This window comes from Alosa sapidissima, chromosome 5, assembly GCF_018492685.1.
Source record: "Alosa sapidissima isolate fAloSap1 chromosome 5, fAloSap1.pri, whole genome shotgun sequence".
In the NCBI taxonomy this organism is placed as follows: Eukaryota; Metazoa; Chordata; class Actinopteri; order Clupeiformes; family Clupeidae; genus Alosa; species Alosa sapidissima.
In genome coordinates, this window is record NC_055961.1 from 27,029,542 (window position 1) to 27,168,280 (window position 138,739).

The 138,739-nt window shown below is 42.8% G+C and overlaps 11 protein-coding genes across 18 annotated transcripts in view; 3 read left to right on the forward strand and 8 right to left on the reverse strand.

Annotated features, from left to right (window-relative positions):
- Positions 1 to 12,410: 12,410 nt before the first annotated feature.
- LOC121708766 (TOG array regulator of axonemal microtubules protein 1-like) lies at positions 12,411 to 16,723 on the reverse strand. The gene is made up of 8 exons (XM_042091638.1): positions 16,453 to 16,723; positions 15,490 to 15,991; positions 15,012 to 15,216; positions 14,175 to 14,280; positions 13,757 to 13,989; positions 13,352 to 13,510; positions 12,662 to 12,787; positions 12,411 to 12,546 (listed from the first exon to the last, which is right to left on the reverse strand). Exons 1-8 carry the CDS (start codon positions 16,579 to 16,581, stop codon positions 12,534 to 12,536), a joined length of 1,473 nt encoding a protein of 490 aa, XP_041947572.1. The 5' UTR covers positions 16,582 to 16,723; the 3' UTR covers positions 12,411 to 12,533.
- Positions 16,724 to 19,388: 2,665 nt separating this feature from the next.
- c5h21orf91 (chromosome 5 C21orf91 homolog) lies at positions 19,389 to 34,247 on the reverse strand. Of its 2 annotated transcripts, none has more exons than XM_042091640.1 (5): positions 34,122 to 34,247; positions 32,064 to 32,197; positions 23,038 to 23,568; positions 22,246 to 22,308; positions 19,389 to 21,893 (listed from the first exon to the last, which is right to left on the reverse strand). In XM_042091640.1, exons 2-5 carry the CDS (start codon positions 32,188 to 32,190, stop codon positions 21,727 to 21,729), a joined length of 888 nt encoding a protein of 295 aa, XP_041947574.1. In that variant the 5' UTR covers positions 32,191 to 32,197; positions 34,122 to 34,247; the 3' UTR covers positions 19,389 to 21,726. The 2 variants fall into 2 exon arrangements, with proteins under 2 accessions (XP_041947574.1, XP_041947573.1); XM_042091639.1 differs by having other exon boundaries at positions 34,054 to 34,209.
- A 2,475-nt stretch (positions 34,248 to 36,722) lies between these two features.
- Positions 36,723 to 47,311, reverse strand: ripk4 (receptor-interacting serine-threonine kinase 4). Its single transcript, XM_042091637.1, has 8 exons — positions 46,946 to 47,311; positions 43,640 to 43,931; positions 42,354 to 42,502; positions 42,138 to 42,187; positions 41,015 to 41,173; positions 40,481 to 40,593; positions 39,646 to 39,886; positions 36,723 to 39,023 (listed from the first exon to the last, which is right to left on the reverse strand). The coding sequence occupies exons 1-8, from the start codon at positions 47,125 to 47,127 to the stop codon at positions 37,675 to 37,677; spliced, it is 2,535 nt and encodes an 844-aa protein (XP_041947571.1). The 5' UTR covers positions 47,128 to 47,311; the 3' UTR covers positions 36,723 to 37,674.
- Positions 47,312 to 49,529: 2,218 nt separating this feature from the next.
- Positions 49,530 to 61,631, reverse strand: prdm15 (PR domain containing 15). 3 transcript variants are annotated; one of them, XM_042093425.1, is made up of 25 exons: positions 61,563 to 61,631; positions 60,731 to 60,770; positions 60,528 to 60,621; positions 60,115 to 60,268; positions 59,817 to 59,969; positions 59,512 to 59,611; positions 58,860 to 58,928; positions 58,296 to 58,535; positions 57,957 to 58,098; positions 57,528 to 57,649; positions 57,282 to 57,376; positions 57,013 to 57,100; positions 56,697 to 56,864; positions 56,291 to 56,385; positions 55,813 to 55,944; positions 55,392 to 55,535; positions 55,042 to 55,205; positions 54,502 to 54,581; positions 54,076 to 54,195; positions 53,407 to 53,538; positions 53,189 to 53,272; positions 52,655 to 52,830; positions 52,094 to 52,174; positions 51,607 to 51,813; positions 49,530 to 51,379 (listed from the first exon to the last, which is right to left on the reverse strand). In XM_042093425.1, exons 2-25 carry the CDS (start codon positions 60,759 to 60,761, stop codon positions 50,759 to 50,761), a joined length of 3,492 nt encoding a protein of 1,163 aa, XP_041949359.1. In that variant the 5' UTR covers positions 60,762 to 60,770; positions 61,563 to 61,631; the 3' UTR covers positions 49,530 to 50,758. The 3 variants fall into 3 exon arrangements, with proteins under 3 accessions (XP_041949359.1, XP_041949357.1, XP_041949358.1); XM_042093423.1 differs by having other exon boundaries at positions 56,685 to 56,864; XM_042093424.1 differs by lacking the exon at positions 61,563 to 61,631 and adding an exon at positions 60,849 to 60,904 and having other exon boundaries at positions 56,685 to 56,864.
- A 501-nt stretch (positions 61,632 to 62,132) lies between these two features.
- LOC121708847 (C2 domain-containing protein 2) lies at positions 62,133 to 83,987 on the reverse strand. 2 transcript variants are annotated; one of them, XM_042091774.1, is made up of 14 exons: positions 82,701 to 83,987; positions 82,280 to 82,375; positions 81,258 to 81,377; positions 78,992 to 79,093; positions 78,567 to 78,683; positions 77,921 to 78,038; positions 76,897 to 77,005; positions 70,479 to 70,543; positions 70,066 to 70,184; positions 69,419 to 69,584; positions 69,173 to 69,283; positions 68,878 to 69,005; positions 68,025 to 68,361; positions 62,133 to 64,474 (listed from the first exon to the last, which is right to left on the reverse strand). In XM_042091774.1, the coding sequence occupies exons 1-14, from the start codon at positions 82,971 to 82,973 to the stop codon at positions 64,233 to 64,235; spliced, it is 2,103 nt and encodes a 700-aa protein (XP_041947708.1). In that variant the 5' UTR covers positions 82,974 to 83,987; the 3' UTR covers positions 62,133 to 64,232. The 2 variants fall into 2 exon arrangements, with proteins under 2 accessions (XP_041947708.1, XP_041947709.1); XM_042091775.1 differs by having other exon boundaries at positions 70,066 to 70,181; positions 82,701 to 83,986.
- Positions 83,988 to 85,765: 1,778 nt separating this feature from the next.
- Positions 85,766 to 92,867, reverse strand: LOC121708848 (tectonic-3-like). The gene is made up of 14 exons (XM_042091777.1): positions 92,013 to 92,867; positions 91,810 to 91,924; positions 91,552 to 91,652; positions 91,188 to 91,306; positions 90,832 to 90,940; positions 90,553 to 90,665; positions 90,424 to 90,462; positions 90,246 to 90,320; positions 90,027 to 90,146; positions 89,736 to 89,831; positions 89,301 to 89,398; positions 88,990 to 89,137; positions 88,512 to 88,649; positions 85,766 to 86,267 (listed from the first exon to the last, which is right to left on the reverse strand). Exons 1-14 carry the CDS (start codon positions 92,320 to 92,322, stop codon positions 86,112 to 86,114), a joined length of 1,737 nt encoding a protein of 578 aa, XP_041947711.1. The 5' UTR covers positions 92,323 to 92,867; the 3' UTR covers positions 85,766 to 86,111.
- Positions 92,868 to 92,951: 84 nt separating this feature from the next.
- Positions 92,952 to 94,754, forward strand: atg101 (autophagy related 101). Its single transcript, XM_042091778.1, has 2 exons — positions 92,952 to 93,603; positions 93,707 to 94,754. Exons 1-2 carry the CDS (start codon positions 93,352 to 93,354, stop codon positions 94,109 to 94,111), a joined length of 657 nt encoding a protein of 218 aa, XP_041947712.1. The 5' UTR covers positions 92,952 to 93,351; the 3' UTR covers positions 94,112 to 94,754.
- Positions 94,755 to 96,823: 2,069 nt separating this feature from the next.
- Positions 96,824 to 101,389, reverse strand: zbtb21 (zinc finger and BTB domain containing 21). Its single transcript, XM_042093010.1, has 2 exons — positions 101,285 to 101,389; positions 96,824 to 100,156 (listed from the first exon to the last, which is right to left on the reverse strand). Exon 2 carries the CDS (start codon positions 100,149 to 100,151, stop codon positions 96,993 to 96,995), a length of 3,159 nt encoding a protein of 1,052 aa, XP_041948944.1. The 5' UTR covers positions 100,152 to 100,156; positions 101,285 to 101,389; the 3' UTR covers positions 96,824 to 96,992.
- A 3,038-nt stretch (positions 101,390 to 104,427) lies between these two features.
- umodl1 (uromodulin-like 1) lies at positions 104,428 to 115,502 on the forward strand. Its single transcript, XM_042093360.1, has 18 exons — positions 104,428 to 104,434; positions 104,665 to 104,907; positions 106,258 to 106,431; positions 106,638 to 106,747; positions 106,944 to 107,130; positions 107,430 to 107,980; positions 108,384 to 108,540; positions 108,640 to 108,756; positions 108,974 to 109,231; positions 109,541 to 109,653; positions 109,926 to 110,145; positions 110,273 to 110,410; positions 110,753 to 111,528; positions 112,120 to 112,280; positions 113,514 to 113,750; positions 114,312 to 114,471; positions 114,793 to 114,889; positions 115,158 to 115,502. The coding sequence occupies exons 1-18, from the start codon at positions 104,428 to 104,430 to the stop codon at positions 115,343 to 115,345; spliced, it is 3,894 nt and encodes a 1,297-aa protein (XP_041949294.1). The 3' UTR covers positions 115,346 to 115,502.
- Positions 115,503 to 121,214: 5,712 nt separating this feature from the next.
- map6a (microtubule-associated protein 6a) lies at positions 121,215 to 135,583 on the reverse strand. 4 transcript variants are annotated; one of them, XM_042092986.1, is made up of 5 exons: positions 134,226 to 135,583; positions 127,268 to 127,487; positions 126,416 to 126,639; positions 122,798 to 122,908; positions 121,215 to 121,834 (listed from the first exon to the last, which is right to left on the reverse strand). In XM_042092986.1, exons 1-5 carry the CDS (start codon positions 134,978 to 134,980, stop codon positions 121,693 to 121,695), a joined length of 1,452 nt encoding a protein of 483 aa, XP_041948920.1. In that variant the 5' UTR covers positions 134,981 to 135,583; the 3' UTR covers positions 121,215 to 121,692. The 4 variants fall into 4 exon arrangements, with proteins under 4 accessions (XP_041948920.1, XP_041948921.1, XP_041948922.1 ...); XM_042092987.1 differs by lacking the exon at positions 122,798 to 122,908; XM_042092988.1 differs by lacking the exon at positions 122,798 to 122,908 and having other exon boundaries at positions 126,453 to 126,639; positions 134,226 to 135,582.
- Positions 135,584 to 136,143: 560 nt separating this feature from the next.
- Positions 136,144 to 138,739, forward strand: part of mogat2 (monoacylglycerol O-acyltransferase 2) — an 11,329-nt gene continuing 8,733 nt past the window's right edge. Inside the window, exon 1 of the mRNA XM_042092991.1 lies at positions 136,144 to 136,312. Within this exon, the coding sequence (XP_041948925.1) occupies positions 136,219 to 136,312 (94 nt within the window). The 5' untranslated portion in view covers positions 136,144 to 136,218. The remainder of the gene's footprint in view (positions 136,313 to 138,739) is intronic.

A 138,739-nucleotide genomic window follows, 5' to 3' on the forward strand; every position in this document is an offset into this window, starting at 1 on the left:
CATGAACTGGAATTGGCCGTGGAGGATGTCTGTGTCGTTCATTCCTCCCAGCTGCATGGCTGAGACTCATAGCTTCACAGCTTCCCCAGGAATACTTTCTAATTTGAATAAAACTTGCGTGATAGCTATGCTCATCTCATCTGCGGATGCCGTCATGATGTTCGCTGCGTCACACCTAAACCCGCCTCAAAACCAACGCTGATTGGTCGTTCGTTTGCCAAACTGCTCCAAATTTTCTCGATCGGAAAGATGCCAGACTGATCTGCGAGTGGAAACCTGAAGCTCGCGAGATCAGGATGGTCTCACGAGGCTACCTTTTCTAAGAATTGAGTGGACTTTCTGATGATGGAAAATGGATAAAAAATTGTAAAAAGTATGATACTATATATTCACCCCTCTGCCATCTGGTAGAAGATATAAGAGTATCAGAAACAGCACTAGTAGATTCAGAGACAGCTTCTATCCTCAAGCCATCAGGATGCTGAACTCAACCATCTTCACTCTCCTAAATGGCACACTTGTCACTTTTTAGAATTAATCCTTCAACTTAAATGAATCTTTTTTTATTTTACCTTTACTTTATCTACTTTCTATTTAAATTTTATTCTGTAAAGTTGAGATTACTTTGACCACAACAAATGTCATGACTGATTAATGTTATTATGACATTTTTCAAACTATCGGTTAATGGCCGATAAATTAATATTTTAAAAATAAAATAAAAACGGACGAAACATCCTTCAACCATGTCATGAGTGTTGGCGTTGTATAGTTTGTCCACCAGAGGGCACTCTACACCGTCCTTGCTGGCAACACTCGTGTATAACGCGCCACACATCCTGCAACCTGCTGATCCAGCCAGAGTCGGGCAGAGGGAACCAGTTATCCGCGAGTAAGATCATCGGTGAAGTGTGTTCATGGTGAGTTGGTCACGAGACATACATTGCTTGAATAACAATTAAAAGAACATCCCCATCAGTTCTCTTAACTCAAATAAGCGTGACAAAATTCGTGAAAACAATGTCCAGTTTTGCTGCTGTTAAATAAGCCGAGAGTGAAGCGGAATTAGCTAGTAATTACGTTACGTTGTTACAGTGTAGTTGACTGTCTGTCCTTTTAACTTTTGACAATGTGACTGAAGATGTATTTCTTTAATAGCGTGACAGTTATAGCAGTGAGACGTATCATCTCTCCCCGGCCTGTTATTTTGAAAGTGTATGTTTTACAATTTGCAGTACGATCCATTGCTAAATTATGGCTCATCAAAGCTAGCTAATGCCATGACTATCAGTGGAAGACCGCTAACGTTAACATTAATGAGCTTGGAAACCACAACAAACTTATTCTGCCTAAATAATGTCATGATTACTGTATTTATAAATAGTATATCTGTAGTTACAGTCCCTGCATTGTAAAATGTAAGTTAGACATGGGAGGAGTGAACATTTAGACATAGAGAAAAAGTATCAAACGTAGCTTGTGCAAAACGTAGCTTGTGCATAATTTCTTTTACACGTGTGTGAAATCCAATGACACCAAGTGTGCGTTTCAGATTGTCGTTCAGCCGCAGCATTAACGAGTTACATAATGGATTTAGATCACTAAATAGCAGAGGTGGAAAAAGTACAAAAATATTGTACTCAAGTAAAAGTACCAATACCTTGATGAAATATTACTCAAGTACAAGTTAAAATACCGATCTGAAAATGTACTTAAGTAAAAGTAAAAAGTAGTTCATTTAAAATGTACTTTAAGTAAAAGTTACTTAGTTACTTTTTTTTGGGGGGGGGGGGGGGGGGGGGTACCAGAACAACCAGTTTTACCAGAGACTTTCTAATGAGGAGATACACCACTCAAAAAATCCTCCCTAGTAATGCATGGGGTTAGTCAGTTGTCTACAAATATCACAACCCTTCCGCGGCAAAACGTTGACATGTGAATACATTGAGCCAATCATGTGGTGTGTTGTAAAATACATTGAGCCAATCATGTGGTGTGCTGTGAAGACATCGTGCCAATCATCTGTTGTGATCTCGCTGCTGGAGCAAGATTGGTGTCGTGAAGCCTTACGCACACGCATTTCTGCCGAAATAGATGCACGATAAGTGCCCAAAAAGTGTTGCAATATGGCCGCCGAGTGGAGGGACTTGCCTGAAAAGGACTTTGGTCCTAGCTCAAGTTGCTGCAGCCAGCAGCTAAGGCAGCCATGTTCATGCTCCCAGTGTGTAGCGCTGTAGCTGCAGCAACTCAAGCTAGGTAAAACCGATTGTTTCAGTTTTGTTCATACCGACATTACTCGGTGACGTTGAGAAATGGAGATCTACGTGAAAAATCACCGGAGTTCTCCTTTAAGAGCAGTAGTTGATTTTCAAAGTTAGTTGCACTCATCCTTGTGTTGCTTTGCAGTGAACAGTAATCCAGCACAACTGAAAAGCCCCTCACAGGCAGCTGAGGCAGGCAGGCCAATGTTGAGTTGCAGAGAGTTTTTTTTATATTTGGAAACGAGCAGAAGGTTCAGCAGATTAAAGGGCGTCAAACTGGGGGGGAGAGTGGAAAGTATAGGGCCCCAATGGAGGAGAGGGCCCTTGAAAAGTGGAATATGGGGGGTACAACATTTTCACCAGGCATTAGTAATAACTCAGGTAATCCACACATAAAAAATCTACTGTAAACAACTCCATAAGTAGAGTCATGTGTAATGAAGTGGAATAACACAGGGAAAAAGTATTGAACAAGCTAAAAAAAAAGCACTAAAGAAAGGGAAGGAACGAGCTGGAATCTGTAAGTAGTTAGAGTAGTTATCCTTTCTATCAGTGCAAATTAATATAAGCTTGGTTAGTATATTGATGGGCTATAAAAAGGTTTTTCATTACCAAGGTGTCACACAAGAAACATTTCATGATGGATAAAAGCAAAAAGCTCTCCCAAGACCTTTGCAACCTTATTGTGGCAAAACATATCAATGAAACTGGTTACAGATGCATTTCAAAACTTCAGAATCTTCAGTAAGCAGCATGGGAGCCATTATCTGCAAGTGGAAGAAACATCACTGCCATGCAGGATCTCCTTGCAATATTTCTGACCAGGGAGTCAGAAGGATAGTCAATTCCAAAAGCCAAGGACCACTCGGAGAAAGCTCCAGAAAGACTTGAAGGCAGCCAATTCAATTAAATTCAATTAAACAGTTCTGGAAGTAACTAAAGATCAGGATTCACAAGAGGGACCCCTGGAATCTGTTTAGAACAATGGGCCAAAATCACACCTGATACTGTGACTAATACGTTTTGTCATACAGGAAATGTCTTGAAGCTGTCTTTACAAACAAAGGCTTTTCCACAAAGTATTGAAGAAATTTCAGTAGGCACGTTCAATACTTTTTTCCTGTGTCATGCCACTTTAATACACATAACTCTTATGTTTGGATTTTTATATATGTGTTAATATAATGTGTGGTGAAAATTTCGAATAGACGAATATATATATATATATTCGAATAGACATATATATATATATATATATGTCCACCATATATTTATTTTACCTGTATATTTTAACTTCATAAATGTCAAAATGAATGTCAGACGAAATTTAAAGTTTGACTGACTGGATTTTGTATACAAAACATAGTGAAAACTGTCTAAGGTCACTCTCACTCTCCCTTGCTAAAATCACTTTCAGAAAGACTGCATGGCGCCAGCTTGATTCATGTCCTGTTGTAGGCTACATGCTGATCATTATCACTAGGCTAGTGGTTTAGGGCGCGATTTCTTTTCTCTCCCATTCTGTTTTCTTTAGTCTTAACTTTTTTTTTTTTACTCAAGTAACGTATGGGATTTTTTATGTAGCGAAGTACAATACTTCACTCAAAATGTAATCAAGTAAAATGTAAAATACCGATTTTTATAAACTACTTAAGAAATACAAAATACACAGAAAAACTACTCAATACAGTAACGTGAGTAAATGTATTTTGTTACTTTCCACCTCTGCTAAATAGTAGGTTTTAGAAGGCAGGCAGCAACTGATGATTGAAAATGGTTTGATGTAGCTTGATGGAAATAATTTTAAAAGTGCAGGTAAAGGGATAAGCAAGCCAACATTGTAATTATAAGGTAGGTTATAAGGCAATAGGGACTAATTATTACACACGCACACTCAAACATTTAGGAGTGACCTTTATCTTGTTTAATGATAACACAAATGATGATAGTAATAATGTCATCATTATTTTTTGTAATTATTACTGTCAATAATAATAATAATATTGCTGGTAGTAATAGTTGTGGCTGTAGCAGCAATCATTTTATGTTTTATGTTATGTTGTTTTTTTGTATATCTCACCTGGCTTGTTTACTTTATATTTTGACAGATGGCAAGTGGAGGACGAAGTCAAGTATGGGAGCATTTCACAAAAGGCCCATCTGGCATCCTCAAATTTAAAAATACATCTAACTTGTGGGCACACCTTAAATCAAAACATAAAGTCATCTACGAGAAGACGTTTTATTTATCAGAACTTTAATATATTTTGATGTTCCTCTGTCCCACTGTGACAATATTATTTTAAAATAAACAAGTTTGTTTTTAAAATGCATTATCATATTATTTTAGTCAATACTTATAAATAACTACAAATAACTAATGTTAGGGAAATCTGTTAATGTTTTGTGGCGCGTTTCTGAAAAAAAAAATATATATATCGGAAAATCGGATTTTTAAATCAACAAATATTTGTATCGGTATCGGCCTTCAAAATCCTTTATCGGTCGGGCTCTAACACATGCATTCACAGTAATCATACGTATGACACAAACACACAGAGTAGACATATGTACACATGCATGCACATGCACACACACACACAAACATAAACACGTACACACACACATGCACACAATTCAAGAATTTCTCAGAATTATGAACAGGCAAGATGGGGGTGGGGTTGTATAAAATGTATTTTACATGTGAAATCTGAACTAATCATGTATTGGTACTTGTTGTCTAGCAGATACCAGTGAGAATTGAGTGTGCATAATGCAATTCAGTGAGACGGTTAGAATCATATATGCCTTTCACCTTTAGTTTTTAGCCAGCAGCCAGACCAGCGGGGTCATCCCTATGTTCCCCAGGTCCTATGTTCCCCACTCGGGGTTAGGATTAGGGTTATGGTTAGAGTTTTAAAAAAGGATCCTATGTTCCCCGGTCCCATACAAAGCGGGGAACATAGGACCCGGGGAACATAGGTACACTCCCACACATACAGGGCTCACAATAAAACGGTCGAGCAAACACATTGTTCAAGAGACTATCAAACCACATTACAAAAACGAAGTTCACCCAAGGGTAGGCTACTTACAATTTCAACAGCAACAAAGCCAAGTCGGAGTCCGTTTTGCAGTCTTCTTAGAAACTACAATCTGACTACATTTTCGAGACGCGATTGGATACTTCCGAGTCACATCCGGATTTGTTCGGGACGGGACCAGAAAGTTGCATATTCGGTTTTTCCGCGGAGAAGCACTATAGGGGGAGACGAAGCACCCACCAAACGACCCAAAAAGTGTTGTAGAACCATCAGAACGACTCTCAACCTGCATAATTAAGGTCATTTTTAACCCTTTGAAGTCATCATGTCGCCGGCGAACCGTCCGAATCAATATCTCTGCGATTGTGTGTGCTAGAAACGAACTAACAGTAGCAATGGAAAGAGCCAGGGATAGCACTTTCAAATGATACCATGGTTGGGTGTGTAACCTGTCGGGATCGCGAAATAAACAGTTTCTTAAAAATACAGAAAATTAATGTGTATTTTTGGAACATTCCATTGTAATCGACCAGGTTTTTATCATGATGTCTAAAGCACTGTCCAAATCAATGTGTCAAGCACTTTCAAATGATTCCATGATTGCGTGTATAACCTACCGGGAACATAGGCTGATACTACATAGGCCAGTCATTACTTTTATAATCATGGGGCAACGCTTTGGGCGAACTCGATGTAGGCTAATTCACAAACGAAACAGGCTCTTATACAGAGACTCTTATACAGCACAGCCGAACTCACTGCTCACTCAGAAGAGTAAAAAGGACCGTTACATGCCATTACATCAGAGTCTCGAAAAGTCTCCAAGAACGCCAGAAAAAGTAGCTAGATTTGTCGCTAGTCGCTTTTTACAAAAAAAGTCGCTTGGGGGGTCTGAAATCACACTGAAGACAACTCTTGTTCAATGTGAATGAAACGCATCACAGCATAGGACATTCATTGTGCCAAGTGGATGTAGTGAATAAAGTGCAATTTCAAGTAGGCCTTGTAAGACCAGGAACACAACAACATTTGTAGTGAATAAAGTGCAATTTCAAGTAGGCCTTGTAAGACCAGGAACACAGTAACAGTTGAATGCAGTCCTTGTAAGACCAGAACATGTAGAACAAAATGTTAAAAGTTGAGTGCGGCCTTTGTAAGACCAGAATATATAGAACAAAATTAAGAACAAAATATTAGGAATAATTGGAGAACAATTAAGAACAAATTTATTGAAGAACAATCATTAACAAAAACATAAGAACTATTTACATATTTACAGTACAGCTTGAGTTGCATGGCCACCTACAACTCGAGCTGCATGGCCACCTTCCTTGCCGCCTCATTGTGGCACGTGGGGTAGTACCACTCACCCTCTGGTACTATGATGACATTTATGCACTGTGCGTGGTACCAGAGGGTGCAACTGTCACAGCCTAGCCACAGCACCTGGCCGGACCCCCCAGCAGGTGCCATGCGCCCGCACATGGCACAGTTTGCGGGACCTGCCCGTGCTGACTCCTGGGCCAGCCGAGCCTCCCTAGCGGCCGCCTGACGGGAATCCTCTCCTGCCACGCCTGGAGTTACGCCACCTCCCGCTGCCTCTAGGCGGCCTCTCTCACAGCGCGTGCAACCACCTTTGCTGCCTGTGTAGCAGCGGCCTGCTGCTGCCGGACCACGCGCTGGGCTGCCCGACCCTGCCGCTGTTCTCTGCGGGCTGCCTCAGCCTCCCTCTCGGCTCTTTCCCTCATATTGGCGTCTGAGGTGATGACAGTCGCAGGCTGAGGCATCCTCCTCCCCCTCCCCGGCGTGTCAATATGGGGCGGCAGCAGGATGTCGGCTAGTGCCGCCGGGATGACTCCAGAACGTACCAGGGGGTTGGGGAAGTGGCGGCAGGTCGGGCACTGTCCGGTGGTGGTCCCAGCGGCGCCCGTGGTGGTGGTGGAGGCAGCGGCGGCTGTGGTGGAGGTGGCCATGGCTGCGATGGTGGCAGCAGCAGCGCCGGCCGTGGTGGTGGTGGACGAGGAGGAGGACTTGACAAAGTGCCCCAGCCACTTCAGGAACAGGTCGCTGTCCATGTACCCCTTCTCTGACACACCGTAGAGTGCGTTCTGGGGCCCCTCCAGGCCGTAGGCTGTACTGGGGAAGCTCCCCCGGAAGATGACAAAAGGGGGTATGCTTTCCCCAGCAGCGTTCGCGCAGCAGTGAACGGTGATGGGCTCTCTGGTGGTCACCTGCTGCGTGTAAACGCACCTCTGCCCCTTGTGGCCTGGAGTGGCCCTTGTCGCCGAATCCCGTCTCGTCACAGTTGTAGATGAGTTCAGGGGTCCCGCTGAATCCATGCTTGTCATAAAGGGCCTGGCAGATGTGGAAGAGCTTGTCCACCCTCGTTCCACCGTAGCCCCATGGAGCCGCTCCCTTTCCAAAGGATTGGCCTTCCTGGAGGCTATGGTGGGGTGGCGAGCCCTGAACCGGCTCCACCACATCTTGCTCAGGCCCTTCTCCATGTTGATAAATGGGTTGGGCCGTCCCGACGCCTTACAAATCTGGATGGCCAGCACTAACGCCACCGACTTTGTAATCGGGAAGGCGTGGGCTGCCATCCAGAAAATGTAGCGCAATAGGGCCTCCTCCTCGTCCGGCATCAATGCCCGGTTGGAGTGGGGCTGGAGGGCATATCTCTCCTTCCTCCGGTCCTGGAGGGTGGTGTGGGGGATGTTAAATTGGTCAGCCACCCTCTGGAGGCTGCCCCCCTCCTCCAAAGCCCTTAAGGCCCTCAACATATCCTCCTCAGTGTAGGATTTTTGATGTGGCATTTTTCTGTAAAAAGTACATAAGGCACAAACAAAATAATTTATTATTTTTATTAATTTTACTATATTATTATATTAATGTAATAATTATATTAAATATTATTAGATTACGTCTTGTATCTTACACCTTGCTGGAGCATAACAAATACTTGCTTTCTCTGTTGCTGCACTAAAACAAGAGATTTAGATGTGTTTTTGTAGTTTTGCTGTTAGTGCCTGGAAAAACCACTGAAAAGCACCACACGATGGCAGCATTGACCGCAGTCGGTTTACCTTTATCCTCCTGCAGGAATAGAGTGGTGAAGTCCCGCCCCTTCCATTTGCCTCCATGGGACCTATCTTTCAAAAAAATTTGAACGGCAGTCTATGGCGAAAAATAAATTATTTTCTGGTCCTGGTTGACTTGTGCCTTGAATTACCCATATGATGTTTGTCAATTTTAAAGACAATTTTTCATGTAAATAAATTTGCAGTTTGTTTCGTAACTATTGAATTACAACATTGTGAAAGATCGTAATTCCAACGACTACAAACCCATCAGTCGCGCTAGTGACGTTAGCTCATTCACAGCCACACTAGATTGTACAAGCATACCAGCAACAGGTCTTAACTGGGCTTTCCTTGCCGAAGAAAATACCATGAGTCAGAGGATTAAACACATCAGGTAAATTGTATTCGTCCATAGACTGTACATTACATACTGTTAAGTGACATAGCAGGCAGCAAGATGCAACCGTTAACTAGCATAACAGCTCTTATCGTTTCATTACGTTGGTGACGTACATCGTTCGAGACGAGAGATATAGTCCACTGTGTGGATTCGCACAAAACCAACATAACTTTTGAAGTCTATCGAACAACAGTACTTTCTTGACGTGAAAAATTATCTTTTAAATTCACACACATCATATGTGAAATTTGTGGCACAATTCAAACTGGACCAAAAAATAATTGTTATCTCGCCATTAACTCCCGTTCATAATTTTTTGAAAGATAGGTCCCATGGACTGGAAGTAGAAGGGGCGGGACTTCACCACTCTATTGTCTTATTGCTGTCTCATAAATTGTGAGGATTGCTTAACTAACCCTTCAGGAGACTACATAAATGTATGACCCTATACACTTAAACTATTTAATATTCACTATGTCAATATGAAAATATCGAAATACCCATCAACATGCAAGACTTAAATCGTGCGGCCTTTCAGTAACGTTAACGTTACACACAAACGTATGACCCATGAAAAATTTTTAAAAATTGTCCGGAAACTAGATACGAACTTTTACTATGTGTGATTACAGCATAGTCTCATCTGGCTGTCAGACAACGCTAGCTGCTACTTCAATATCGACAACATCCCTGTCTCATCGTGCAAGACTTGTCTTATAAATCGTGCAGACTTCAGTAACGTTAATGTTAGACATAAATGTATGATCCATGAAAATATTTAAAAATTGTCCGTTAATGTTACGCTAGAAAACTAGATACAAACTGATACAGGTTTTTCAACATGTCTACATTAACTTTTGATCTGTTACACGGACAAATCTTGTAACATATATTTGCTACATTTGTTTAAACACTTCACCCACATCAATAGAGTGTCCCAGTGACTTCCGTTTTACTTCCGCTACAAGGGACCTCAAAATGAGTTCGCTTGCCATGCATTTCTATGGCGATATTATAACTATTTTCTGGTCCCGTTTGAATTGTATCATGAATGTGACAATGTGATGTTTGTCAGTTTTAAATATAATTTTTCATACGAAGAAAACCACGATTCATAGCGTAGAAGTTTGATGGTGGCAGATTTTGTGCGGGGCCGCTTTGTGAACTACAGTTCTTCGCTGCTACTCCCATTGTTAGCCAGTAGCTGAGTAGCAGCTATATTATATTTGATAAATTCGCTCAAAACATATATCTTACCTGATCCGTTTTAGCCAGAGATTCTTGGTCCTTGCATCTGCTGGAAAACGGAAGAAGGAACAGCCATTCCTGCTGGAATGGGCACACTGAGGGACAAAACACACCGGCATCTTGTTCAAATGTATCACTGCAAGAACGAGTGACCATGTGACGTCAACAACGCGACGTAGTCTTTTTCATGTTTGTTTTCGCTGCAGCTTTTATCAGAACAACAACACAACAAACGGTCAAACGTTTTGCATTAAAAAACATTTTAATTTACAAACAACATATTTGCTATCAGGGACATGAAACGACTGGGACCAGAAAATAGCAACTTTTCTCTCATAGACATCCATGCATTTTTTCCGAGCCGAAAGGTCCCATAGAGTCTAGTGGAAGTGGCGTCACTGGGACACTCTATTAGGGACAAAGGTCAAACCCTTCACAGTCCGTGGAATGACGAAAAATAGAAAGGAGACAACACAAGTTTTCCAGGGAGACTTACGTTTTTTTTTAACTGGACATGATTTATTATATCCTCTTTCAAAAAAGATCAACTGTATGGAACACTGTGGAGTACGTAATGCAGTGACTGAGGGTAGAACACTGTACGGAACACTGAGGACAACTTCTATTTATGCTGGTCATACTGCTCAATCAATGTTCTTATTTCCGAATCAGAGAAATTACTCTTTCTTTTTCTTACGATCCTCCATAGCTAATTAGACGAAAAAGTAAAATGAGTATCCTGGCAACGCACATTCCATTCTAGAACTCCACAGGCATTTTCATGAATGTGCATTGTTACGGCCATACTTCGTTAGAGAGCCCTATCTACAAGGCTCTGGTTAAGACAGGTCTTAACCAGAGGTATTCTGTTGGTGCAACAGGCGTTAGATATGGGCCTAAGACCAGTCTTAACAAAGACTAACATAGCACTTATGACACAAAGACTAGTTGGTGGAACCCGCTCCAGAGGTTTCCAGTTTCTCTGCGATGTGTTTAATCGCGTGCATTTTGCTGTCGCGGTTGGAGTATGCCTGGGTCCTAATATCATAAAGTTGAGGTTTCTCTTCCCATAGTTCAATTAGCGATCCTTCGCGTTCCTGGGTCCAGAAACCAGCCATTTCCAAACGTTCAACGCAAAAACTAGTGAGTGATACACAACTGGATACAAGGTAACTGTGCTCACGGAAGTTCTGCACGCGAAGCTAGTTGTTGTCAAGGGAACGAGCTGTTAGAATGTTGCCATTTGTTGGAAAATGGGCTACATTGGTCCAACATTCTACAACTCCACCCGACCCGACTGGACATGTCTAACTCTAACGACTCCATCCAACAAACGCCAATAAACACAGACGGCCAGCCCACACTGACCCAACTGTTGGCGTTTGTTGGAGCAGTGTGCAAACTCCCTTAGAGAATGCAAGCTTCTGCTTATTCATAACAACGGCAACAGTGTTGTTAAGTTCTGCAGGGTCCTCCTAAAGATATGAAACTCCCCTGAATATTCATATAGGCATACAGTGAGTAATAAGAGTTGGTGTGGAAAGTAGGAGGGAAAGCATAATCCCCATAATCCTTTTTCTAGGAAATGTAAATAATCGTACTAGCTATTGTTTCTGGAGGAGAAATTTTGGATTACTAAACACATCTTATTGCATAGAGGTGCGTTTTTTTTCTATACATTCAATACTGTGCATCAACTTTGCTTTGTCTGTCATCTCCATGTCACGACTTTCTAATAAAGGTCATGCGACCCCTTTTGTCACGAGTTAAGGGTATTCTGCCTGAGGCAGTAATATTAGGAATATCCCGACAGGAAAGAGACTATGGCAAGAAAATGCTGAAGGATGTATATGTATTGTATTGACCAATTATCTGACTTACTTGGAGTAGCCACATGACTTGCATATGGCGCATGGGTCACATGCTATGTCCAAGAAGTGTCCATGTATTGTTGTATTTCTGCATGTATGAGGAGTTTTGGAAAAGACCATTGTACTCATGTGATTTGTATTACCACAATGTAACTAACGTGTATAAGATAGGGCCTCACCCTAGAGAACTTTGAGTAGTGTTACTGGAACGTGCTGTTACTAGTGACCTGCTCCCGGTATCGTAAATAAACCTACAGTGATTCCTCACACCTGAGTGTGCCTGGAGATTTTTGACCACATTTCCAACTTGTAATGCTAAAACATCAATAAACCTGGGATGTTTCCTAATACAGGAGGACTTTGCTTTCTTGCCATGAGTATGTCAGCTATTAACAATAATCTACATTTTGGTTGGACCTATTTGCACTTGATTTACAACAGTAATAACAGTTTATTAATGTTTATTGTTACAAAGTTTTATAAAGTTGAATCAGTGCAAACAAACACATTATTTTTGTTTTTTATTTTATGTGTGAAAAGGATGTGCATTAGCGTATCTCTACAGCACCCTGTGTGTGTGTGTGTTTGTCACACATGGGTGCGGTCTCGTTCTGGCTCTGATGTCCACGTCAACGCAAAGGTCTGCAGGGGTAAAAAATAGCACATTACCAAAACAATTTACCCTGTATGTTCACAGATTAAACAATAATGATCACTCTGAAAGTAAAAGTGTTTATGGTGTCCGGTTCCAGTCCACCTTTTCTGGCATTTGTTGATAAAGTCCTTCATGCGGATTTGATCACTCAGAGGGGCGAACCTTTCCACCATCTTGATGAGGTCGGGATGGGAGGCCACTATAGACAGAATGCTACGGGCCTGATTCCTGTTTCAGACACCAAATACATCAACAGTCAGCACCCACTGATTCGTTAGTTTAGAATATATAAGCATTATGACTTTGAAATCATTTTGATGGTATACAGACTTATAATTGGGACAATGGCATGTTTGCATTGTCTCTGCCCTCCTAAAAGATCTCATATATGTAATGTAGCCTGGGTGAACCCTGCCAAATCTATGTTTGAATTTGCTCAGCAGATTTTCTTTGGAATTGAGTTAACAACTGAATATAAAACATTTGTTTACAGGAAAGGTGTGTCAATGGAGATTTGATAATCAGTCAGCCAGGCTATAACTTTTGTGGACACTACTGGAAACTGAATATTAAATCACAAATGTTGCACTATATTTTAGCTGTGAACTCACTATTTCAATGCCATGCACTAACAGATAATTACATTCAGTATTGCTGCATGACATGAGATGACTTTTGGATACCTCATAATGGAACAGAAACTGTTGCTGATTGGTTAATTTAGAAACGTTTCTTTTATTAATTTAACGGACACTTTTATCTAAAGCCAATAAGAGAAATAGTGCTCCCAACCTGACTTCCAGTGTGTTGTCAAGGGCCAGGCAGCTAGCAGCATGGATGAAGCGGGCAGTCAGGTCCTTTTTGCCGGACAGGAGACGAGCTGCCCCCATGACCTCCGTCACTTTCTCCAGGTGCCGTGCAGTGCTCTTCCTCACGGCTGTATGTTTGTGACTAAGAAGAAGCAGAGAACCAATGAGTCACAGCAGGAAAATGGATAAGCCAGAGATCCAGGGGAGACGAGGAGACAGAACCAGGAGAAACAGGGGAGACAGAGAAACAACAGACAAACTAGGTGAGTAACAACTGATCATCAGACATCAACACAGCCAGTTAACACAGAAAGTTGAGAAACACTAAAAGCAATTAACCCGTACAACCCTGGAGAGAGAAAAAACTATTTTTCGGTCTGCCTCTAACCTGAGTCCTCCGTTAATGAGAGCATTCATGCTGCGGATGGGGTTGGTGTTATACACCATGTACCCCAGGGCCAGATCCATGTCCTTCATGAAGCTGCTAGACTCTCCAGCCTTCGGCAGCAGTGTCCGGGCTGCGCCCTCGGCCTCTGCATCCATGTCCTGCCCCAGGTGAGCAAACAGGTGGGCCAGTGTCACCATGGCAGCACGGGACACCACTGAGTGCAGGTTCTTCACCTGGTTGGGAGGAGGGAATTAGAATAACAGCTTGTACCACTTTAACTTGACATATATAGAATAGTAACAAAGCTAACATAATTTCTTTGGTAGCATCATTAAGGCATTCAATAGATATTGCCTAGTTTGAAACAGAACAAAAGATACATGTGCTCCAGAATGTTTTTCAGCAGAGAGCCTCTCACCTCTTGATTGACGGCCAGACAAACATCATGCAGCCTGGGTAGCAGCACCTTGGCGTGGTGTTGAGCCAGAGATCTAATGGAGATCAGGGCCTCGATCTTCTTCTCCCTGCAGCAGCACCAACAACACACTCACATCAGAGAAACATGGTAATACATGGACTTGGTTCAAGTATTCTATCCCCAGCTAAACTCTTACATGTAAATCCTATGTGTTAGCATAGCCTAGGCTATCTACTCGAAGGCCCTGTTTAGACGAAAACTATGCAACTGGTGATGTTTTTCTGCGTCTGACCCTGTCATTTAGACGCAAACGGAGGTTTTATCCCCCCGCAAACTCTGAGCTGATAGTTTTTTTGGGAAAACTCTGTTCGTTTGCGCCTAAAGAGGTACAAACGGAGATTTATGTGACGAGGCGGAGATTTTTAGTCAGCTCAAAAGATAAAGAGGAAGTGATTTGTTGCTGTTGATATTTTCGGGATTCTGATTGGCTAACATGGGCTTGAGCTTCTCGTTACACTGCCACGTACAGGTTTGGCATGCTCTTGAAGGCATATTCCCGGGTTAGTGTAAAGGAAAACTTCTGAAAACTGACAAGTGTACACAATGTTATTTTTTAAAACGGAAAGGGTGAAATGTCCGTTTATGAAAATAGCCGGCCACGCGTAAACGTAGCATAAAGGCACACTGTTCTTTTAACATAAATATATCAGCATAGTCTAATCTATTTTAGCTAAAAGCCTACAATTTGTCTGGATAGTGTAATAGCTTAGCCTATCTTGGCAAAAAGCCTGTAATTTGTTAATATATTAGCCTAGCCTATTTAAGCTATACTCCCACCAGTCATCGTCGCTGAGCACTGTAAAGGCCTGCAGGAGGGCCTGCTCGGGACAGGACAGTGGGCGCAGTTTGGCCAACTCTGGGAGATTCTTGGCCAGCTGGGTCTTGTTTGTATGCCTTGCCTCGTTCACTTTCCTCTTCTTCACCTCCTTCTGCTCCCTCGTTTCCTCCTGCTTCCCTGTCAGAGACTCAACGGACTTTTGCTCTGGGAGGTCAAAGGTCAAACATGTTTAGGTCAAATCCTGTCTACAATTGCCTTGGCAAACAACTATGTTATTTGCATTGATAACTTCACTGATATTTAATTAGGCTTATAAAGACTGAGAAAATGTCTGTGTGCAGTGTCTTACTTTAGTGTTCATCATTTGGCCTGCCCATGATGTGTGGATCCTTTTCTGCAACTTTAGGCTAGCCTATATGAGTCAATATTTTCTGTGTGCGTGTGTGTGTGTGAGAGACTGTAAGAGAGACTACTCACCTGTCACAGCAGTGACCACATTGACTGATATTGTCTTCTTGAGACGGGGTAGTCTACTCTGGAACTGACTGTGACTGGTTGTCTTTGGGGGGGCGGGGATAGCAGGGGCAATTGGTGAATTGAGGAAGGGCAGAGTACGGAGCGCCGACGGTGTCCTGCGATCCACAGACCTGAGGCTGCCCACAGAGTAGCCTGTCTGGTCCCAGGCTTTGGTATCGTTGAGACTGGCGAGTTTGATCTCCTCAGCGAGTTCCAGGACCTCCTGCAGGAGTTCCTTGTTAGTCTGGCGCTCTTTCTGCTGAGCACTCATGGGTCTCAGCGTAGCCCTCGCAGACCGCTGCAGCTGGTGGTGGGGGGATGCAGGGGGTATGGGGGCTAGCAGCTTCCGCTGGCAAGGTGCCGCACTGGCATGCAAGGGCTGGAGTGGGCCGCAAAGCATTGTGGGATTGTGGGGCAAGGGCAGAAGATGAGGCTGGAGATGAGGAAGCAGCTGATGCTGAGACTGCAGAGAGCGAAGAGGCAACAATCATCAAACATGGCCACCATCTACACCCTCTAATACACAACTGTCCAAATGCCATGCTGCGGTTGAAATCTTCACTATTTCTCTATAGTGCACTATTTAGTGAATAACTAAGGCATCATTATATTACTACATTATTAATTATATTTTATTATATTACATTATAATTACATTACAAAGTAGCTGTATGAACTCTATCATAATTTGTGTCTATGTAACCACTAACCCAAAAAGTCTGATTGATAGTCAGATTTGACCAAAGCTGTAACTGTGGTAACCATAACCCTGGCACAGTTCAAAAGTCATCATCAAACCACACTTGAACTTTGACCTTTACCCTTTCAACATAGATGCCAAGTGTAGGGAACATGATATATTAGATTTAGTTATAATTTAGGCTATATAAAAACACCTGCTCTTAGATATTTGAGGGAACTCACACATGCGGTACAGATCAGGGTGCCAGTGTTCCGATTCTGCTCCTGGCGTAAAACCAGTAGCTGTAGCATCATTTCTTTCATCTCCTCATTATCTGCATGGAGTTTTCCAAACTCCTCTTGAAAATCCATGGTACTTGGCTTCAATCAGCTAAAATAAAGCGTATTGAACTTGAATCTATAATCTAGACTGAACAAAATCCAAACTATCTAGGCTACTGAGAAGCGTGCGGGTGAGTCCTAAGGTGAAGATGCATCAAGTGATCTGAAAAAGAATCTTCGCCAACATTGACAGGAGTGCAATTGTGACGTCACCATTATGACGTTAGGGCCGCAGACAGCAGGTTGGACTTAGTACTTAGACTTAGAAGTAACGTGACATCTAACCACTTGATAAAACAAATACATAGCCTAATCCTCAGTTATTTCCCAACAAATGCAAGTGAATTGTTGGCAATAAGATTCTGCTGATTCTGATAGGCAATGTGGCCAATAGTCAAGGAGGATGGAAGTATTTTGCTGAGAGAAGATGCGAGTCCTGCTATTAGCCGGGTCCGTGGGTTTCACCCCGGGACATTTGGAAAATACTGACTGCTAAACATACCATTTTAAAACCGTTTTCTAGGGACAGAAATAGCAATACCTATAGCGCCCGTCTTCTGTCTGACTGACGTGAACATTGTACCTACCAGCAATATCACTGAAATATCACATGTAGACAATGGAGAGAACCTTTTAGAAATTATGCGAATGGGTTAGCAAAACCATATTTTTAGTGAACAGATTATCCCCCTCATTTCTTCAGGTGGTTCAGTCACTTACGCAGACGCACACACATTGATTGAGCGCTCACATCACTACCTCCCATGCCTCTTTATCTAAATTAAGAAATATTTCCTAATCTGGAAAACGTTTAGGCTACTTTATTGTATTTTCGGCCTGCGGTTCCATAATACGAAATATATGAAAACAGAATAGGCTTATATGGGCTGGGCCAGGTCAGTTACTAACTCCCTTATGTCAAAATAAACTGATTTGATCCACAGCAACCTCAAACACCACCAAATCAGGGCGATTTTAGCGAAAAAGCTATCAAATATTGAACAATGGGATAACGTTTCATCATCAGTTTTATTGATGCCTGAAATGTTGACATTGCTGAATACAGAGATGTTTACATCAAATAAGCTCTGTTCTAGAATTTTTGGTTTACATCCACCTGGTAGGCAAGGGAGACGTTGAACCCATTGAACGTATAACTATGCAGCTGCCTCTCGGTAGGCTACATCTTTAGCAATGTCAACATTTCAGGCATCAATAAAACTGTTGATGAAACGTTATCCCATTGTTCAATATTTGATAGCCTGTCACAGGAACGTTATTTTCGCTAAAAGCCTATTCTGTTTTCATTTATTAGCATTTGGTGTGATTATGTAATCAAATGACACTCATGATAACTTGAAATAGAAGTAAGATAGGAATAGACAGTTTGTCCAACGACCCACATGCACCGAATTCAAGCCACAGTAGGCCTACACTGAAGACAGTAAAGCATGGTGGTGCACAATTCATGTTATGGGGATGTTTCTCATACTGTGGTGTTGGACCTATTTATCACACACCAGAGATCATGGATCAGTTTCAATACATCAAAATATTTAAAGAGGTCATGTTGTCTTATGTTGAAGAGGAAATGCCTGGGTGTTTCAACATGACAATGACCCAAAACACACCAGTAGGCTAAGCGAGCAAAGTGTTGGTTCCAGACTAACAAGATTGATGTTATGGAGTGGCCAGCACGATTCCCAGACCTCAATAGATAACTTGTGGGGTGACATCAAAAATGCTGTTTCTGAGGCAAAACCCAGAAATGCAGAGGAATTGTGGAATGTAATTCAAACGTCCTGGGCTAGAATACCTGTTCACAGGTGCCAGTAGTTGGTCGACTCCATGCAACATACAGTAGGTGAAGCAATTCTCAGAAATAATGGCAATGTAACTAGATATTAGTGCAATGATTCAAAGTAAAGCAAAATCTTAAGACATTGTTCAGTTATACAGTAAATGATTGAGTTTGTAAAGAAAAAGGGAGGACAGTCTAACATTCCGTTGATCAATTTTGGTCATGTTTTGATTCAAAATTGAATGTGCAGTGTTCCCAATGCATTGATATTATGGAACTAACAGCTATTCTAAGGATTTTGAGCTTTATTCAGTCTTTTTTAAAACACTATTCTGCACATAACAGTACAATATACTTATGTGAGAATGTTATATACTTTATTTCAGTTTTTGACGGTGTTTGAATGTGCTTGAAGTTGTGAAGAAATGCAATAAAAGAAATCGACAAACATCAGTTTGTCGAAGCGTACAGTTGAAGTGTATGTTTTAGTCTGACCAGAAAAATAAGTTTGGGAGCAGCATGACATTTTCATCTTTAAGAAGTCTGATAACGCCATTGAGGTCAAATTGACCATTACTTCAAGGCCTCTCATCAATAAACACTTCAGTGGGCAATACATACAGTATCTGTATGCATCATCTCACCACTGGCTCACCTGTGAAAGCCCTCTGAAAGGTTTTTCAGAGTTTCTCATCCAGACCTCTTACACAGTCAAGTTCTGCATATGGGAAGGTCCTGTAACAAACTTCCAAAGGCTGGCGAGTTTGACCAGGGTCCTTCAATTCTAATGGAAACACAAGGACTGAGAGGACCGAGTGAGAGCAGGTTCGTGGACAAGTTTCCACCTCCTTAGGTTTTACCCCCAACGCCCGTATGGAAACAAGCCTCGTGTCAACGTGATGGAATTTTCCCTCTTTGAAATATAGGTCATAGAGTAGAAGAAAGAAAAATAAGTGTTCACACATATGAGACTTGATCCTTCCCCTGCCAAAAGTTTTTTTTTCTTATTCTCTCCAACAATGACCGTTTTATCCCATTTATATCTTTTAAGAAAATAACTTTATTTGTTTAAAAGGAACAAATACAAATCAGCACTCAGGTCATTCTCTAAAGAGCTTAAACGAGGACATTATTGCATGTTGCACGTACAACAGTCATAAGCAAATACCAATAAACAAAACAAGGAGATGCACTGAAAATACTTGATGTAACATGACATTAAAAAAATCACGCATTCACCAGAGTAAAATAAGACAACAAAAACAAAACCATAACACACATTTTACAGATTTCTGCAACACTCTCAGTTATCTGTCAGCAAGAGTGAAACAGGAGTCCAGAGACTAAGAGCTAAGGCTAAATCCTCCTACAGCAGACGAACTGTACCACACAGTTGACCAGCAGTGCAAGAGGAGTATGATGAAGAGCTCACACATAGTAAGTACTTCACACATAATACATACCTTCCCTCCCTGAACTGCATCTGTCCTTTTGTCTGTGGTTTGAAATGTTACAAGCTCTGTTTTGTGAGGGACATCCAGCTAAAACAGAACTGAAATATAACTGACCGACCACGCAATAAAATACATTTTCAGTCATTTAAAACTAAATAAAAAATACAAATACAGAAAAATTCACACCTTCACACCAAAAAACGCACACAAGAAAACGCAAGCACAATATTTCACGACAAATCCCCAGTGGGGTAAAAATTCTTCTCTTATGAAGAGAGGAGGGTGCATTGGTATTCGGAAATCCAAGTCTTACATATCTCTAGACAACAGTGATTTGAAGAAATCCCTATACATAAATGCAGGGATGGGACTATGTTGAAATAGTTGTATTTCTCTTAACATCCATGAGGGGGCCTCATGGTTTCAATTCTAAATTCAGTCTGAGATTGCTTAGGGGAGACTGCATAGCCACAACAAAGTCTTAAAGGACTTTCAATGTCAAGTAAAAATGAGAAAACTCATGAAAATACTGAAAAAAGGAACACTATACAGAAAAGTGAAAATAAAACTGTTTACTTGTATTTAAGCATTGTTAAATGTAAACGTAAAATTAAAAACACTCACACAAGAAAAAAATAAGCCTTTATCCTACAATTAAATGGAAAATACAGACAACCAACAAAATTCGAAAAGGTATGATACAGTGAGCAGTCTAGCTTTTAAAACTGTCAATTATCAGGTATTGTGCCTTATACGCCAAAAGAAACAAACAGACAATAGTCTGCCTAGAAGACTTTGGTTAGAAGAGGTGCCAATTCAAATAAGCTATAATATTTAATATTGCCATGTCCCTTTTTAATATTTAAGGCCCAGAATGTGCTTTTTCCCCCTACTAACTTTACACAGCAGTGAATGCATGACATGTGACAACTCAAATACAAAGTGAACACACAGAAACAGGATGACATGTTGATACAATGAGAACACAATGAGAACAGAACCACAAGCATAAGCAGCTGCAGGTGTCAGCATCCATCCATCCATTCATTCATTCACTCATAACATCCACCCTGTAACCATGCTTGAGCGTGTTTAAAACAAAAGGAACACTCTAGAAAGCACTGCAGAAATTACTCGGAGTCTCGGAGAGTCCCACACTTTGGTTTTACTTCTCCAAAGAAGTGGCTTGGCCACCGGTACCACTTCAGATTATTTGACGTGGAACTTTCCCCCCTCTGCAGATGAAAATATCACACAGAGTCCAGTGCAAACTCCTCGCTTGCGAGAGTAACCACAGCAACAGTGGAACTGGTTCAGCAAAACCGTATGGTGCTGAACTCACACCATAGCACACAATGAAAGTAATCCAATAATAAAGCTAAATAATAAATAGTCAAATAAAAAATACAAAAGAAAAAGAAACACCTTATTGCAACAACCAACCCTGATAAAAATCATAGTTCATGATGATGATGATGATGAATCATAATAAACTGCATTAGCGTGTGTAAAACTCATCTGATAAAACTCTGAATTCTGCATAGTGGTAATACAACAGAATCTTCCTCTGGGTCCAAGTCTCAACAACTTGCTTAAACCAACACAAGGCGTCATCATCACCAGTGGAGTCTGTTCTTTCTTTTTTTTCTTGTCTTTACTTTCGAAAGTCTTCAAGTATGGCATATTTAACCACCCTCAGCTATGCGGTCAGCCGTAAAGCACTAGCAGCACAGAACACTGATCTGGACTAGTCCACAGCATGTCCTCTGCAGTAAAAAGGTGCATCTCTCAGGGGTTGAGAGGAGAGGAGAGGTCAGTTCATCAGTCCAGAGGAAAGAGGAAAGGCCTTTTCCGAGCGTGAGCGAGCGAGCGAGCGGTACAACATATTCCAACCCTCCTGGGAGGCGTTCCACTCGTCCCTCACTCCACTGGCGTGTTGCTGGCCTTCACGCTGGCCCTGCTGATCTGCAGCCATGGCAGCTTTGCGCAGTTCTTGAAGAGCTGCTCAATGGCAATGTGCCGCACGTGCAGCTGGGACGACAACGAGTCTTTTTCCTGCACAGCGCTGGTCAGCTCCTCAAACACTTCTACAGACGGGGGAGGAGGGAGTTATCAGCTGGGTGTCAAAACTATGTAATCACGTAAATCATTTTATGAAGTGAGTCTCGATTTCAATTGCTTTAGTTTGAATGTCTGCCTAAAATAGATACCTACACCTTATAACACAATAGGTAACTATAATTTTGCGTGTACAAAAATATACCTGTGGAACTATCTAGATTCTAGAGAGTCCTTCTAAGACCCTTCCATCCCAGAACCTACTAGTGAATGGCTCTAAGCTGAAGTCCTACACACACCTTTGTTCTCTCACTCAGAAATAGTTATGAAATACTAGATAACTAGTGTACATCCAAGCCAAAAAGACAGTGAGTCTCTTACTTTGGATCTGAAGCAGCAGCTGTCCATTCAGTTGATGAAGCTCTTCAAGGCTCATATTGACCACTGGGGAGACAAAATAACCACCACAAACATACAGTCAAAATGGGAATGACCAGCTACAAAATAGGAATTAACCGGTAATCATGGTCATCCTACGTCTGGACATTCCAACTTATTTACACAGTACATTATCTTCTGTGGCAGTACATTCTGAAGATATGAGCAGACTCAAGGACAAGTGACACAAGTCGACCCGGAGAAGCATTCTCCCCTTCCACTGACAGCATTCTCAAATCTATTTGGCCTTGGTGATGTATGTGGTGTGAGAGGAGTGATGAGATAAAGTCTAGACAGCCTGGCAGTGCGTGGTACTGATGGCATACGCAGACAGACAGGATAGACTCTGAGCCCTGGAGCTATGGCTTTCTGACGGCTCGACTTCCTCCAAAATGGAGGAGAGAGACAGATGGGGGGGGGGGGGGGGGGGGAGGAGACAGATAGAGGGAGGGGGGAGAGAGAGAGAGTGTGTGGAAGGGAGATAAAGAGAAAGGGAGAGCCAGCAAGAGGGAAATGTGAATAACTGATGAGCCACAGTAGCTAGGATAAATAATCATCCTGATTCATACACGAATCACTGAATTAAACACTGTCTAACACATGCATATACCCACACACACCAAACACCATCGGCCTCTGTGGACCACTTCCAAGTCTGCAAACTCAATGCACACTCCAGACGCCAGTTAAATGTTCAGCAGATGGGGGGGGGGGGGGGGGGCAGTGTTAACTTACACTCCTCCTGGCTGTGTGCTGGGTATCTTCTCGGCTGTGTGGCTGACGTGTCCCCTTGTGGCGACTGTGCGTTACAGAGTCCGGTAATGTCCCTCTTCTGTACTGCTCCTGCCCACCCTCCCGGCAGCAGATGCAACCCCAGGTCCTCGTCGGTGTGGCATCCCAGAATGCCTTTGGTGTAGTCGCCGTTCTGGACAACGGCGGGGCCCTCTGCCCAGTGTGGTGCGTAGCGTGGCACCTGCGTGTCAGACTGCGGTAGGAGCTTGCGTTCGCCCTGCTGGTTGTAACAGAGCAGCTGATGCCGAGAGACAGTTTGGTGGCCCGTGGGCGAGTCAGAGTCGGCGGCGCGGTTCTGTGCGAGCTGCACAATCCGACTGAGGCGCTGACTCAGCGCCCGCTTCACACCCTCATAGGCGCTACGTGAGCCCTTGGCCCGCGACAGCTTCTGGTTGGCGATCAGGTGGTACTTCTCGAAACAGTCCCGATGCCCGCGGAGAGACTTGGAGTGGAGAAGAGTGGAACTACAAACACCTGAGGGACAGAAAAAATATATATGTAAACACCTGTGAAAGCTTATTAAAGACTATTAATGAGTACTGTATTAACTCCATTGACCAGCATGCTTTGTGTTATAAATGTTTATGTTGTAAAATGATATTCTGTATGTACACCAATCACATGCCTTTGTTTGTTTTGCTTTTATTTGAATTATTTAATCAGCCAATGATTATTTGCAATTGTATTATGCCCGAAAAATTGCGGGGAATCTGAAGGTTCCATTTCCTCAGTGAGGAGAAGGCTCGTCAGTCCCAGTTTGCTCTGAGAGAAGAGAGGTCACTGTTTTTCCCGCCTATAGGTGCTGTGGTCTGTGGAGACTTAGCTGTGCTTATCATGTCCCACTTTTTAGCCTACTGGTATACAGGAATTCAGCCAGTTCACCATTCCACCGCCGAGAGCTCAGGGTCCTGTTGCACCATTGTTTATATATCCTGTTTATTGTAACTTGTGCCTGGTACCTGTATATTGTTATATTCTGTCCTGTTTATTGTAACTTGTGCCTGGTACCTGTATATTGTTATATTCTGTCCTGTTTATTGTAACTTGTGCCTGGTACCTGTATATTGTTATATCCGGTCCTGTTTATTGTAACTTGTGCCTGGTACCTGTATGGTTATATCCTGTTTATTCTAAGTTGTGCCTGGTACCTGTATATGGTTATATCCTGTTTATTGTAACTTGTGCCTGGTACTGTTATGTGCACACCCGTTAAGAAGTTACATATATATGTAAAAAACATTGATGCAAAGAACAATTTACAGATGACTGACCAATTCTGAATTCACACAACCTAGAACTAGGGATGGGCAAAGCGAGGCTTTGTGAAACACTGAAACGTTCAAAGCAATTGTGCCGGAATTGTTTTGAGGCTTCGAAACAATTCCGACTAGGGATCGACCGATATGTTTTTTTCAGGGCCGATACCGATATCAATTATTACCAAAACAGGAGGCCGATAACCGATATGTAAAACCGATGTCAGTTGTAAAAAAGGGGGGTAGATAGTAAAGGCGATATGCTGCAAAATTTTTATTCAAAAGCATTTCATTATGCAAATGTCTATCAACTTGCATCACTTGCAATTGTATATCCTGTGTAGGCCTATCATGTTAATCCAAGAGCTGAGTGATAGCAATTATTTTCATAGAGTAAGCCTACACAATGGGCTATGTGCTTGTTAAGGGACCTGTCACAAAGAGGATGCTTTGCCATCGTGTGTGTGAGTGTGCGTGAGAGGTGCATGCGTGATGGCAAGTGTTACGGTTGAACAGTTTAACAAAACAGTTTTAAAATAGTTCTAAGGCTATTTAAGCATGCAATTTGTGTCCATATGCTATAAGCTACACTTTTGAGAGCCTAAAAGGCACGTTAATAGCCAGCTCAGGACGCGATTCAGTTCAGGTCGGATCAAATTACGACTGGCCCTGGGTGCATGTAGTCTTTTCTGACCGTCCGTTTCAAAAAGGAGCAATTAGACTTTTTGACGTTCACTATCGCATAATTTAGGACTTTAGTACTCTCTGTACTACTCTGTTATTCTGTACTATGTCCGCCGAGGTGTCCCGTTATTCACAATTAACGGACGAGGCGGAGCCGCGGAGGCAGAGAACTCCCGACGCGCAGCACCCGAGTTTGTAGCCTAACTAGTAAACAGCATAGGCCTACCACTAACGTGCATCAATTGGAAATTCGCTAAATGAAGGAAGTGGGTGCTTTACTTATTGATCCGGATCAAAGAGACAATAGCTTACAAAGTGGTGTTTTTGTAACTTCAGTGTAGATGATTGTGATTCATTGCAACTTCAGCAATGTAGGCTACCTCCCTTACCTTCAAAAAGTAGCTCCGTACAGCTGAAGCCCAGTCTACAGTCTGCCTCAGTGAGAATCCTAAACTTTCTCTGTGTTCAGTCTTCGATCCTGATTGGCTGCATTCGTGCTAACTAACAAATCAGACGGTGTAGTGGGCGGGACAATGCTCTTGACCACAGAGTAGCAAATGCAGGAAGTGAGAGACGCTTTACAGACAAAGTAGCGCGTTTCGTTCTTTATCTATTTCAATATCGGCTTATCGTTGGAAAAAATGACCGATGCCGATTATTATTAAAAATGCTAAATATCGGCCCTAATAATCGGCTAGGCCGATAATTGGTCGACCCCTAATTCCGACACCTCAGAGCTGTATATGGTGGAACAAAGCTGTCAAATGCTTCGTAGTGGAGAAGCAGATATTCAAGTCCGTGGCTTGCTGTGTAACCTATGTTCCTGGTCTTAGTCAAAAGCTAAGCAGTGATGTCCTTGGCCAGTTACTAGATGGGAGACCACATAAAGTGACACTTTAGCTAGTGAAGGTCATTTCTGTCGCTAGTGTTCTCTAAATCATTTTCTTCTCATAAAAACTCTTGATGTTGCAATATGTTGGCTTCATTTTTGAGCATACTGAGAATTTCTGGTTGAACCTGTGTGGTTAATGATGAAGTAAGAAGCTGACCATAAACAGATATATTATCTGAAACTACACTTACAAACCAAACGGAGAACGAACCACAGTTGAGCAGCCTTGGCTCCCGTGCAAAAACAGCAAAGTTAACCACTACACCATCATGGCCATGGCTTAAGCCAAGTCTACACTGTTAAATAAACGCACAGACACATAACAGCTTGCTGCCGACATCGGTGAAATGCACCGAAGGTTCACTTAGCCGTGGTCACACGACATGGCCGTTTTGAACCATGTTTCAAAGCAGTGGTCACATGACATGGGCGTTTTGAACCTCATTTCAAAGCAGTGTTTCGAAACTCATGCTTCGAAAGCTCGACACTAATTTGAGACGTTAGTTTCGAGCGTCACATCCCTACCTAGAACCTGTTTAGCACTAGTTAGGACTAGGAATTTATGATGAAATACTGACTGATGGAAATAATATTTAGCTTAGTTTTTATATTAAATGCAAAAGATTTTGTATTTAGTTTGCCAAAAATTAGGCCACCCAAGTGGTTTTTGACATTGCGTAAGACGATTGAAGAGAGCGGAAGAGGCACGCTCAAGCCTCCTCGGTGACAGCGTTAAAGCTTCTTATCAGCCAGGGATTTAGGCCATAACGAGATCTTACCCAAGACAAACACAGACACTTTGCCAGGGGTCTACAGTAGGTCAATCCCTTAAAAGCTCTAATGAGGTCGTTAGTGTCATTATCTGCCCCACAGAACCACGACATGCCAGCAGTACCGCAAGAAGTTTCACATGAGTTTCAAAATGGGGAGGAACATCTCTGATTGCTGAAAACAGACCAAAAAGGACTGGGCTAGTGTCTCTCCCCTATGGACGAGGGAAATGCTGCCTGACTGGGAGAGCGGCCACATAAGCTACGTACTGAGCAGAGGCAAGCAGCACAGGAAGCAACACTTTCACTTTCACATCACAACAGCCAACCGAAATGCAAACAGAAAACAGAAATGCAAACAGAAAACAGCACACAGCACTCACTCGCCATCTGCTAAACCTCAACGCTTGAGCAAGGCCTGAAGTGCTCTCCTACTCAACCACAACTAAAGTGCAGTTCTGCCAGTCATCACTCTATAGTTCTAGAAACTTTAACCACCATTTTGAAAAGCAGACACAGAAGTAACCAAATGGGTTTATATATTTTTCACTCATCAAAACATTTCCTCATGAGCCATGCTGCTACATGTAAAGTAACACAAATGTACCTCAGCAATTAGACATGTCCAACTTGTGCATCCATGGCATTCATTAAGCTGGCTAGAGTTGAAACACCACAGCAGAAAGATCACATTCACTTAAACCTAGTGGAAACAGTCATCAAACAATATATGTTCCATCCATGATTGATGATTAATTTCAGATGAGGGCTCATGTGAAGAGGCCTCCACACGATCTGCTAATTAAAGAGCGCGGACACTTTATGTCACTTGCACACGTACCCCAACGCCAACTACCAGGCAGTGGCAAAAGGGTTCAGCAATGGTTCAGCAGGGTTGTATTGGAAACAATGGAATCAAATATAATTGAACGTCGAAGGCAGAGTGCGCCGCACTCATGTTGGCGCCTATGTGTGGTGGCCTTAAGTCCGGTCATCTGTGATTGAAAAGCTTGGGGCCCTTGTCCCAGTAGAGATGAGATCTCATTGCATCTCATTGCTCTCTTTTTTTAGGTAACAATGTCACCCAGCTCAGTCAGTGCCTGACGCTCAGCACAGGCAGCTGAAAAAGACACTCTAAACTTGATGACCTGACTTGCCTTCTTCAACGCCTGCTTCCCCGGCCTAAACAAGCTCACTTTCAGTGCTAATCAGCTTCAGGTCACAACACCACTGCTCAAGCCTGACAATACTGCTAAGAAGCACTCTACTCAATGTTTACAGAACAGTTAGTCTCAAGTCAACGTCATTGGTTGAAAAAAAGTGTTCCGTAAGCATTTTATTAACCAATAAGTTCATATATGTGTCACTGTCTTATCTATCTGGATAACGATGTAGCCTAACCCAGCAGTGTTTGTCTCATTATTGTTTTGTGCTACATAGACACAACAAAACACTTGAGGTTGTGCATTATTGTGGATATCATCGAGGCTCCATCAGCCCCCTCATGTATTTCTCCATGTTGCATGCTACTGTGTGCTACTGTATGGATACCTGCTTCCCTGTTCTCCCCATACAGACTTCCTTCCTGTCTCCCAGCATGCAACCTTTTCCTCTGATTGTGTCTCCGCCAAGTGCTAATGCTTCTGTCTCTAAATAGACATCTTTCTGAGGCGCCGCCACAAAGGGCTCCATCTTTAGTATTTAGGTATCGAGTTCAGTAAAGTGCCTTGAGACATTACTCAGTATTGATTGAACTGCACAGAGCCAAAAACTGTCAATGTTTTCAAGTCAGAGGCAGGAAATCTGTTGATGTTTTTCTTTCACTGTGTGCGTGTTTTGAGTATTTCTGTATCCAACACGTGAGAGGCAACAGGGTCATGAGATTGGGAGCAAGGGTCATAGGCAGCAGGACCATGGCAAATATAGCATGTCCCACCTAAAGTGAAGCGAGATGCCAACAGCTGCATGTCTAAAGAAAGACCTCCCAGCCACCTCAGGGAGAGGGCAAACAAAACCAGGAAAAACTGAATTTGGCATGAGACTACTACTCATGTTAGCCCTTCTAACAATGGCTAAACTTATCACGCTAAGCACAACCACCTTGTTTCACAGGTTGTCTTCAGTTTGTGTGTGTGTGGGGGGGGCACACACATTTTAAAATAATTTAAGCTACACATTTCTCTGAATATGCCTCAGTGCCTCAACTGCTTCTTGGCCAGAACTACAGCTCAAGAGCAGCACTTTCCCCAATGCTATTATTTCTCATGCTCAGACAAAAAACAAACAAACAAAAAAAAAACATTAATCTGGAATATGAGAAGCCATTACAGACATATCTGCGGATTATGTGACCCGGCAGCCTGTGGGATGGAGAAGCCAATGGCAGAATCAGTAGATCAGACTAAAGCCTGCTCCAAGCGAGCCCCCCCCCCCCCCCCCCCTCAATCCCCTGCTACTCCAAAAACAAGCCCCGCTGTTCATGGGTGCTCTGGCGCTACAGGGTGAAAAGTTCATCCCACCATGCAGTAATTTGGAGCTCCAGAGAGAACAGAGATAGGGATATGTGTGTGTGTGTGTGTGTGTGTGTCTTCAGAATATCCAGCCATTCACTACAAAGTGCCATATATACTGAATAATCATGGTATAGTTATGAATGAATGGATGTTCATATGCTGTGTGTGTGTGTGTGTGTGTGTGTGTGTGTGTGGAGGGAGAGAGAGACAAGAGTTTACTGGAAAGCTGTAGGCCAGGTCATACACACACTGGCATCTGCAACACAGCACACGTGAGTGCATGCAAGTGTAGTATTGTTTCAGCTGGGCAGAGAGCGCTGGCCTTTGGAATGTGCTCGCCACTGATCCCGCTCCACTGCACAGATCACTACCACCAGTGGCACATTCCGTGTGCAAGCAAAAATTCCACTGCGGTTACGTAATAATAGGATAAAAGAAGTTAACGTGCTGCTGGGTTGGGGGGGGGGCTTCAGAGAGTGGATGCTCTCTGACAGATAACTGTGGCTACATGAACTCCACAGACACACTTCACATTACTGTCTGTGGTCCTACTCTTAACAGATGCTGACCACTTCCTCTTGTTTTAGCTGAGACAAATGGTGGTGCGGTGCATAGCACATGTAGCAAGACCGTCTAAATAATTTTGCTGTTCAACCCAGGCCATTAAGCTCTGAATAGATACACTTCCTGGCATCCCTAAAAGAACAAGCATCGGCTGAATTAGGGACACGGCCCTCATTGATTTTCTTTTCATCTCATTTCAGTCTTATAATTTATTAATGCTTCATCGATTCCAGACGTCATTTTGAATATAACTCAAGAGGCAAGACATTCTCCTGCACCAGCCATTTAGAATCAAAACAAGAAAACAGCACAACACAACAACGTCAACACGACCGACTAACACAATACACATCCCTTGTTTCAACAACGAACAGTGGGCCACTAGCTGCTTTCCGAGATAACGTAAGCTATGAAAGAACTACTGCCTCTGACTCATGCATGCGTGTGCGCACTTGTGTGTGTGCGTGTGTGTGTAGGCTTCTGTGTCACACACCCACTGCAGGCACAGGCAGGCCTGGTTAGAGGCCACAGTGATGGAGTGTGGTCTGTGATGGCAGTCGTGTGCTGGCATGTCACAGGCAACAGGCAGTGGGTGTGCATCACTTACTTGGTAATTCACAGCTCTTGTTGTAGCAAGTGTCCACTGGCTGTGTGCGGCTGTGGTGTGTGTGTGTGTGTGTATGTGTGTGTGTGCCTGTAATGGCGCAGAGCAAAGGAAGTGTAAGCAGATCCAGGTTTGGTAAATATTTTCAGCATGTGTGCCAAAGATCCTTGATTACTAGCAAGATAGAGCAACGTAATTCGTTACTATGGGAGCAAAACGGGACAGTTCCGGTCTGCATAAGTGGGAGTGTCACCTTACGTCACTAAATAAACTTTCTCTCTTAATAAGCAATAAGAACAGATAAACATAATTGTGTTCACAGTATTATTATCATGCATGATACCAATGAATCATTCTTTAGGACATGATATGAATAATTTAATTAGTCATGTGAACTGAGCTAGCTAGCTAGCTAACGCTAGCTTAAAATGCTATACAAGTGGATGGGAGTAGCTATGGCAATACAGCTATGCGCTAACAAGTGACTAGTAGTTGAAGGACTTCGCTTAAACTTAATATACTGTTGCAAATTCACTTGAGTATAAACTATCCACTTCAACTAATGTCAGTAATGTTATTCAGCTAGTTGTCATTTCAAAGGAATTACACTTCTCCGTTTAAAATGTTACCTTAGCTAAGAGGCTAGCTAGCATGCTAACAACCGGACAGTAACTGGCAGCAGCATGGTCTGATATTAAGTTATTTTATTACAAATCCGAACGCTAAAAAATTACACTTTTAGGCTTGAAATGATCCCAAACACTTACAGATTATGACAACATTTTCCAAAAAACCCTCAACAAATCCAGAAAGACATAATGACCAATTTATTGGTAAAATTCCACAATTCTCCATTGACATTAGTGCAGCGAGGGTTTACTCTGGTCTGCATAAAGGGGGATCCCCCCCCCCCTTGCAATAATCGAACGCGGAAATTGTCGAACGTTTGCGCCTCTCGCTCCGCTTTAACCCTCTCTGTGTGTGCTGCTCACAGATTGGCCGATAAGGTAGAAATATGCCTGCTTCTACTGTTAATGTCTGCCGTTCACAATGGGCTGCTGACCAGAATCACAACAGGGTTATTCCATTTTCTTATCTCTTAGGGTTCCATTGCTTCATTAAGCTGCAGCCTGACAGGACATCACTAGCAATAATGTAGCAATTTTGCGCTTTGTGGCATACAGGCAGAACATAGTTAAACTAAACTTTTGAGGCGATAAATGATGGGTGACAAGTGACAAGCAAATCACCATAAATCTGAGGCTTTAGCGGTCAGCATTTATTTAACATTATGCCACTAATTATAACAACACTCTGTGGCAACCTGGCAATTTGTAGAGCTACCGCAGCCTACGCTTCACAGAAACAGCATCCCCATCCCCACACACACACACATTGTGACTGTCCAGTTGCAGCAATTCAGGCTGTCACTCACACTATCAATCAGGAGAGAAATTTCACAGCATTCCATGAGGTTCAGGCTCTGGGCTCCGTAAAGCATCTTGAGACTGTATAAATAAAGCTTAACTGCACTGAATTGAGTCTTGTCAAGTTTATCTGGGGAATTTAGCCTGCAGCACAATGCATGAAGTAGCACAAGGCATGAAACAGTTTTGGAACTGTAGCACTAGATCAAATGACTTGATACAGGAAGTGTAGCTAAGCAGCCTAGGCTTTATCTCTTACCTTCAATGCTGAGCTCGAAACAGATGTGGCAGAAGGACATGGTTCCTGTGTCTGTCTCCAGCTTACAAACACTGCAGATATTGTCATCATTCAGGTCTATGTTCACAAACTGTTCTTCTTCATCCATGGTGTTCCTGAGGACACAGGCAGTGGAGAAAATAATGGAATGAGTAACTAGAAAAGATTATGTTCATTTCATAGACTACTGGCTAAATATAATTATGTAACAGACATAATTTGCAGCCGTGGCCTACTGGTTAGCGCTTCGGACTTGTAACCGGAGGGTTACCGGTTCGAACCCCGACCAGTAGGCACGGCTGATGTGCCCTTGAGCAAGGCACCTAACCCCTCACTGCTCCCCGAGCGCTGCTGTTGTTGCAGGCAGCTCACTGCGCCGGGATTAGTGTGTGCTTCACCTCACTGTGTGTTCACTGTGTGCTGAGTGTGTTTCACTAATTCACAGATTGGGATAAATGCAGAGACCAAATTTCCCTCACGGGATCAAAAGAGTATATATACTTATACTTATACAGACAAACTGGAGGTTTTTGGCAGCACCAATGTTATACAACTCAATATCACAGTGAAATCTTAAATCTCAAATTCCATCTGTAAAGGTATGCATGATATGTGTATTGCAAATGTACTTTCTGGGAGAGACTGCATAGTGACTCGTTAGCTAGAACCTGAGTCTTCTGTGTATACAGAATAAATGAGTTTACACAGAGTGAATCTTGAATGTTGCAACTAAGTAATTTCGTCAGTGATCGCACAGAATCGTGCAACCCAAATATAAGTAACCAAAGGGATAACCACAAATTAGAAGCGCACCTTCGAAGTCTGATGTACTTTACTAAAATGTCCAGTGACATACAAGTCATGTTGAATACTATACATTAAGCACTGAAAGCAATGGCTTAACAATCTGCATGGAAACCTTTAATTAGTCTAACAACAGTCTTAACACCTTGTAAGTCAAACCATGCCTGCTTGTGATTAGTTTTCATATGTAACTTTTACAACTATTTTACTAACGATAGCCACCTACACCTAGACATCCATTATGATATTAGGACAGGACGTTTACATCAATGGTTTCAGCATTAAGCAAAAGCCAAATTGGGAAGGAATTAAGTAAACCATGAAGGGGAAGCATAAAAAGCCATGCTTATCTTTTATTACGTTGACCACCAATATTGTATTGTTGCCCTGCTTAGAGATACCCAGTTGAGTGGTTGGTCAACTACGATTACGTTACAAGTAGAAGAGCAGAGTTAGACAGCTGATCTGACCTTCATTACCTAAACAAACCATTATGTCAAATCTATCCATGAACAGAACGTCTAACCACACACGCTGTGTTGCTTCTGAGGATGATCAGCTAACGTTAAAGGAAGTACATAATGCAGGAGGACAGCAACGCTAACGTTATCATACTTTAACACTCACGCGTATTTTATGACTGTGAATAACTCGGAACTTGGTAACGACGGTTAACGGTACGGTAACGATACCGTTACTGAGCTAAACATGTGTTTGTTAACGTTAACGTTAATTCGATAGCTAACAGTATCAAAGCTAGCATCCATCTAACATTAAGTTAGGTAAAAGAAACCAGGCAGACACACAACGTTGGGAAACCATAGACTGTATATATTATATATTCTATATATACAGTCTATGTGGGAAACATTAACGTTAGCTATCTGGTATGGGCTAAATTGTCGTTCATTATGAACAAAGACAAGAATATAGGCTAATATATTTAAGCGTCGTATATACATTCTAGTGTTAGCTGGATGATTATCAGGGGTCGAGCAGCTAGCTAGCTAACAAAAAACCCAGCCAAACTAGCGAGATAGTTAGATGGCTATGTATCGCTAACGTTATAGCAAGTTAGCAATCGCTTGTCGACTAAACGTTACTAAAAGGGTGACCGTTATCCGAGTTCAATTAGCCTAAATCTGACACAAAAGCCCCTCCAAATCACCTTATAGCCTCAATGATTACGAAGTATATCATCTGCTCCTCTCTAAATTTTATCAACATTAATCTCACCTTACACGACTCCCACACGCTGGACTGAAAACCACACTGGACCTTTCCCGTTCTCAACAACACGGACATCAATTTTGTTATTGAACATGCACGCGCACGCAGGCCCGCCGCAGCCACAAGTAGTCGACTCGATTGTGAGGTTGTGGGGGGGACTGGACTCTAAACAAGACACTGCAACGGGAAAAACCATTACGAAATGAGATGAAACAGAAAATGATTTATTAGAGGTGTCACTGTAATATATATATATTTATTTATAATTACAATATATACAATATATATTGTAACATAGAGACAATCTATTATTTTAGGAGCAACATGGGGTTATCCAGGCTCATTAATTTCAGTGATAATGTCAAGTATAAACAAAACACAAGCAAACCAAATTGATATTTAAACTACCATTTAAACTTTATTTAAACAACAAAATGGTGTAGACTGTCTATTGGAAATTATTCCTTCGATGCCAGGCTACCAAGGCCTTTATCTGGTGGCATTGACTTTCAATTCCAAGGCCTAGACTATGTCGTAATGTTATTATTAGCGCTCTTTATTTCTCTGTCGTTTAGGGTTCTTCTCGGAAGAAAGGAAACCTCAGGGATTGTTTTTTTCTTTACGTGCTATGGGGAATTCCAGTACCAATACAGTACGTCACCACAATTTGCATGGCCATGAAACGTGGACATTATTTTTCTCCAAAACAAATGTCTGTAGGTCCATACTGAACCATAGAATAGCCTACATTGTTGTATGCAATGTTATTAAGCTCTTCTTCTCCTCCTCGTTCTTCTTCTTCTTCTCCTCCTCATTCTTGTTCTTCACCACCACATGCAGTCCCCTGTCATCTCCACAGGGAGGCGCAAATGTTCAATTTTTAGGTCAGCCAGAATGAAAATATTTCAGGTCAAGTTTGATCATGTTGTATTCATTGAAAATATTATAACAAATATGTATTTGGCATAAATAACTTAGTCAAAGTCGAAACAAACAAGCAAATACACAATATCACACTATAACAATATGGGTTTAAAAGTAATTTGTGACAAAAGATCTCCTTTTCTTTTAGTTCATGTATTTGGTTAGAAACAAAATCAGATGAAATTAAGCCTAGGGGATGTGAATGAAGCCTGAAAGCTTTGGCTGATGTGTTTCAGCTAATTAGGATGAAGAAGAGGATTCTGCCTAGCCCCTAGCCCCTGTCTGTCAATAAGTAACTTTCCATGAGATCAACTGGCTCTTTGCGTGGCCACTGGGTTATAAATCTTGGACTAGTCAGTCCTCCTGTGTAACCACACACAGCTAAGAAATGTCTACGTGCTCCAGCCTGCCCGGCTCCAACACAGACTCCGTGACAGGACTGGATGGGCAAGTTCAACCAGTTTCCAGGAAATCATCGAAGCAGTCTCCTCAAAGCTCAGCTCTTGTTTTCCTGCTCAGCTCAGATGAGTGCAGGCAGTGCAAAAAATCTGACTCTCAATGAGACTTTGTTCAATTACGACAATCTGGACCACCTATTTAGAAGATGTAAAATGCAATTCACCAGCTGAAGCCTATAACTTCCAATCATATCTTTGAGAGGTTGTGGAAAGAGCCTGCACTTTTTACAGGATCTTAAGCAGTATTATGCTGGCAAAAAATGACAATTAAATACATAGCTTTATTCATAGGCCTGGCCAGCGCCTGAGTCCGGTAGATGTCTGATTTAGCAGTTGGGTCACAGTAGACCACTGGGACAACTTTGTGAATTGGCAAACCAGCCCTGGCACACTGGTGGAAAGCAATGCCACCAGCTTTCACTAGCTGTACATTGCTGTTGTTGCTTATCTGTGAAAGTATTTCCAGTATCATCTCTGGAGATACATCCATCGGGAACCTTGAAAAGGCTGTGACTGGTCCAGAGAGAAGTAGGGTCACCCAGTCACCCATAACATTGCCATGAACAGCGTGGCAACCATGAAATGGGTCTTGGTGCTTGTGGTGAAGGTCAGGTGGTACCCAGTAAGGTGCACTGTTCACAGAGTAGGTGGCATATCTCCCATGTGTGCATGTGTGGGCAGTGCCAGTTTGCAGAGTTCCTGGTACAGTCTGGTCTACATGAGTGCACAGAGAGGTCAAGTCTGCTGCTCCTGCCCCAAGATGTGAGGGCTACCAGGACCTAACATGCCCTTTTTATTATCATGTGACCTTAAGTTGTACTTGAACAGAAAATGTGCTTGTTTCTAGTAAAATTATAGGTGAGATTTAGGTATTTTCATCAGAATGTTTCACGAGCATTCTACTTTGTATGTTACTGTGGCGATTTACTGCAAACAGAACACTTCTACGGCCTCACATTCTGCCAGAGATGATTTTGGAAAGTTGTTTCTCAGAAAGGGTAGATTAGCCTACAGCATAGAGGCTCATCCATAATGCTAATAAAGACACCTGTAAATATAAAGACATGAACGTCCACACTGACCTACAATAAGGAAATTATCTCTGGAATATTCTTCATGTTCAGTGATGCAAAGTCTGAAATGCTATTGATCTTTCTATCCCTCTTTTTCCTCTGTTCATCCATCACTTTTCTCCGATAAATATATGACAAAAGACACATTCAAGGTCTTTTAACTTTAAATACATTTACTGTATTTTACTTTGAATAAAAAAGTGAAACTGTGCAAACACTATAGATACATGGACAGATACATAATACAAAATGAAGTGTAGCTTAATAACAATGACATGGCATGGCATGAATATAAAAATAATACAGCATGTTTAAAAAAGGAATCATGTTGGCCATATACAAGACAGAGTACATGCAATTACATGCACACAAACAAATAAACACACTCACTCTTTTTTCTCTCTCTTACACATACACACACACTTACATTCATGAGCCTCCTATAATATTGCCTATTCTACAAATCTCTATATATTTATAAGTACTGCTGGTAACAGAATTAACCTATAAAAACTACTTTTAGAGTTGTCAATTTTTTACAACTACTGGGGTGTGGCATACTGGTACAGGCAGTGAGATACTGAAACTGATGTTGAAAGTGAGGTACTTTCCAAATTATAGGCTACAGCAGGTAACTATAACTAGCAGGTCATCAAAAGTGAAAAAGGCAAAACAACCCAACAAGGCCAATAACTAATGTACCGATGAGAAAAGGCAAAGGTATTCGGTTTGTTTCAATGTACAATGTGATATAAACAAAGAACTGGGCTCTATTGTGGTAAAATGAATGACTTGCAAACGACTGACAAAGCCTTAGGTATTTCTCTGGGCCATCTTTTCAAGACTATATTGACCGGCATAAAAAAAAAATACACTATGTACATGTGCATCCATCCACCACACAACTGCTGCCTCTTTTTCAAAGTAAGAGTCCTCTATCTCCTGTAGTCTGTGTTTGCGTACATTTAGAATGGAGTGTGTGTGACTGACTTTATGTATTAATCCATGTGTGTGTGTTTATGTCTGTGTGTTTCAGTGTATATGTGTCTACCAGGGAGGCAGCTGTATAGTCTGTGGTGTCTGGCGGCCCCCTCCAGCCACCACTCAGCACTGAGCAGAGGAACACAATGCCCCTGCTCCAGTCTCCGCCTGTGGGGAGGGGGACTCCCCCAGCCCCTTCTCCGTCAGTTTCAAGACGAGCACCCTCCTCTGGAGCGGCAGGGCCGCCTCAGCTGCCGCACTCGTGTCCTCCAGCTGCGACATGTCCTCGTCCTCGGGTTCTGGGATCGTGGGAGGGCAGGCCGGGGCGATGGCCGAGGGCGACGGTGACGGGGAGGGCGTGGGTGTGGGTATGGGCGTGGGCAGCTCCACCCCGTGGCTGAGCAGCAGGCAGATGACGCTAGTGTGTCCACCACGCACGGCCAGGTGCAGCGGCGTGAGCCCGTGCTCATCCTGCACGTGCGCAGCGTCCGGCCAGGCGGCCAGAAGCTCGCGCAGCACCTGACAGTGGCCCTCCTCTGCCGCCAGGTGGCAGGCCGCACGCAGGGCCCTCGTAACACTCCGCGGGTCGGCCTCGGCCTCCAGCAGCATGCGCGTGGTGGGCAGGTGACCCCTCTGTGCGGCCAGGTGCAGGGCCGTACAGCCCTGGGTGGTTCGCGCCTGGATGTCCGCACCGTGCTTGACCAGTAGCCGCGAGGTGCTCGTGTGGCCGGTCTCGGCGGCCACATGCAGCGGCGTGTGCCCGCCGTCTGCCCGCAGGTGAACACTGGCACCCAGCTCCACCAGGATGCGCGCAACCCGGTACTGGCCCCTCTTGGATGCCAGATGCAGCGGCGTCTGACCGTCCGTGGTCTGCCCGTCCATGTCAGCGCCCGCCTGCTTCACCAGGAGCTTCACGATGCCTAGGTGGCCCTGCCAGGCGGCCAGATGCAGTGCCGTCCAGTCGTCCTTCCCCCGGACGTGCACGTCGGCCCCGCGACTCAGCAGCACGCGCACCACCTGCTCCTGGCCGTGGTGGCAGGCGATTTGCGTTGGCGTGCGGCCCTGCGCGTCCGCCTCGTTGATGGACGCCCCGCGGTCCAGCAGCAGCCGGGTCAGCACCTCGTCGCCGTTCTGCGCGGTGAAGTGCAGCGCCGTGTACTGGTCCTCGTCCTTGGCGTTGACGTTGGTGGTCTTTCGGCTGAGCAGCACCTCGGCGATGCCCTTCAGACGCTTCTCGGCGGCAAGGTGAAGGGGTGTGGCGGCACGCGTGTCGGTCAGGTTGGGGTTGACGTTGCTGAGCAGCAGGAACTTGACGGCCTCCTCATTGGCCAGGCCCACAGCGTAGTGCAGGAGGCTGCCGCCGCCCTCCAGAATCAGGTCAACGTCCTGCGGCTGCAGGATCTTCATCAGCTTGGCGATGTCCTCCGTACGGATGGCATCGCACAGCTTACGCCTCTGCACCTCACAAGAGTCTGCACAGCACATACAAGGATACAAGGAAGTTTTTGTCACATGCATATAGTTACTGGATGTAAGAAATGCAGTGAAATTATGTCTGGTGTCAGCCTATTTGTGCATTTATGGGGGGGGGGGGTAAAAAGTGCAGTAGAAGAGGGGTTTAGAAGATTAAGTGGCAAAGGCTGCATAAGAAAGGTGGGGGAGGATTGGGATTGGGTGGGGCACTAACAAGGAGCACCTAAGAGCAACAGGGGCAAGGAAAAACTCCCTGGCAGAAAGGCTAGGCAATCAAGGACATGGGTAGATAGATACAGGAGAAATCAAAAATAATAAATAAAAAGTTCTATGGAGATGTGCAAAAGTTGGAGAAAGTCAGATATGTGACATAGAGTCACAATACACATACACACAGTTCAAGGCCCATAGAAATGTACTTAGTAGTGCAACAATTATGCCTCTCTTATGTCTCAGATGTAGTAGGACCTGTAGTAAGGGCTCAAATGCTTGCATATACACAGTGCTTAACAGGACTATAAAAACAGTTCATTCATTCAAAATGGATTCAGTTGAATGTGACCCAAAGGCAATCTCATTTGAGCCTAAACCTAAATGGTATGATTATTATTATTCTCTCACCATTTGCAGTGCTTTCTTTCTCAAAGGAGAGGGTGATGGAACCCTGGGAGGAAAAGGCCGAGTCCACAGAGGAGATGCCTGACAGCCTCTTGCTGGTGTTGTCTTTGCTCTGGAGGCAGTCCTCTTTGCCGAAGCTGCGTGAAATCCCTGAGTCAAGCTGACTCAGCAACTCTGACAAACTGCAGTCCTTCTCTGGCAGCATGGCAGACTTTGGCCTCACCGGCGCCTTCTGATCTTTGGCCTGGAACGAGAGCAGGAAACACAAGTTGACATCATCGGCAAACTTAATACAGACTTATGTTTACACACAGAGAACCACAACATTACTTTCGTTAAAGTTTAATTTGATTGGGTGATATTAACCTGAGAAGTGTAATGAATGATGTCAAAAAATGTGTCACACATTATTAATATATATTAATGATTGTTCAAGTCACTCTCTGGTCATGTATGTCAAGCATAAGCAATTTAATTTTGGAAATGTTTGCCCAAACTAGTTAAACAATGTTGCAAGGCTACATTTTTTTGGCCTGAATGATGCAAGGACTGAAGCTTGTATACGTGCCGGGAGACAACAGCATACGCCATTGTATTGCCAAATCACTGAATCACATCTTAGATCAGCGCAGATAATGAGTGACAAGAACCGAGTGTGAGGTGAGGAGTGAGAAATACAAAGTGTCCTAAACAAACAAATAGAAGAAAGAAAGAAAGAAAGGAAGGAAGGAAGAAATAAATAAAGAAAAGAAAGAAAAAGAAAGAAAGAAAGGAAGAAAGAAAAAAAGAATGAAAGAAAAGGTTAGTCAGTATATAAATAGAGGCATTGTGTTGGTACCTGCTCAGGAGGTCGCTGGAGTGTTGTACAGGGGCTGGTGTGGAGCTCTAAGGTGGTGCCTTTGTTTTCGTCCTGTGGCCTGGAGTAGAGCTCCTCTGCCTCTGATGTGATCTCTAAATGCCACGATAAACAAACAACATCAAAACAATCAGAAAAGCTCAGCTGTGCGGGGTAAAGCTAAGCTAAGCAAACCTTCCCATCCCGACCCTCTTCATGGATCTCTTAGTCAGGTTGGTTTGCCAACCAATTCCTTTTGAAGTTACTGATGTTGAACTACGTAATCTAACCATGCAGCCAACATCATCATTGCTCAACAGAGAGATCAAGTTTGTATTCACACTGACTCTGGGGACTGACTCTGCCAGATAAGGGCCACATGCATTTCAGTGTTAACTGGCAAGTGTGCCAAGTGTACTTATGGGGCTCTTTTATGTAAGCAGAGGGAGAGAGGTCAAGTAAACTAGCAAGGATGTGTACCGTGACTATCTGTGTGTGTCTATTTTGATTGAGCTTAAAGAGAGAGGTCAGACCTACCCTGGAAGCTGGGTCTGGCACTAGGCGAGTCTGCCCAGCACCGCTGCATTAGGGCCAGGAAGCCAGCGCAGGCTGGGGGCCGACTGCGGGGCACGGCGCTCAGGTCGGGACGAGCCCCCTTCACCACCTTCATCATGATGTGGAGGATGTTGTTCTCCCCTGCAAGTCATTGGAGAAATACGTATAAGCCACGAGAAGCCATTAGAAACTTCTAGATCTAGCCATCTAGCCATTCGGTTGTATAACTTCTCTTCCATGGCTCAAACTGACATGGACTGGAAAGCTATCACCAAGTGCTTAGCTTAACACAAATAGAGGGGGAGGAAAGTTAAAAGTGTGATTTCATGAAATATTATGCTGTGTCTTACAACGCATTGCTTAATGTATGAATCTGAGTTTCCCTGTCAGGATTGTGAGATCTGACTGTTTGTTTGTTTTAGGCATCCGCGATAAAGTGATTTCCATCTATTGTGTAAGCAAAAACAGAGCGGAAGTTACTCAGACAAAAGAATGTTCTTGTCAGATTGGACTTCATTATGATCTGATTAACAGCCTGATTATGGTGATAGCTGCCTGTGGAATGCATTTTCAGATCAGCCGTGGAAAAGTTTTACCTGCTTGTGTCCTTCCCTGGACCAACCTCATAACTTAATAACTCATAACTCAAAGTCACAGACTGGAGGCATTCAGAAAATGCTGAAGTCTCTGACTGGTCAATGATTTACTAGGAATGCATGGCTGGGGACACAGCAAGACTGTCTACTCTTTTGTTTAGCGGTGCGGAGCTGACTGGTCATTTCCAATTGTCCTTGTCTGTGCCCACTTTTCACTTCGCACCATCAAATAAGCTGCCACGGGGGCATCTGATATGCCCAGGGCACGATGCCCGTTGCCAACCTACACCCCGGTCACCTGATCTAGCAACAGACAAAGCGAACCATGCAAAACACATAGGGAACTGTGCTTTGTTTCAGTTACAGCACGGAGGTCGTCTCTGCAGTAAGTTAATGCAGGTGGTGGCATAAAATGGCAAACTTTGGTAGCTGATCAACTGGCTAATCTAATCGAAGCTGCTTTGAAAAAGCAATCTGAAAAATTGCTTCAGTTGCATGATGTGTATTACCTTGATATGGCTTCTTCTGTGTCAGAATACCCCAGATTACAATGGCAAAGCTACAAAAAGAAAAACAAAATGTAAGATTGCTGGCAATAATTGCATTGACAACACATGATAGTAGCTAAGTTTGAAAGTAGGTTGAGCTTTTTTACTTTCTAATTGGTGTAATGGCACTGTGCAGAGGTCTGGCACACGTGAATGATGGTGTGGACAAGAGCTCACCTGTACACATCGTGCTTGGTGTCCGAGATCCTATCCTTCTCTATGATCCTCTCTGGGGGCAGGTAAGCGATAGTGCCACAGAAACCATCCCGGCTTATGTCATCGGCCTGGGAGAAGCCATTCCACCTGGCAAGACCAAAGTCTGAGATCTGGCGATGGGAAAGGGAGGCAGAGAGAGAGAGAGAGAGAGAGAGAGAGAGAGAGAGAGAGAGAGAGAGAGAGAGAGAGAGAGAGAGAGAGAGAGAGAGAGAGAGAGAGAGTGAAGGTGAGAGATAAAAAGGCTATGATTAGATTCTACAGGTGAAGTTCATGTTCATGGAAACGGTGGAATGTATCTCGCGGGTGCATTGTACCAATTACAGGTGTGTAGGAGTGTGAGTGTGTTAGTGTGAGAAAGAGATAGAGAGAGGGAGAGAATGTGTGTGTGTGTGTGTGTGTGTGTGTGTACTGGAGGCGTGTGGATATGTGTGTGTGTGTGTGTGTGTGTGTACTGGATGTGTGTGTGTGTGTGTGTCTGTGTGTGTACTGGATGTGTGTATGTGTGTGTGTGTGTGTGTGTGTGTGTGTGTGTGTGTGGGTAGGTGTGCTTGCCTGCGCGTGTGTGCGTGTGCCTGTTCTGTGTTAAACCCAGCCCACTGCAGCTTGTTCAGACTGGCCCCGCCAACATGTTTACATGGACTCTTCCCAATGGCAGGAGCGTTCCCACCCACTCTAGCGTTACTCATCCATTGGGATGGGAGCCGGGAGAAACGGTGGGAAAGTATTTTTGTTTGCCCTCCGGCAAGCCAGAAAGATTGTAAATGCAAAGGAGCATTTAAAAGGAAAATGTCAGCAGCGTAACCATCCCCTCCTCCACAGTCCTCGTGCTGAGCACTGATGGGACACGTTTCTCAACTGCCCTCCTGGTTCTGACTCTAGGCATGTGCTCAGGAGGAGGACAGTACAGAGTGCCAATAGTTTACCTGGGGACACTCTCAGTACAGTGTAATATTTCACAGGACCTTTTGTTGTGCAACACAAAGCTTATGGAGTACATTTACCAGTAATGTTTTGTCCTGTCCCCAGTATTTAACATTTAAGGATTGGAGAGGAAAATTTTAAAAGAAATTCATGTAGCCAATATACCATACATGAATTAAACCTAGTCTAGTTCTAGACAAAACAAAATCAATGGACATTTCCATAGAAATTCTCTTCTGGTGCAGCTGTGTGTGTGTGTGTGTGTGTGTGTGTGTGTGTACACAACTAATATCCATGATGAACACATGCAGCCCGAGACTACTCACCTTGACGTGGTAATGCGCGTCCAGCAGGATGTTGGCGGGCTTAAGGTCCAGGTGCAGCAGGGGTGGGCTCATGCAGTGCAGGAAGTTCATGCCCACAGCCGTCTCGTGGATGATGCGGAAGCGCAGGCCCCAGGGCAGCGGCTCGGACACCAGCAGCGACTCCAGTGAGCCCATCTCCATGTACTCCATCACCAGGCCCTGCGGGTCACTGCAGATGCCATACACCGGCAGGATGTAGCGGAACTTGGCCGCCTCCATCTTCTTGGCCTCCTCCAGGAGCTCTGCGCGTTCCCTGAGGGGCAGAGTGGCGGCAGCTGTTACGAACAATCACTGTGACTCAGGTGTTACCATGTCTAAGCAAGACTTCAATGAGTGCATGCGTTTCTTGCTTAGTGGAAGGCCTATGACATCAGGGATACTGACGTTTGTTTGAATGAGACAACAGTCCTGATCAAGAATGAGATGTTTCTTAGGAAGGTGACACATTGTGTCTTGGTGCAGTACCTCATGAAAATTTAGGATACACTTTACAGGGTTTTTTTCAGTGTTACCTCAGAGTTACACTTAGTGTGTGTTCCTTAAAGAAGCTTAATATTACACAAGCAGATTTTTGTATCCCGTTTCCTGTTTATATGATGGCTAATTAAAATTCATTAGACTCATCATCACACATCTCATTATTAATAAATAATGAACACAGAGGGTTAGGTTTTAGACTTAACAATTATCAAAAAGGTACAGTATCACCACTGGAGAAGTAGACGAAAAATGACAAATCTGTCCAAAAATGTCCACATTCTAAACTGTCCCATAGAAATATAATGCTGCAGCACATTATGATCTAGAAAATAAGTCTGTGTTTACACTAACAAAGCTCTCTCTCCCCTCTGCATTCTAGTGCGTATATGGGCTCTGGAGGTGTAGAGGCTCCACTCTGTCCATTGACAGGTATCTCATTTCCTCCAGGCTCTTGCTCAACCTTTGTGCAATCACAGGTATTATCAGCAACAGGATGTGTAAAGAGCCACTCGACAGCATGTCCGTCACACAGCGAACGGGATGGAGCCACTGCTCAACCCACCAGACTTTTTCCCATGAATGTTAGAGGATTGTTTGTTTGGCAAGGGTGTCATTTGTTTTTATCTTGGAGGCAATCACTGACAAAACATTGTCCCTTACACAAAGCACTTACAGATATTCCTAGACATAACAAATGTGAGTAATGAAATACTGTCCCAGACAAGTTGCAGCCTAGCAAACATTTTCATATTCAAGAGCAATCGTACAACGTCAACTTTCTCTCACAGGACACAGGGTTGTGGAGGAACAAAGGATAGCCTGAGGGCATAATCCTACAGGTGAACAATTCTTTAAAGCTCCAAAGACCACACAAGAAAATGGAGGCTAAGAGGAAAATTAAGAGGAGGAAGAGTAAATTGAGTCCTGAGTGTTTGCACCTTTGCTAATCCTCCACCAAACCCCCCCTCCCTCCCCACCAGCTCTTCATTAAGGCCTGAGGATGCAAACAATGCCTCTTTTTCCCCCTCTTTTCTAATGCCGCCGACCAGTCAGACCTGTTGCGCTGCCTTGCGCATTGTCTCAGTAAACATGGACTGGGGAGAAGTAAGCAGGCACAAAGGCTGAACTGTGTGCTGATATCAGGCAAAAGGCCGTCTGACTGTCTGTCTGCATACTCAGTCTGACAGGGTTTTCACCAGGCTGTCTGGTGTGCAGTCAGGTAGATCTCCAATTCCCTCAGCCCATCTTGTTATTGCTTTTCTCCTCATGATGGTGTGGAGCATGCATGAGGTTAACATGAGCATATGGCACTGTCTGAACACACACACACACACACACACACACACACACACACACACACACACACACACACACACCTTTTTCTTTGTGTGTATTTACATAACAGATTGTTCATTGAGATTTATGTTGAGTTTTCCACAACTTCATTATAATACCTCCTGTCAAACAAACAGGTTCACCTTTTTGTCTGCAGACCCAGGAACTGATTCATATGTATAATGCTTCATTCCTTTACCTCTGTTTATGAAAGAAATTGGTAAAGCAGCCAGTGGTTTGCAATTACCAATATTTTCATTATTGAAAGGTGTCACTTCATTGTTTTGGTTTGGCTTAAAATTACATTGACCTGTATGGTCACATAACATCTGGATGTGTTCTATGTCAAAGTGAATTACTGATATAATTTAAAAGTTCTGCCATGTCGTAAATATTTACCAGCTTGAGAAAAACAGATGCTATGTGGATGGCAACAGGTGCTTTTTTTTCAACTAACAATAGGCAGGTAAACATTCCGATGTAGCCACAGCAGGTTTCAAAAAGTCATTGAAGGCTGCTAATACCACTTGGATGATATCCAACTAACACTTGTTTTTTGTATTGTTATGTTCTATCTGATATAAAATCTATCAAATTCAGTCTGAAGAACTGCACTCAGATATTAAAAACACATTTTAAACAGTTATTATTAATGGCCATTAAAATCTCTATATTCAATAGCACATTGGTCTAGGCCATATATCAATCGCAAAATTATATTTCATACGCAATGGAAATGGTAGAGTAGACAAGGGAGATAACTTTAGGAACTAAAGCTCTCTTGTGTTGCGTATGAGAATAAGCTGTGTCTTTGTAAGTCAATAGATAATTCTATTCGAGTCTCAATTCAAGTCCCTTTGAAGTACTTCACACTTTACTTTTCAAATGTAAAATACTTCTCACAAATGAAAACCAGTGTGGTACCCTCCTCCCATCTTTGGGCCTTTAAGATCTCAGACAGGTGAAAAGGGATCTGGTCACAATGTTGGGCTCATACATAGGTTATTCCAGACATGAATTGTGTTTATGTGACAAGGGGTTAAAGATGTTATTCTTTGGGTTGTGTACATGTATGAATATATTTTCAATCAAATGTTGGAGACAATATTTCCACTAAATTCATATATAACACCGGCTTTACAAAATTTTACCAGGAAGTTGTTTTAGAAACCATGGAGGAAATAACTGCTTATATTGAAAAGTAGACAACACACTCTCCTGCCTTTACAAAAAGTTACAAAGCTTCAAAGCTCCTAAGGCATTCTGAGAGCAGGTTGCCATGACCCAGGTACTACATTCCAAACAGCAAAAACAAACGGCACTTTAGTCAGAGCATTCACATGTAGCTTAACTGGTGACCCAGAATCTTTAGTCAGTCACAAAATCAAGTGTTTTGTGTACTTCTGTGACTGGCACACAGAGAGGAAGAGAATGTGAAAACGTGTAACTTACTTGTCATCCACATATAAGCTAGGGGGGCATTTGATAGCCAACCAGGTCTTCCACTGCTGGTGTCGTACTTTGTACACTTGGCCAAATCCGCCGGAGCCAATCTTTTCCCAACTCCCAAACTCGGCAGAGTCAAACATTTTCAGTAGCCCCATGTTCCCTGGGGAGTTCTCTAACACATCCATCTTCTTGATTCTTCTTTAAAAGTTTGTTTTGAGTGGCAGGTAAAAAAACCCTTCAGTGGTTCTTTCACACTCACCAGACTTTCCACCGTTTTTCTCTCACCTGAACTAACTGTGAGCTCTTCCTTGTTTTTCCCCCCTACCTTCAGTCTGCTTCACAGAAATTCCTGTCTGGCCCTGCCCACTGCAGGTGAGGGAAGGGAGGGGTTTGGCCCGTGACATCACATCCTGTGTGTAACACTAAGTCAACACGCTGTCACACAGGTATAAAACAAAATGGAGATATTATTGTCTCACCTTCCACCCCTTCTTTACAAATGTGTGGATGTTCACTCTGACCTCGAGCCCTTGAGCATGACATCTTTTGTGAGTTTCTTAAACAGTGTCTGTTTATATTGTTACAGTATCTGAGACATTTGACACCAGAGGAATGCTGAGCATCGGGCAAAAAGCCTCCTAATTTTCCCTCCCTCTGAGAATCTTTCCACGCTTCACAAGCCCGTGGAAGGCTGCGGGGGGGATTCTTCCCTTCAGAAGACGGCCATGTGATAGGCCCGAGATTCCAGTCACTGGAGCATACCTACACCAGCCTCAGGGGGGGCTCAGACATGGCTCAGGTGGTTCATGGCAAGCTGACCTTCCGCCTCCTGAGCCATTGCCCTCTGCTCTGACTGACTGACTGCGTCTCTCTTTGTTTTAGAGTTAGGAAATTAGACTGACTCAGCATGTCTGACTGACTCACGCCCATGGTCACTAAGCAATGTCTCTCAAATCTGATTGTCTGCCAGGACAGAGGTGTGACTACTAATGAACTAGGTGTCAATTAGACTATCTTATATGTTATCTATCTATATCTATATCTATATCTATATGATGTGTGTGTGTGTGTGTTCATGCATTAATAGATACTGGTAGTACATAGTTTAAATGTTCAGGACTTAAAATGTATGTGGATACATAGATTAATACCCAAGCATGCTCGAATATGGTGAGAAGTGTTTTGTGGTCAGCACTGGCTAATCTAACCCAGAGTCAAATTCAGTGTAAGGCATAACATATTAAGTTACTGTGAAATACCTAATACTTACACTGGGGACTTTTGTACCAGCTGCATTCAATCATTCATACTGACATCAAGACATTATAATTTGATGATTTCTGTAGTGCCAAAACACCCAGTTTAGTTCCATTGATGTCAACATATTTATTGCAAAATCTAAATTGTATTTGTTTAAGAGGTTGATTTTGGTTGACATTTGTATGTTATACCCTGGCACACTGACGGTTTCAATAAACATCATCACATGGACATCATGAATGTATCCAACAAGCCATGGATAACATGAAATAGTTGAATAGGTGGACTGTGTAGTCCCTCTTAGGTCCAGCGCTTTTAGTCACCTATGCTTCTCTGGAAAAGCTTCACACTTATGAAACACTCTACCAACTGAGATAAGAAATTCTTATCCCACCACAATTTCAATCACTATCTTAAAGACTGGCTTTTGAGCAGTCAGACATGTAAACACTTAACTTTATATTGGTATTAGATTACTGCTAATACTGACATACCTGATACTAATCTTACCATGCTCTGCCTGTTGCTAGGAGTGTCTGTTGATGCTTTGCTGTATTTGTGTGGGTTGAACGTCCTGTTGTTTTTGCTCTTCCTTGTGTATGTGCTTTAATTTTTATCTACATGGCTGATGGCTTGTCCTGTGTTTTTTTGTAAAATACATTTTATTACTAACTTGGCATCGAAGAACAACTGGCCAAGTCAATTGATGGTTATGACAACATCTTGCCAACGGACTGCAGTTGAAATTTAGCTGGCTGACTGGGTAACACTGGCACATTTGCAGAAATGTTAATCAATGTGTGTTGTCCTTATAAATAAATAAATTAAATTAAATGAACAAATAGTGCTATGCTCCTATCAGAAGAGATTTGAGCATATAGCACTACAGTAGATTTTTTTTTAATTCTGTTGATATGCTGGAACTTTTTACTTGTTAACATTATATTATCTAATAACAATACATTGTTTTGTTTTCTACATACTGTGTAATAGCATATATTAAATGTATACTAGTCTCACTTATATAAAATGGTTATATATAAACATATAAAATGGTTATGGTTATGCTGCTGTAGCGCCCCCCTCTGGTACTCCTAAGTACATGCAACTAACTAACCCACACTATCAGACCTAACTTCCAGACAACACAGGCAGTCTCTCAACTTCATATCAGTGTGGTCTGGTCTGAGACACTGACAGGGTTAGGAAAAGTAGATTTAAAAGCTAAGAAATGTACATCTATAAGTAATAATGGATGGTTATGGTTGAAAGGAAACCACCTTCCATTACACAACAGATGAGATTCATATGAGACAAAGTAGTTTATTCATAGCATTTGTTCTGAGTTCTTAATGATCTACATTGTCTTACATGCTACACTTGTTATGTTGCATACATAATCATATGAACAGGACTTGTTTACACATATACACAAAGAAAATGATGTCAAAGCACATGTCAATTGAGTACCTTGTTTACCTTTCAATTATTTGAAACATGGACCCTGGTATAAAATACATTTTGTTTCATAAAAATAAAAAGCTCAAACATTATCAACAAGCATATCTACATCTACCGATTTAAAGACTTTTTTCAGGCCTTTTGTAGCATTTCTTTTTTAATTTTCAGATGAACATAATCAAAGATAAAGAATCAATGGCAACAGATTTGACAAGAGAAACAATATTGGATAGTGCACTTTTGCTTTTGATCACATGGTCATTAAGGCATTTTTAGACAGAACCCCTTCTTTGGTTCATGTTAAAACTAATCAGTTTAGCTAGTAATCATCTTTGCTGTAACACTCCCTCTCTCCAATGTTATGCAATTGTGAGTATTGCTTTCAAAGGCATAACAAAGTGTCTTTTATGTAGACAGCATAGATGACAGCATTGTTGAAAAAGGTATCAAAGACCATAAGAGATTTGTTAGATCTTCCAGCATTAGTAACCAATTTTCAGAATGGGACCCAAGCCACCGTTCATGGTCCTGCAGTTCATAATGGTCTGACCTGGTGTAAACCCAGCAGAGGTAGTGCTTTTCTATTTCATAGCAGGGATGGGCCCACATGGCACAGACAGAAAATTGTGCCTTAAAACGTATAGCTGAGGAAGAGAAAAACAAAACAAAACAAGACAAAGCAAATGTACACAACAGTGTGAACATGCTGCTTTTGACCCATGATGGCACAATAATGTATCCAGCACTAGAACAATAATTTTGACTGTTCTCATGATGGGCAAGTCCTTGATTATTTCCATGGCTTCATGAATCTTTACAATGCTTCAGAAATGCAAATCGAGTTAAAAATTAGATCTCATGATGTAATATTGTAAAACGACAACAACAAAAAATGAAGATGATTGAATTGATTTTTAAATATTCTCACAACTGTCTGGAAGTGCATAGGAGTGGCGTGGGGAGTGTATAGTGATACAGGCACAAGGTTGAGTGTATATGGCGTATATAGATACAGTACATCGATCTCCCAGTGGCATACCTCAACAGAGGCATGGTCAGTGTCTGAGCAGGTAGAAACTGTGGCTGGAGCTCCTCTCAGTAGCTGAACATCTGCTGGGCGGCTGTGGCCTGCTGCTGCTGGGAAGGCCCAGAAGCCTGGACCTGGATTTGCTGCGCCTGCTCCACCACCACCTGCTGCTGCACGCCGCCGGCTGCCCCCTGGGCTGAGACAGGAGCCCCCTGGGAGTCCGTCTGGCCAGCGTCCAGGGCCCCGGCGGTGGCGATGTGGGGCCCTTCGGCGGCCGAGACGGGCCGCCACGTGAGAGCCGGTTGCTCCAGCTGGTGGGAGATGGGGTTCACGAACGTGGTGAGGTTGATGAAGTGGGCGACCGACTGGGCGCCTGCCGTCCCTCCCACAGTCCCCACGGATGTTGGGGCCCCTCCGACGCCGGCTCCGGCCGTCTCGGCTGTCAGCTCTGGGGGCCGGTTGTGCAGCATGGCTGAGCCGCTGACCGTGTCGAAGGTGACTGTGAGGATGGAGTTGTCCAGCGTGAGTGGCCGCTCGCTGGGTGTCAGCGGCCCCACGGTGACCGGCTGCAGACTGGTGAACTGGGCTGGTGCCCCGCCACTGATGGATGCCACTGTGATGCTGGGGAGACCCACCGAGTTGGACGGGGAGGACGCCGCCGACGCGCCCTGCTCAGCCAGGACCACCACCTGTACACAATCACACGGTCGTCATGACAGCAAGACTGGGTGACCATGTGCTAAAATGTCAGTCTAATACCAATTACATGTTATATAACTAAACATGAACTGAATTGAATCAAAATGCCTAATGTAGGTTTTCCAAGTGTAAAATGGGGATGTTGTACTGTAAGTACAAGGCCCAGAGGTAGAGTCGGACTCAGAGCTGGGCTTTCTGCTAGAACAGCTGGACAGACCTGTTGTATGCTTTGCACAGCGGAGCTCGTTTCGTCGCCCACTGTCCCCACGAAGCTGGCTCCTTTGGTGGGGAAGTCGGCGTACTCGTCGGACTCGGATGTCAGCTCGGGTTCCTCCGGCTGCAGCTTCTGCTTCTTCTTGGGCTGCCGGGCGGCCCGCTGACCCTTCTCTCCGGCCAGAGACGCCTTCTCCAGGGTCAAGGTAGGCTGAGGATGCAGAACCGGCAAAACTGACTGAATATGAGGAACTAAGGAGTATCTATAACTATAGCAACAATGACTGAACACAGAGATACAGAAGTAACAGAAAGAAAGTGCAAGTACACGTAGACTAATGACTTTAGGCTTTTGTTCATATATCTCTACATCCCTATGCAGGGGCACTGCTAGATCATTTGGGCCCCATGACCCGACAATAATTCTGGCCCCTCCGCCGATAATATATAGTATTATTGGGGGGGGGGGGGGGTGGTGGTGTTGCACAGACCTGCACAATGCTGATAGTGGATGCATCAATGGTTGAGGTTCCATGGAGATGGTCAAAGTCGTCTATTCTCACCGTTATAACCTGAAGTAACATATAAGTTGGGAGAAGAGTGATGAGTGAGGATAATAAAACAAGCACACAGAGAAAAATAAGATGAATAGATGATAAATGAAGTGTGTTACTCCAATCTATTTGTTGTTTTTTTTGTCTATACTATGCCATTTACTGTCAAGCTGATAGACTGGAGACAGATGTTGGGGCTTGAGATAATAGTAGACTGTCCACCTGATTAATACACTAATCGCTACACTAACAGCAGTAATGCCACCCAAATAATCAGTCTGTACGGTATGGAATGCATACATCCTTGTTGCCGTGACTGTGTGTGTGTGTGTGTGTGTGTGTGTGTGTGTATGTGTGTGTGTGTGTGTATATGTGTATGTGTGTGTGTGTGTGTGTGTGTGTGTGTGTGTGGTATGTGTGTGTGTGTGGTATATGTGTGTGTGTGTGTGTGTGTGTGTGTGTGTGTGTGTGTGTGTGTGTGTGTGTGTGTGGGCTCACCTCAGGGTGCTTGCGGCGCATGTGGCGGTTCATGGAGGCACGGGTGGAGACCTTGGTGCCGCAGAGGTGGCAGCTCTGGGCCTCCACCTTCTCGTGGGTCAGCTGCATGTGCTTCTGCAGCATGTACTCCGTCACATACTTCTTATCGCACACCGCACACGACCACGTCTTCCCTACTGCACGCACAGAGGGACAGAGAGGCGGACAGAGGGAGAGGGGGACAGAGCAACTTTGAGATTATAGACCCTTTACAGCATTTCAAACCCCGTTTGAGAACCACTGACAGAGACAGAGACAGAGAGATGTCTACTGCTGATACAATCTTTGACATTACAAAACTTTGTATGAGTATTTTTAATGTGAGTAAAGCCAGATGACACAGAGAGAGCGAGAGAGAGAGAGAGAGAGAGAGAGAGAGAGAGAGAGAGAGAGAGAGAGAGCGAGAGAGGAGGAAGGAGGAGACAAAAAATACATGAAATATATGACATAATGGCAGTCTATGAGTGAGTGAGTGAGTGTGTGTGTTGAACATACCTGTATGGATGAGCTTATGGGTCTCCATGGTGTTCCTCTCACTGAAGGTCTTTCCACACAGCTCACACATGAAGTCCTTTATGCCTGCACAAACACAACATACACAAAACCCCATTAGACAGATTGACGAGATGAAAATGTCCATCTCTAAATGAGACAAAGTAAAAGATCATTCTGTAGAGATGGAAAGAGAAAGATGATTTTATTTTTATTTTTACCTGTGTGTCTCTTGTAGTGTTTGAGCATATTGACTTTCTGAGCGAACTTGCGATTGCACTCTTTGCACTCGTACTCCTTGATGCCCTTGTGTAGTTTCATGTGGTGCCTGAGGGCGTGTTTGGTCTTCATGCCTGCCAGAGAAAAATAGATCACAGACGACATGTCAGCCAAGGTCAACATGCAGAGTGCAAGAACAACACTCAGGAGTGCTCTTGGAAATCAAGAGAGTCCTTTGTTTAACCCCAAGGTGTAACCTAACCTAGCCTGTGAGAAGAACAGTGTTGCACTGGAATCAAGCAAGCCACCAACCACAAACCAGAACCCTTGGGAGACTGGCGTTCCAACACAGAGGCTAAAACATGGGTGCTAGCATCGGGTGCTAGCATCAGTTGCTAGTGTGTCTCTAAAGGTGTCGGGTAGTGAGGTTCACCCACAGCTCAATTATGGTCCTACTGACCTCTGGTACCAACACAACTTAAATATAAATTAAAGTAAAATAAAGTAAAGTGAGTGGGATTTAGCATAGTTTTTATACAAAGCGACTAGGATTGGTAACGTCAAGTTGCGGAAACAAACCATTTCAACACCATCACTGCTGTACCACACGCTCTCATCCCAGTAACTCCATTCCCGACCCATCTGCTCTTATTGAAAAGGCAAGTGCCCACCTTTGCCACACTCTGCACACAGGAAATCTCGGATGTTGTCGTGAACTCTGAGGTGCTCCTTCAGCATGTCCTTCCTGGCGAAGGATTTACCACACTGCTCACAGCTATGGCTCTTCACCCCTGCACACGGGAGGAAAAACATTACGCAAAGAAATTATGGAATAGAGTCCCTTTTTATGTCAGGTCCACTGCCAGACAAAGATAAAAATAACATTAAATGCATACACTGACTCTTCCTGTGTTTCAATTATTTGAATTACTCTGGAATGGATTTTTGATCCACTGATTTTGAAGTTTTAATTATGTGAACACATGATTCTGGAATATTCTGTAGCTGGATAAGTGCCAACTGTGGCCCAGAATCAAATGCTCTCTGTGTCAGAACGCTAAAGTGTTAGCACATCAGATAAGCTGCGGCAGTCTTACCAGTGTGGATAATTTTGTGTCTCTCCAGGTTGCCGATGCTGTTGAAGATGCGTCCACACATTTCACACGGGTGGATGTAGCTTTTGGGTGACAGGAAAAACAAAGGTGGGGAGCTGAATTACAACTCCTCTTACTTGCTATGTAAGTAAATGAGAAGCCAAACAGGATCACCCCCCCCCCCCCCCCCCCACATACACACACACTCCTTATCTCAGCACATGAATGCACCTTTCAAACAGCTGAAGGCTGCTTGAAAGACAACACAGAGGCTGCATTCTTATCCTTCACTGAACCGCAAAGCTTTGTCTATTGTTTGTGTTAGTCTTGTACACCTTGAGCTTTAGGCTGCATACAAACTGTTTTCAGATGCTGTATAAAGTTTCATCCACTACATTCTGTTTTCCATTACAAAGGCATTGCACAGACATTGTTTAGAAAGCCAAAGGTGCACTTGTTATTTTATGTCTCATCTGGAGCTGAAGGTCTGTAAAGTGAGCTGCGGGAGCTGCAGGCTGGGGGGGGGGGGGGGGGGGGGCTTACCGCTGGACAGCGGGGTCAGGTAGCTGCTCACGGTGGATGACCAGATGGGCGTTATAGGTGGCCTTCAGGGCGAAGCGGCGGTTGCAGATCACACAGCCATAACCCCGCTCCTTATGCAGGTCCATTATGTGCTTCAGGTAGTCACGGCCCTTAGCAAAGGTTACCTGAACACAGCATGGGGACAGCACAGAATGGGGAGGAAGGAACAAAAAGAGAGATAGAGTGATGATGAGTGATTGAGTGAAAGGACAGGACACTTAACAGCTAGTTCAGATTCACAAGTATCATATCCATTAGCCGTGACTGCTCTTGTAGTGTAGTGAGCTCTGTGTGTGCTTCCCAAGCCGTACTTGGCATTTCTTGCAGGTGTATTTGTGATGCTCGGGGTCGTCCTTGCCATCCTCCTCATCAGAGTTCTCATCACTCTCCTCCATGGAGATGCCAATCTTCTTGATGAACTCCTCCCTCTCTTGTTCATCCATCAGCGCAATGTCCTGGACGAGGGGGAAGTATCAACAGCTAATGGTCAGAGGAGCCACATCATAGATACATTAGCAGTAGATAAGCTTGTAATTACAACCAAAATCAATGGAAGCTGTTTCACTGTACTGATACCCATTGTAGTTAGTATCAAACCCAAGACCTTGGTGTTGATAGCCACTTACTCTATCAGCTGGGCTACAAGAATAGGTCAAAGTTGTCTCGACTGAAACAAATGAGTGTGTTTCGATGTAATGCTTTTATTCGGGGGTGTTGGGTGAGGTATGCGACCTTGAAGTGTACGTGGATGTGGTCTCTGAGGACGTCTACGCGGAAGAACTTGCGTCCGCAGATTTCACAGGTGTACTTCTTATCTCCATGAGTCAGCAAATGTTTGTTCATGTTGCTCCTGCAGGAGAACACCTGAGCAGGAAACACAGACACACACACATAAGGCCTTTTTATAAAGACACACCCACAGATGCAGACAGATAGACACACATACACACATGGAAAAAACATATACACATACACACACACACACACAAAGCCACAGAGAGACACACAGAAAAAACACAGACACACTCACACACACACACAACCACGGACAGACACACGGAAAAAACACAGCGACACACACACCCACCATAAATTCAAACACCATGACGGCATCAGATACGGAGCCATTATGCAAACATTTAAAATAGCTGAGACTAGGCTAGGCATGACTCTAATCTGCAGTGGACCATCTCCTCCCATCTCCCCTCACCTTGCCACAGATGGGACAAGCCGAGGGCTCCTTCCTGTACTTGGTCCCCTCCTCCCCACTGGCCTCCATCTCCTCCCGCCTCAAGCTCTTTGGGCCTGGGGAAACGTCAACATGTCAGTTCACTTCACTTCACTTCCAAGACAAGGGGCCCTCATTTTAATGATGGGTAAGTCTTAAGTCTAACCTGCCACATGCTTATTTTTACACAGTATATGTAAAGTATATTTAAATTTGTACATACTGCCTGATAATTAGAGTAATGTTTGATCCATGCCTTTGACTTAAGACTTAGTCATTCAAATTAGAGCCCACTGTATTGAGTCTTGTTTAATGGAAGAAGACAAGCGTGTTTAAGCACAGAGTAAGGTGAGGAATGCGGCATGCTGGGACTGACTTTGGCTCTCACCCATCACGTGGCGCCTCTGGTGGTCCTGCATGACGTCCTTGCGATAGAACATCTTGTTGCAGATCTCGCAGGCGTACAGCTTCTCGCCGTGCTTCTTTTTGTGTTTGGACAGGTTGCTGTTGGTGGAAAAGAACCGCGAGCAGATCTCGCACTGGAATGTCTTGTCATCTACACTCAAAAAAAAAAAAAAAAAAAAAAAAAACACAACAAAAAAGGGCACCATCAGTGCAACCATTTCTGATTTTCATATGACGAGCGTTAAATCAATTTCTTAGCGACGAGCAGTGATGGATAAAGTCAGCCATGCAAGTCTCACCTGTTCTACAGTTGTGGAATTTTAGTGCATTTTCAACCCGGAAGTACTTCTCACAGGTCACACATCTGTACCTGTATTCCACATCCGGCTGGGGAGAACAAACAAACACATTCACTAACATACACATGAGCACACACATACATATTAAGGCCAAGTCATTCGGTACTAAGATTCATCTTAAACGTTATGATCCTGCTTTTTATGTTGAAGACCAAATCAATGCTGAACAGAGAGGAAATGTGAAACCAATGGGTGTGACTGAGGCGTACCTCATTCTTGCTGTGCTTGTAGGAGATATGCTGCTTCAGACTCTCCTTGCGACTAAACAGCTTCTCACACTCATCACATTTGAACAGTTTGTCACCTGGTACATATTTTTTTTAAAGAAGACAAGACAATAACAGGGTTATGTTTGGTGAGCCAAACCATACTTGAAATTAGACATTTCAGAAGCCCTTTTTTGTGACCTCAACATCTGTTGTGGTTGTCTGGTGATGTGGAGAGTGGACACCCACCGTGGGAGCGGATGTGTCGGTTCAGGTTACTGCTGTTCTGGAACACCTTGTTGCAGAGCGAACACTGGTAGACCCGCTTATGATCGCCGGCCTGCCTCCCTGCATGCTTCCTCAGACCGGACCTCAGAGAGAGAGAGAGAGAGAGAGAGAGAGAGAGAGAGAGAGAGAGAGAGAGAGAGAGAGAGAGAGATAATTGATAATTAAAATAATTGAACAATTAAAAAACACAGAGGGAACATATGATAATTCAGGGATGCCTAATATCACATGCAGATAATGCTTCACTGTACATTTAAAAGGCAACACAAAACAGTCAAATAACTATTAATCAAATCAACTATTTATCTATTAGTAGCATATACAGAGCTATGTATATGTTCAGCATAATCAACTACGTTATTGGACTGGTGAGTTTGTTGGTGCCCTTACTTCCCAGTGGATGAGCGGGTCATCTGCTTAAGCTTGATGGCTCTGCCATCTGAGCCAATAACCAGGTGCGGGTTGTCTAATTGGGCCAATACCAGCTCTGGAGCCTCTGTGCTGAGAGCTTGATCAGACGGTGCTATGGAGTCTGGTGGTTGTAAAAGATGAGAAAAGGAGTTAATATAGAAGGAAGTATTTTCTCTTTCACACCACGAATAAAACACAAAGACATTCACTTTATAATGGCAGAGTGATCTGTCTCTGCTCTGATCTTATTTCAACAAACTAAACATCAATAAATACTTCACTTTAACACAGCCTTAAGTCCTAAACAGCCTCTCTGACCTTTGATGGACTCGGGTTGAGGAATGGCGCTTGCTTTGCTGTTCTTCGCCCTGCGTCCCCGTCCAGGCCTCTTCCTGGGTTCTGCGGCAGTCGGGGTGGCGGTGGCAGAGGTGGTGGTGCTGTTGGTTCTACTGTCCATTGTGCTCTCCAGGCTTTCAATGGGCGACTCTGGCTGGGCAGGTGGTTCTTCGAGGGCAGGATCCACCGTTTTCACGTCAGGTAGGTGGCTGAGCAGTTGGTCTGAAAGGAGGACAACGATGGCTGACTGGTCAGGGTCAGAGCTGTCTACTTTTCTTACGGTAATCTCATCCTAACAGGTGTGCACATGACAAAAAGTTGACAGTGTGACAGAAATTGGTCGACAGATACTAAGAAGGCCAATGCAGACATTACCAATCTCTATCATAGATGAGGCAATCACAGTGACAAGTGTGAGTCATACTGCTTACAAACAAACTGCTTACAAACAGTCACTAGCAAATACTGAGAGAGGAGCAGAGGCCGACATGCATTAAAACAGGCAGGTCCCATTTTGTTGAATAGCGTCTAATAAAGATGACCAACCTGTGTCATTTTCTGCACCTAGGGGTGGCTCTGGTTCACTCAATGGCTTGGTGGAGCTCACCTGGGTCTCTACAGTTAGAGAGAATGGCATCAATTAAGAGGATGCATGGAGTAGAGCAAAAGCGTCACAATACGGGACAGATGGGGCAATTCTGACATTTATAGAACCATGTGTGCATTTAAACCAACATTGTCATTATAAAACATTATAAGACAAGGATTGTAGGTGGTCACAGTATAAAAAACGCTTTGAAAAGAGAGTAAGCCATTCACTTCAAAACAAATACTGACAAATTAAACAAATAATGAAATATACAACTGGGTGAAACTATTATTGCTAGTGTATTTCATATCAAGGATTTGTACTGTATGCATTGCCGCTTTCAAAGGAAGCCCAAAAAAAATCAACAAACAGAGACAAGCTTTACTTTAAATAGATACTGGTTTGAATAGATTGAGAAATAATTATTTAATTAAGCACATTTAACTTTTACTGAAGTCAATTCCCCAGAACTGAATAGATTCATGTCTGCTATAACATAAAATATATCAAAAAAGATCTTCACAACATATTTCAGAGGGAGTGGGCTGAGTTTTCGCATTTGTCACATTTACAAGAGAAACACTCAACAAGTGAACAAGTGGTCTTCACCTGCCACAGGAGCAACAGGAGGTTTTAGAACAGGTTTGTCCATCTTCCTCGCATAGAAAGCCCCATACCACACCCTCAACTCTACTCCTGGAAGGACATCCTTTAAAACAGACGTAAAAGTCATCAATAATAGTATTGTTAAACAATATCAACAAAACAACACTTAGTTAGGATTTTTAATACTGTCCACACTCTTAATGACACTAAATCACACTCTATCTACCAGCATTTTTCTGATTTACAATCCTGACACTTTGACCGAATGTCATGAAGGGTTCAGATGCAATAGCCTCTAAATGGCATACCTGGGATGTGTTGAAATAGACCTCATCGTCCTGTTGGTAGGCAGTCAGATTCTGGTGGGTGTGGTCTCCCGCAGGTCGCACCATCATCATCCAGTTACAGTCATCCTCATTTGATGTGTCAAACCAGATTGTAGTCCCGTCCTTCTTAAAAATCTTTTTGGGGGAGGGGGGTCAACACAAAACAAAACAAAAGCATACTTACATATCCATACATTTGGTTACAGAAAACTCAAATTCATGGTTCCCAGTCTACGCTGGAAGATACAGTAGCATCCGCATGACAATTGCAGCCACTCACCCTCAGTGGGAATACGCTTTGTTTGTCCAAGTGCTGTACTCTTTTCGCCTCAAAGGGTCCGAACCGCGTACGCTTCACCAGCTTACGGAGAACAAACACACCCTCCTTTCCATCATGGACTGACTTGATCTCCAGGCTGTCAGGAAGGGACGACCTAGAAAAAGGTTTAAAAAAAAAGAAACAGATACAGGTCTCAATAGTGACTTGCTCTCAGTGTGGGACAATGTTACACCCTTTCAATTCTCAGTATATCAGATGCCCATGGGGTTTTCAACTGATCAAAAACAAATGTGCTTAAACCCATCAGTATGCCCCTCCCTCTTTTAAACTGAAAATAACAACAGAATAATGTTTTTAAAAAAAAAAAAAAAAAGTCACCCATAATGCTTAGCAAACAGTGCTGGTTCACTAACCGGGCTCGACTCAGGACCAGCGAGTCGTTCACAGTGACCACAGGCCCAATCTCAGGACACTCCGCGTCATGGTACTGCCCACAGTCCTCACACCCTTAACACAACGCAGAGAGCATGAGAAGCATGAGATCCATGCACAGACAAATAACATATATCATCTAAACTGATACAAATAAATGTTGAAAGTATTAACATGCACTTACATATAAATTCATCTGTTGCTTGCTCTGCCATTTTGACAAACTACAAGAAGTGACAAAAGTTAGTGAAAAAGCCTATATTTAAACACACAATATTAACCAGTAGGCTAATGTTTAACACTTACAATGAATGAAACAAGGTGCAATCTGCTGTTTTCCTTCGATCATATTCCAGCATAATATATTTTTCTCAGTAGGCTAGTGGTTTAAAACATGAGAGAAGGGACAATACAAGCCACCTAAATATCATATAACCACTGTCAAATAGTTAAATGACTCCCAGGAGAAACATTTCACATGCGCAGATAATATAGAATTGTGTCAGTAGGCCTACTCATTTGCAACAGTGAAATCTATGTTTTCAACTTTTATAAATTAGTTCTTTTGGAAGCCACTATGGGTAAATACGCTAACTTATTATTTTAATTAAAGAGGGAGAGGGGAAGAAAAACTGAAGCCAATGCTGTATGAAGGACACGGCAACGGCACCCTAAAGCAACAAGCAACAACCCGCATAGGGAGTGTACAGTAAATACAATCCGGTAAAAACGGGATCCGGGTTTCTGTAGATTCCAAACTGTAGCCGGGTTTTAACTCCGATCTCAGCCCGCTCGGTCTCTTTCAGCAATGCAAATGTAACAAAGAACAATCGGCATGGCGGATGGAACGGAGACGGAGACCTCATCTGGAGCCAGTACATTTGAATGTCAAAACGGCGTCAAAATGATCTTTCTCGTACTTTCTGCCACCATTGTGCAAATTACCAACATACCTATAATGTTCCCACGTGAGTATTACATGCAAAAGTTGCACAAGTTAGAAATACAAAGGTTACCTGTTTTTCAAACGACTACACATTCAGTGAATCCTGACTCCGGGTTCCAATCCGCTCCAGAAACCGCGCAGGACCGGAAATAAGCGGTAAAGACAGGATTGTGGGTAGCGTAGTTCTGAAGTTTGTTTCAGTTTGAGGTTAGGCCTGTTAGGCTCTCTCCACACACCAGCGACTGGATTATGCAGTGATACATTTGTCATACAAATTGCTGCTGCATAGTTAAAGGCTTAAATGAAAATACTGTAGAATGCAGAGTATCAAAATGGCAATGAAAGAAAATTGCAGTGAATGATAGAATTATGGTTATTTTTTCATTCATTCATTCATTCAACCTTTATTTATTCTTGGAAGTTTGTTGATAGGCCTAATTTTCAGTGATGCCGAGATTACAATAACAACAAAACAACAAAAGAAATAGTAGACAATAGTTGTAGTGAAATACATTGCATTGTGTTCCTTAAACAGCATTTCCTTCTTTGCAAAATCTGTATTGTTTTCTTCAAGGTTTCATGTTAAATATATGGCCGGTGGCTCCCGTAAAACCAAATAAAAATAGCCAACACAACAATCTGATTATTCAGTCATATTTTTATTGCTTAAAAATATATATATAAACCTGATATGTTAATTTGCTTTAATCCCTGCATAACACTGGCTGACTCCTGCACAGGCATTCAGGCTGTCTGCACAAGCAGAGAGGATGAAAAGCTTCTTGACCGGCCATTTCAAGATCAATGCATTTTTTCAGGTTGTATAGACTGCCATTCTCATTGCATATTTTGCATATTGTATACATACAATATGGTGTGACATTATCTGGGGTGATAAAGGGTTGTACGACTCACAAGACTTCAAAAGCCACATTTTCAGTAAGACTGAGCGAGCGGTCAAGCAACTGCAATGCTTCCGGGGAAATACCAGTAGCTCAGGTTAGTTCAAGTGCACACCTGAAGCAAGCCATTCTGGTGATGTGGAGAGTAGCTCAGGTTAGTTCAAGTACACACCTGAAGCAAGCCATTCTGGTGAGGTACTAGATTTCATTTTTACAAGGGCTCCTCTAAGCAAAAACCATCTAGATGGGATGTATTCTACCTGCCACCCTAAAAAACAGGAAAGATTAATAGGAAACCTTTTCACACCACAGAACTGCACTTCAGGTGACATGGTACTTGGCAACAACCAACCAACTGGAAGCAACACCACCATTTCACGACCATGAAACTTATCTCAAATGTATGTTCAACTGCATCAAAGTCAGTCAGGTGTTACTGTATGATTCAAACCAATTGCAACCAGACGTGATTCAATGGAAAGATCAAACCTGAAAGCACAATGCCTTGAGATAGCATTTCAGCTCAGTTTTCGTTTTTCCTTTGGTTCATTCTGCACATCAAAATGCCTTATACACACAAAAGTGTAAATGAAGGAATGTGTTTTAAAAAAAGGAGGGATGGAAGGGAATGTACATATTTACATAAACATATTTTGAAGAAAGTAAATGTTTAAAAAAGAACCAAACTGCATTTAACATAAGATTTCATCACAGCACTCATTAAGTAAAATCTCCAAAAACAAAACTAAGTGGTGTATGATAGTGTTGATGTTATGAAATAAGGTAAATGATAGACACTGGGTTTGTTATTCAACAATAACGATACATTCTCAGGAACCTCAAAACAAAGGGATCTTCACAGTAACGTGAGCGTCACCTCAAAGCTGACTGACTGAATGAAATGGGCGTGCTGGACTTGATTGCAGTCGAGCACTTAGCAATACCTCCCATTAGCATCCGCCAAAAACAGTGGAACTGACTGGTCTCCCTTAGTCATGTCTAAAAACAAACAAACAAACAAACAAACAAACAAACAAACAACCATAAACAAACAAAATTGCCATTCAGAGCCTAAGTCTTGATGGGCACCCAATGTACAAAATGGATTGGACGATCGGCAACGGAACATCACTTAAGCCCTCCCTCGAACGAGTCCTGAAGGTTGAAAAATTCTCTTTAGCGTTTGTGCAAATCAGGTCAATGCCGCTGCATTCGCTGTCCATCTTCTCAAGGCGATGGCTACATGCTGCCACAGAGGTCAAGAGGGCGACAGCCTTGCATACAGTAGAGAAGGGCAAAAAAGGCCACATATGCAGAACACCTCTGCAAAATAACTCTCCAAATCAAAATCTGTTCATCATCATAACGTTTGTATCTGGGAATGAAGGGAGAAAGCAAGCCTGTGCATCAGAGAGCGAGAGAGAAAAGAGTGTGAAAGAGGAATGCAAAAGAGAGAAAGAAAGGGAAGGAGAGAGAGCAAGAAAAAGAGACAGAGGGAGGAGAAAGAGGAGAGGAGGCAGGGAAGGGATGGGATGGGGGGGGGCTTAGGGGGTGTTCTTCCACATCTCTGTTACGGTCAGTGCACTCATAAGGTCTGAGTGGCCGTTGGAAAGCAGGGTTGATTCAGTGGGTGGGCCCAGGAGGAGGAGGGGGTGATGAGCTGGGCTGCTTAGGGGGAGCAGCAGCCCCGGATACTGGACCCGCTGACCAGGAGGACGGCCTGGGCAGAGCAGGAGGGAGCGACGTGGGGGGCAGATGCAGAGGGGTGGTGGAGGAGCGGGCCAGCGGCGCCCGCCGGGAGAGGGCATAGGCGCCAGGCACCACGGGCAGGCACAGGCTCACGCAGGCGGCTCCCCGGCACAGCCGTTGGCGCGGTTCTTGGACCCCTTGTGGAGGAGCTTGCGGTTGATGATGCGACGCAGCGTGGCCGTCCGGCGTTGGCGCTCGCCCACTGCCTCCGCCGCTACCTGCTCCGGCTGTTCCAGGTACACCAGGTCGTTGTGCGACTGGCTCATGCCCGGTTCCTTGCGCTGGTGCCGCCGGCGGAAAAACAGCTTGGCACTCTTGTGGAGGAAGCTGCCTGTGGACGGGAATGGACAACAGTCTCATCACAGGGCAATGACACTCTCTAAAGGGCTATGTGCTCTCCTATAGACCCCTTCAACTTCATAAACAAACATGTGCGTTCCTAATGAATTTCCAGTGGCACAGAAAACAACATTGAGCTAATGGTAGCTTGGGGATAAACATAAATAATAAATAAAAATGTAAACATCAACATTTTGTAGAACATTATGCTAAAGACTGATTAATTTTATTTCACAGTATCTGCATTGGTTCAATTGGAAACCCACTAGGAACAGACTGAAAGGGTCTATACAACTCATACACAGACATTAAGACAACACAATAACACAAACACCACTAGCTGAGTGGATCTAACACTGGTCATGATCCTAATGGCTATAGCACACTTAAGACTTAAGACTGGAGCCAAGTTCACCTAAGTAGACCGCCATAATTTATCATGTGGTCAATTATCCACTACAGTGAAACAGTACTCACAAGAACAGGTTAAAAGCTTTGCTTGCTTTGTCAGTTATACATTATAAGGTGTTTTGCTATACTGTTTTAATTAAGCATGTTTTTAACAGAATGGATGTAAAGTCAAAGATGTTAATGCACATGTAATATAAAGCCTCTCACAACTTTCATATCAAGGACACTACACTTGTTTACCATAGTGACACAGCTTGGTTGAGTATTCGTAAGTTTATGACGGCATTATATTATTTTACTGCTTTATTGTCAAGTGACTGTCTGTGATTCCTACATCTATGCAAATTCTGCTAACTGTGCGTTTGAAACAATCAGACTACTAGTGCACCAAAGATAAGTCTTCCACCCTGCACTTGTGTAATGTGCCAGTTAAGTAAATGCACCGTGCGTGCTACTGGCAACAACATTTCAACATCCACCAAATGGTGGCAAACAGTAGCCTCGTGCTTCACCCAGCCCTTCACCCTTGCCCTTATTTTAAAGAGACAAGCCAATTACAGTAGGTTATGCAAGCTGTGGCGGAGCACCTTAGGACACTCTTTTAAGAGCTTCATTCATTCATTCATCAAGTCTTTTGTAATCAAATCTTTTTTCCGTCCTCTAGAGAATGGTGCATGAGAAATTGGAGTAACTAACCCTGGCGGTCGCAAATGAAAGTTGAAAAGGGGAAGTGCTGTTGCAAAACTGTGTGTGTGTGTGTATTCTGAAATGTACTGAGCTTACAGCAGTGTTTACAGGGTCATGTACTGTTTTGACACAGCATTACCTCTACTGGAGGAAATGAGAACATCTCTAACTCTCTACATGTCCTGCGTGATCACAGCCCTAAACAGTCTCTAGTCCACTACAATAAGCCCCCGAAGACACTTACGCAGCAGATACTTTGTGGTTAACACTGGCTTCCTCTTTAAGATGGCAAAGAAGAAGGGAGGAGAAAAAAGGGGAGGTGGAGAAGAAGGAAGAAGATGAAGAGGAGGGGTAGAAAAAGAAACTCAATGGAGAGGGGAAGCAACAAGAGGACAGAGAGAAAGACAATGAACAACCACGCTGAGCAGAAAGACAGAAAAACATGAGTGACATCAGGTGACCAAAGGTCTTGGCTGAGGCTACTGGGTCCACTAGAACAGGATGGTGCTGACTGTAGCTGGACATTGGCCAGCACATCAGTTCCAATAGGGCTTGAGGGAGACTAATAGCAATATGATATGACCTTACTTAGTTCTTTCTCACTGGGAGTCTCTTTCACACAGTTGTTTCTACTACATGCAGTTCGGACCAAATGAACTGCGGTGTATTAAGGTTAAGGTAACAGGTGGCTGTTGATTTAGACATTGTAGAGGCATGTGATAAAACCCTATGGTGAAAATGGTGCGCTCTACCAAAACAACAGAGTGGTTGATGTTGATGGAGTTGCTAAAACCTCTCTGGGGAAACCAGTGAATCTTGACTAGGGTTGCAAAATTCCGGAAATTTTCAAAGTTGGAAACTTTCCATGGGAATATCCATGACCAATCCCACTATCACGAGTGCTATATTGCTTTTATACAACAATTCTACCACAAACTAAATAATCTGAAAACACCCCATTATTGTTTAAAAATGTTAATTTCGACAACATTCTTACGCATCAAAAAATAGTTCCCTTTTCAATAGACAGCGTCTTGGTTGCTAGGTAACCAACATTCCAGACCCCTCGTTATGGGTCTTTGTGGTTTATGTCTTCTTGAAAGAAATGTTGAAATCACATTCATATCTAGGTTTGCTGCATGCATGTTACAAGGACACTGGGCCATGTCATGTAAGGGACATGGTACTGCAAAAAAACGGAAAAATAGTCTACATTGCAGAACCAGTCAACTTTATTAATGTATAGTGAATAAATGTTACACTACTGTGCACAGCCTGACGTGACGATGCTAGCACGTTAGCAGCGGTTAGCTAATTATGCTAACGTTAGTTATTTACAAGTCTCCTCCAAGTGACAATCATATTATACACAATGCTGGCAATGCTGAGAACAATTATCATCCTCGTTTATCTTACTTACATTGAGTTGACTGTGTGGCTTAATCCACAGATGTGGTGAAGCACTGTTTCGTTATGGTTTGCTAAGGAGTAACCCATTGCTTGAAATAGTGGAGAGCTGGGTGTCAAATCTTCGCATTGTATCGCAGAGTGATTTATTATTAGCTGTGCCGAGTCTGAGTTGAAATGTCCAGGGATATTCCAACTCATGGAACGTCTCTCGGCCAATCAGAAACAAATAAATAGTTCCATAGAACCCAATTGTTGTATAATCTGTCTGATTAAGCTTGACAATTTATATATAATTTACATAATCTATAAGGTTTGGTTGGGGTGGTATGTTGTGTCATTATATTTTTATTTGTTTTACCATTTTCTGGGATTCTAACTGAACAAACTGATTGTCAGTCAATGTTCCAACCAATTGGATTTTGTTGTTGAGTGGCGTTGTGTATCTTGGGCAGTTCAGTGGTTTCATTGTTGCTAGCTTAGCACGCTAAACCATAGGCAGAGAATGGGATTCCCGCTAGCATGTTAGCTATCTTTGTATGCTAAGCTAAGTGAAAATACGAACAAACAAATCATATTGCTTATTACGAAACAAAATGTTAATGTCTGTATATGAAACAATAGGAATTACCAAAAATGTCCAGTTAATTCCCGTAAATTCCCATTAATTTCCAATTTGGAATATTTCCAAAATTCCCCAGTTTAACTTCCCATGGAAAGTTTCCGGTAAGTTTCCGGAAATTTTTGCCCCTTTGCAACCCTATTCTTGACTGGCCAGACAGTAGAGTAAGAGACAGAAATGGCAATGGCTACCATCAGGCTGTCTTCAGTCACCCAGGTTCCATCAACATCCCTGCTGGTGCTAGAGCAATTTGTCTGGACTAACTACCAATTCATAAAACGTTTAAGAAAATGTCTAAGCTTCTATGCCCCAATAGTTTTACTTTGACTGTTGTGTATTAATATACACACATACACTCACACCCTCTCTCTCTCACACACACACACACACACACACACTCTTCCTTGTGCCTCACCTTTGCCCTTTTTGGAGCCGGTCTCGGACATGCAGAGCGAGGCCTTGTCTGCGTCGGGGTCCTCGCCTGTCTGGCTCTCCCAGTCCTCCACCCCGGCCCCCATGGCCACCGCCACCTCCGCTTCGGCCGGCCCCTCGCCCAGCCCCACCAGGGGGTCTCGGGGCTGGGGGGCGCAGGCGCTCAGCTCTCCCACCGCCGCCGCTGCTGCTCCTGCTGCTGTGGGGGAGGGTGGTGCTCTGGCTGCGGACTCCTCCTCAGACACCTGAGAGAGCGAGGCGTCCATGGCAGCGGCGTAGCCGGCCATCAGGGCCAGTTCCTCGTCCTGGGAGAGGGGCGCCTACGGGATTGGAGAGCGGGGACGAGGCAAGGCCATTTACTCAGCACATCACCTATACAGTTGCCATTCAAAGTACTTTACAAACAAAGCACATAGAAAACCCTAGCAGAAATACAAGACCCCAGAGTACCAGTAATGACAAATAAAAGGCAAATTACGAGAGTCTAAAGCCTACGGGAGACACCACATGGTGACCCAGAAGCTACTGAAACAAGTCAAGGAGGGGCAGAGTGGGTTACCACTGTGTGAAAAAGACCAGCATGACATGACAGTTGTAAACTAATATAAGGCCAAAATGACATAAGCGTTTCACAGCCTCTCCCCACCCACATTAAAAACCACAGCGTAAATCAAAAGTGCTCTTAGCCTCATCTCATAATCCTGTCAATCATCAATAGCTTTGATGAAGGGGGGAGGGGGGGGTATCTTAATAGTCATGGAGATCAAAGATTAACAAGGAAGGAGCTGCTGTGGTTCTCAGGGTGTGTGTGTGAACAGGAAACGGCAGTGCTGCACCTTGGTCACGCCAGAGATGATGATGGTGCTCTTTTTCACCGGCGACTTGAGCTTCTGCCGCGCCGACTCCTGCAGCTGCCGGATAGCCGCCTCAGCAACCGGATCTGTCCCGTTCAGCATCAGCAGCTCTGAGATGGAGGCAGATAGACAGACAGACATCAATCAAAACCACAGACTGGCAGAGACCCTAAAATACACCCATCCATCCATTTACTAACCGATACCAATGGGGTTACATATTCAAAGACATTTCTGATGAGTAATAAAGACATAATGTATGTGGCCTTCCACCTACCAGTATCTGAAGAAGACAGGGCCTTGCTGACTGTGGCCCCCAGCATGCAGGGTTGCTCAGACACTCTCCTCTCAGAGAGCTTGGCTTTGGTTGGAGGCTTCATTGGGGTTTCTGCAAACCACACACACACAAAATAATGGATTTTGCTTGACTATATGCCTGTGTTTTTGTTAATACGGTAGTAAATGTAGACTAAATTTTAGGTCAGACAGAGCGAGACTGAGAGATGTGTGCAGTCGGTTTTACCCAGGAGCCCCGGCGGTAGAGGCCGGCCTGGCTTGCTCTTAACAGCGGTGATGGTTGTGACCACGGTGCCGCAGGGCATGACGGTGCGGTCCATCTCCACCTTCTTGGAGGCGGCGGGGGTAGGGGTCTGCCAGGTGCGCACCTCACTCGGCTCGAGGTAAGTGAACTGAGAGAGAGGGAGGGACGACAGTCAACAGCCACTCAGATCACTAGACAAATATGCCTTATTCTCATGTATCATCCAATCACAGGTGGTGATATTAAGGCCTGTTTAATACACGCACAAAGCAAATAAACAACACCTGGGCAAAACTGTGCCTTTTTATGTTTGTGTAACTGCAGCTGTAAATCTCTGATGGGAAGAGAGTGCATATCAAGTCTGCTCTTGCTCCTGAGTGAGGCGGTCTGTGGGTGAGGCTTATAGAGCTTGCTGCGACGCTCAGAATGCAGCTTGTTCTTGCGTTACATTAGAAAAGGTGGTCTGGCATTTTAGAACGCAGTGATTTCAAAAATTCACTTTGCTTGGCTGGAGATGCATTTGAATAGATGTACAGTTCTAGTCACACAGCTTGGAGACTCTTGGTGTTCAGCCTTTCTTTAAAATAAATAAAGGAAAACATGCTTGGTGTTATGTCAATTCACTTTACCTCAGTAGTTAGTGTCCCAATCACCACATCTTTGGTCATTAGTGCAAAAGTCTGCTGTCCTTTGGGTTGCTTCTTCACAAGGTCAAAAGGCACGGACACCTGACCCACCAGGCTGCCTGCTGACACAAAGCATCTCCATCACACATACACTGTCTATTGCCCCTTCAATGCTGTTGCCCCTTCAATGATTCAATGCTAGTGAAGAACTCTCTCTACAAGTGGGGTCTGCTGATGATGAAACCATCTGAGAGAAAGAGAGATGCTACGGGATTTGTATGTAGTTACTATTACGTCTTTAGCAATATTGCTGAAAAGAACAAACCCTGTCCAGAATATGTGAACATGAAACTCTACCCACATTGGGCATACCTATTCTTCTTCTTGAGAGTACTTGAGAGACTTGGCATACTTACTCTCTTGAGGACTCCCCGTATTCAAGAGCTGAATATTGAGCTCTTTGGATCTCCCATTCAGCTCACTACAAAGACACACAAAACAGAAGAGAAAGAGAGAGATTTAGGCTAAAATGACAAAATGCAGTGAACTGCTGAATCAAAATGAATTCCTTCATCAGAGTAATAGAATGATTGTGTCTAAAGATTTTAGTCTTTTAAGAAGTCCTGTAGCAACAACAGGAGTAAAATGGCACTACTTTTATCTTCATCTGATCAGGATGTTTACAGATTACTAAAAGGCAAAGTTAGAATTTGGCCATTGTAATACCTTTAGTGTCTAGTGTACATTTTATATCCTATCAGCATTGCCTACATCAGTGGTTCTTAACTGGTCTGGCTTTGGGACTATTTCCCAGGTTCATTAAATCGCGACCCATATATTTTTTTAGCGTGCAAGCCAATGCATATGGTGAGCTACATGATAAGACACGCAAAGTGCCTATAGGCCTTCTTGTTTGGAACATGCTGATGTTTGGCATTACATTTGTCTTCAACTCCTGATGTCACATTTCAAAGTCTACTTGACAAGTTTGTCTTTGACAGGGGTGCTGTGTTTCCATGTAGCATTTTAGTTTGAATGGTTTCATGCTCGCATGTGCCAGCAATTCACTGTACACCACACACTGAGGTTTTTGTCCCATTTTCCCACAATTTAAGTGAATCCATATCTTACTTCAAATATTCAGCGTCATAGTCTATAGACCTCTGAAGTTTGCCTACAAAAAGGAACCAAAGATGGCCTCTTTGCCCATATAAGGAGATCCAGGTGTTAATTGAAGCTAACTACCTATGGCAAGTTGCATTGTAAGTTAGCTCTGGGGTAGCAAAGATCAAAGTGTGCCGTCTTCACGTACCGAAGATCACAGTATCCACTCGAAGGCAGAGGACAAAACTGTAGAGCAAAACGTCTGCAATTCCCATTTCTTTGTTTGGGCAAAGATGATAGCTTTTTGTAGGCGAAACTTCAGAGGTCTATATGCATTTACCACTAAAATGATGTCTAACATGACCTGTCACATAAACATTGTCTATGTCCATGGCAATGACTGATATACGAATAAAGTCGATCAAAATAAAAGTCCATATTAGATCTGATACGGTAGCATTTCAAATGTTTTACCACAAGCTCCATGACCCACCCAGAATGGTTCCGTGACCCACTTTTGGGTCCCAACCCACCGGTTAAGAAACACCAACCTACATTATATGCCTACACTTTGCATTACACTAAAGGTGATGATACATGGAGCAACGTTTTGAGCAATGTTGCTGGACAGCTACACAACCGGTTCCATGTGTTCTGATTGGATGATCATAAAACTTGGCCTACTGATGATTCAAGTATTAATGGGAATGTACCAGAACAGCTACACTCAGGAACACTGCCCAGCAATATTGCTCAAAAAGCTGACCTTGTGTATTATCAGCTTAACTGAACACTTCAAATGCATTAGCTGTAGTACTGTGGTTGTTTCATTGACCTGCCCTTTAATAGAGAATAGACATCAAAGCATTAGCTACTACGATTCGATGCTGACTGAACACTTAGCAGCCTGGTGTTGCCTTTGCATAGCAAATACCCCCCACCCCCCCAAAAAAAACAACAAAAAAAAAACACGGCACACAGCAATGACTGTACACCGTCAACTAGCATGTAGGCTACAGGTTAGCAACTATGGTTTTGGGAAACGAAGCCCAGGATTGTATCTCCTTTTGAGAATATCTGATGACTACACTGTGCTTCTTCGCACCAAGTAGGCAAGCGAAGCAGTCAGTCAGAGCAACCTTTTTCTTGACGGCTCAGACGATACCACATGTTCAACATGCTGGAGCTATAGATGCTCACTGACCAGCCAGAAGTTGAGACATGGTCTGCGGTCCCTATTAGACTGAACTAAACAACCTACAGCAGGGAAAATAAGTATTGAACACGTCAGCATTTTTTTTAGTAAGTATACTTCCAGTGAGGCTATTCACATGAAATTTTCACCGGACATTAGTATTAACTTCGGTAATCCACACATATAAAAAAAATCCAAACATTAATGTCTAAAAGTAGTGTTATGAGTAAAAAAGTGGAATGGCACAGGGAAAAAGTATTGAACACGCTTCAAGAATGACAAGGAACAAACTGGAATCTATAAGTAGTTAGAGAAATTGTCCCTCCTGTCTGTGCAAATTGATATAAGATGGGTTAGTACATACTGGTGGGCTATAAAAAGGTTTTTTATTACCGAGGTGTCACACAAGAAACATTTCATGATGGGTAAAGGCAAAGAGCCCTCCCAAGACTTTTGCAACCTTATTGTTGCAAAACATATCAATGGAACTGGTTACAGATGCACTTCAAAACTTCAGAATCATCCAGCAAGCAGTATTGGAGCCATTATCTGCAAGTGGAAGAAACATCACTGCATCATCAACTGGCCATGCACAGCATCTCCTTGCAAGATTTCTGACCAGGAAGTCAGAAGGATAGTCAGAAGAGCCAAGGACCACTCTGAGAAAGCTCCAGAAAGATTGAGGCAGCAGGTACAATTGTTACAGAGAAAAGCATAGGTAATGCACTCCACCGCCATGGCCTCTATGCACGCTCATCCCGCATGATGAATGGAGTCATTTTGTTCTGGGAGAATCTTTACTTCCACCAGGATGATGAGGATGAGACATGGCTAGACCTTTCAGCAGGACAATGATCCAAACCATTCACCAAAGGAAGCTCTCAATTGGTTTCAGAGAAAGGAAATCAAGGCCCTGACTTCAATTCAATTGAACAGTTTTGGAAGTTAACTAAAGATCAGGATTCACAAGAGGGACCCCTGAAATATTCAATATTAAAGGACTATCTGTTTAAAAGAATGGGCCAAACTCACACCAGAATACTGTGACTGATTAGTTTCGTCATACAGGAAATGCCTTGAAGCTGTCATTACAAATAAAGGCTTTTCCACAAAGTATTTAAGAAATTTCAGCAGACGTGTTCAATACTTTTTTCCTGTGTCATTCCACTTTATTACACATAACTCTACCTATGGACTTTAATGTTTGGATTTTTTTATGTCTGGTTTTATTAGTAATACTAATGTCTGGTGAAAATTTCATGCAAATAGCCTCATTGGAAGTATACTTACTGAAAAAAAATTTGACGTGTCCAATACTTATTTTCCCCGCTGTATATGTAGATATCTGTTATGAAGGAAACTCGAAAGGCCATCCCTTTCTGGCTAAACTGCATAGTCTATACACATCCCTTTCTGGCTAAACTGCCTAGTCTATACGGTAAGTACCATATTTTCCGCATCAGTCAAAAAATGCGTCATGAACAGGAAAAAAACATATATAAGTCGCACCGGACTATAAGTCGCATTTATTTAGAAATGTATTTCACAAAATCCAAAACCAAAAACAGAGACTATGTAACTGGATTATTGAGGCCAAAAAGATTAATGTTAATGAAGACGAAGGAGTGAAGGCAGCCAAGAGGAGGGCAGGAAGGTAATTGCAAAGCAAAAGATTCACTGAAAGAAAATGCCATGTGGTACACCAAAATGTATCTAAATTGTGGAGAATACAACGCAATCAAGCAATTTTGGGCGATGTGGAGTCACAAGCTGGCATCAGATTAAATGCTCACGAGAGAGAAAAGGATGCAGTTTTAGACGAGACAGAAGCAAGCCAGGCGATAGGCCTATAGGCCCGACGGTAATTGTAAAGCAATTTACAAAAGATTCACTGAACAAAAATGCTGATATGATACATGAAAATTTAGCTAAAAATGTGGAGAATGCAATGCAATCAAGCAATTTGGGCAATGTGGAGTCACAAGCTGGAAGCAGATTAAATGCTCACGATAGAGAAAAAGACGGTTTTAAAAGGATGCGACCGAAGCTGTGGCAAGCCAGGCAATAGGCCTATAGGCCCGACGGTAATTGTAAAGCAATTTACAAAAGATTCACTGAACAAAAATGCTGATGTGGTACATGAAAATGTAGCTAAAAATGTGGAGAATGCAATGCAATCAAGCATTTTGGACGATGTGGAGAGACAAGCCGACAGCAGATTAATTTCTTGAGAGAGAAAAAGATGCGGTTTTAAAAGGACGTGCAGACCGAAGCTGCAGCAAGCAGGTGATATTTAGAAATTTGTTTCACAAAATCCAAGACTAAGAACAGACAGACTATGTAACTGGACATATTGAGGCCAAAAATATTGAGAATTCTACAGGGAATGTTGAAGACGAAGGAGTGAATAGTGGCAGGAGGCAAGCCGAAGGCTGCTGACAAGGGGCCGACGCTATTGTAAAGCAATTTACAAAAGATTCACTGAACAAAAATGCTGATGTGGTACATGAAAATTTAGCTAAAAATGTGGAGAATGCAATGCAATCAAGCATTTTGGACGATGTGGAGAGACAAGCCGACAGCAGATTAATTTCTTGAGAGAGAAAAAGATGCGGTTTTAAAAGGACGTGCAGACCGAAGCTGCAGCAAGCAGGTGATATTTAGAAATTTGTTTCACAAAATCCAAGACTAAGAACAGACAGACTATGTAACTGGACATATTGAGGCCAAAAATATTGAGAATTCTACAGGGAATGTTGAAGACGAAGGAGTGAATAGTGGCAGGAGGCAAGCCGAAGGCTGCTGACAAGGGGCCGACGCTATTGTAAAGCAATTTACAAAAGATTCACTGAACAAAAATGCTGATGTGGTACATGAAAATTTAGCTAAAAATGTGGAGAATACAATGCAATCAAGCATTTTGGACGATATATTGGAACAAGCTGGCAGCAGAACAAATGCTCGCAGAGAGAGCGAGAGAAAAAAAGATGCGCATTTAAAACCAGGGCCTAAATTTCAGCGCGGGATTGCGGGTATTGCGCATAAATTATTACTAAATTTTGAGCATACTAATAAAAGTCCCGCAACTCTCACACATTTTACAGCGCTGTCTGACGTAAATCTAATGAGCGGCCTGAATGCGGGACTATTGACTGGACGGACAAACTCTGACTTCAATTGAACCCCATGCAGACACACGCGCGCGCGCGCAGGACCACTTTGGGGGTGCCTCTCTCTCTTTGCTCTCTCTTTCTCTCTCAGCAGGATTTGTCACCGCTAAAGTCAAATTAGCCTATAGGTGCTTCTACATCAACCGCTATCGACAGGAAAGGAAAACAAACGTTTAGCGATCAGGAACCGTCAGGTATTTTGCAAACACAGCATGAAAGCCTATAATATAACGCGAGAGAACATGGATGTGTTCCCCATTTGAGGAACGTTATAATCGATTGCGGACGTGAACATACAGCTAAAGACACGGAGCGTATATAAGGCCTTTCACTGTGCGTATAAACATGAAAGATAATTAGTAGCAAAACAGCGATCAAATATTACATGGCAGTGAGTTTTGTTTTTAAATGTTTTCATGCATGTCTAGATAACGGGTGAGGATGTTTAGGGGACAGACTATCGTAGCCTAAATCTCAAATTATGGCTGGGCAAAGCACAGCACCTTTATTTGGACCATGGCTTATTCGAGTCAGCTATAGGCCTTTATTTCTTGCGTTTTACTGTGAGACATAGGCCTATACTTTTCGTTTGGAGCAGCATACCGGTAGGCTGGCAATGGTTCACTATTAAGTTTCATGTATGAAAGAGTGTCGGGATCCGCTTTTTGCGTGATAAGGCATCCGCTTTCATTCATTCATGGAACGTGTGCTGTGCTGCAAGGAAAACCTTATTCCATATAGCCAAAGAGGTCTAAGATAGCCTAAATGTATTTATTTTTTAAATTATGCATGATTTACTTTTTTACAAAATTCAAAGGCTGATGCCTGGCAGCAACAATTGTGTTTAAATGTAGGTTATTGCTTCAGCCTCTAGCTCAGACAGGGGCTGTGTGCGACTGGTAGCTTGAGAGCAACATGTTGGAGACTCATAGTGTAGGACGATGACTTTTCATTGGCAACAATATTAAACCAACCAACAATATAAATTATTAAGTAGAGCTCTTTTATGAGTTAAATTGAAACAAAATTATACTGGCTTTTATTTGTCCGAATCTGAGGCCCGGCTAGGATTTAAGTATGCACGTGTCTTTCAGGCATAGAGCAAGCATTAATCTCTGACTGAAAGTGCACAGGTCTTGTGCATTTGAGAGCGCTCTCTCAAGGATGTAGACAGTAATGTTTCATGTAGGGTTCATGTCAGTTAATATAAATTAACATTTAAAAACATGTTCAATTATATTATTTTTTATATATAAGTCGCACCTGACTATAAGTCACAGGACCAGCCAAACTATGAAAAAAAGTGCGACTTATAGTCCGCAAAATACGGTAGATGTCTGTTATGTAAGTGTGAGCGTGACTCACAATATGAAGGGCTGGTCCCAGGAGGGGTTGGTGGTGTCCTTTAAGACAGAGCTGCACAGCCTCTGGGGCGGGTCATTGAGCTGGAGCACACACTGGGGGCTAATGCTGCCTGCAGGTCAGACCGGGAGAGAGAGAGAGAGAGAGAGGAGGATAGAGGGAGAAAGAGAGTGGGGGAAGGAAGGGAGGGAAAGAGAGAAAAAAGGAGATGAGGGGGAGAAGGAGAGGGAGAGAAAGAGGATGACAGAGAGAGAGGGAGAGAGTAGGAGGGGGAAGAATGGAGGAAGAGAGGGAGCGAAAGAGGAATCGTAACATTAGCCATGGGAGCATGAAATCTCTGTGAAACAAAGACAGGCTGTGAACATTCAAAACAAGATACTTTCTGAAACAGTAGATAAAAGGTCATCTGATATGGTAATGTATAGTTTTATTCACATATCGATTGTAGTTTTATGCCATGTCATGTTGTTAATTTGTTATTGCACAAATTAATAGGATGTGCCTCTATCACTTGTAGTCACAAAAAACGCTGAAAAAAAGGTAAACTACGTAGTCACATACTACAGTGGTGGTGGTGGTGGGGGCAATGATAGTTTCATCAATTAAGGGCTTCAGTGAAACTGCTCCGTTCATGACTGAGTGAATGTGATTCATGGCTTAGTCAGTGTGTGTGTGTGTGTGTGTGTGTGTGTGTGTGTGTGTGTGTGTGTGTGTGTGTGTGTGTGTGGATCCCATTGACTGAACCCTGTGTAGTTCAGCATCCAAAGAGACTGAGCCCATTGACACTGATGAAGAACAGTAAACCGGCTCTCTCTACATCCAGACAATGATCAAATAGCACCAAAGAACACACCAGAAAAAAAGAAATAAACAACACCAATAAAGCCCTGAGTCCATCCTGCAAAGACAAACAGTCCTTTTCAGCTAATGCAGGACGGCCCAGAGGGCTCCTCAGTGTTTCTCTGTGGGGTCCTTTGGTCTGGTGTGTGTGTGCGTGCGTGTGCGTGTGTGTGTGTGTGCACCCCACCTGCAGCACACTCCTCCTGGTTGCACGTCACTCTGATGTTCTTGACCAGGAGCTTCCACTCGTGGGCGCGGGGGGGTTTGGGGGGAGAAACCACCTGCGGGGGCTTGGCACGGCCGTCCTGCAGCCAAGACCAGAACATGAGATGTAAACAACTTGAGAACGGGAGCAAAAGGCCAATAAAGAACACACACATATTGAGAGCAGTCTTACTTCACTTTTAAACGTAACAGTTAACAGAAAACAGCAGTGCTATCCTTTTGGAGAGCTATGAAACTATGATGTTAAATGGAAACACAACTAAGTTAATGCTCAAACTAATCTAATGCAACCTGGGCCCTATTTTTAGGTCATTCTTGGGTCTAGATTTTCACTACAAACATAAACAACGACATAAAAAGTACTGAGTTAAACCGGCTCAATAAGGTGATACAATGGAATACAATTAAGGGTTCAGCTTTATGCATGTCCTTTAAACATTGCCTATTGCAGCTCTACAGAACCAAAATGAAATGTAACTGAACAGAACCTACACTTCTGACATTCTAAGCACCTAGTTGGTTCTGTGGTATATTTCTACATGACTCCCTCCCTTCTGAAAGGTGTCGAGAGGGCTAGCGGATGTCTGGAGTGACCGGTGTGGACTCACCCGCACTTCCCCTGGCTGCACGGGTCGGCCACTGAGGACCGCAGACGGACGGACGCGGCACAGGACCTGCCTGAGCCTGTCTCTCACCGCTGATGAGCTGAGACCCGCTGATCCTCCCTGCTCAGCGTTCACACACACACACACACACACACACACACACACACACACACACACACACAAATGTAGATAAAAAACATTCATAAATAAAAACACATGCACAAGCACAGCATATAGTTATGTGCTGTACACACTGGCATTGGCCAAAGCCCTTTGGCTTAATAGTTCCAATGAAGTTGTTAAGTATTGCTTCCCATGCCAGGAAATCAGTTAGATTTTTACAGGGAATAGAAGGGGATGTGTCTGGCGGTGTGTGTGTGTGTGTGTGTGTACTGGGTTCCTGTGAGCCGTGAGGCTCCAGCACTGACCTGAGAGGAGCTTGGAGTGAGCTGCAGGTCCCAGGCCTCCAACCCCAACAGGCCCCAGTTCAGCTGCACCACCCCACTGGCCTCTGTTAGCTGCAGGTCCAGCTGGGGGGGGGGTTAAAAACACAGACACACACACAAAACATACTGTGTGAGGTGACAGAGTTCACAGGAAACATGCTAGGGCTAGCTCTTACTGGAAACTCAAAACACCAAAGGCGGAAAGAATGAGGGTGTGTGTGTGTGTGTATGAGTGTGTGTGTGTACGTTGGGGTGGTGGTGGTGTTATGTTCCACATGATTATAGTTTGTTCTATCAGTCTTGTGATTTCACATCAGGGTCTGTGACCTCTCGTCAGTCTAAAAAGCCTTCAATTTCCTGCTACAACAGGAAATGGAACAACATCTGGCACATTACAGCATTCAGTCACTGACACTGCTGCCAAAAGATGAGCATGTTCAACAAGCAGGATTGAAAGAAGAAAATTGTGTATGTGGGTGAATGTGAATGTGAATGTCATACACTTCACCGTCATGTTCTAAATAGAGTTGAAATGAACAGCGGTGTAGATGGAAGGAAAGCAAACAACACCATCAACTGCACATTTGCCAGGAGAGTCACATGACACTGAACGAGCTGAATGATAAACGCCCTCTTTGGGACTGCTGCCGCTGGCGTTATACCAAACCGGGAGTAAACATTGACACAAAGACGGCACCCACACACACACACACACACACACACGAGGTTGTGGCAAACAACAGAAACAACTACAAACAGAGGGAGCTTTCCAGTGGCGGCTGCTCTCCACCATAGGAGGGCGAAATCATTCAGCAGCCCACAGGGCTCTTCCAGAAAGAACAAAGGAGGAAAACGCTAAAACAACAAGCGCTACCACTTCCCCACTGCAGCCTGTGGCCGCCGCCAGTCCAAAACAAGTAGGGGACCAAAAAGCAAAAGAAAAAACAACAATGCCCTGATGAAACAACACCAAACACATGGGCTTGAGTGAGATTTGAATTCATGTAAAGCAGTTCCTGTGCTTGCTAGCTGAAATAAGATCAGCAGAACAATAAGGCAATGAGGGCTTTGAATGTTTTAGTAATTCCCTGTAATTCCATTTAGGGAGCCTGAGTGAATCATCGTTCAGGATCGGAATCCCATACTTTTTCTGTGATGGAGCAAGGCCCACAGAGACGGCCCACTTATCTGTTGCTGATGAGAGAGCACAACATACACATTATCACCCAGACAGCTTCACCTTGGAATGCTGATCCAACGCCCAAGTAAAGTAGTTCACACTTACAGTTTACTTATTTCCTGTAGGGCAATGTAAACATTCTAATTCTCATCTCTCATATTCTCCAATGGAAAAATAAGAGCAATACTGTTTCTTGGCTTGTAGTTGCTGATGGCCAATGGAAGTTCACAAGACAATGTGGAGACCAAGATCGAGTACTTGAGAATGCTTCGCTTTTCCAGACTTTGTTATGCCTTGGGCTCATCTTAAAACTGTTACAATTATTTTCTTCTCATCAACCTACACACAATATTCCATAATGACTAAGCAAAAAAGCTTTTTTGAGTGTTTACTACTCAGCCTCCTCTCCTTAACCTGGGCACTGAAATTAAGGAGGAAATCCTTTTACAGGGTTTAACAGCTGGACAATGTCAGGTCAATTTATGTAGCAAAGTTAAACAAATCCAACCACTCGCATTTCTTCCTAAGTTCCACCACCTTAAAAGGCAACAATGTTTGTTTAATTACCAACATGTAGGCCTAATGTTTTTTTAACAATCAAACAAAAGATCTGTTTATTGTATTACTAAAAGTTATACAAGACATTAACAAGCATCACATACTCTTCGTTAAAGTGCTTACGTCATTGCCAGCAAATGCTCTAAATGGACCCCAGAGAGACCTTTGTTACGCATTAGCAATGGTCTGTCTGAAAGCACATGGGCTTCCACTGAACGCTAGATCAAATTCTTCACCTCAAAATGCCCTGCTTCTCTCCTCAGCAGCATTGGGCTGCCAAAAGGGAATACATCACACAGAATCCACATGTGCAGTGAAGGCCTGTATAGTCAGAAGAGTCAGAAGAAATTCCAACAACAGATTTCACTGGATTCCGTGAAGCAGACAGTGCCATTTAGATCCGCACCACAAACCACAGGAAGAGTAATAACACATGCATTAGACAACCACAAGGAGCACCGTTATGTCCATGTGAAAAGTCACATACATAAAGTAAATGACTGCATTTACCTGCAGCTGTAGAGGGGCTATTGTGACGGTGTAGTGCTGAGGCTCTGTGCTGACGGCCGCGGCTGATTTTGCTCCGAGGGAGAACTGAAGCTTCTCCCCAGCCACCTGGCAACGCATCATCTGGGAAGACAACACAGGAGCATTTAAACCAGACATGCCAAACAACTCTCAAGTTTGTCCTTTTGTGACAAAAATGTACATCCTTGTTTATATTCTGGTCATTTGGCTTATCATGTTAATCATTTCTTACACGTTTCTTACACACTTTATTACATGTATTGTACACGCACAGTATTATGGTCATTCATCATAACATTACAATGACTTATATGCCCTTTTGTACATCTTCACAGTCCACCACTTCCTTACTCTGGCTTAGTGAAGTAGAGAGAACTTCAGGGGCAGGCACGCTACATAATCTCCTTACAGCTCAGATGAAGGCAGGTGAAGATTAGCCACTACTCTGCACCATTAAGCATGAAAAACACAGAGAAATCCATTGCAAAGAAAGTGATGGAAAATATAGAGTAACCTGGTATAACCTATATTCCGTCCTGAATCAACTGTCTTGACTAAGCGCAGAGACACATACACATTTAAATAAAACACCTGCCTAAAAAAGCACAGACAGAAGACATGGCTTTTCAAAAATGACAGAAGCCTCGGTATATAGAATATTCTTGCCCCATAATACATATTGCTATGTCAGTGCAAATGCAATAAGATCAAACACATCATTTTAAAAGCCTACAGATTTGTTTGACTTTGGTAGCTAAGACACTTAAAGCCTGAAGAAACATGGACCTTGAGGTGCCAGACAGTGAACCAAAATTTGGAGAGGATCTGGACAGAAATGTATTCAGAGCACAGAGCCCTTCATACTGAATTACACAAAGGACTAAAGTGCTGCTGTGGGCTGATGCCAAAAGAAAACTACACAAGCAGGAACAGAAATGAGGGGGGGGGGGGGGGGGGGGGTTTGACAACCAGGTCCTTTAATGTGATGGACTTTACTCTCTCACCTTGCCACCTGCTGACTTCTTGAAGCCTGACACATGACTTAACACAAGGTCAGTGGAATGAAGACCATCTTCCTGAAATGTCAACTGCAAGGAGTTCTGTAACATATATAAAAAAAAGCCTTAAAGCCTATAGAATGAAAGATATTAGGAATGCATGTTTGCATCTATTCAATTCCATAGAGGCTAATTCGTTTTTGATACATGTTGTAAAATTACATGTTGAGGTATTTCCTGGGTATAACTGGCTGTAAATCACTAAGTAACGGGCTAATGCTCTTTACAACTTGACACAGAAAGCCGCTTAAGAGCTGAAGTTAAGAGGGTTTGCCTAGCAACCCTCACAGTATGGTTCAGGCTACTTCAGATGTCCAAATTGTTAAGGTGTTTAATAACATTCAGTGCAATAATTCATCACACTTACCCCTGAAAGCCTCGACTGCTCATTCAGTGCCCTCACCCACGCCTTCCTCCATTCAGTCTTCCAGGTTTTGAGAGACAGGACCCAACCTAGAAGTGCGTTTGCTTCCTCTGAGGCGTTGATGGGATTTTCGCTCTCGCATGATACATTATCCAAATAGTATTGCACGAAGTATATGATCAAAGTCACAACCGATGCAATAAATAATGTGACCATGCATAGCCACTGTATGTCTCCAAGTCCAAAGAAAGACAAGACACTTTCAAGGAAACTCATCTTCTCATCAAACAGGCTGATTCAGCAAGACCTTTGCCTTATGTTAACTTTTCTGAGATGCTTGACAAGCCATTTTCAACATACGCAATTGACCAAATGGCTTCAAATTTCCTTTTACTTTCCTTTCGCTTTCTGATGATCTCAGTCCGTGTACATCTAAAACTAAGATGCAATAAATAAAATGCGTACTGAACTTGAGTTTAGATTCTGTGACAGGGGAAAGTTGAATGCTGCCTAACGTTAGTAGGCGGACATCAGTTGAGAGTCTGATGATGGATCCTGCTTGTTGGGTGAACGTTAGCTAGCTTTAGCTAAATATCACAGATCAAGCAATAGAAATTTTACTTTCTAAAAATGCAAATAAGACATGCTGTAAGAACATCTGACAATTTTTTCTGGTCATTCTTGAACAATATAACCTCCTGTGATGATGTCAGTAAACAGTCATGTCAACTGTATCCCCAGGGCTAGCTATAGCCTAACATTACAGATCCGGCCATTAGCCTACAAAAATACTTGGCTTTGGAACAAATGGCGACCAATCTAACTATAACTTACATAATACCAAGAGACATCAACATCCTTTAATTTAACCATTGCCTTTCAACTCAAATACAGACTATAAGCAGCTTTACCTCCAGACGATTGGAAAATAGCTCATCTAACGCCAAGGCTGTTCACTTGTCCTCCCAAGTAACGTTACAGTGGCTAGCTGGCTAGCAAGCTTGCTATCCTAAAGTAACGAAGGAACCTGGCAAACGTAGCTAGCCAGCTAACTAAGGTTCTATTTCCATACATGAATTAATCAAAAAGTTATCATGTCGTCCTCTGCCGTCCTTAATAACACAGTAGAGTAATCTCGAAGGACACGCGACGTCGGAGACTGCAAAAACTAGGCAAGTTCCCGGTCCATCTGCTAATTGAACGCAGATCCCAAGCCAAACTTGCACGGCCACTGCCCCACGGACCACACACCCTCCCGACCAATTTCAAATGGAATCGATGTGGCAAATTGTTGTGTGGTCACGGAAGTCTATCGCCCCTAGTGGAAAGCACTGGAAATTATTGTAAACTAGATGTACCGCAGAGCGGTACAAAATATGACCGCCGCCCAGTCCAGCACATTTTTTCCACAAAAATAAATCACGCTGAAAGGCCTATATGATTCTAACTGTCTCACTAAATTGCATTATCCACACTCAATTCTCACTGCTATCTGCTAGACAACAACTACCAAAACATGATTAGTTCATAGATTTCACATGTAAAATTCATTTTATACAACCCCACCCCCATCTTGCCTGTTCATAATTCTGAGAAATTCTTGAATTGTGTGCATGTGTGCGTGCACACGTTTATGTTTATGTGTGTGTGTGTGCGTGTGTGCTTGTGTGTTTGTCTGCGTATGTGTGTTTGTGCATGTGCATGCATGCGTACATATGTCTACTGTGTGAGTATGTGTCATACGTATGATTACTGTGAATGTATATGTGTGTGCGTGTGTATCTGTTTGGAATGGGTTAATTTGCCCTACGGTTCTCAAGATATTCACAGAAAACTGTGTCTGCCCTACCCTCCTTTCGGGGGGTCCAGTCCAGCGGGGGCTACAGATCAAAACGAAAAACGATGGTTCCATGCTATCCATGTGGGGTTACATGCCCACCAAGTTTCGTGTACCCCGGTCTTTCAGTGTCCCAGGAATCCTTGTTGGTGTACGTTGGTGTCACTAAATGTACACATAAATCATTATATTGTAAGACCCCCCATGAACGAAAGTTCACAAAACTTGGCATGCATTCGGAAGGGGTCATAATGATCCTACACTTTCAATTTCGTGCAGTTTTGACCATGTCAGCCAGAGATATTGTGATGAAAACACCTAATGTTTTGCTTTTTAATTTTTAACTAGGTGGCGCTATACATGAAATAAGTGGTAATGGGATGGGTTGACATGCCCCCTTAAGACCAACATACAAAAAAAAAGGTGGACCTCCTAGGCCCTACGGTTCTCGAGATATTCACAGAAAACTGTCTCCGGCCACCTACAGGCCAGTTGGTGTATAGTAACATAAATTAATTTATTGTGTGGTCCCCCATGAACGGAATTCCACGAAACTTGGTGTGCATTCAGAGGGTGTCATAATGATCCTACACTTCCAATTTCGTGCAGTTTTGACTATGTTAGGTCACAGATACCTACGATTACAACACCTCATTTTTACTTTTTTGTGTTTAACTAGGTGGCGCTATACATGAAATGAGTGGTTATGGAATGGGTTGACATGGCCCCTTGAGATCAACATACAAAAAAAAATGGTCCTCCTAAACCCTACAGTTCTCGAGATATTCACAGAAAACTGTGTCTGCCCTACCCTCCTTTCGGGGGGTCCAGTCCAGGGGGGCTACAGATCAAAACGATGGTTCCATGCTATCCATGTGGGGTTACATGCCCACCAAGTTTCGTGTACCCCGGTCTTTCAGTGTCCCGGGAATCCTTGACGGAAATTTGGACATGCGAAAAAGAAAAAATAAATAAATAAATCTGACTAAACCTATATGACCGCAGCTTCGCTCCGCGGCGGTCATAATAATTTAGTTCAGGGAGATAATGAGATGGGGTGGTGTAAACACATGACAAAACATAGTTTTATAGAACATAGATACCTTATATTAGGGTAAACCCCTGCTCTTGAAAGTGCACTGAGGTGAACTTTTCGGGATGCAACCGACGGCATACAAATTATTTTAAAAAAATCAAAATATTTATTTAACATAGCTATTATTACAACTATATACACATTAGCATATATTTCAACATTATTTAATATTAATATTAATAATAATAATATTAATAATATAATAATAAAAATTCCTGAAATAACCACAAGCTGCATGTCAGAACACACACACTGACCAAATTCTTCCTTTTTTTGATGTGTGTGAAGTAGTATCCTGACTATTTACAGTCACACACTCTTACAAATCCTAATACATAGGATCAGAACCTGATTCATACCATGGGTAGCTTTGTTTTGGATGAAACCCATATAACACTAAACAAAACAGTGTAGGTTGTGAAACTGACTGGACATGTAAACATTTGGATGGAGGGAGATAGTGACATTTCGGTGTCCTCCTTCAAAGACCCCCATCCAGCTCCTCTTGTCCCCGGGAGAAAAAGGAGTATGGAAACTTCCACTGAGGTTGAGGCACTCCTCTGGGAGGCTCAGGGTATGCCGTGATCTCCGAGAAGGTCACCTCCGAGGTGACAGCTAACGGGTAAGCAAGGGGACACTAAAAAAAGAAAGGAGGAAGGGGTGGTGGCAAAAGTCAGCAGATGAGGTAAAGTAGGAAATTCAGAGTCTGGTATGAGAATAATGTGAAAACAACAATGACAAACTTATTACAATATTTATTCTAATGTAAGCCTTTTCTGATAAAAACCCAAGCATAGCTGATTGTATACACAAATATATGTAGGAATTGCTGATTCATTTTCTTTTAAAACATCCTGGTTCTCCATTCTTTTTGTTCAATTCTTTTCCTTGGGCAATTGTCAGTAGAAATCATATCAAGACTCTTTATATGAAAGACACACCAGGGTCCTGTACTACGAAGGGAGTTTAACCTACCCAGATGTAATCCAGGGTTACTTTGTTAAACCAGGGTTGACAAAACCTGGTTATCTTAAGTGGTGTTAATCGGTACTACGACGCTGATTATGAAGTTGATTTGTTGAGCCGGGGTTAACCTAATTGGAGTTTGTGCGCGTTCAAATAAAAGGGGCTGGTTGCAGCGCAAGTCACCACTTTCAATGATGACGCGATTACCTTATTTTTACGGATGAGGAATGCACAATTATTATGACAAGTTATGAGGAATTAAAACCCACTCTACGACAAAAATCAAATACGTCGGCAACGTATTGCAGATCGGGTAGCCTAAATGCCTAAAAGTAAAGTTTTATTCCCACATGTTCTTCAGATATGTGTTACGGAGGATTAGTAGCTTGCGGAATGTCTGAAATGAGTTTAAATAATTAAATAGCCTATTTTGAGTTCATAGAAAGGCCTACAGATGCAACCCAATTCAGAAGTGGGCATATAGATTACAGTAATAAGGATAATTGAATGTTTAAGTAGCCCCCATTGACTGATTTAGTGCCTAATCCTGTGAACATTTCAGATGCAACACCATTGCCAAACGCACATGGCAGCAGGTGAAAATGAAACACAAAAACATTATTCAGAATAGTAGGTTTATATAGTTATAGCTTGCATTAATATTTCTTAATTATGAAAACATGTAGGCCTAGCTTATAGCCTTCACTTGGCCTCTGTTTTACAGCTAACAAGAAAAAGGTGTCTTTGAACACTACTGTAGGAGGAAAGGCACCAGAGTGTTTTACAGTAGCAGAGGAGTTGGCCATAGCAAATAATAGTGGAAGGCCGATTATGGGGGGGATTGAGGGAGGCATTCGGTCGGATTCTGGTGCTGTGAAAATGTGTAGCCTTTATGTGCAGGGTACAGTAATATGACATTCAATTCAACAAGTTTGTTAAAATGGTGCTTTTAATTTATTAGGCCTACTGTAGGCTATGTCCGATTTATTTTAGGCTATTCTTGCTCAGATGTTCAGCATACTGTAGGCCTATGTCCGATTTATTTTCGGACATACAGTATTCTTGCTCAGATGTTCAGCATCACCGATGGAATACATGAATGTCCACGTACGGGCATTGCTATGAGACGTCTTCCTAGATCATCTGACAAAGATAATAAATTCCCTCGGCTTACAATCAATATCTTCATAGAGAATCGTCCGGGTAGGCTATATATATTTTCTGGCTCTAAAACCCCTCGCCCTGCGAAGAGAGTCCCTCACGATTTGCGCTCCAATGTCGTATGGATCATCCAGGTACGCCGACATGTCTCGGGAAAAAAATTGTTAGTGGAGGGGTGGTACTTATAAAGGGTGTGGTTAACGGAAACCTTGGGTTAACCAAGAACATAAACTGCTCGGAGCAGGTTTGAGATGAAGCGTAAATTGCCATGGCAGCATACCTCGGTTAAAACCTATCCACCTTTCGTACGGGTTAATCGGGAAGTTACGCCACACGTGATCAAGTTACTCTCGAAGTTACCCAGATAAGCCAGTAACCCCGCTTCGTAGTACAGGCCCCAGAAGAGGAAGCCCTGAACCATATTCCTTTTATGGGCAGCTGAGGAACATTCCTGTAGGACTGGGCTAATAAATATAACTTAAGATTCCAGTTTCATTTCATTATTAGTCAAATACATAGTGTGTGTGTTTGTCTTGAAGAAATCTTGAAGCAGAAGAGTTACATTTTGACACCTCTATATATTCTATCAAAAGGTTCAGCTATAATCGAAATTCAAACTTCTGTTTTGATAATAATATATTGTACTTGATGTTCCACAATAAACTTTTTCTCAGCTGAATGAGAACAATCAGAACAAACTGAGCAGCTGTGCAACTGATGAAGTGCCTTAGCAATATAGTTTTCATAATCATACCTTAACTTTCTGACAACCAAATTTGTACTTTCCCCCAAGGATGTAATTCTGTGGAAGAGACAGCAGCCCTCTCTTGGCCCAGAGAAACTGAATGGACAGGGAGTGAGGGACATAACAACCAGTCTCACATGAGCCCTCCTGAAATGCAGACAAAACATTGGTCACAGGCAGCAAATGGCCACATGAAATGATAAGCATGTGTCCTTTAATATGAGAAAACATGTAGCAAGTAAATGGGGGGGGGGAAACGAACCTGCTTATGTGCAAAATTAAGTGTGTGTTTAGCATATGACCATGTGAACATGTGACCATTTGAGAGTATAGAGTTACATTAATGAACACCAAGGCCACCCTGAATTGAGTGTGGTTTGGGTCATACTTTTAGAATAAGAAATGCTATTACTGGTATAATACTAGAACACTGATAAAAGCATGCAATATACTGAAGTTCAATTAATAGCATGAATAAGCAGCTTACAGCTTGGGACTCTAGGCAGTCTTCAGTGATGACCTCAGCCCAATCTGGCTTGGGGCCTGAACTCATCGCCACCACGTCAGGGGTTGCCATGCCAGTCAAGACTGTATACATGTCTAATCTCAGCTCACTACAGTTTTGGGAGGCAGACCTACAGTTTTGCAAAGGGGGAAGAAAATCATAGCTCAGGTTTAATATGTATTCTGGATAACAAGTTGCACAAATCACCTGTGTTTTTGTAATAATAATAATAATAATAATAATAAAAAAGTTTTTAAGAAGAAGTGCTGTGTGTGGGTTGTTGTCTGCTTCACCTGAAGGAGCAGCCAGAGATGGAGTTGTATGTGAAGCGGATGGGCACGCGCACGCCTAGAGGAACTGAGCAGGCTGCTGCTGGAGCCAGAGTTGTCAGCTGACACACACAGTTATGGAAGAATAATGCAGAACACAACAGCAACAAGGATAAACAAACACTTCGGTATGATTACTGTGGATTTTAGTTGGTATTTTGCAAAGTGTTTTCAGAGAGTCTGGGATAATGCCTAAGATCTTCTCAAGATCTACTAAGGTCAACTGACACCCTTTGTTTTGTTTCACAGAAGATGATTTCATTTGTGAATACTCATTAAAGCTTACAAATAGTATTATATCTTGTTTACAGTAACTGGAGAACTATAAATGCTCTCGTGTTTATCCTCCTTGTACTGACCACTTTGGCTGGACTCTGTTTGGTTGGGTAGAAAAGATACAGAATTGGCCTCTTCACCAAACCGACCGGTCACTGGGTTTCCAACAATCAGCCCCATTGCTGGCAAAGGGGCAGGCGTGGGGCCAGCAGTGGCTAACTGTTAACAAAGCAAACAAAACAGTTACAACATTACAATGGTAGACAGAGCCAAACAATTCCCTTTTTAAAAGACCATGCCTAGTGACACTGAAATATTATGTACTGATTAATAATGTACTGATTAATAAAGTACTGATTAATAATGTACTGATTAATAGTAACAGTTTCCAAACTGTCAAAACAACTAGCTTACCTGAAATGTGACCGAAAACTCCTGTAATATTTGTGCATCCAGGCTTGAATTCAGGAAGCTGGCACGTAGTGTTGCACTTGTGATTTCCCCTGCATGTGAAAACTCAATAATGTACTCGACCTAGATGGAAAAACAAACAAACAAAAAAACAGAAAATCTTGGTGCTCCAAACAGGCAATACTGGAACTTCCAAAAATGGTTTGTTGGTCTGTTCCTCACCTTAGACACAACATTCAAACAGGTGCCATTTTGTTCACTGGGCTGTGACCATATGGCCACAGGGATTACGGGGATCTAATTGAATAAAAAGTGGTTACGATTTTTATATAGGCTGAATCAAGAGCCACCATGACTAGACAATGTATCGTATTATGTATGTGCATCTGATTGATCTTACCAGTAAGTCTGAAATATCCACGTTTTGCGGATTTGGCACCTGTAGTAATAGATAATATGGAAGTCATCCAACTGTGTTGTGTGTAATGTACTGTGCAACATCATATATGACAACAAAATATTCCATTACCCTGAGCAGGCTAATGTCTTTAAAGTAAGTGTGCACATTCAGTCTGGGATCGTTTGAGCAGGACTGAGCATTCAAGGCTCGAGAACAAGAGTGTGATGTGGAGCGCAAGAATCCTTCGAAAGAAATAGAAGTGGAATTGCATGAGTCACAAAAAAACAGTTTAGTTTAGAATAGAAATGGTATTGGTTATAACGATATTCATCATTTATTTTGCCTGGTCAACATATTTTTTTAATAAACAAACAAACAAACAAACAAACTGTACTTTAAAGCGCTTACTGGCTGGGTTGAGGTCAACACAGAGGGTTGAGGCTACTCCAGGTGATGGCTGTTTGAGTGTACCCAGCATAGAAATACGATTGTACTGAATAAGTATCATATCATCAACCTGATGGAAGGACAGGCGGAGACCGAGATGGTCACATTACCCACAAAAACTGGACACACTTCTGACTTACATAGGCTAGGCTACATTACATTTCACCAAACACCACTGCCTGGCTAAACTTGTTGGGTAAACAGATAGATAAATAGATAGATAGACAGATACTTTATTGATGCCCAAGGGGAAATTCAAACCACAGATAGATCTAAAGCATATCGAGAAGGGCGGCATTGATTAAAACCCCCTTTACCTTATAAAAATCTTTGATGATAGAGTCTGTAGTTGTGTCATCTTGCTGTAGGAAGGAAGGGAACACCTTGTCCTGTTGCTCTGAAATAGCAGGGAGGCTTTGCTGCTCTGTTGTCTTTGCTGTTATAAAAACACATAATAGAAGAAAATAAAAAATATATAAATATTTGGCCAAGACCAAATAATAATAAATATATATATGAAAAACATATATACGAAAAGGAGATTACTCCATGAACAAATGGGTATAACACTAAGCCTCTAGGAGCTGAAAGGGGACATATGCATCACTTTGTTTCATCCAAATGACTACTGTATCTGAATGTGGTATTCTGGATATTGGATAATATTAAACATTTCATTACCTTCTTCTCTCACGCAGAATAATGAATCAGTCTCTGTAATGAGGTCCGGATCAACGTTTGCTCGGAACATCAACCATTTCTCGATGCACACACCTGGTGGCCTAGGGTTACATGAGACCCAAATCAAAATTACACCAGATATTGCACCCAATAACATTTAGGGCTATATGTAGCACGGGTGTTTATCTCTTAGACATGTCTAACTCTCTCTCTCTCTCACACACACTGTACTCAAAAACGACACGAAATATATCCAACCTTGTTTCTTTTTCACAACCATTGAAGACTGAGCTCAAGTCATCTATTTCGCAATCCAAATTGTCACAGCAGCAGCCAATATCGCAGAAGTTTGGAGTAATATCACATAAGCATTCTACAAGGACAAAAATGGCAAATAAATCAACACGACACAGATGATAACAGATTAACAGATTACTGTTTCATGCTTAAAGGCAGAATACCTGTCGGAACTGTAACTTTAACGCTCTCTGTAGTGCTGGCATCTGTGAAGTTTCTGTCCGTTGGTGTGCTGTCTGTAACATTAGTCGTGATTGGTAATATTGTGTCGGTGAAGAGGTCCTCCTCAATTGTTGTCGTTTCAAAAAAGTCAGATTGAGTAGGCGTTGAGGATGTAGGTTCCTCGGTAACGTTGGTGTTATTGACACCTGAGGGCGAGTCTGTTTGATTTACAGTGTCGTTAAAAGCCACTGTAGAAATAATGCTGAGCGCAGACACTGACAGCACAATCCAAGACATGATTTTATGCACCATTTTATGTGCATAGCTGACATAGGTGTTACACGATATAAACAATAAACCCCCAACCCAACCGCGGAGGATTACAGTTAACGTTGAGCTAATGCTAGCAAACAACGATGGCGTAAAATCATAAGCATGATTATCACCCCAAGCTCATCTAACTTTCATTGAGAAAATTGCATCTCATTGGCAAAGCGAATAACGTTACCTAATTCTTGGAGACTTTGTGTAGAGCTAAAACTTTAAATCTAAAACTTAAAAAAAAAAAAAAAAAAACTCAACCTCTGAAACATGCGCTAGGAGATGCTCTTGTATCTTGACGTTGCTATGGAAGAAGTTTCTCTCCTCGGGTTTCGTATCGACGTAGTTCTATCCTATCACAGCGACCACTATCATAATGGAGTACTAACGACAGCTGTCGTAGTCCAAATCAAAAATGCATGTCAATTTTCGTACTGTCAGATTACTTATGGTATATCGACTAATCTGAAAAAATAGGGCACTGTCTCAGTAACAGTGAAAATATACTGGACTTTCATTTTACCACCGTTACCTATTATTATGACGGTTCCCGTGAATAAGTCACGTGTTGGAATGTTCAAACAATTTTGGCCCAAATCACTTCCCGTAGTTCACTTCTCGTTGTTTACTGCTGAGACTCCTCCTACGTTGTCGAAGGGACGGTGGCATATTTTGTATGCGTGCGAATTCATGTTTTACAATGGATTGATTCGTACACATACGAACAACCGTTGGCCAAGACAATTGTTTTAACTTCTAAGATACTTAACGACAACATTTTTTATTAGAGACATTGTTTTTATCGCTGCACATCGCAGTGTTAGTTAGCTAACCTTAGCCAACTGACAATTAGCATATGCTGATGAAGTAACAGTTAGCTAGTAGCTAGAAGCTAGCAGGCCTGTCGAGGCTAACGGCTGGTGTGCGACGTAAACAAACAATCAGAAGCTGTTGTCGCTAGATTTCTATTTCGCGTATGACGTTGTTTTCTTCCAGTTCTGTTGACAAAGATAATTCGCAATGAATTGCCGTTCAGAAGTCTTGGAGGTGACGGTGGAGGGAAGACAAGTTGACGAAGCTATGTTGGCGTTATTGCACACGATACTGCTACACAGGAGCACAGGGAAATTCCATTACAAGAAAGAAGGCACGTACTCCATCGGTACAGTCGGTACACAAGACATTGACTGTGATTTCATCGACTTCACTTTCGTGCGAGTGACCTCGGATGAGCTGGACAGGGTTATCAGGAAAGCTGTTGGCGAGTTCAAGGTAACTGGCAACAACTGGCCTAGTTTTTTCAAGTAATGTGAAGCATCAGTTTGGTCGCGTTATCAATCTGACAATTAACCCCTTTGACTTTCTTTTAAAACAGGATGCTCTAAGCAACTCTGGGAGTGATGGGATGGGTCAAATCTCATTGGAGTTCTACCAGAAGAAGAAATCACGATGGCCTTTCTCTGACGAATGCATCCCATGGGAGGTTTGGAGCATCAAAGTAAATGTAGTGAATTTGGCTAATGAACAGGAGCGTCAGATCTGTCGTGAAAAAGTGGGCGAAAAATTGGGTGAAAAGGTCATCAACATTGTGGAAGTCATCAACCGTCACGAGTACCTGCCAAAAATGCCCACTCAATCGGAAGTGGACAATGTGTTTGACACCAGTCTGAAAGATGTACAACCCTACTTGTACAAGATCACTTACCAGATCACGGACTCCCTTGGGACATCTGTAAGCACAACAATGAGACGACTTATTAAAGACACGTTGGCGCTGTAAAAGTGAGAGCGCAGTTCTCTCATTGCTCTACCAAGATTTTTTAAACAAATGATCACAGGACATACATCGCCTTATCATCGATCTGCTGACATTGCCATAATAAAACAACAACGTCACGCACCATGATTAGGTTTAACATAAAACACAGGACATGTTCCACTATATTCTATTCATGCATCAGTAATTCCTAAATTGGAGGCTACTCTTTTCCGAAGAAGCTAAACGATCTAAAAAGAATCTGTTAGTGGCTTGCTTATCAGGGTGAATAAAGAATTTTCCTCACTAAACTCTCAACAGCTCACACTTTGCCTTTTAGAAAATATAACCATGGATGCGCATTGTAGTTATTACTGTAAAAATGTACAGAGGTTGAAATTTAAGCGTGGACCGATTACTCCATCACAGGGTGCCTGCCAACCCTACACTTTTCCTAGAACATGTAGGTCTAATATCATGTCTTGTATATAAGTAAATACAGCAATTCTAACCAGATTGTGATACATGGACACCTGATTATTTTCTTTAATGTATTCCTTTTTTGTTATATGATGTAGGTAGCTATTTGCATTATCTGTTGTCAGTGTAATGTAAAATTAATGTTTTCAGATTCCAGAAAGAAAATAAATCTGATGAGATACAATCAGACTGGTTCTGCCTCGATGTTCATATTTCACTGCTACTATCCAGCACAAAAAAATCATGTTAACTGCAAGCTGAAGTGAATTAGTTAATAGAAAGAACTTTTTGATAAGTTACTAATCCCAAAGGGATTCTCGTAACAGCTATAATATAAAGAAAATGTGATTGTTTCGCATCAATAAACCTTTATTTCAGAAAACAAGCAAAGAAACTGTAGAAAAGAGCACTAAACACAAAAGTTTATGTAGATTTCATAAGCCACATCATTGCAATCATAACATACAAAGGTTATTGCAGCAATACATTATTAACAAAAAGATTTTTCCATAAACAGAAAGTACAGATAGAAAATTGAGCAGAGACCATACAAAGGCTGTCTTACGTAATGACCAATTTGTCATATCATTAATTTCATTCAAGTCTTTCAAAGTCATACAATCTCAAAAATAACTTCCAAAATCTGAAGATCAAATCTATGCTTACATGCACCACCATCCCATGTAATAAAATAAACATAGAAAATGTTGCACCTACAAGATTTTCAAAATATGTTCTACTTGGTCCCTCTTACGCCAGCCCACCCCAATTCTCCTCCAAAGAACACCTTCCCCCCTTAAAAAAAGCTATTTGAAACCATAAATTGGGAGGTGACCATAAATAGAATTGCCAAATTAGCTGATAGTGAAGCATTCAAAACTAATATGAGGTAAAGGCTGACCTGCATGGCAAAACCTAGTAATTTAACTTCAATTCATGTCCATTTTAATCATCGGTAAAAAATAAGCAGAAATCATAGCTGTTGTGAGCAGAAACTAGAGATTGTTTTTTGCCATTGTGCTTGAATAATACTTGTGCAAAACATTTTGAAATATAATCACAATCATCCATAGACCTATATATAAAACAAATATGTGTGTTCATATCCCATCTCTTTCTAAAAACAAATGATTTCAGAGGTCTTACTTTTATGATCAGATTTTACTGATGAAACACCCAATCACAAAAAACCCTGTTGCATTTTGCTTTAACACCATGTATGGACTCTTTCCACATTATTTTGTGCAACAAATTCCACTGCACAGGAGATAACTACCATGCACCACATAATACAGACGCGCTGTACAAAATGTCAAGCTCACCTGCCAGCTATACAAATTTGTTCTTAAGACATATTATATGGTCACATCTGCACAACGTAACAGATAACAGTGCCATTGAATTAAAGTACAATATATTGATATCAAATCTATAATATATATATATATAATATATATATAAAAAACTTCTAATTTCTAGGTTATTATATGCCTCTCTTCAGTAGCAGGGAACTCGTATAGAGTGAAGATGCTTAGCCAAGTGAAGTTTATGAAGCGGACAGCACAGGTCCCAAACATAGATCCCCAATTATGGCACAGGTGAATTGCGCGCCATATGAATTAACATGTGACAATCGGGTGAATGACCTGGGCTGTTACTGAGTAAGTAGTAGAGGCATGACAAAAGTGCTATAGGTCAGTTAAATAGTCACCAAAGGCTGCTACACCATGGCAGTTATCCATTCACTAATTACGAAGGCAACCTTTTTTCAGAACACCCATCTACTGTGCCAGCACACAAGACGCGGACCATTCATAAGCAAGAGCACTTAGTTAATCTAAAACTGCACCACTAATCCTAAATAAAGCACTTCCTTTGAATAAACCACTGGCTTTTCATTGGTACAAGGGTTAAGCATTACATTTCCTAAGCATAGGCCTACATACTAAAAATGTCAAAGGCAGATTGAAAGAACTCACATGAAGTAAGCAATTCATATTTATACACATTCTCGTTCAACCCAAGGCCGTAATTTGTACATTAGAACTACTGCAAAACATCTGAACTGCAATAAACTGCTCGTTTTCCACATCATCAGTTGAAGTTAGATAGTATCTGTTTCCATTTTCATGCTGGAAAACTCACTTAGTCCACTTTAAATGTAGATAATTTTGATATACAAAACAGGACCCCTTCACTTTCTCCTGTCTCTGTTTTGTATCATTTTGTCGACATTCATAGATATTGAGGAGACCGTAACAACCAATGATTCTTTAAAGCTCCACAAAATTAGAGGATCAAATAAATAGCCAGACCCGACATGACTAAGTGTAAAGTTACACAACAAACAAATCACATGATAATCTGATCTTGCTTCCGTGTCAACCATCCAATCTGGCACTGCAGGTCATCGGTGGTGCTGCTGTCACAGGCGGTTGTGACTCTGTTCGTGACTCCACAGGCTGAATGCCGTCTTAAAGGTCCGGTGGCACAGCTTGCACATGTACTGCCTCTTAAAGGTGAGAGCAGAGAGCGTGGGCGCGTGGTAGAACAGCGTGTCGGATTCCTGAGGGCTGAGAGATGTCTCTGCGCCGTCCGGCTTGGACAAGGAGGGTCCGTCGTCGCCGGCTCCTTCCTGCTCAGGCCCCGGGATATTGGCCGGCGTGGCGACGGGGCCGCCCGGCTCCTCCTCCTCAGAGGCAGCGACGGACGCAGCCGCTGCGTTGGTCGGCGAGACGGAGATGGACAGCGGTGGCGAGGGGGATGGCGACGACGCCTGGAGCTCCATCTCCCGACGCTCCATCTCCCTGGCGGCCGAGGGCTCGTCCGCCGTGGACACATGGGACTGGAAGTGGCTCCAGAGGCGGAAGTTGGTGCGGAACGCCTTGTGGCAGATGTGGCAGATGAAGGGCTTGATGTGGCACAGCAGCTCCTGGTGGCGCTCCAGGTCCTTGTGCGAGCTGAACAGCTTGCCACACTTCTCGCACGGCCACACGCCTGGCTCGTCCGATGCGGCGGCAGCAGCAGCAGCAGCAGCACTCCCAGCGGCTGCACTCTCCCTCTCGCTCACCGCCTCCTCCAGGGGCTCCTCCTTCACCTGCAGCTCGCCGTGCTCGCCATGAGAGCCCATGCTGAGGTCCTCGGGCATGTACGACGAGTCCTCCGAGTCGAACATGGGCAGCGAAGAGGAGTCGCGGTAGAAGGCCTCCTTCCTCATGTTGTCGCCCAACGACTCCTGGTGGTGCTGCGGAAGGTGCGGTCCCCGAGGCGGAGCGTCGCCGCCGTCGTCGTCATCATCGTCCTGCCCATGGTTCTCCTGCTGGCCGAGCGACAACTGCTCCCGGACGGTCATCATGTTGTGGTTGTGCACCTCCACCTGGTGGCGCCAGATGCTGAAGGAGGACTTGAAGGTGCGCATGCACTCCAGGCAGGTGAGCTTCTTGTAGTCGCAGTGGGCCTCGTGGTCCCTCTTGACCGAGGGGCTAGAGAAGCGCAGGCCACAGTATGGACAGACAGTGGCGTGTCGGCAGCCCCTCTCATGGTCCCCTTGCTCCATGGGAGAGGAGAGCTTTGCATTGCAAAGCTTGCAAGGGTATACGTCCTTGCTTTGGTTTTCTTTCAAGTGAGCCATCTGGTTCTGGTTCTCCGCAGACTCAACTCCTCGGTCTATCTGAGGGTTGTCGTTCTCTACTGGGTGCATTTTCAGGTGCTGCCTGAACTGCGACTGGAACCAGAACATCTTCCCGCAGTAGGGGCAGACATAGGTCGACCTTGACCGCAGACTCTTTTTGGCAAAGGGCTGAGCCTGTAGATTCTGTTTGTTTCTCCTGAGCTTCATGATCAAGGCCTTCTTGATTTCACGCTCGCGCACAATGTCGATCAGCTTCCTCTGGAACTTCTCGTCCAGCACCGAGTATGAGCTCGAGGACGCTGCCGGGTTCTGCACCACGCCGTGCTGTGTCTGGCAGTGGGTCCACACTTTGAAGTTGGTGTGAAAGCGCTTGTGACATATGTCGCAGGCGTACGGTTTCTCTGGGTTGTGATACATGTTCACGTGCCGATACAAACCCGCATTCGATCGAAAGATCTTTAAACAGTTCCAGCATTTAAACATCTTGTTTGGTCTTAACTCACCCGGCTCTTCACTGCCATCCTCCGCGTTTGAGGTGCTCTGTACATTAGCTGGTCCAGTGTCCTTGTGTGCGAAATGGTGTTCATTCACCATCCGAGACCGCTTGTACGGATTACTCAAGTTATCCATCCTTGCCCTGCGTTTTCCAGCATGGTTAAAGTAACCTTTTGGGTTCTCATCAAAGTTTATTTGCAGGTCTCTGAGGTTGACAGGTAGATTATCCCCTACCGTAATACGTATAATATCAGAGGGGTCAGCCAGTGGACTGCTGGGCTCGGTTTTCACGTGGACGTCTGTTCCCTGACCGCCCCCCCTCTCGTACATGTTGTGGTGTCTGGCCCTGAGAATCAAAGATGGAACGTCCTGTGACCCCTGGTGTTTCTGGTCAGCGGACGACGGCGTCGTCATGCTCGTCTTTGTGGCCATTTTCACCACAGAGTGCTCCCTGTTCTGTGAGTCTTTGAGCTCCAGCGCTGGGGAAAAGATAGGAACGGGGCTGTCCATGGACAAGGACCTCCGCAACAGGCTTTTAATGAGGGGTCCGCTGCGGTCCACAGGTGGGTGTCGCTCCGTCTGCTGGCCCGAGATGGACGTTTTGGGGCTGTAATGGGGCTCTGGTTGTTCCTCTCCAGGGTCAACACTGGAATCCGGCAGTAAACTCGCATGCTGTATCTGGGACTCACTGAAAGATACAGAGGAGGTCAGCTGAGGTCTTACAGATGTATTAGTGCTCTGAGCTGACCGTCCCTTCATGATGGATGGAGTGGCCGAGCTGATGGACTTGTCGTCCGAGGACCTGCTGGGATTACGATCTGTAAAGTCACCGCTCCTCTCGACTGCATTACCTCGACGCAGTCGAGAGGCCTGGCTTTGTTCTTTAACCGACATGGCTAAGGCTTCCTCCTCAGAGGCCGAGTAAGGGCCGTGCTTCAGTGACTTAAGCAAGCTTGAACCCTGGCTATGAGCACCACCAACCCCAGCGGCTTCGCCGCGGCTCTGACGTACGATGACACTCCTTTGCTGATAGCCGCCATCATCCTCATCTGTAAAGGACACCCTTTTTCTGGAGATGCAGTATGAAACCTGCGGCCTCATGGCCATGATGTTGGTCAGGAAAGGGATGCCCAGGCTGTAGCCCAGCTCCTGGATGGCAGCCAGGCTGCCCTTGTCCACAAACAGGGAGGAAGAGTAGATGTAGTTGAGGACCAGCTCAAAGGCGTCAGGCTCACAGAAGTCCAGCTGGACCATGGCGCGGTGCTCCGAGTCCCTCCTGGAGAAGAGAGACTGGAAGTACTCACTGCTGGCGGCCAGGACACTCCGGTGGGCCTGGTACCGCTGGTCCCCCACCACCAGCACAATGTCACACAGCTGGCCCCGTAGACGCTGCTCATTGAGGATGCTCAGCAGCGAGATGGCATGCGCTGGGTTACTGTAGTGAACCAAGTTGTCCATTCTAGCTGTGGGAGACACAAAGAAGAATGTATGGTGAAACTGGATAGTGTTGCATCTGCAGAACGGCTGTTAATCATGTGAAATGTATGGAAGGATACAAATACAAAAATATTATTCACTACAAAAGCATTAATAATGTACCAATACTGACTCATAATGTTGGTTGAGGTTATTATCAACACATTTAATTTCATTTATAGATTTTGCAGCTCTTACTATGGGTCTTCATGTAGGCTAGACTGGACTTGCTTATATGCTTCAAACTAAATGGAAAATTAGATACATTTGTCCAAATAAAGAAAATCAAATTGTGATTTCAATGTCATGCAAACTATTTCATTGTAGGCTAAATCTACTGCAAGCACTGATGGGTTAGATATAATTTCAAAACATGTACACAATATCTGGTTTATGTAGGCTACTGTATTAACAGTGACTGCTAAACAATCAATAAGTAGACAGATATTCAGATGGATAGAGTCTCGGAGAACTGACTAACACAACAGTCTTAAAATAGAGCAACGCATGCGCGATATCTCGGCAGATTACCTCATGCTGCTGACAGATACAGGCATTCGGCAGTTAGGGAGTATTAGGTCATAAGGGAGACGTGGCTTTGAATCTGCTAAGATCTGAGTTAAGTAATCAACTTCAAGTTTTCCATTGCTAAATAATAGGCAAGGCAAGTACTCTACTTAATTCAACCACCGAAGCCACAAACCCGAGACAGACGCCTCAAAACAAGTCGAACACTGTAGCAACAACTAGTGGCTATGAATTCAGCTAGGCTACAAAATATCTGGTTGCAGTGACTTCCACTTTACACTTAAAGTAGCGCGCAAAGCAACAGGACCACTGTTAGGATTTTGTAGGCTCTCGGTACAACATTCCGAGACAAACATGAACAGGAAAACAGTGGCCATGAGTGCTTGCAGTCAAACCACTCCTGTCATTTTGCTTTGAGAGCTCGGTTGCAGCATCCACAAGCACAGAGAAGTCGATTGTGTACGGAGCGAAAAAGAAACCACCTCACCGTTACGTCAGTAAAGACGGGTTTTCCACTAAGGTACTTCCACAGTTATGTTCCAACCACTGGATATTAGAGAGCGAATGAGTTAATATATTGTACATACCCAATATTTTTGCCGTATTCCCAGGCAGCACTGAAATACCACTTTCTTTTTAGAAATGTGTTGAGCGTGTTGCTGTCGTGATTCCATCCATCTTGTATTTGACGTCATCCCACTGAAGGGATGAGGTCATCGCTAAGAACGCTCGTCACGTGTGCCACACTCTGATCGGTATGGAGAGTCAGCAGGGACAAAAAAAAAAAGTAAAAATCAACATAGAAGATAAACAATATTGTTTTGTTGCACCCTGAAACATAAACAATGAAATACATTGACTTGACTTGACTTGACTTTATGAGAGATATAAAAGGCAATCTAGTATAAGGTTAGGCATATAGCCTAGGCCTAGTGTGTTAAAAAAAAATCTACCAAGGGTGATATTCAACTCCAACATCTGGTTAATTCATTCACAGTGACTTTATTTTTCCACTAAAAAGGGGGTGAGCCGAAACTCACATGACACTTTGTATTCTCAGCCCAGCTTTGGTGAAACAGAGACATACAGAGCCCAAGTTTGTGTGTGTGTGTGTGTGGGGGGGGGGATGTGTAAAACACATCTCCTTTCTGTCACTTCCATCATCATTCTCACTATACCAATGCACTGAATCTTCTGGGAGCATTTCAGATCAAATGATCAATCTGTCTTAATTCAACTTCAATATCTACTAATTGAAATCAGAAAAATGCGGGAAGGCATTGGGAACACTCATGTCATACCTTTAAGGCAATTCAACATGTGGCTATTATAAAATGACAGGAACAAATACAAATGTTCGCAAATCACACATGTGATTGAGCTGTTTTTTCTCTCACAAAAACAAAACAAAACTTGGCAATAAATAACTAAATGATTCTGATTCTGAAAGGGCATAGATATAGGTTTTGACTGTGATGGTCATTTTGATACCACAGATGACCCAGTTAGACCAATGGAAAAATCAGGAACAGAGTTTTATTTACAATGATGCGCATCAAAGAGACAACATGACTTCACCTAAAGATCCACCAGCTGCTCTAACTAGATAAGGAAATAGTTAGGGTTTAAGTATCCTTTCAGGCTGACAGGAGATGGCATTGTTCATCTCATTTTACGTGGACTACACTGAATCAGACTCTGATTAGTGGCAACCTGGTAGTCCGGAGCAGATAGCTATGACACAGCCATGCAGAACAGTGAAACACTGCAAAGTCATAATATTTCCTCAGGGACGTAGGGGGAGGCTGGGGCAGGCAGTGCCTCCCCTGAGATAAACCCTGCCCCCCCCAGAGAAATTATCTGGAGGGGAGAAAAATGCAAAATGCACACCCATTCTTCTCTGTTGGATTGCTCACCAAGTCCTAATCACACTGATATCACATGTCACCTGACAGAGCACGATCTGAGCTTTCCGATGGCCTACTGCTTGAATATTGTGTTCTTCCACTTGTTTGGTTTTTGAACATTTATTTAAACTAATTACATAGGAAACATAATGAATTGCATTCACATATTCATATGCATTATGCCCATTTTCCACTAGCCTAAAACCATGACTGAAGCCTAATTACTCTCACGTTCTTAAAGTGACAGGCACTCAATTTGACCTACACACTATAGCCTACAATGTACTGACATTAAAGATAAAGTCAATGAGAATCGTGTAAAATGTAAGTCAATATGATAAAAAATCAATATTAAATAGTGATTACTATGTATTTAGCTGGTAATTACACAGTTTTACTGAGTGTGTTTGGGGGAGTCTATGTCATGTAATGATCTCCACTGGTGTGGTGGGGGGCTCCCAAATCAGATAGATAGATAGATAGATAGATAAGATAGATAGCCTACAGAACATCAATCATTGCATTGGGTTGTATCAGTCCACTACAAACCCCACTACAAATGGCACTGGGAAACCCATACTGTTATATTTTATTCACATGGTTTAACAACTACCACATGTTTATATGTAGCCAAGGCTATGGGTCCCGTGTGTCTGCCAAGGGGCCTGCACTAAAAGATTGTGCTGATACCTTTTGCGCCCATTTTTTGTTGCGCCCCCAAATAAGCCAAATGCCCCCCTAAAGATGACATCCTGGTAACCCCTCTGTTCCCTCTTATCTCTAAACACATAGGCACACGGGTCAAAATGACGTGACATGCAGATTTCTGTGTCTGAGTTGGGATAACAGCTGAACTATTAATTATTAAAGGTCAGAGAGACAACAAGCATCTGCCAGATATACGGTATGTCCCAGGTAATGTCTTTCTCAAGATACAGTATTTACAAAGCATAAATTAATGTTTTACGTTTTCAACAGCCCAGCAGACATGTAGTGACTGAGGTGTTGAAAGTGCCATAGCAACCTGTTGAGAAACCGTGTCCCCTGGGAGTTGCATTTCGTTCTCCGCTCCCTGTTCCATCAGACACATAAACAGGCTTAATTGGTAGCAGTGTCAAGGTTGAGCCACACACCTTACTAGTAAAGGAACTAGAAGAAAATCATTCTATTAGTCTCATAAGCTTCTCTCCAAATCCTAACTCTTTATAGAATTTAACAGTGGATACGGGCACCATAACAAAGACTATCTCAAACTCACCAGTGATCACAACTTCATCCACAACTAAAGCTAGGGTCACAAATGCAATAACAACGACAACCACTTCAACCCCGACCAAGGCTATGGTCACAAATACACAAATGTTACATTTTAAATGTGTCAAATTTGACAAGTTTGCTTTCAACTAAGGCTCAAATGAATACCCAGTGGATACTCAGGATGTGTTGAGGGGGTGGAGAGAGATGAGGGAGCGGCAGACACTGGAGACACCTGTTTCCAAAGCACACAGATTTCTTGTCTCTCATCTGTTGAGGAAATGTCTGTACAACGCAGCATGGTTTTAGCATGATTCTCAAACAAAATCCTATCGCCACAAAATGCATCACAGTGTCTCTGTCTGGCTGGCTGTATTCACCGTTGGTTTTGTTCGTGGACATAATACTCACTCTAAAGGTAAAGGATGTCTATGTAAACTTTGTTATGTCTGCTTCTTATTCTGTTGACATACTATACTCCTTTTTCAATAGCCTATGTCATTTTACACATTTAAAATCTGTCATTGGTTTATGTTCACAAGATGTCTTATATGCAGTTTTGTCACAAAATGGGAGGTATTATTAATATAATTACAGTAATCTATCCAATTCATTAAGCACTAAGGTGTTTTTAATTTGACGAACAATCCATGTAGTGTTTTGTTTTGCTAATTAGAAGCTCATTTTCAGCTTAGATGAACTGTAAGTACTGATCAAATCATAGCGGTCCCTGAAGAGTGCTGCCCTATATCTGCTACATGTTATCCCCACCTCACCATGAACTGTTCCTGCTGACTACTTTTCAGGATATGAGCTGTCTATGACAGGCTATTACCTCTGTGCTGTGAATCAGACCACAGTCATGAGTTCAGTGTTGTCGTACAAGACGCCGTACACTCAGAGGAGGTCCTGTGGCGGCTGGCTGCCCTGGAGGACCTGTGAGGTGACCCTTTACAGAGTGGCTTACCGCTCTCATCCCATCAGCCTACACAGGGAGGTTATGCAGTGCTGCCCTGGCTATGAACAAGTGGGCAGTTACTGTGCTTTGCGTAAGTAGCCTTCTTCCTGCATCGCAGCTGCTAAAGCAGGTAGTGAGTTGTTAATAACACCAAGGTCATGTAGGTCACATTGGATAAAAGGGTCTGCTACAGACCAAAATGTAATAAAGGCACAATGATTCATCACGTCCCCCAAGGAGGTTATGTTTTCCATGCAAATTTGTCTGTCTCTTTGTCTGTTTGTTTGACTGTGTAGAATTCTGGGGTATCCTTACTGTATTCTGATGTGTTCATATGTTACTTCTGTGTGTAGTATACAACGGGGAGAGGTCCATACCATTGTACATAACTGTGCCTTAGACCTGTGTACCAGCAGGAAGATCATACAGCCCGGTGTTTAGGAACATCCAAGGAACATCAGTGATAACATGGGCCGAGGGAGACAGCATGTCGTCCTGTTCGGGCTAGTATCTCCATCTAGCCAGAGCACCTGCCACGTTGGCATGATTTACGTTTGCATGTTTTAGTATAACAGGCTTTGTCTTAGGTTTTGACTCTGAGACGGATCGAGGAAGCGACTCGAGGAGCATCTTCTGTCGGGAAGCTCAGTAGCCGCTTCTAATTACAACCACAACTGTTAGACTCTGCACAGTTTTACTGTTCGAGACTTAGCCTGTGTTCTGTTATCCATTATTGTACCATCTACAATAATCATCTAATCGCCGATCCTGATCCAGCCGTCAAGCTTTATTGACCATCTCTAATACAGACATTAAAACTAAAACACAACGCAACAACCAGAGAATCCAACAACTGTCTGTTTGTAAGCATAATGCCAAAACTACATGAGATGGCTCTGTGAATTTAGTCTCACTTTTGCTATGTTGTGAGATATGGTGATATGAGGTCTGGACTCATGAATATTCTTCTCCAGTATTTAATAGGCTACAGGTCCATATAATCAAAAACAGCACAGCAACACAGAAACCTCTTGGACCTTTCTTTTTGACCTCTTTTTCATTGGAATGAGCCACCTTCTTGCTGTACCAAACAATTACCACCAACATAATCTTATTTTATCTTACATCAACAAAGTGCTGAGGGATATCATACTTGCTTCTAAAGTTGTCCAAAGGCCTCAAAATGGTCCCATAAATAGTATTTGGCTGACACACAAGACTTGGTTTTGACAGCCTGTAAAAGCTTGATTTTTAAACTGATTTCAGCTACCTTTTCTTAACCGATATGTGGTTTGGCCACTCTGCTTTGTTGTCCTGTGCCGCTATTTCTGTTCAAACTGGCTATCGGCCAATACTGGGAATGTCACCTTTTCATCAGACTCTACGCACATGTCAGGTGTGCTCACATCTGCATAATGTCTCTCTGTCGGTTGCTCTTTAGCTCTTAACTGCAGTGCGGAGTTCACTGCCAAACCAGGGTTCTGTCCGGAGGCTTGGCCCAATGGCTCCCACTGTGCATCTCAACCACAGTGTGGCTTGGACACAGACTGCCCCGGTTGGCAGAAGTGCTGCCCCGCTACAGGTGGACGCTACTGTGCTGACCCACAGCCTCCAGGTGCTTACCATGTTTTTTATCGTCAATTAAACCAATTAATTAGATTGTTAATAATGATATTAATTTGACAGTTCGTTAATTAATCAACTAAGTAGTGATTCACAATTGATTGATTGATTGATTGATTCTGTAGTAGTGTATATGGGATATTAGGAATTCTGGGATTAACATTCCTGTAAATCAAGACAAAGTTTTTTGCTCTTAAGCTGAACAAGGATGGGGCTTCAATGCAACTGTAACGGTAAAGATAGACTATCAGGAGATGATTGCGACTGACAAGGGCCTGTTAAACCACATGCGGCTGCTGCACTCTGTGGTGAGTGAGAAACAGAGATAAAGTTTAACTTGATTTTAATCATGTCATTGTGCCACTCTTTTTTTTATCCCCAAAAGCAACTGACATGCATGGTGATTACACAATATAAAGATATCCTATGATTTACCACAATCTATATTTTTTTGCTTGACTTCCCTAAATGACTTGTTTTCTTGACTGTGTGCCCTCTGTGCAGGTGACTGGGGCCTTGAATTACTCTGACATGTCTGTGCGCCATGTTGTCTCATGGTCTGCTGGTCCCCACATCACTTCCTCCTCGCTTCTCATCGGTTCCTCTTGGGCTCTCGTCCTGGCAGACGTCTCCAGGAGGCTTCAGTCTCTGCTCAGACACATAGAGGAGGTGGTGGCTGTGACAGTACAAGGTCAGCACTCTTATCACTCAATACAATACACATTAAGCATATACTGAGAATGCTAGGGATTGCACTTATTATACGTGGCTTCAAGACCATGAATTTGCTAGTTGTTTTGCTAGGACAGCTATTTTTATTGTCCAGCTACACACCAATACAACCACACACACCAAACACATACACACACACACACACACACAAAATGTCTATTTCACTAACACATAAAAACATGCTCTCTTTCTCTTTCTCTCTCTCCAGCACACTCCCTTTTTCCCTGTCACTAATTGACATGTGTTCTCTCTGGGCAGATATGGATGATTGTGGCCATAGGGAGCTGAGTAAGTGTCCTCCCCACTCAGTCTGCATCAACACGGTGGGCTCGTACATGTGCAGCTCCGCCAACCACAGCAAAAGCACAACCACTGAGCCACCTTCTCCCACGACAGCAGGCACTGTAATCACTTCAACCCTGACCAAAGCTACGGGCACCATAACAAAGACTATCTCAAACTCACCAGTGATCACAACCTTATCCACAACTAATGCTAGGGTCACAAATGCAGTAGCAACGGCAACCACTTCAACCCCAACCAAGGGTATGGTCACAAATACACAAATGTCTCCGGATCTTACAACGACCTCTCAGCCCATCCAGGTCATCTCTCACTCGGTGTCCATCACTGTGGTGTGCAACGCAGGCTACATGTCTGTGTGGGTGGCACGGGACTTCCTAAGTGGCAAGCACATGTCGGCCGAGTCGCTGTACCTGGGCCTGCCAGAGTGTGGAGTCAACGGAGGCAACGACAGCCATGTGGAGCTGGTGGCAGCATGGAATGAATGTGACACAGTACTGATGAGTGTAAGACCCATGACCAGCTACTGTATACGTATGTGTGTTTGTGTGGAGTATGGAGTACAGCATACAGTTAATTTTACAATTAATTGTTTTTTTACAATGTATTTTTTATTTTTTCATAAATATAACATCATAAATGACATTCCGTATAACATTCATCTATAAAGCTTATATGTAAAACATATTGTCTAATAATCTAGGACATGTTTGGTATTAATACTCAAATAATGTAGGATATTATTTTAGAATTATGTCCTCTCTAAGGGCTTGCTATCATGTTTACAGCAACAATTTATAAATGCATGAACAAAAAAGTAAAACTGCATGAGCATTGCAGTTTTCTACCAAGCTGGTCCTACCAAGCTGGTCCTACCAAGCTGGTCCCTTCTTTACTTCCCCTTTACAGAACAGCACTCATAACACGGCAGAGGTGACGCTCTATAACGACATGAGCAGCCACACCTGGCCCGACGGCTCTGTGAGCATGCCCAGTGCGCGGCTCCAGGTGCCCATCCTGTGCAGCACCGTCATGTCCACGGGACTCCCACCCCTGGTGACCATGGGTACACACAACTTTGTGGTTGTGTTGGTGTGTCAATCTCTATTCAGTAGCGATGATGGTCTTGTGTGGTTGATGGTTGAATGTATTGTTTGAATCGCAGGCCAAGATGAATCCACCAGCCTCAGTAACCCCTGGTCAGGGTCTTCCTCTTCTACTCTTCCACAGATGCCCCCTACTCCTAGTGTTACATCTGAGCCACCCCACAACTTCCCATGCAGTAAGAAGCCTGGTCTTTTCCCAATGTTTACACAATTTCACACATTTGTAAACATAGCTTAACACATGAATAAGTAGTATTCTATTATTATTGTAATAGAAACCTGCCACAGAGTGGTGGAATGTGGTGGACTGGATGACTTCTCACATTCTTAACTCTCAGTTTATATTCTCTTCTATTCCCTACTTTTCTATCCTGTACCTTTTATTATTTTTAGATGTGCCTGAGATCGTCAGCATCAAAGCTCTCAACATCACAAGCTCCTCATTTAGAGTCTCCTGGACGACAGCACCTCCAGGTCCTGTTACCTTCCAAGTGATGGTTCTCCAGGGTTCGGGTGAGCTGAGTAGCTGGCAGACAGCAGAAACAGAAATTGAGGAGAAGCAGCTGCTGGCAGGGGTCCTCTACAGAGTCTGTGTCATCCCTTATGCCTGTGGAGTTCAGGGAACCATGGTAGAGATTCGAGTTAAAACAGGCAAGGCATATTTTATCTTTTGGTTTCTACTTTTATCGGTTTTAACAGTCTGACCACTGAAGATCAGAACCAGTTACCCATTTTCCAGATACACATATTCAGTATTCAAGTATTGTTAATATGTATGTTTGTTTCTTGTTGTTTAGGCATTCATTTGAGTCATTTGACAAAAAAGTTAATGTTGTGTATTGTATCAGTATTATTAGTATTGAGAGTAACTATTGGTACTAACTATATCTCTCATCCTTGCAAATTGTGTATGTTGATACAGACTCCTGAAATGAAAAATTGTGTTATGTCTGCCAACAGATGCACAGGCCCTTCAGGCTGTAGCCCGTCTGACTAACGTGCTGTTCACTGAGTCCCTCCTGGATTCAGAGAGCCCTGATTATAAGAATCTCTCTCAGAGCATTCAAGCTGAGGTAAAATGAGATCCTGCCTGAGTCAATTACCACATTATTTATTTTACTGTTATTGTCACTCAACCATTTGTTTAAACATTTATATTTTTAAGGTCTAAATATTCAATGTATTTTAAAGTTGATTAATTACAGAGTACTGTGATAGATGTGTTGACAATTCAAAATGATCGTATTATCTGTTAAATGGCTTGAATACCTTAAATAAATAATGTAAAGTGGTGTAACATGTTTATAAAATACCCATTTTGACCATGAGCAAATGTTTCCCGCAGATCCTGCAATCCCTCCCTTCAGATATCCAGGCCCTGGTGGAGTCTGGGAAGGTTCGAGTCATCATCACTGGCTTCTCGCAGGGCAGCGTGGTGGTGAACTTCTCCATTGTGTTTGTGCCCAGTGAGGACCAGGACATCGTAGGGCTGTCACACTCCCTCATGGCCTCTCTGCAGAAAAGCTCCAAATATGCTGTAGATAGTAACAGCACCTCCATACAAGGTAGGCCCACTGCTGCATCTCCTGGCTTGGAGCCAGAGTGCTCAGATGTCGCTGATATACTTAATTTTTGGGGCAGTCCCTATCAAGGCGTGTGGTATTTAGGCTGTTCCTGGTTTCTCATTTTCAGATTTGAATGAGTGTGTCAGCGGAGATGTTGACTGTTCCACTGAGGCACAGTGTGTCAACACCATGGGGGGCTATAACTGTGTCTGCAATGATGGGTTTGAAGACACTAACCCCAGCTGGCCAGGACGATCCTGCATAGGTGCAGTATTGTCTTAATTTACTTTACCATAATTACACACACACACACACACACACACACACACACACACACACACACAAACACACACACGATTCTGGCACCATATACCGGTAGGCCTATATAAAAATGCTTGACTGAAATAGAGTATCATCTTCTGAGTTGTAAGGGAAATATTTTCACTCTATGTGAGGCATGAGACATCTCATTAATTGTATTCAGTAGCTGTCACTTCTATGCCTTAACAGGATGATGCTAATACTGACCCGGTTGCCTATTTGCTATTTACATTAAAAAATGATAAAAGTTTCATAAAACATACGTTTATATAATTCTTTTCTCTAGCACTGAGTGCAAGCTCATCTGTGCCGAGTCTCCCTCCACCCATCACCACCACACAGAGCGTGTATACAACAAGCCTAAGCACTGACAACTCAGACTCTGAGACTGCACCTATCACCACCATGATCATCACCACGCCCACCACTCAAGGGCCTATTACTCCACCGGAGCCTGTGGCCAGTACATCTAATGACAAGCAGATGACCTCTTCTTCAGGGATAGCTACTACTCCCTATATATCAGCCACAGCAACAACAAAAGCAACAGACAACACCACCACCACACGTTCAGTGATGTTCACAACCATACCACTGACCTCAACTTCTTCAACTACAACAAACTCACTTGTGACCACAACCACTTCAAACACATCTAAGGCAACAGTCGCCTCTGTACCATCAACCTTCACCACTTTAACTACAACAAAGACTATCTCAATCTCACCAGTGATCTCAACCTCATCCACGACTAATGCTAGAGTCACAAATGCAGTAGCAACGACAATCACTTCAACCCCGACCAAGGCTATGGTCACAAGTACAATAATGTCTCCGGATCTTACAACGACCATCCAGGTCATCTCTCAATCGGTGACCATCACTGTGGTGTGCAACGCAGGCTACATGTCTGTGTGGGTGGCACGGGACTTCCTAAGTGGCAAGCACATGTCGGCCGAGTCGCTGTACCTGGGCCTGCCAGAGTGTGGAGTCAACGGAGGCAACGACAGCCATGTGGAGCTGGTGGCAGCATGGAATGAATGTGCCACAGTACTCCGGAGCGTAAGACCCATGATCAGCTACTTTATATAATATGTTTATCAGGAGGCACCATTTTAAATACGGTCACTCAAAGTACAGTACGGTATACAGTAGGCTGTATAAATATATACAGTATATATGTTTATATGTTTGTGTGTGTGTGTGTGTGTGTGTGTGTGTGTGTGTGTGTGTGTGTGTGTGTGTGTGTAGGTAAACAGCATGCATGACAGCATGAAAATGTCCTAGAGTAATAAGCTATGTTGTGGAGGATATATGCATAGGGCTGACTGGGACTGGAGAGGTGTCCTGCATACCATTTATCCATAAAGCTTATGTTTATGTAAATGATTTAGTCTGTTAATCCATCACATGGATGGTAGTAATACCCAAATGGTGCATAATATGAGTTTGTTATGATGCTCATAATGATGTAAAGAAGCTTATCTCTATATTCACAGGTTATTGGTAGGAACATTCTATCTATCTATCTATCTATCTATCTATCTATCTATCTATCTATCTATCTATCTATCTATCCATTAACTAGCTTTGAATAATCCACTGTACTGTAGCTGGTCCTGACTCCCTCCCTTCTTTGCTTCCCTTTTACAGAACAGCACTCATAACACGGCAGAGGTGACGCTCTATAACGACATGAGCAGCCACACCTGGCCCGACGGCTCTGTGAGCATGCCCAGTGCGCGGCTCCAGGTGCCCATCCTGTGCAGCTACATCAACAGCATTGTGATCTCTGCGGGATACTCCCCACACGAGTAAGGCACAACACGATCACGCCCACGGGAGCCATTGCCATGGAGACCTGGTTTACATCATTCACAAACACTCAGCTCTTGCTCCATGCTGTGTGACTGACTGAGGGCAAATTCTAGCATGAATCATTTTGCAAATGGAGTTTATTCCTAGTGCCTACTAACATATAAAATATGAAAATATTAGGAAAAATAGGAAGAAGAAATCACAAGCTCGGCTAGCATTCTATAAAGACCCATTTAAGTTTGTTAAGTCTTTATTCGTAATGCAGAAGAGTGGTAGTCTTTTGGAACCTAAGCAGAAGCTTGAGGAGTATTTAGAGGGAGCGCACAAAGATAGGGAGAGGTTCAGAGAGAACGCACTTCCTGCGGATATCCCACCTATTGGTGAATTAAGTAGCCAATGCGACGATAGTCCACCAAGGTGGAAAGAGGTGCAAGAAGTAATAAAACGTGGAAGGGCCTCTTCAGCCCCGGGACCTAATGGAGTGCCCTACCGGTTGTATAAGAGTGCACCAGATGTTTTAAGATTTCTATGGCAATTAATGAAGATAGTTTGGAAAAAGCAGAGTATTCCCAAGGCTTGGCGGAGGGCTGGGGGAATATTTATTCCCAAATAAAAGGACGCAGTGGAGATTAATCAATTTAGGCCAATTAGTCTACTGAATGTTGAAGGGAAGGTTTTCTTCAGTGAGATAGGAATCATGGCCGGATGTACCATCTCCCCACTTGCTTTTACAATGGCAATGGAGGTCATCATTAGGGCCTCAAAATGGGTAGTGGGTGGGAAGAAGTTGCAGGGAGGGCCACGCCAATACAAACGTGTGTTTGTGGCCATTTGTTGGCGGATTTGAGGGTAGTGTGCTTTTTAAAGTTAAACTTGAGCAGGGGCTTCTGAATGTGTTTTTACCTTGGATTTTGGCACAAGGGATTTTAACATCTAATCCTGTGTATTAATGTAATATTTTATTCAGTTCATTATTTACAGTACAGTGAAATACAGAAGAGCAGAGGGACACTTATTATGGACCTCATGCTCTTTCCATTTCAATACCTTTTTGTTCTTTAAATTTACGTTATTTGTACTATGTTTATTATGTTTTCTGTAAATAACAGTTCATTTCTAAAGAAAGAAAAAAGTCTTTTTCATGCATGTGTGTGTATGTGTATTAATGTGTGTGTGTGTGTGTGTGTGTGTGTGTGTGTATTAATGTGTGTTCCTATGTATTAATGAAGGTATGACATGATTAAAGACGTGGTGCAGGGGTCGGGCTCCTTCCACGTAAGAGTTCGCCTGCTGAACGGCACCATGCCCCTGCCGGAGAACTACACCCTCTCCCCCGACGAGGAGGTGGTGGTGGAGGTGAGCGTCAACTCCACCCTCCATCAGATCAAGGTCGTCCTCAACAGGTGCTGGGCCACCCCCACCAACAATCCTTCCGGGCCGAAGGAGTATATCTTCCTGGAGAATGGGTACGTGTGTCTGCACTACACGTGTGCACTAAGAGGTCAGACTGCTGTGTCCAGTAATGCTTCACTACACTTCTTTGACCATTATATGATCAGGTAACAAACTGTCTAGAGCAGAGTAACAAATATCCAACAAACCTTTGATGTCATCTTCAGCTTTACTGTTATTATGGTAAACTTCCCTTTGTGTATTTATTTATTTGTGATGCTTTCATTGTAGTTTATCCGTCTATCCATCTGTCCGTCTGCCTGTCCATCTGTGTGTGTGCAGGATTACGCAGAAATGACTAGCCCAATTTTTTATGAAACTTGGTGGAAAGGTGTAGCATGGTCCAAGGACAAACCCATAACTGTTTGGACTCAGATCCAACTCGTGGGCCAACTGTAGCCATTTAGTTTATCTTTCACTACTGCTGTTCCATATGGCATTCATGCCTGGTTTCCCCTCTTGTATTCAATGAAAGAATATGAATTTTGCGTTGTAACATTGTCTTTTTCCTGAATGATATACACAATGTGAGAGGTTATTGTTAGAGATGATGTCTGTATGTGTCTGGTCCGCAGTTGCCCTCTTCCTAAAACCTACACCACAGTACTGCAGAATGGCAACGACAGCAAAGCGCTTCTGGCCATCCAGATCTTCTCACTCGTGGATGTGGACGTCATTTATCTGCACTGCCAGATTCAGATTTGTTTCAAGACTGGAGAGTCGTCGTGCAGGCCTGTATGACTGACTTTATTTTCTGTATGTAAGCAGGTCAGGCATTCTTTGCTGTGCTATGATGCCCTATAGGTAATATCCTCTCTGCTATACAACTTCAGCAGAAGCCTACAGTATAATACAGATATTTGGATGTGCAAGATGTAATCAAGTGGTCCTGCATAAAACAGACCATAATAGAGTAGAGTCAATGCGTGTGACTGATTTCAGTGTGACTGAATAAAAGATTTTCAGTTGAATAGTCACTTAAACGATGCCTCTCCACTGGTTGTTATATGCTAATAAGTGTTATGATGTTTCCTTCACCGGGGACTAACCTGGCAGGACTGTAATGGAATTGGACCACGTGGAGTCTCTCGGCTGTCTAACCTAGTTGGAGCAGAAAAGGCATCCTGTGGACCCTTTCACAGGTTAAACCAGGGTAAGTACTGTGGAATTGGCAGACCAAAACACCCACAGTATAACACCAACTTTCTAGCTGTGTATCTAGAGGTCACACGATCACATGATGAAAGTTATTACCTTATTGTATATTGTGTGTGTTTGTGAAAAATACCTTGAGGAGGTGCAACGGTTATTGTTACTGCTTTGTAAGTGTAAAAGTCAAACTTGGTTAGATTTCTCTCTCTCTCTCTCCCCCTCTCTCTCTCTCTCTCCCTCTCTCTCTCTCCCTCTCTCTCTCTCTCCAGAGGGCACTGTTGTCCAGCGGCGGGACACCCTGCGGGCGGTGGGCTTTAGCCTGCTGGGTGTGGGGCTGTTCCTGTTCCTCCTGGCTGGGGTGGTGGGCTTCATAATCTACAAGAGACGCATTGGCACCTACAACTTCAGCTTCAAGTCCCAGCCCGAAAACTTCACCTATCACGTGTTTGACACCTAGAGGGGTTTCAGTCTGTCTGTTTATTTGTCTCTCTCTGTGTGTGTGTGTGTGTGTGTGTCAGTAATGCACGGTTCGCCCGAAATCGAGCGGTCGCCCGTGGATGACCGCGGTCACCTGCGGTTAAGAGTCATGAAAAAATATTTTAATAATATTCGGGTCATTTTTTTTAAAAAATACTTAAAGTATCACAAGAAGGCTAGCATCAATATTTAACTTGTAATTGCTTTTCAAAGACATCATTGGTTGAAGCATACTTGCCACATAGGTGGAGATGGTAGAGAGAGCTGTAAAGGTAAAGAAGCTGAAGACACGAGAAGTTAAAAAAATAAAGACACTCCTCCAGGAAAAGCGATATATGGGAATATTTGGAAAGATTCTTAAAGAAGATGACAGTAGTGCAAGTTATGTTCTACTTCTTGCGAAGCCATTATGACAGCCACAAAACAGGCACGACCAACATACTCATGACAAACGCGGCAATGGTAGACCCTCCCAGCCAAACCGAGTAAGTGCAATTCCCAGACCTCAAGTAAGCAATAGATAGGCGCCTGCAGGAATAAATGTTATGGTACACAGCAGACTACACAGTCATATCTACCGGTATTTATAGGCCATATAGGTTCGCGCATGCATACCTTAGTTTGTTGTGTCTGTGACTTTGTATGTATGTGCTTCAGTAAAGCTTTGTGCTTCATTCAGCATTATAAACCAGCTCTTATGCTAACTTTTGACCAGCAATATATCTCTCTTGCCTATCTTGCTGCCTTCACCATTTCTGTTTTCGAAAGAAATATGTATGTCCATGGCCTTGAAATCTTGTCTTAGTGTTTAGCTAATCCTTGCGTGCGTGCTTGCGCTCTTATTCTCTCTAGTCTCATTCTCTCTCCTGCGCGAATATTATGTCCTGCATGCCTAGCTGTGTGTAGTTCTATGCATAAAGTTTCGCAAATAAATTAGTTTGTTTTACAGAAATGGCCTACTGACTGTCAAACTGCATGGTAGGCTATAACCAAAAGTACACATTTTGTAAATACCATAAATCCTTAAATTATGGCCGGGATTCTATTTATAGCTGGGCCTCGGATAATAGCCGGGTTGTGGTCGATTTGGCCCCAAAATATAAGCCGGGGTAATAATTCAGTAGGACTATCAGTCCACAAACACTAGAAGACATTGTTTCAATTTAACTCAATTAAATAAAAGAGTTCTTAATATTGTATATTGTTGGTTGGTTTAATACTGTTGCCAATGAAAAGTCGTTGTACATCATGGGTCTCCAACTCGTTGCTCTCAAGATACCAGTCTCTTGCTGCCCCCTTCTGAGCTAGCCAGAGGCTGGAGCAGTTACAGGCTTACTACTTTTAAACACAATTGTTGCCGCACGGCATTCCAGCCTACGAATTTAATAAAAAGTGAATCATACATCATTAAAAAATAACTCAATTTAGGGTACTTGGCTAAGCAATACAATTTCCATTAAACACAGCACACGTTCACAGCAATAAGCGGGTGGAAATCCCGACACTCTTTCAACTAGCCTACATGAAACTTAATAGTGAACCATCAAATACCCCCCCAGATTTCAGTGTCCATCAGTCCCAACATTTAGCAATATAATCACAGCCCAAAAGTAAATTAAACCCCAAACCAAACAGAAAATCTGCATTTGATACATAGCTGCTCCAAACTAAACCATGTCTCCCATTAACTTGCTGTTATCTAGCCTACGCTAATTTATTATTGTTAATGAAGGCGTGTCTGGCAAGTTGTTATTTTATAAGTAACCTTTTACTTTATTTCTAAGAATGAAATTCTATATCAGATCACCTAATAAGAAATAAAGGCCTGCCTCGAATACAAGCCTGCCCCAAATAAAGACCTGTACTTTGCGCAGCCTAAGTAAAAACCCCAGTCACAATTTGAGGTAAGCGGGTCGGATTGCGGGTCGGGTATAATTTTGTCAGTCGGGTTGATTAAAATATCAGGCCAGCTTGGTAGCTTGTGACCAAACCGGCACATCACTGCTGTGTGTGTGTGTATGTGTGTGTGTTTGACTTTCAGAGATATATTTTATTTCTATTTCTTGAGGATGATTGGGATCAATATGTTTTTAGAGAGAAGTTTTCTGTCAATTTGTCTGTGCGTGGCTATCAGAGATATATTTTCATTGTGTTTCTTTAGAATGGTTGGGGTTTGATATGCTTTTTAGAGAGAATTGGTTATGATGAGCCTTAGATACTACACTAATCTGGAATTTTAGAGCACGTGAGCTTATCTTTTCATTGCACTTACACTACCGTTCAAAAGTTTGGAGTCACTTAGACATTTCCATTCCACTTCATTATAGACAGAACACCAGTAGAGATCAGTTGCATTGTTTTTTTAATCAGGGCAGCAGATTTCAGATTACATTATGTGCGTTCATAATTGCAAAAGGGTTCTCCAATGTTTTCTCAGTTAGCCTTTTAAAATGTCAGATTAGTAAACAGAATGTACCATTGGAAAATTGGATGAATGGTTGCTAATAATGGGCATCTGTATATTGCATTAAAGATCAGCCATTTTTTTCTACAAGTCATTTACAACATTAATGTTGAAAACAAGTGACTCCAAACTTTTGAACAGTAGTGTACATATTTCCATCACTAAGGTAACTTTATTATTGATTACTAGAAGCACTTATGAACATAAACAATATTATCTAAAATTCTGAATTGTAAGTGTAACATTTTGAGCATTTTGTAACAATTATGCATTAAACTCTGCAATACATGTCAGTGTAATAGAGTGGTATTTTTTTATGTATTTACATGTGTAATTAATGTGTTGATAGAACACCTCTCAAAAACATTCCAGAATACCGCATTATCTGTATGGTCTTGATGATATTTCTAAAGGACAACATGATCAGGCTAAGAGCTGGCCTATCTCGACCTGGCTCGATAGTGGGTTTTCATCATTATTCATCATTCCTTGTGTCTTGATGAGTGGTAACTCTGGGGCAGGGTGTGTTCTTCACCATCGGTTTAGATGTGTATTTCTTCCCTCCATTGTGGTAGCTGGTGCCATCAACATAGTAGAGGCTCAATTGAGGAAAAAGTCACTGTGAATCTGGAGAATGTTACCACTAGGTGGCAGTATTGTCCAAATAAGGCCTGTATGAGCATCCAGATCTCTCTCTCTCGCTCTCTCTCTCTCTCTCTCTCTCACTCCCACTCCCTGAGTAATTATTGTGTCTCAAGGTTCTCAACCTTCTTCAATAATATTTTTTATTCTAATACCTAGTACTCTATATGTTCCAGGACACTTACAGGATCTCCATCTTACTGTATTTTTCCATGATCCAGCTCTATGTCCCCTCTCACCCACTGTGGTCCTTTGATGACCGTCTGCTATGCCAGCCTTTCATCAACGATTCCTCATTGGTGTAATGATTTACCTAATGGTCTTTGTGCTGGCGATAGTTTTGGGATCTTTAAAAAGCATGTAAAGACTGTTTACCTTGTTTCTAACTAATTAATTTTCCATTACGGAGTATGTTTGTATGTTTGTGGCTATTGGTATCATTTGGTTTATTCTATTTAGTCTATTAATATATATATATATATATATATATATATATATATTTAAGTGTAGGCCATATGACTTTACTGTAAACTGTTATTTATAGTTGTCATTGTAAGTCGCTTTGGACAGAAACATCTGCTAAGAACCATAAACATAACATAAATATAAAACAATGGTACCACATGGTATACACAGAGAGAGCGAGAGAAAGAGAGAGAGAGAGAGAGATAGCGTGTGTTGAGGGTTCCCTCGGGACAAGGTGGTACCATCTGCACAAAAAGCAGCACTAACATAACCCCATCCATTATTACCCAGCATCCATTCACCTTCTTTGTTCTCACTAGGCAACCAATTACCATGACTACCATTCAGAACACAATTTATTCTTAGTTGGTTGCTTTCCCCCAGCCCTGACAGAGAAGAACAACAGGGAAAGCGTGAACTGAAGGAGGAATAAGTGAGAGGGGAATCTTGAGAGATACTCCTGCCAATAAACACTACAGAATCAGATTCAGACGGCACACTTTGATCAATGTTTCGCATCCCCTACCAGTTGTTTCTCTACTCATTTCCTGAATTTTGTTTTTTTTCTGTGGGGACTGAGCTGGTCATGTGACTTGGCCATCTCTCTTCCATCTGCTCAAATCCCTCTGTCGCCCAAAGCTTCAAGCTCAGCTCTCTGACTTAATGCAAACAGACCACATTTATTTCTCATCTATCCATCTATGCCTACTATCTGGTATGTTTTTGTTTGTTTATGTGTGTGTGAGAGATCTTTTTGGTGGTGAACTGGTGCCTGAGGCCTCTAAGCTAAGGCCACTGAAAGGACAAGTGTGTGGAGTGAATCATTATTTTACATCGGGTCAATGGAACCTGGACTTCCACTGAAATGAGGAAAATTAATGGGCATTCCTGCAACAAAAAACTGAACTTATTTGAAGTAAAATTATACTAATTATAATGTATATAACACACATTTTCTTCAAATGAGTTGCACGGTGTTGTGTTACACTGCAAAAGGCTACATTTTAGCACCAATGCCAAATTGATAAGAATATACTGCAATAGAGAATTATGCTCGATTTACGTATAAAGATTACCAGGCAAAACACTATTTGAGGATTAAGTTATTCAAAATGACTTTGTTTTGTGTTGGGTGATGGGAGTAGGGGGCTTAATCATGATGGCTGACTCACTGATGCCAAATGATTGACTGAATCACTAACACCCCCTCCCACACATACCCTACCAACTCCCACAACACCCCTGACTCTCAACAACACAGACCGACAGATAAACAGACAAAGGCACACAGACACACACACACACACACACACACACACACACACACATGAACAGACAAACTCACTGTCCTCACACACACAAACCTCTCCCCTAACACGTACACAGTTAGCATTGAGTGACTGCTTTTCAGCGTTGCCTGAATACTCTGATGACATCACTCAAGTCACAGACTCAGTGTGTCTGTTCTCTTTGATTAAAAAGGCAGCTTATCAGCAGATCTGTGGAGCAGTGATCAGTGAGGCTGGTGATTGGCTTAGGCGAGAGCAGTCAAAGACAGAGCGCTGAGGAAGTGAGGCATCACCGGAACATGGCTGTCAGATCCTGTGTTTGAAAACCAGAGGACTTTTCATCGCTACAGCCAGTCACATGGCAAGTCTGTATCCTCCACATCTAGCGTGATAGAGAGATCAAAGAGGCACGATTCAGTCATCTAGGGGATGTCAGACAGAGATGAAATGGATCTGTTTTATGTTCGAAGCCATGTTACATAACCAATCTGTTTAGGTAGTGTTGCAGCTGATTTCCATCATCTGAGAGTAGACCATATTATATTTATAGCTGGTCTTTTTGTTCTAATATGATAATTATATACACATATCAAAGGTGAGGAAAATGGCTAAACTTGGTCAAGGTTGTATAACAGGAACTGAATATCTAGGCTATAATTACTGCATCTATATGTTAAATGTGCACCATATCCAAACACATTTTTGGTCTACAAGTTACTGACGATCAAACCACTGTTATTTTCTAAACAAAAGCATCGGTGCAATTCTTTGTAAGAAGAATACAAGAAATACAGATATTAGTAGCAGTCATTAGACTACCAGTCCACATTCATAGACTACTGGGCCTCATTGTGTCTAACAATTTCATTACTGAACAGCCCATTGATTTATTGCACTCATGAATAGAGTAACAACTGACTTATTTATGAATACTAATGTGTGTGAATAATCTCCATGCAATAGGGTGATTCAATACAAAGGGACAGAAGGTTTCATTACTAATTTATTAACGTACTATTAGCCATAGAATTTTGCACTGTTCCGTCATGGGTGATATTAAGGAAGCACTTTATGGTATGGTGTGACTATATATTATACTATCAAGGACAGAACATTTTTGAATCTGGAGCATGTGACGTGAATGGAATTTAGCACCTTTATATTTGCATCCAATCACTTAATCAATCCAACAATCACTCATTCACCCAGCCAGACTCTCAGTCCCATCTTTCACATTGAAAAGCAGCAACCAATACAAACAAGCATTGTTTCCCCTCCCATATATGTTTTTCGTCATTCAGAAAAGCTTTGCTTCGGTAACTCACAATAGATCAATATACAGCATACACACACAGTACCGTGTTATCTAATCGACTGTCCCTTACAGTCCACATGCCACGCTGATGCCACGCACGCCTGGCACCAGAGTTGTTGTCGGGCCGACCCGCCACGTGGGCCTGATGCCTCCTACTTGACGTCCGGGGCAAAGCGCACTACTCCGCCGGTCCGCCGAGGTTGGGGTCTATCCACCAGTGGTTCTTGGTCTCCTCCAGGGGAACTCGGGGAATTATGATCACGGGGTCGTTGGTGCACCTCGACCTTGAGCTCCCTTTGAGGTGGACCAGCAGCAGAGGCAGCCGTAGCAGCAGCAGTGAGAGAGGGAGAAGATAGACAGACATCAGAACACAGTTGGCCAAAACACTGCTTCTATCCCACTCATACCCAGATATAGACATCTACATCGGCCTTATTGATGGTAAACTAAGAACACATGTCTCCACACATACTGTAAGTGTTTCAGGCTGTTTCCACTGAACCAAAGGCATGCAGTGTATGGACAGATATTCTAGAGGTAGAGTTAATTTACCTCTTAAATATTCAGCTGTCCCATTCAATTGACATTCCTTTTTTTTGTTCAAGCACTGCAAATACCCTCCCCAACAAGATAACAGGACTACATGGAGGGCCATGGATTATGGGGGTAACAGGACTACATGAAGAGGTTGACTGTTTACAACAATAAGACATTGTTGTAAAATACTGCAGGCCATGTACTAATTATATTGCACAACATCTCAAAAATAAATGTGATATATTTGGGTTATATCAAAACCACATAACTGACGCATGGGCCCACACAGTGTATGTATGAGTGGTTGGCTGTTGACCTCTGTGCTGCCCAAGATTCCAGAAGATTCAGGCCATGCAATTTGCTTTGCCTTGACCTATTTCAAATGCTATGTTTCATGGCTGGGTTAACATCACCATAAGGGCAGCCTGGCGAGACCATAATGAGAACATGCTAAGACAGCAGAAGATTCAAACAGCAGCAACTACTGGGATCTAGCTCACATGACTCTCCTGGCACTGCAGTTTCCATATGGAAGAGAATGTAAGATAGAGAGAAATGCCCTAAAATAAACCTGAAACAGGTTTCACAGCAACAAGAAACATCCACAAAGCTTCCTCATCATAAATGAACACAGCACGTTTAAAAAAGAGAGAGAGTGAGAGAGAATCAAGAGCATATGGTAAGGGATCTTTTGGTGGGAATTAATTCTTTTGGCATTACCTTGGGTTGGGCAGTGTACAGCCCCACAGGTGCTGCTTAAGGGTCTGCACCCACCCGAAATCGCGGATGGGCTGACATAGCTGTATGTAGTGGTACTGTTTTAGCACAACCCTTCGGAAGGGGACGAGAAGGCCATGCGTTAGCTACGGGATCAGGTCTCAAACCCACACAAACATCCATTTGGTCAAACAAACTTCAGTAAAGGGCTGCAAATGAGTAAACGCCAATTAATGACATAGTATAAACATTGCATGGATCTACTTTAATGAACATCAGTAACAATCTGAAGGGTAAAACACTTGAATGAAACTGCTCTTCTCAATATTTTTCTTTTTCAGTGCAGATACTAACTAAATTTTGGGCACATTATCTCTGCCAAATAGAATGTAGTGCATTGCATCCTAATATAAACATACATATTGCTGTCAATTCTGAGTGAATATGCTCTGGAAATATATTGATAGGAAATGCATAATAATATATTTCTGGGATTTCACCTCACAGCAATATGCAGGAGTTTAAAAGGATGCCACAGCATGTGCCAGAATACTTCAAAAACTGCACTTCTGAAAGGCTAAGTTAAGATTCTCAGCATTAGGTGGCTAGCTTTAAGAGTTCTCTTCCATGTGGACATACATATACTCAAGCAACGTCTACTAGTTCACACAAGGACTACTCAAGCAATGTCTCCTAGTTGACACAAACAACAGGATATTTTGAAAACACAAATATGTACCGAGTCTGAATACCACCTGAAGTCTCCCACACCTACCGTCCATTCTGAATGTCAACAAAAATGGACCACAACAGCAGCTTTTTTTCTGCTTTTTGCATTTATTAATAATATGATAATAAATATAAGCAAGCAGAGCAAACAGATGTACGTCACATTGATAGATTTTGTCCCATTTACAGAAAATTACTTCCTTTCCTCCTCTTTTTCCCTAGCAGTGACTGACTGGTTTTAGCCATAGCACTGTGTAGTGATATGCACAGCCCACTGGCTACACACGTTCAGCCCTCGTTTCCTCTCCTTCCTCCTGCTCCTCCTCCTTCTGACCTGGGTCATGTAAAATGGCTGGAAGACCATAATGAGATGACCCTCACCGTAACTAACGAACAAGTGGGCAGATTTAGAAAATGGCCTGGAGGTTATGAACAGAAAATAAGGGCGGACACTCCTCCTTGTTAGTTGTTTGCTTCTGTTTTGCTCTTTTTGCTGAGGAGCAAGAGGTAGAGGAAGAGGAGGACCACAGATCATCTCACCAGATGATGTCAGAGAAGGAGAGAGGGTAAGTGAGATGCAGCAGCTTATGAATAAAAAAAAAACAATAATAAAAAAAAAAGCAATGTTTAACCTCAGCCTTCAAATGCTTGCCTTTTATTTGCCGTTAGGGATGCATGGAACTAGTTTAGATGTACTGTCACACTCGATAGGACTGCTATCCAGCCTTAAGTAGAATAGGTGGGTTAAAGGCTAGTGACAAACCAGCAGTTCACTTTGGAATGATGGTTCTGATTTTTCTAGTGGATCCATTCTGGGTAATTGTAGTAAATAAAAATATTCCCATGACATGGACATCTAAATCCAGTCAAATGTCCTCTCGGCACACACACACACACACACACACACACACACACACACACACACACACACACACAGAGAGAGAGAGCAGAGTGGTTATGTCCTGAAGTTGTTTCAAGTGATGTGGTTGAGGGGGAACTGATCAGAATGACTTTCTGTTGAAAAGCACCCATGCATTTACACATTAATGTCCTTTGGCAAGGCAAATGAGTTCTTTATTTTGGCCCCAGCGAAGACCAAAACAAGCATGCATCCAGAAAACACGCCAAAAAAAGAAGAAAAGAAAATCAGTGTTGAAAAGCATACCATACAAACAGCATTCAACTTACCATCACATCATGGCATTCAATACAACAAAGAGAAGAATTAGCACACATTGTTGACATTATGCCACCAATATAATTCTCCAGTAAGAGGAAAACAAAATACATAGTAAATGTATGGTGACTGGAAGCATGGATCAAATAAATAAATACATACATAAATAAATAAGTAAAGACACATGAATAAATACTAACTGATACATACATGGACAATACATGGATAGACAGATAGATAGACAAACAGATAGATAGATAGATAGATAGATAGATAGATAGAAAGAAAGATAGATAGCTAGATAATGCATAAGCCTAATCTAAAATATGGGTTGAATTCAAACAAAAATTACAATTTTCTTTGAAACTGGTGGTCTTGACTGTGAATATACTGCATGTCTATAATTGTGTGTGTGTGTGTGTGTGTGTTTTGTGTGCGTGCGTGCGTATGAGTGTAAGTTTCCTCTGGGGGGAATGAATGAATATTGTACAGTATTTTTTTGTGTTGTATATGCGGATCTAAATGTTGCCTTTGTCAGATTGATTACTGTAAAATACACTTTAATATTTTCACAAAGAGGTTACAGAAATGTCCCTTCCATTGTACCAAATCATTTGAACACATTAATTGTATAATTGTTACAATACAGTACATTCAATTCTACACTACAATATCTTAGGAGACACAGTATACCTAATAATGTGAAATGCAATTGGCCTCTTGGCAGTGTTTGTATTTGGAAAATATGCTGTCTAAATCCTAATTATTAAGTGACATTCAGCAACAAATATTTAACCTGTGGATACTATCACTTGTAAAAACAATCTGCTCTACAGTATTGCACACCAGCCTTTTCCAAGAACACAGAAATAGCATTGAAATGTATGACAGTACATAACTTGCAACTGAGAATATAAATGGTAAAGTTAATTAACCTGTGAGGACAAAGGACAATGTATATGGGCTATGAGGGTCACACAAGGAAGAAAGCAAAACATTGATGGAGGAAAAAGCAGGCACAGAGTCACATCAATATGCCCTGCAAACAACCAAGCAACACATTTATCAAAGTCCTTCAGACCAATATAGATGGTGCATGACATCCATGTGTTTTGTCATTGGATATTATTTCAGTGTTAACTAACTAGTCTTGTAGACTTAAATCAGCGGATGAATAATAGGTAAGTGAGGTTTAAATAAACCCTTGATAAATGTGGCAAAGCAATCTGTGCAGTTCAATGGATGCCCACTGCACAGAGCAGCTCATCAGTAGGCCCCATGCAAATGCAAGCTCACCATCCATTGGCTAACCAAACAGCCCGTAGCCATGGAAACAGTGTAACAGTCATAATGGACGTGAGAGGAGAAGGCAGGGCCGAGTTGACCCCCTCCCTCTCATTACTAATGCAGTGTGTAAAGAGTGGAAGTAAAATCATCCAGTGACGTTTGGTCCTGACATTTAGCACAAGAAACAACAGAGATCAGAGAGTCAGAGATAAAGGCGTGATGAAAAGAAGAAGAGGAGAAGACAGAAAAGGGAGAAGAAAAAGAGGGAGGGAAAGACAGATCTATGCACTGAATCATAAAATGGAGGTGCTTGGGGGAGGGGAGAAGTACCCCTGATTACTAAAACTTTGCAACCTTCACTGTCATCTTTGATCTTTCCGAGGAAGCTCTAAAGGAAGAAGTTAAAGGAGAAGTGCAATGGTTTTTACTCTTTCGCCTCAGCCAGTTTGTTGTTCATCTCTTTACTTTTCTCCTTGTCTCCTCCCTCGGGCCGGGCAAGGGGCTTGTTCTCGGAGGCCTTCTTCTTGGAGCTGCGCACGCCAGCCACCTGCTTCTCTTTGGGCTTCCTCACGGCCTTGGCCTGGCTCGCAGAGGTGGAGGTAGTGGCCCCAGTCTTTTTGGGTTTGGACCGATGGACGCTTGGCTTGTCCACCTATGGGACAGGGACAACAGGGAGTAAAGAGGACCACTCCTTGACAGCGGATGGGAAATTAAATAAATCTAATACGGTGAACTAGCCTTTTTAGTTTGAGCCTTCTGGTAAATACAGCTGATATTTTAATGTCTGATAATGTGTACTTTGTGATGTGAGCATGGGTTGCTTGTACAGTGTTGAGGATTTGAGGAAGGGTGAATGTTCTCCTTTAAAAACATCAAAATGGCAAACAAGCTGTACATCTACCATAGCTCATCCTGTGGACTGAAAATAAACATTATGTGCCTCTAGCTCTATGTGATGTGACCAGAGCACAAAAAACTGACCAGTAACTGCAACCTTCATTACTACATGTAAGATGCACTACGAACAACTAAATGGGCATGTTTAACTGCTTTGGTTTACAGCACTGAGCGTACTTACATCTTCTGATCTTCCTTTAAAGGGTTGCAAACAGCATATATATTTACCTTCCTCAACACTTTTGAACTTTTATATTTGTTACTTCAATCTTTCCAAGGTTCAAGACAATGGGTACATACTTCACTGGTCTCTCTAGGGTTGAAAAAGAGTATATACTTACTTTACTGGGCTCTTTGTAGGGTTGAAAAGAGTATGTACTTACTTTACTGGACTCTTTGTAGGGTTCAGAGTACAGGGAGCGTATCCTCCTTCTGTCCACCCCCTTGTTGTCAGCAGCGGACAGCAGCTTGGTCTGCTCTCCCCTGTAGCAGGCGTTGTAGCTGGTCTCCAGGTTGTTGGTTTTGTCATTGGGGGGCAGGAACTGGGATTTGGCCCGGATGAGCTTGGCTGGTTTTACATCGGTGTAGGCTTTGAACTCAGTCCTGTTGGCCCAAAGCAGCACAGGTCACGTTACCGCCACAAAGACGCTCAACAACAATGCAGACAGTGACTTTCAGTATGATAGGTTTTTTACTGAACAAATCGCTCTTTTCCTCTCCTCTGTGTGATTAATGGAGAGATATTATATCTGGAATCAAAACAATACATATCTTTTAAAAATCTGTTTAACAGGTAACTCACTAAAGGCAATCTCTCTGCATTGTATGCTTTGCATTATAAAGTATAAAGAGAAGGACACAGACATAATGTTCAGTTTTGTTCCTTAGTCTCATCTCATTTAATTTAATTTCCTGCACAATCATCCAGAGCCAGACAGAGAGCCTATTAACCTGGGGAGGAAGACAGTAGGTTGGACAGTAAGGGCAGTTTGTTCCTCCACCATGAGACCAGGGGAACTATCTTGGAGAGACAGAGGGTTGCGTCATTGCATTAGCCTGGCTGCACTGAAGGCCAGTATTGATTAGGTAACACTGTTAGTGTCTGGAAAGGAAAGCCACTGGAGAAGACCAAGAGATGTGCAACAAGCCAGTTAGGTTCAGCTCCCTCAAATCGAGGACCTTCCCACTAGAGAAATCTCAGAAATGTGGACAAGAACAAATGAAGTGTAACAGGCTGTAAATCTATTATTCTGCGTGGTGTACATAAATGTACATGGGAAATAACAAGATTAAGATGGATCGAAGAAGATTATTTGCTGCACAATGTTCAATTACATGTAGTTAATATAATTTCTGAATAAAAGTAAACAAAATCATTGGTGGGCAAGCAAACAAAAAAACAAACAAACAAATAAGTGAGCAACATCTGCCTATATTTACTATCTGAATGTATTAGAACAGAAAGGTGTGTGTGTGTGTGTGTGTGTGTGTGTGTGCGTGTGGGTGTGTCTGTGTGTGGGTGTGTGTGAGTGGGTGTATGTGTCTGTGTAGATATGCACATACAGTATGTGTGCAAGAAAAATAACATGAAAGGAAAGTCGTATCTTTGCTGCCACATTGATAACTAACATCCTGTGGAACCCAGCATTTACTAGACTACCCACACAACACCTTATTTGTCTTAGTCCACTTGAGCTGGTCTGCAGCCCTAGCAGTCACAGGCAACACCTGACATGAGTGCCAAAGGACAGGTCAGCAAAAACAGTCCTCTGAGAGACGCTCTCAGCTCACGTCCAATGCATGTCTCTTCTAGCCGTCTCAATACACAGGTGGAGTGACCCAAGTCAGGAGGGTGATGGACTGGACTGGCGACTCATCACCTGACACATCAGCAAACTGCACAGCTGTGTGGGGGTGGCGTGTGTGTGTGTGTGTGTGTGTGTTTGTCAGGGCCTGCAATAGGGACAGTGCTGCTCACGCTTCTCTGCACAAGGATGGCGCTGGGCACAGACAACTGGGCAGGAGGATGCCAGGGGTATACCAGAAAGATGTGAATGCATCTGTACATGCATACACATGCACATATACATAGATGCGCGCGCACACACACACACACACACACACACACACACACACACAGGTGGGTAGGACTGCTATAAAAGTATTTCTTTATATATATTATATACACTATATATATATATATATATATAATTTGTTTATTTTATACTGTATATTGCATACGAAATAAAATAATGCACAATTTCCTGCCATTCTTCAGCTGAGGTGACCCTTTCAAATTGCTCAACAGCCCTTGGAGGTTGTAAAAGATGATGAGTGCTGATCTGAAGGGTGGCTGCCACATATAGCCCGTGAAGTTGAACCGCAGTGAATGATTACATAAGAGGAATGAAGTCCAGTGCAATGCCCAAACAACCAAAGATATGTGAGCTTGAGAACAGTTTACAATCCAAGACTGTGGATGAAAGGCCACAGAAAGAGGGGGTGTTGGAGCAAGAGCAGGAGAGAGGGTCTATAAAATCAGACTACCGAAGATAAGTATGACTTATCATATGAAGTTTCTTTAATGCCATTTCATTTGCATGTTTGAGACAGTACTGTAATCACTGAAAGGACATTGACAAACTGATGAATGTTATTTACCCCAAATAAGATTTCCTTTCCATTATTTTACTAATTGTAATAATAGCATAGAGAGAAGCAGTGGGAATGCCTGTTTTATATTTTCCAAATGGATTTACATTTTGCAGCATTTAATTCACTGATTCATGACAGTAATACATATTTAATTTGATTTGGGGAGGGGTAGTGGAGCGAGATGCAGGGTAGAGGGAAAGAGAGAGGGAGTGAAAGAGATTACAAGAGAGAGGGAGTGAAAAAGAAGGCAAGAGAGATAGAGCAAGGATGAAATGAGACAAGCACAGGGAAGGAGGGGAAGAGACAGAGAGAAGGAAAGAGAGAGACAGAGAGAGAGAGAGACCAGGTCTTAAGCATTATACTCGTATAGTCTGGTAACTGTAGCCCTATAGATAACTAGATAACAATGCCTCTTGTGTTGTGTGCTGTGCACATGGACTAGAGTGTGCTTGGTACAGCTCCACTGGTCACTGCATGGTGATTATCCATAACGCCACTGTAACTGTACATGGACACCGTGCAGGATAACGTGACCCTCAGTGGACTAAACTCTCATGTTTCACTCACAATACGCAAGCAGCTGACACCACGATACGCACTAATCCATCACCTGCCAGAGAATACAAAATCAATAGTCCATATTTTATGTTAAAAATCTACAAATGGTGAGCTGATAGGATACAATAAGAGCAAACGGTATGGAAGCTCTCTCTCTCTCTCTCTCTCTCTCTCACACACACACACACACAAACATAAAAACACACACACACAACAAAATATTACATGCAGACTCACACTGGTACAATATAGATACAAAGTTAGATTTGTCATGTGTTCAGGAGCCGGTACAGTGCTCTCCCAGAGGACTGAATTGAAATGCACTCAGAAACTGCAAGCAACCGTGGTTTTTTAATACTGAATCTGCAAGCACAGACGTGCCACAAATAAGTATGGACAGGAGTCAGCAATTTCATGTAATGTATTGGGATATAAACTGCTGTATCACTCTTTGATTTGTACACAGGAAGTGCTTCTCCTGAGATGATTCAGAGAGGGTTTCTATCACTTCACACACATTCTGCTGTACTGTAGTTGTGTTCTTTTTGCCTCTCCAGTTCTGGGCCTCTTGCCACTGTCTTGAGGATAAGTTTTTTTCCTGAATGTTTAGAATCCAACAGCCTGCCAAGGATCTGACTACCTACTTATCCAGTGGCTGGACATTTATTTACACAATTATCCTGTCCTGTAAAGTGTGCTTTTAAATAACAAATGATAGAAAATAACACAGTCATCTATGCTTAGAGGTGATTATAGAAAAAAAAACAAGGCCCTGACTCTCCAATAATAATATCTTCACTCAATTCACACACATTTTCCCATCAACACAACACTGTCATTCATTCATTGACATCTTCACCTAATCACACATGACCTAGCCATACTGAGCCTAAGGAGGCATAGTCAGTCCCTGTATCATCTGGTTGGATTTCCAGCACTTGGATAACAAACCACTCTACTGTGTCTAAAGTGATTAGTCAAGTCCTGAGGCAGATGTACTTTTCTGGTTCTGAACCAGGCCTATTGATAAATTGCAAAAATAGCGTTTGAAGACACCGACCAAGACATCTGGTGGGAACGAGAAGTAGAATTGCAAAGTGCCTGCACAAGAACAGCAGTGAACAGCTATATGGCCTGCCAAGCATCGCTCCATCTTTTGTCACTCTGTATTAGAGCACGTCACTCAGCAATCACATCTCCTACTGCCTACAGATAATGACAGCTCCAAAACTCTCCTGGGGTTTACTCAACTTCCGAACAATCAGAATGGAACACAGGCACTTTTTGTGACAGACAATGGACACTGGGTTTTGTTTTGTGTGAATACTGAGTAAAGCTGTGACTAAACACTAGTTGTTACGATAGACTGATTATTATGCAGTGCCATCTTCATGCCATCTTTGAACTCCACCCAGCTGTGCCCTGCGAATGACCCACATTTGACCAGCTCTCCACTGCAGCACCCACCCAAAGACAAGCACCAGCTTCAGTGTGGGTAAACTGCCGCCAGTTCATGCCAACGTGATGGTACTAATCACAGCTGTGCCCTCTTTACCCTTTGACTCCTGCCAAAAATCACTGGCAATTGTTGAAATCCTATCACTAACCCCAATTCCATCATGTATTTGAAGATAAGATCAAGCCATGAAATATGGGCCTTTGTACTACAACATCACGGGCCCTATCTTACACCCAGCGCAACGTGGCGCCAAGCGCGACACAAGTCTTGTTCCCATCTTAAACCCAAGGCAGTGATGAACTTTGTTGCCATGCGCTGCAGTTCAATTGATCACTGCGCCCACGGGCATGTCAATTAAAATAGGTGTGGTCAGGAGCATGATCTAAAAATCTTACACCCACTAAGAATCATTATGCCATCGACCAAGAAAAACCTGGTCTAAAGCAAAAAGCGTATACAAGCACAGCAATGAGCTACTGTCATGAAATGTAAGCAGCCCTTAATGACGAGTCCCAGGCAACAACTTGTCCACAGGATGAATATCCTTAGGATTTTTTGTTTTGTCGTTCCCTATGAGACCACGGCGAAGTTAGTTTCAGTTTGGATAAGTTCAGATAATAGGCGAGTGCAGATGCTTGTAGGGCAGTGGTTCTCAAACTTTTTCTGTCATTCCCCACTTTGGAGGTGGGGATTTTTCAAGCCCCACCTGACCCCATCCACCCGGCAAAAAGGTAACGTTAAAATATGTTTTTCGCATTTTGGTTCCATGTTATATTTCCCGTCTCAGCCCACTGGATATGATGTTAGTTTAATTCATATGTCGGTCTGTTTATGACTCTTATGTTTGTATGTGGCTACTTTGTTTTGAATCTATGATCTTCCTTGTCAAAAAAGAAAGCCATTATTACAGATAGGCACAAAAGAACCAATTCCCTCCTGTTCCTCGCGCCCCACCTGTCATGTATCTATTCCCATCATGTCTCTATTCTATTCTCTAGTGGGGCCCACTCCACACTTTGAAATATACTCTGCTAGTCACACACATATTTTAGTGCAATCTAGAGGTGCATTCAGTTTTGGCAAACAGTGGCAAACATTCATGGCAAACATGTTTTCTCTGAACATTCCATTGTAACGGTAACACTTTGTCCAGCTCACGTCCAGTTCCACTGTATGTTCGCGGAGAACTACCTCCTCAGACTGTTTGGGAGTGTTCACCAAAAACTCAAGGCAAACAGAAACCTGTTCACAAACGCTCGCCAATGTCTGCGAATTTCAATATAACTCTGGTGCTGCATACACGGTCTCGCGTGCAAGCAGATTCCTTCAGATGTGCTGACTGTTAAAATACCAACACACAGTTTGATGTTGCACTCCTTGCTCTTGGGAATGACAGATGTCACCCTCATTAGTTTAATGGATGTTAAGCCCTAAACACACCCATGACACCCAAAAACATAAGAACAACCCTTTTGAATGATGTGTCTGGTGTCTGGCAAACTTTTTACACCATCAAGATAGCGATTTTGGACTGGCCACACCCTAAACATATTTAAACCATCTGTTTCAGACCATGCGTTTCAGATCGTTAAGATCTGAACTCTCTTGGGGGATCTAAAGTAATATTCTTGGGTTTATCGCTGATCAAGCTACATTTATTAAAACATAATAATACTTTATATCAGTAATAAATGTTAAGATGTTTAATAAATGAAATACCTTGTGTGATTGCTAAATAGACCAAAAAGCATAGAAAACAATACTATTGATCTAATAAAGGTAATTAAGAAGAAATGGGATTATTATGATTATTTTCTAACAGGCAGAGCATCTGTAGCGGTATATCACTTTAACATGGTCAGTCCTGGCCAATCTCTTTTCTTTTTTTTTAACAATAATGGCCACACCATACTCAGCCATAGGATCATTTAATGGCTCTGGAAATGAAGGTTACTGTACTTCTCTGCCCTTACAAATGAACTCGCCCCTCCCCTTGCATACTAATGTCACAGACAGATGACACTGTTTTATTATTCCCCAGGACCTCCAACTGGGCTCAATCTGAAGTGAAGATTTACATGTCTGAAAAGGGGCTTCCTGCTCAGGGGGAAAGTCTGCCAAGTTCACTGGATGAATGTAATTCTGGACAAATTATGCATGTCATGTATCTGAAAGTGACAGGCCTCAAAAATCTATTTGAAGGGTGCTAATGTGTGTGGATAAGATGTGACTCCTGAGAAAAAGATAAATTACAGAAATATGATGGCATGGGCTTATGGGTAATCCACTCACTGATAGAAAATTCATACAAGATGAGGCTAAAAGGCAGGCACAAACACAATCACAGAAACTACTAAATCTTGAGTATTGGCCCTAATGGTCATTAAAATGCAATATATGCCTATACTTAAGTTAAGAAACAGCTTAGGGCAAAATCTCTCATAAGAATCAACTTGTACCATAATTAATTAGATAATTGACAAACAATTAAGGTTGCGTTTAATTTATTTAAAGTCCAGGTCTAAGAGATTGCATTTAGTCTGATGTATAGCGTCCAGTGACTTTCAAATTCTATAATATTTTGTGTTCCAGTGATTTCCATGTTCTACATACAATATGTTATGTTCAAGTGACTTCCATGTTCTACAAGTGATGTAATAAAAACTTACTTGTATGAGCTGCCACCTGCCACCTCCTCTTTGATCTGCCTGTTAAGGGCATCCACTGCCGCCCTGGGCTTGCCCTCTGCGGTCATCTCCACTGGTTGTCGTCCCTCTATGGTCACACCAACCCTCTTCTCTACCAGTTTATCCCCTTTGGTCACCTGCCTCTTTTTCCTCTCGGTCAAGATGATCTCCTTCTCCTGCACCTTGTCTGCGATTTCACTTTTCTCTACACCGCTGTCTACGTCTGCGTGGACATGCTTGGACCTGTCGGGGACACGGTCATCCCCAACAGATATAGTGGGGCAGGGTTTGGGGATCCAAGGGTGGTCACCTCTTTTCGGGATGGGCCACGGTTTGTAATCTTTCTGATACTGTGTTTCGTTGTTGAACGGAGTCTCTGGCAAGTGGTACTCATTTTTGGGCTTACAGCTCGGCTCCGGGCGAACTCGCCAGTGTTTGTAGTCCTGGCGTGACACGGATTCACACGATCTATCCGCAGTGTTCCCCGGAGGAGGCGGCCCCTTCCCTTCGATCTCCTGATCCCTGTTCTCCCTGTGAGAAGGCTGCGTTTCTATGGCGACCGTGCTGGCTCGGAGTGGAGGACACAACTGCTTCTGTGGATGTTGCAAATGGAGGTGTTGCATCTCGGACATGTCCGAGTACTTGGTGAAGACCAAAGGCACCGCAATGTCAGCTTTATCAAGCTGATTCCAAAAGCGAGCCATGCAACATGCCCGCGAAATGCAGGGCCACGCCATGACTGGGCGTTAGGAGTGATGGTAAATTCAAAGATTACCTCGCAGTCCGATGTATGATCAAATACTCGGATTATTGATGTTTTTCCAATTTCGATCTCCCTAGGCCCAGCTTCCTGTATGCGCTCAAGATGTCTGCTGTCTTCAATGTTTTGATTCTCCGTTGAGATTTCACAGTGATTTGCAATTTAATCCATAACGTCAGAAAATAATTTCTCAACTGAATGTAGGCTATAAAACAGTTACGCACAAAATCGTCCCTTAGTGTCGAATCCCACGTCTTAACTTTAAAACGTGTGGAGGACAAAAAAACTCTGTGATCCTCTCCGTTGTGGCTCTTCGTGTCGTGCTAGGCTACGCTGCGCTCAGAAATTCTGCTAACTGAAGCAGCCCCGCCCGCGCGCTCAGCAGGCATGGAGAAGATGCTCAGAATTGGACTAGAGCTGTATCACCTGGCTCCGTCATCAGCGCGCAGATTCTGCAGCGGGGGAGGAGGCGTGCCCTGGGCTGCCATCAGTGTGGCGCTCAGTTGAATAGAGAATATAGCCTACACTGCAGGCACAACTGAAGAACAGTTGTTATGAACTGAATCCTTCTAGTTTATATAACCTGTAGGAAAAGGCTGTGTCTCTCTGCCTATGTCGCATTGTGATGCTAATAATCTATGGGCGAGCAGGCAGATGGCTGATTGCATGCAGAATTCCGTTTATATAATCCTCCGTGTCCACCACCTGTCAGTAGCGCATCAAATTTCATGTCTCATTTCATTGCCATGGGCTCCTACTCTCAATTGTGCATTACAGAAGAATCCAAATATGATGATATGAACATTGCCCCTTGCACACAGATAATTGCATATATGAAAAATCACTTCTGCCTAGCCATTGACACATCAGAAAATCATAAAAGGCACAGCAGTGGGCTTTAATGTAGCCTACTGCACATCTCTGAAAGACAGTGCGAAGGACATGTTACAGAACCCATTGCCAAGGGTCAAAAGTCTGATTGCACAGGTAGAGAAGTGCACTTGTTCAACTTTGCTTTGAACTAATGGCTAAGATAAGAGACAGAGAGAGAGAGAGAGGGAGAGAGAGAAGGCTTGGGAAGGAAGGGAGGGAGGGAGGGGGGTTACAGAGCAAACTTTGACCCAGAAGGGTGAAGCCTGACTCTAGGTTGATCTGTCAGACCTCAGCCTACCTCCGGCAGCTTGGTTGCCTTACACTCCACGCCGAGAGCTCACCATGAAGATCGAATTTGCACCTAGAAACGTGCCCCTGGACAGGAGGCTACAGACGGCTGCAGTTCTCCAGTGGGTCTTCTCCTTCCTCTGCCTTGGTAGGTGTGCAAGTACCAAGTGGGTGTATACGTGTGGCGCGCCTGCAGGTGTACGTCCGTACGCACTGTGCGTACCATCAGGCTACTCAACAGCGAGAGAAAATGTCCCTTGTGTGTGTGTGTATTCACACCAAATTGGCCTACCATACCTTCCCAACTATGCACAGTATCGCCATCAGGCTATTTACCATTTTCTATTACGTAAACTTAGTGAACACGTTATCAAAATTAACATGCACACATTTTGTTTGAGCAGGAGAGAGAATACGCACGCAGGCACGCAATAGGCTACTTGTTATTTTCTTTTACTCGGCTATCTATATATGGTTATCAGCACACAATGTTGAGCTAATTCATGAACTCAATACTCATCATGGATATCACAAGTTTTAAACAACGAAAACAGAAAGGATGGAGGCAGCAACGCTAGGAGTTATTCCAGATGGACAAGAACAAGGTAGGCAATTGGTGTGCTTGTCAGGCGTCACGTTACGCTAGAACAACTAAAGATAACTTTAGCCTGTATAGGGCTGTATGAAGTTGTCCAAATGAGTAGGTCATTGTAGACGTTGTCGTTGTATTATTGCATGTGGATGTTGTTATGCTATGTAGGCTATGGGTGTGCATATCATAGCATTAATTCCTGCAGGCGCCCCTGCGTGTAATGTATGTATAGGTGTGTGTATGAGTGTGTGTGTGTGTGTGTGTGTGTGTGTGCACCAGCGTGCACGTGTGTGTGTGTGTGTGTGTGTGTGTGTGGAAAACAGTGAGTGTGTACCTGCATGTCTGTGTTAGCCACCTCTGCAGGTTTGAAACCCATTCAGCTGGACCTTGCTTTCTTTCTATCTTCCCCCTTCTCCAGTCTGTTTGTGTATTATACATGCTGTACTATGTCACACTATATTAATTGGCGCTGTCTTTGAAGCAATTATTACTTACTTTAGATATATGTTTTTCCACAGACATATGCTGGTGGTAATCAATAGAAGGTCATAATAAGGTCATTGGCAAATGCACTGAGAACTGAATCTAACAGTAGGACATCTGGCTGAGGCCTACAGCCTTGTTTGTCTGCAGACACTTTGTTTACATGGAGAAAAGTCAGCGATCAGGATGGGGTTGTTATTTCATTTCTTCATAAGCTTACTCAGAGAAAAAAGCAGCTTGCCAAGACCTTCACTTTGCTTTTGTAAGCTAATGGAATTTTTGAAATTTGGATCAACATAAAAATGGTGCGAAATAAGATGGTTAGCTCAGCACAGGACAGAACAGGACACATGAATCAGCACTTGACCTCAACCCACCCTCACCTTGTAGCCACACCCCCTGATCATGTCTTGATAACATTAGTTTTATGTTATCCACACCAAGGTTATGGGGTCAAGACCTATGTAACACAGATGCCAATAAAAATGCTTCCCCATACTATACCTTATATCGATTGGGATGAAAGCTCCTTCTAATCTAAATTAATTAATGTAAATAGATGTAGATAATGGAGGTCCTGCAGAAAGGGAAACAGTCACCCCCTAGTGGGGAAAAACGACATGTCTATTGTCCCTAATGGTACTCTGCTCATAACAGCTGCATGAATTTAATGAATCATTAATCTTTATGTTCATATTTAATGGCGGAGTGATGTGAATTAATTGCCATATTCCTTACACAACACACATATATTACAGTGGGGCAATAGGATAAGCAAACATGCAAAAAGCAGCTTAAACATCCTGGCCCCATTTCACAGACCACCAAATGCTAATATACACTGTATACATTATGCATATAATATGTGTAAGTAAGACACAATCTATTCTTCACCTCGCTCTAATAATGTGTATATTGGTAACCTGTGCTATCTGAATTTTTCTTGTAATTGACTCACAGTCAGTGTGTATTATCTGATCTGGATGTGCGCCCCCAGGCTAAAGTCTACCTCACCTTTTTGTTCCACTTCCCTGCTGAACTGCCCCCTGTTGCCTTGTACTGGTCAGGACGGAATGTTAGCGACAAGACATGTTAGCTCTGTATGGTAGATGCTCACGCTCACACGGCCCAATTTTGAGCCATAGTCACAGAGCTAGAGTGCACAAAGTCTCCCCATCTCTTTCAGTGGTCTTGATAATCTGACAGGGGCCAAACATGTTAGCATGAAGCACAGCTGCTAATCCATCTCTAGAGAGTAAAATGACAATTGCATGACAAAGCTCTCTAACTTGCGTCCTATCCATGCTTTCTGTGACAGCAGGAGTCCCTTGGGTAGCAACTAGTCACTTTCAATGTGCCTGTTTTATGATGGCATGATGTTACCAGAGACCTGTGTATGTTCAGCTGCTGCCATTGTTTGACTGTTGACATGTGGTACTGATGTTCTGACACATTATTAGAATGAAACGTGTCAGATTATATATATATACTCTGTGCTTT

Excerpts from the sequence above, each read along its gene's own strand:
- ripk4 (XM_042091637.1), bottom strand. The coding sequence starts at position 47,127 with ATGGATGTGTTAGAGAACTCCCCAGGGAACATGGGGCTACTGAAAATG. Across the intron at positions 42,503-43,639 it reads ACGCGCATTACCACGTCAAG|ATCTCAGACTTTGGTCTTGC; the intron begins GTGAGTAGTCTC and ends TCCCATCGCCAG. Across the intron at positions 39,024-39,645 it reads GAAAGAAAGCACTGCAAATG|ACTCTTGTGAGGTGCAGAGG; the intron begins GTGAGAGAATAA and ends TGTGCTGTGCAG.
- LOC121708766 (XM_042091638.1), bottom strand. The coding sequence starts at position 16,581 with ATGGATTTTCAAGAGGAGTTTGGAAAACTCCATGCAGATAATGAGGAG. Across the intron at positions 15,992-16,452 it reads CCCTGATCTGTACCGCATGT|TCTCAGCATCAGCTGCTTCC; the intron begins GTGAGTTCCCTC and ends CGCTCTCTGCAG. Across the intron at positions 15,217-15,489 it reads TGTGGTCACTGCTGTGACAG|AGCAAAAGTCCGTTGAGTCT; the intron begins GTGAGTAGTCTC and ends TTGACCTCCCAG.
- c5h21orf91 (XM_042091639.1), bottom strand. The coding sequence starts at position 34,190 with ATGTCCGTGTTGTTGAGAACGGGAAAGGTCCAGTGTGGTTTTCAGTCC. Across the intron at positions 32,198-34,053 it reads GTAATCATTGAGGCTATAAG|GAACACCATGGATGAAGAAG; the intron begins GTGATTTGGAGG and ends CTGTGTCCTCAG. Across the intron at positions 23,569-32,063 it reads TTTCGAGCTCAGCATTGAAG|GTGTTTGTAGTTCCACTCTT; the intron begins GTAAGAGATAAA and ends TCTGTCCCTCAG.
- zbtb21 (XM_042093010.1), bottom strand. The coding sequence starts at position 100,151 with ATGGACAACTTGGTTCACTACAGTAACCCAGCGCATGCCATCTCGCTG.
- map6a (XM_042092986.1), bottom strand. The coding sequence starts at position 134,980 with ATGGCGTGGCCCTGCATTTCGCGGGCATGTTGCATGGCTCGCTTTTGG. Across the intron at positions 127,488-134,225 it reads GCAGGTGGCAGCTCATACAA|GACTGAGTTCAAAGCCTACA; the intron begins GTAAGTTTTTAT and ends TTGGGCCAACAG. Across the intron at positions 126,640-127,267 it reads CCTACAAAGAGTCCAGTAAA|GTGGACAAGCCAAGCGTCCA; the intron begins GTAAGTACATAC and ends CCTGTCCCATAG.
- umodl1 (XM_042093360.1), top strand. Across the intron at positions 110,411-110,752 it reads GCCAGGACGATCCTGCATAG|CACTGAGTGCAAGCTCATCT; the intron begins GTGCAGTATTGT and ends TCTTTTCTCTAG. Across the intron at positions 111,529-112,119 it reads GTGCCACAGTACTCCGGAGC|AACAGCACTCATAACACGGC; the intron begins GTAAGACCCATG and ends TCCCTTTTACAG.
- prdm15 (XM_042093423.1), bottom strand. The coding sequence starts at position 60,761 with ATGGCAGAGCAAGCAACAGATGAATTTATAT. Across the intron at positions 58,536-58,859 it reads AGGTGCAGAAAATGACACAG|ACCAACTGCTCAGCCACCTA; the intron begins GTTGGTCATCTT and ends TCCTCCTTTCAG. Across the intron at positions 53,539-54,075 it reads GTGTGCAGAGTGTGGCAAAG|GCATGAAGACCAAACACGCC; the intron begins GTGGGCACTTGC and ends TTTCTCTGGCAG.
- LOC121708848 (XM_042091777.1), bottom strand. The coding sequence starts at position 92,322 with ATGGTGCATAAAATCATGTCTTGGATTGTGCTGTCAGTGTCTGCGCTC. Across the intron at positions 90,666-90,831 it reads TGTTGACCTCAACCCAGCCA|GATTCTTGCGCTCCACATCA; the intron begins GTAAGCGCTTTA and ends TTTCTTTCGAAG. Across the intron at positions 89,399-89,735 it reads TTGGTGAAGAGGCCAATTCT|CTGACAACTCTGGCTCCAGC; the intron begins GTATCTTTTCTA and ends TGTGTGTGTCAG.
- LOC121708847 (XM_042091774.1), bottom strand. The coding sequence starts at position 82,973 with ATGAGTTTCCTTGAAAGTGTCTTGTCTTTCTTTGGACTTGGAGACATA. Across the intron at positions 82,376-82,700 it reads AGCAGTCGAGGCTTTCAGGG|AACTCCTTGCAGTTGACATT; the intron begins GTAAGTGTGATG and ends TATATGTTACAG. Across the intron at positions 69,284-69,418 it reads TCTACCGCCGGGGCTCCTGG|AAACCCCAATGAAGCCTCCA; the intron begins GTAAAACCGACT and ends TGTGGTTTGCAG.
- atg101 (XM_042091778.1), top strand. The coding sequence starts at position 93,352 with ATGAATTGCCGTTCAGAAGTCTTGGAGGTGACGGTGGAGGGAAGACAA. Across the intron at positions 93,604-93,706 it reads AAGCTGTTGGCGAGTTCAAG|GATGCTCTAAGCAACTCTGG; the intron begins GTAACTGGCAAC and ends CTTTTAAAACAG.